This window comes from Nipponia nippon, unplaced genomic scaffold (assembly GCF_047370975.1).
Source record: "Nipponia nippon isolate SJK-2023a ecotype South Korea unplaced genomic scaffold, ASM4737097v1 scaffold_21, whole genome shotgun sequence".
Classification (NCBI taxonomy): Eukaryota; Metazoa; Chordata; class Aves; order Pelecaniformes; family Threskiornithidae; genus Nipponia; species Nipponia nippon.
The window spans coordinates 8,533,802-8,640,313 of record NW_028262338.1 but is presented as its reverse complement, the minus strand read 5'-3'; the positions used below and the strand labels follow the sequence as shown (position 1 = coordinate 8,640,313).

Here is a 106,512-nt window from a genome sequence, read left to right as displayed (position 1 = left end):
TGTTTGGTGTTACTTGCTTCAGATTAGCGACAGCCTGCCTCTTCTCCCAGCATCTGGAGATGAAAGGGGAACACGCTACTGTCTGGATTAATATTTTTTTTTTAAGTGTTTGTTATTAAATTTTACAAAAATGCAAGCAGGGAAATATAGGCCTGAGAAGCTTAGTCAAAGCAAGCCTATTACCCAGAGGAAATCACAGCAGTCTTGCATGTATTAGTGGGGAGAAAAGGAAAACAAAAGATATTTTGTTAAACAGACTTGTTTGGGCTGTCTGCTGGAATTGTTTTTTTGGTTAGTAAGTAATTGCCAGGCTAAGCTGCAATAATAATATAAGCATGGTAATATAACAAATGCTGATAGATAGCTGATGTAAATTGACAGGCGTGATCCGGCTGGCCTTGTAAGAGCAAGGTGTCCTAGTTAATGTGCAGGAAAGGCTTGGAAAAATGAATACGTGAAGTCTATTGAGTGAGGCATAAGAGCCAAGTTAAATGCAATAATGTTTTGGACGGGCTTTCCTCTGCATGGCGGCCATCAGCACGCTGCGGTCCTGCGCCATCAGCCTCGGGTGAGGAGGCTGCAAGTCTGCAGATGACTGGCAGGGCGAAGGTGCTTCTGCATCTTGACTGGAAGCACCTGATTTGATTTTAGCAGCAAAGATCTGCTAACACAGGCAGCTTGTTTTCTGATGAATATACATGGGGAGGGCTTGGAGGGACTGGGCAATGGGGAGAATGGGAGTATTGGCTGCTTTCTATTTTCTCTTCTTTTAGACCTGTAAATTCTGTGTCTAAGAAGACAGCCAGGCTTTTAGGCTCCTTCCATAGTCAGCAGAAACAGATAAGCTGCCTCTATGGGCAGCTGTTCTAGTTGCTCCTGCCTTTCCTCATCCTCCTCGTCTCGGAGCCCCTAACCAGCTGGCAAGAGGAAATTAAATCATTCCCCAGAGCTGGCCAGGTTCTCCTACCCACCCCAGATCTCCCTGGCAGGCAGCTGAAGCCCTTGTAGGAACAGAGGGAGATGCTAGTTGGAGAGTTAACACGTCAAACCCGGTACCGTCTGTCACACACAGCTCCAAACAAACAAACAAACAAACAAGTGTTTCTAATCTAGGTTAGATCAACCTGTATGGCTTTGCCCCTGCCCGTGGCAAAACACACGCCTCTGCCTTGCTGTGTGCTGAGCTGACTCGTGTCACCTCTACTTCCACTACTGTAAGCAAGCTTCCCTCTGCAACAAGTGCCTGGGCTGATACGGTGAGCACATCTAGATAGTGACACAAATTAGCCATTAATGCCAGAAATATGTCTCTTTTTTTTTTTTTTTTTTTTTTAAATTTCTATAAACCTCTGCTGAGGAGCAGTTCCCCAGAGGAGCACTCACACAGCCGCTGTCACAGCTGCTCTTACGCCGACAGCACTGCGTGCCTGAAAATCTCCCACGGGCATCGGGACACCTGGTGCAAGCAGCGCGCAGACCCGGGAGGACTTGGTAAGCAGCGCTTATAAGGCTGACGGTGGGAATAGATGTATTTTGGGTATAACAGGTGAGCTCCCTCAGCTGCATGTTAGCCCCAGAGCAGCAAGAGAGGGTTCCTGGATGCTGGTGGGGGGCAAGAAAGCTGTCCGCACCTCGTGCCTTGTAATGGGAATGCGACTAGGGCTTGAATTTCAAAAGTATTATTTGTTGTTTCATAATGATTAAATCTAGGGGAAAAAAATATTAAATCTGGGGTTGGAAGGTGTCTATATGGTTGAGCACTGCTGAAGGGTGGCAGCTGAGGGACCAGAGGTCCCTCTTTTCCTCGAGCTCTTTGGTTGTGATGTCCCTGTCACAAACATGGGTATTTTTCACAAGTGTGCGTATCGGACAGCGTGCACAGAGGGTGCAAATATGGGCCCAAGTATGCCAGGACCGATACCTTGTGCCAACTCCTACTGCCCTGACGAGCAGCGGCCAGGGACCCGGCGAGGCCGAAGGCTGTGGTGGGTTCAGCTGGAGGTGTCGCCAGCGCCTCGCTGGCGGCGGCCGCCTGGCACCCCACGCTGCGGAGCAGAGCCGCGCTGGGTCCTGGTCGCAGCCCAGCACCGGGGTGAAGCCGCCCCGCGCGCTGGCAGGCGCCCCAGGGACCGGCTGGGTGAGGCTGAGCCCCGGCGGGGCGACGAGCGGGAGGCTGGTGCGATTATGCTCCAAAACGGCTTTGGGCGAGATGCCTGACACGAGGTGGGGGGCTTGAAAAATTGCCTGAGATGTGCAGCCAGCCCTGGCACGTCTCTTAAATGAGTGCCATCTTTTTTTCTGGGATAATCTGTCATACTTGAAACATTCTGAGAGGCTGTATCTTTCCCCCTAACCATCTTTATCATTTTAATTTAAAAGCTTTTTAAAATTATCACCCAAATAAATGATAAGTAGTACCAGGGTAAACTGCTCTGAGCTCTCCATTAGTGCAAACAATGCAAAGCGACTGTGCTCTATTTACAGAAAATTAATGAACGTAAAAAAGATAAACTGCACATCATTCTAGTGATCGTAAGTTGTTTTTCATGCAAGGAGGTTTGCAGGTTTATACATTAAATTCTGGGAGAAAAGAAACATCTCTGCAATATTAATACTTGTAATATATGATTGTATGTGAAGGGAATAGAAATAACATTTATTTTATTTAATGAAGAGTAATGAAGTTGTTCTGATCTTTCCATTACAGTTTCAACAAGTTTTTCTAATCAAGAAGATCCTACTTTTTGAAAGCTAATTTTTCATTTTAAACTTCTGAAATGCCAGCAGAACAGCGTAATGCAAAGGCAATATCATAGGATGTCAGAACATTTCCAGTTCTAATGGGAAACTGATGCATTTCAGGGGTTTGGTTTGGGTTTTGATTAAAAGACAGAAAACTCGGGCTGTTATACAGAAGTTTGGTTTCCTGTCGTGGTGCTTCATCTGTAGACAAAGACAGCAGATGATAGAGTCTTCAGTGGGCTTATCCACAGCTGGATGAAGAAGGGGGGCTTTTTCCTGAGCCTGATGATGAGGGCAGGCGACCGTGCAGTTTAAGATAAAGGACGCAGCGCTGAGGGATGGCGAGAGGGAAGGGGGTAATCGCTGAAACCAGCTCCTCTGGGGGCACCGAAGTCAGCACAGATGATAGTCTCTGAAAAGTGCCCCCAGCTCTCGAGGCCTGGTTACAAATATTGGACCAGACTTTTTGGTGGAGTATTCATGTTCAGATTCACAAAGGAGTGTGGCTATAGGGATCCCCCCCCCCGTGTCTTTGGGGTGATGCAGAGGGAGGGCATGGACCTGCCCAGCCATATGCATGGCTGGTAACAGGGGAGAAGGGCATTGACCGTCCCTTTGGTGGTGTGGGCACCCAGGCAGGGTGGGTGCCCACGACACGGGCAGGACAGAGCGCCTCAGGCAGGAGAGGGGAAGCTCCGAAAGTGGGGAAACAATTTAAACCTGTATCTCATCTGCTTCCGGGGCAAGTGAGCAGAACAGGAACATGGAGGAAGGGCAAAAAGGCAGCGCTGCCCTTCTATTGCCACCTGCAGCTATGCTCCCGAGATACTGCTGAGGAGGGTCTCCGTCTCGGTGGACCTGCCCCATGGCCCTCCGTCCGCTGCTGGGTTTCAGATCGCGCGTCGCAGCGCCCCTTCGAGAAGAAAAAAACACGTGGAGGAGTTGCGCAAAATCTTGTCTTAATTTCTGTCATATATATCTTATGCTGTGTTGGCGCTGCTACATAAATCTGCTGTCTAACACCTTCTCGTAGCATTAATAGGGTTGTTGAGCCTTCAACATTTTTCACACCTGACAGTTTCTTAGAATGCATCAATTATTTTCCTACCTGTGTTCACAGTTTTGTTGTCACTTGTTAAAAAAAAAAGAAAAAAAAAGGAAGGATTGATTTTATTTTTGATTTAAACAGAAGAACTGAAGTCTTTCACAGCCTTTATATAAGCACAAATGTGATAACTACCAAAGCTGATGGTGAAATCCAAACTGGTGAACTGCCATTCTCAGGCCAGCAGATGTGAAACAGAAGAAGCAGGACAAGAAAGTCGTACTGAAAATAACATGAAAAAATCACTACCTGTCAGTGCCATTTCTAGCTGCGCCGATGCACCAAAGCACATGTAAACGCCCACAGCTACACACAGCAAATGTTTCTGACCTATAATGTTTCATTGCTATACATTGGGTAAAATTTCCCAATATCATTTATCTTGGGCTGAGAAACAACTGGCTCTCCCACTCCTCCTTTCCTTCCTTAGCAATTCAGGGTTTTTTTGCCTTGTGCCCCAGCCCCCCCAGTTCCCCTTCGTTCCCCTTCTCGCACCGTTGGACACCGCCTCGCCGCCAGCCCCACGCCGGACCGATGCCCTGGCATGGTTCTGGCTCATGGCCGGTGAGACCTTTGTGGCACCTTCTGCTGGCTCCGGTGCTTCTGGAGCAGCACAACCGCGCACGGTGGCAGACAAGTTCTTGTCCTACCCGGGAGCCCTGATGTCGTACTAGCCTTTTTTTTAAAAAAAAAAGAAGAGACAAAAAGGCTTTTGTCCCCATGTACTTTGTGCTTCAACTCAGCAGCGTCACCCACACATTCACTTGACTTCTTTCTTGCCCTTACACACATAAAGTAGAAAGCTGACAATTTTAATAAGTATAGACTTTTCTGCCTAATTGAGATTAACATAGACAGTTAAAGTGTTAGCACAGGAGCTGAACCTTGGTGCCTTTCAGGAATTGCTCATCTATTTGCTGGGTCAGGTGCTGATTAGTTATTTTAACGCTTACATATTTGCAGTGCAATGCCATGGGATAGAGCTACTCATGCCGCCCTGCCCTTCACAGCGCGCCCAGGGAGAGGGCCCGCGTGCGTGCATGCAGACACACGTACACGTACGCCCCGCCGCCCCTCCTCGCTCTGGTGTATGTGCTTTGCCATACTCTTCGGTGCTGGCCGAAGCTGTGGGCACCACACGTCCTGGTGTGGTCAGGGAACAGTATGACCCAGCAAACCACCCCTAAGGACCCCCCGGCTCCTCCTCGTGCCTGCGTCGGGGACTCGAGACGCTGCTGCCCTCGCTGCCTTCTGGATAAAACGGAGCAATAAAATGACTCCAGAAGAGGTAGACGTTGCATTAAATTTGTAGTGGTTGCAACCGCCAGTAACCGCTGGGTGGGTGACCTTGAGCAAGTCACCTTCACCCGTGCCTCTGCCATCCCCAGAAACACAACATGATTTCTGGAAGACCTGCCCAGCTGCCCGTGAACTCTTTAAGGACCAGAGGTGGATTTTCTTGGGTTTTTTTTTGTACTTTTGTGCTTTTCACGTGTGGTGGGGGACGGGCAGCGTTCTCGCGCACCGGTCACCGCCGGCTCGGGGGGGGCGGCGGGACGGGGGAAGCGGGGCAGGGAGGGCAGGCTGCTCAGCCTGTGGCTCCAGGGAAGAGCAGTGAGGTGAGCTCTCGGCCGCACCCCGAACCCCGCTCCCTGGCAGTGCCCGTTTTGCCTTGCTGGATGCTTCCAGCAGAGCCCCAGCCCTGCGGGAGCGCTGAGCTTTGCCTGCAGATGAGAGCCAGAGGTGGCTGGATGCTGCTCACCTGCCGTGAGCTGGAAGGGGCCGTAACCCACCGAAGCCTACGGCCCCGCTGTATTTCCCACGAGGCAGCTCTGAACCAGCTGCCCTCCCCTCCGTCCTCCTTCCTTGCCCCTCTCAGTTTCAGGGGTGCAGAGGGCTCTGCTGGCTCTTGCCGTCACAGTTTATAAAAAAACCAAATCCACTTTGCAGTGGAAGCAATTCAAGGCACAGCAGACACGGTCAGGAGCGGGGTTTGGCGCCCGGGGGAGCGGGGCCCATCTGCGGCTGCTCCCCAGGAGCGCGGCCCGCGGCCGGGGCTGCGGGCGCCGAGCAGGGAGGCGCAGGAGCAGGGAAGAAAAACACCCAGGGAAATTATTTGCGTGACTTTGATTTCTGCACAAATCTTGCCCTAAAAAGGGCACAGCTGTCGCTCCATTTGTCAACATCAGCAAGTAATTATGTAAAGAAAAACATCACTGTACTTTTGACTTTGATGCTTGTCGTATCGGCCAGAGACCGATAGATGGACCACTTGGATTACGCGAGGTAATCGCACGATGTAAATGCGCAAAGCTGGAAGGGCTCCTCTGGCTTCAGCTAAGCTTGTTATTTTTTTCCCTAATAATAGAGTGAGACTTGAGAAAGAGAGAGAAAATTAGCAGTAGAAAAAGCAGCTCCTCTTTGTTGAATAGACAGTTTAATTTATTCCTGAGCACAAAGCACCTGAAGAATGATAAGAAACAACTTTGATATCATGCTAAATAAATAAAAAAGAGGTTACATAACCTAATTTTCTCTGGGTCTTACAGCAGTTTCTATTTTATCAGCTTTCATTTAACCGGAGCAAAATTAATAAGACGAGAAAAATAGGGCTACCTGGAATACTACGAGATTTCTTAAAAGGAAAAAGAAAGCGTCTGTCAGCTCGTTATTTGTGTGCAGGCAATTCGGGAGGGCTGACCTCCAGGAGCAGCTGACGCTGGGCGAGTGGCACCCAAGGCTGGGTGCCCGGGTCCCCAGGCCAGAGCCCGCCGGCAGAGCCAGCGGCTCCACGCGCGGGACCTGGCGCTGGGGCGGTCGGGTGCTGGGGCTGTCGGGTGCTGGGGCGGTCGGGTGCTGGGGCTGTCGGGTGCTGGGGCTGGGCCGGCGGCCGCCCGCGCCTTGCAGGTGGGGACCAGGGGAGGGGAAACGTCTGCGTGCGCCTCAGCCCGCCGAGTGCAAGCGTAACGCTCCCAAGCCCCGCCACCACCCCCAAGGTCTCAGAGGCAGCTGATTAAGACGGATTAAAATGATTTACTCTGTGTGAGAGCACAACAAGCCCTTTAGTTAACAATTTCCTCCCATTCCCCTACCTCGTTCCCCAAGAACAAGAACTAAGGAGAAAAGAAAGCAAAAGATGAAATAATGTTTTTTCTCTATTTCCAGATTTCGATTCTGCTCGATTTAGAGACGAACCAACACTACAACTGCAACAAGCGGAGGCGATGACAGCCGCGCACCTCCCTTCCCCGCAGCGTCTGACGTTCATGTGCAGGAACGCAGAGCCCATCCGCCTGTCACCAGCTGAAGGTGGCTTCAGGCATGGCTTTAGCCTTTTCGGCTTTGGGTACGTTTTAAAATCAGTCTGGAAGGAATAGTGGATACGAGGGTTTAGTTGTAAAACTCCCCATCGAAAAAAGCAGTGGTAGGTAATTTTATTATTTTTTGGTTTCCTGCTGCATTGCAAAGGGGGGGGGGGGGGGGTTGAGGCTCCTTTGCAGCAGTTTCACTTTTGGTAAGTACAACTGACATTAACCCAAAGCGGAGGGTGTCAGTGCCTGCCTGACTGTCCGGTCAGGGCCGGGGGAACTGTGCGAGTGCAGAAACTCAGCCTGCAAGGCTGCCGCGGGCTCTACTGCAGCATCTTTTGGAATAGGTGTTTCTGAGAGGCTTAAACTGCCACAGCGACAGGGGAAGGTCCTGCTGTCTTCGACCGCGGGGCCGTTCAGCTGCCGCACACAGGCGCGCAGCGTGTCCGGCTTTTCTGCCCTTGGGCTGAGCTTAAAGGCGTCTGGTAATGAGAAGACCTGATGCCAGGAGTGCCTGGGAGCTGGCTCACGCTCCCCCAACAGACAGACAGACAGGGGTTACAGGCAGGCACTTGCTGTGCACCCCTGCTGTCAGGCCAGGAGCACCCCAGCCCACAACAGGTCCGAGAGGGCGACTGGAACAGGCTGGGGGCAGCTTCGCGCCAGAGCCGCGCTGCAATACCACCGCCGCAGCTGATTTACCTTCTCTGCACCAGGAGGCTTTCCACGATAAAGAAGAAAATGCAGCAGCATAGCAGGCTGCAGAGATGCTTTGCACTAGATTGTGGTATAGAAATACATTGCAGATGGTATTTACTTAAAAGACAAGTAAATTTTTATTTTTCTGTCTGCTTGGAATAAACCTAATTAAAAGCTAAGCAGAGTGTTCTCCTCTTCACTTAAAATATTACAATTAGTGGCAACATCTGTGTTGCACAATTTATTATTTGTATGTGCAATGTTATAAAGTGCACTTTCCCAACATTATAAACCCGCTGTACAAAAAATCCTGCAACTAACTCATTAAACAACATTAAAATGCTAATCTAATTTGGAGTACGAGAACTCCATATAATTTCTTGGCTTTAAAGTGGTTTTTTTTCATTCCATTACAGAACCCCAGGGAAACTGCTGTGGGATGAGCTGGGGGGGTGTCCTTTCACCATAGACGAGGTCTGTAAAATGCAGGCTGACGCTTCGGTTGAACTCAATATTGGGATGTTAGAATTGGAGAAGCGTCCTGTGGCTGGTCCTTGAATTAACAAGATTTGAGTGAAACAAGACTTCAGGGGATCACAGCCACTGCCCTGAGTGGTACAGGGAACAGACTTCATCGCTGCGCTTTATGGTACGTGGTGAGGACAGTGGCTGAAGAAGCCATTCCTCTCTGGCATAAAATACTATTTTCCCACAGCTTTTCACTCCCCGAAGTTACCTAACGCAGAGCGCAGTGGGAATCCTCTCTGCAAGGACAAGAAGGATTGCTCACAGTCTACAGCTGTATTCATCTTCCTTTTGAGCTGGCGTTGCGTTCGGTCCCTCATCTCCCACCTCAGCCAGTGCCTTAACAGTCCCCTCCACGCCCATCTGTCCCGCTGCTAAAGCCCAGTGGCGGCTGCACGCTCCTGGGGGTGGCAGTGCTTCCAGCGGACCCTCGGTCCCGCGCTGCGAGGTGCGCGGGCAGGAAGGTGGGGAGACACGGGAGCGAGGAGCTGCTCGTCCTCTGGTGCCTGGCAGGAGCTCGACCCAGCCGCAGTGTGACTCACACCCTCAGGAGACTGACGGAGCAGAGGAATACCTCGGCCTGGGTTATAAATAGCCTGAAGAGTACATAGCCCATTTCAAGTCAAGGGATGACCTTGATTCTCGTCGCTGGCAGCTTAAATCAGCCTGTGTGCCTTTGCCCGGAGGTGGATCAAACAGGAGCACGTGTAAGAGCAGGAATAGTTGTGAGGAGAAACTCCTTCTCTGGGGAATTTCACCGGCGGCTCTCTCTGCCGCTGTGTTACCTGACTGCAGCTCCTGCCTGGCATCAGTAACTCCGGATGGAAATGCAGCGTCAGCATGTCAGCAGACACACTGTGAATAAGCTTGCAGGCAGGACCCTTCAGACCACGTGTATTAAGCGTATAGGTGACAGATTTAGCTGGGGTACGAGGGAGCAGCCTTTTCCGCCACTGCAGCCAAGTTTATCAGGGATCATCGTGAATTGATCTGAGCCACTCGATGCCTACGAGTACGGCCCTGCTGTTAGCTAGCAGAAGTGGGGACACATCGATAGCAGGTCTCTTTTGGAAAGGCCCACTAACCCCCTCACCACCGTTAGTCCAGAGAGACTCAACGGGGGTTTGCCTCGTCTCTGTGCTCTTAACCTCAGCTGCGAGCTCTTTCTTCAGCTCTGAGAGTTGATTGCATTCCCAATTCTACTTAAGCTGGCAGAGTATCTTTGTACAGCCCATTACAGCTGCCAGTCATCTAAATTACATAATTTACATTGATTTGATTAATATAAAGAGTTTTTAGCCATTTAGAATGCAAACCGATTTTCTGTTGCCGTTGCGCACACAGCGCCTGGAGGCGAAGGTAAGTCGGGCTCCCTTTCCCTTCCTTTTCCCTTCCCCTTCCCCTTTCCCCTTCCCCTTCCCCTTCCCTTCCCTTCCCCTTCCCCTTCCCCTTCCCCTTCCCCTTCCCCTTCCCCTTCCCCTTCCCCTTCCCCTTCCCCTTCCCCTTCCCCTTCCCCTTCCCCTTCCCCTTCCCTTCCCCTTCCCCTTCCCCTTTCCCCTTCCCTTCCCCTTCCCCTTCCCCTTCCCTTCCCTCCCTTCCCTCCGCGCAGCCGGCGCGCATCGGCCCAGAGAGGCACCGCAGGGCGCAGGCAGCCAGGCGCGTTTCAGGGGGCTCCCACTCGCTTCCCGCCCACCAGCAATCATTTCGTCAGTGCTGTGTTTCCTCTGCACGCTTGCCGCTCCTCTCCTAGCCATGAGATGAAATACAAGTACCTGGTGCTACGACATAACCATGAGAGAAAATGTTAAACTGAAGCTCACCACATCGCAAACCTATGGGCTGCGAAGTATTTATACAACAAATCAAACCCTTTTCCTCTGAAATGAAGCCCTTTGTCTCCTAAATGAGAACCTCCCTCTGATGAAGAAATCCAAACTTTCATTTGGGTTACAGCTTCGCTTCAACACTGCTTTTCTCCAGAAGCTGTGGAGAAATGTAATGATATAAAAAAAGTAGAAAATTGTATTATATTGTGTCAGTGAAAGGAGGGGTGAAGTGAGACAGGGAAAGCTTACTTTAAAAAAAAAAAAAAAAAAAGGCAGAGAGAGTTTCTATTACAGATGGAAGGTGGAACCGAAAACTCTGGAAAGCCAGATCAAATGCCATACAGACAGATTCCCTCAGTGATTAATTAGTCAGAAACAGAAAATCAAATAAACTGTGGTTTTCACTGTTTCTTTCGCTGGATCCCATGTTATGGTCTTGGCGATCCCAAGGGGAGCCCTCCGCCGCCGTCTGTTGCAAACGGCTCTGTTCTGCTGCCCTCTGCTCAGTCCCAGGCTGCTCCCGCCTACAGAGGCACACAAAGACAACAGAAAACCTCGACGCCTGTGGGGAACAGTTATCGTTGCAGGGGGACTAGCTCTTACCTTTTGTTGCACTCTGTTTTGAGGCAGCAAGGCTCGTGCTGTTCAGTTCCCGCACCGCAATCTGCATTGCTGGGTGACTTTAGGACAAAATGAGTTGCTCATTCTCTCTCATGAGAAATAGCCCGTGTCTGGAAGGGAGCTGAGGACAGAACGGGGAGAGAGAAAACAGGATGAGCATGAATTGCCTCTCTGATCTGCTTTAGTTTCATCCTAGCCTGTGGAGTAGGAAATGTTCTGACTGGCTGTAGCAATGCCAGAATTAGATAGTTTTTAATTACTGTCAGTCGTTATATGTTTGTTATACAGTCTGCGTAAGAGAAAAACCACTCAATAAAATTTTTGTTTCATGAAGCTATGGGAACTTTGCAGGTAAATAGATGCGTATACATTGGTGTCAGACCTTGTGGCATACAATACAAGTTCTCAAGGGAAAAAAAAAACAAAACATATTTAACCACTGTGCTAGTAATAGTGTTTTTATCTTGTACTAGCCACCGCCTAGACACTGCTACCCTCATCCCACCCCGCAGGCCTGGCACTCAGGAGCGTCCACACGCCGATGTGCCCTGCAAACCTGCAGCTCTGTGCTGAACGTGGTATCTCATCTCTGCTCATCATAGAATGATAGAATCATTTTGGTTGGAAAAGACCTTTAAGATCGAGTCCAACCGTTAACCCAGCACTGCCAAGCCCACCACTAAACCATGTCCTCAAGCACCACATCTCCCGGTCTTTTAAATACCTCCAGGTGCCTGACAGCCCTTTCGGTGAAGAAATTTTCCCTAATACCCAACCTAACCCTGCCCTGGCGCAGCTTGAGGCCGTTCCCTCTCGTCCCATCGCTTGTTCCTGGGGAGAAGAGACCGACCCCCCCCGGCTCCAGCCTCCTTTCAGGCAGTTGCAGAGAGCGATGAGGGCTCCCCTCAGCCTCCTCTTCTCCAGGCTGAGCCCCCCCAGCTCCCCCAGCCGCTCCTCCCCAGCCTTGTGCTCCAGCCCCTGCCCCAGCCTCGCTGCCCTGCTCTGGCCACGCTCCAGCCCCTCCGTGGCCTTCTTGGGGTGAGGGGCCCAGCGCTGAGCACAGCATTCGAGGGGCGGTAAGAAAGCTCAGCTGCAGTAAGAAAGATTGACAAAGATAGAAATGAAAATGATATAACACTCAAGGAATAATCAGAATCCTCAATTATGTTTGCTGAGTGAATCTGGGAGTAAAATCTGCTGCCCTACGAATCTGACCCTGCCGGCCCTTGCCGCAGCAGGGAGAAGCCGTGGGGTGGCCTGGTGGCTTTACAAGCGTGCACAAAGCCGTGTTGCCCCCGTGCAGCAGGACCGGGCATCAGGAGCCAGTGGCTCTTTTTGTGATTCCTCAAGCCGCTGCCAGAGGCAGCTTGCTCTGAGAGAGTCCTGCCGCGAGCTTGAGCTTGCTCTCCCATCTGCGTTCAACACAGCCTGTGCTTTCCTTCTGGGGCACATCAGAGTACCCCGTCCCACTGACTACGCTGCAAAACACGGCGTGTTGTTCTCCTGCTGAGGGATCAGCTTCTCAGTCTGTCCTTTCTTTTTCTTGCTCCTTTTTCTTCTGGTCCTGAGGCTCCCTGGGGCCGTGCGGAGTGGGGCATGGGTGAGATGCTCGCATCCCTGCATGAGCAGGATGAGCCCAGTGCCATGAGCATCTGAATGCTGGAGCAGAAATCACAAAATTTGAAATTTATTTCAGGCTGCTGAAAGAGGACTAGCTGTGCCAGTGATGTTTAACAAAACATCTGTTTGCCCTGGGTCAGTAGGCACCGAAGGCAACCACCCGTTCCTGCCCCTCCACTCCCTGGCTGAGCAGCCTGGGCCTGGCTGTCAGCCAGGCTTTCGGGTCATCCAGCTGCCGTTGGTTTTCTTGGAGGCTGAAGAAACCAGAGTCCTCCCGGAAGCAGAAGAGAGCCTCACCACGTTATTTTTCTATGGTTTGTCCTGCGTCCTTTACGGCCAGGCTTTCTGGCTGCCGCCACTGGCACCTTTGTCCAGGAAACCTGGAGCCTTTTCCTCCTACGCTCGGGCAGGAAGGAAAAGCGTGGGTGACTGGGACCCCTGGTCTCCATGTGTAGAAAAGACATTGGTTGGTGCCAAAATAGTCAGTGACACCTGCTCCGGCCCTTAGACGTGCAAATAAGATATCCATGAGGATCAAGAAATTAAATCCAACAGAAATAAAGCTGTGACGCTTGCCTGGCGTTTGGTGTGTAGGCAGGCATCGGGCTGCCCTGGCTAACCTTCCCTCCCTCCATCCACTAACCAGCACCACGCCAGGGAAGGGAGCACGCGGGAGTTGCTTGCCCCTCTATCAAACCGGTGATATGCTTGTGGGGGAAAGAAAAAAAAAGGCAGCGAAAGTATTGCTTGTGCCTACACAGGGCAGAAATGACAGGTCCCGCTGAGCCCAGAGGAGCTGTGCTGCTTTCGAGCAGCCAGGTATCCCACCTGCCGATTCTCAGTTTTAACACAGGTTAAGCCCAAGGGTCTCAGCAGACAGGAGGAAAGCAGAAAGGAAAGGTTTTAGGGTAGAGCCATTAACGAATCCCTGTAAAATATTTTCTCCCCTCTTGCTATTAAAGTATTTTTTTTTTTCAAGCACTCAAACCGATTCCTCTTTTCCAGGCTCAGATTTGATGTGAAGCCCTGTTACGCTGCTTAGATCTATTTTGGATTAGCCTGTTCAGACAAGCCTGCAGGCAGATCCCATTAGCAGCTCCTCTCTCCCGCACCTTGGTGAAGTCCCTTTGCCGACCCGGAGGGTGATGAACGGCTGCAGGTGTCAACGCAGAGACAACCGGCCGCTGCGGCGGTGAGCACACGTGCAGGGAACAACTAATGCACCCACAGAGGCTGGGCAGGTGAAGAGAAACTATCACAATTAGCCAGACAACGCAATGCAGTACGTACCCACTCGTCTCTTTTTCTAGAATATTTGCAGCTTCTATTTCCCTTACTTTTAGCAAATGCATTGATGCATTATATGTCTGATAATTCTTAGGAAAGGTCCCTGTCTAAATTTTTTTTCTTCTCTGAAAGCTTTTAATAATTCAAATCCAACCTAGAAAATCACCGCAAGGGACACTTTGTCTTCTCAGCTGTGCAGTGGAGAGCCTAGACCCGCCTCTCTGACGCTGCCCTACTCAGGATTCCCCCTTACAAATTATTAGGCCTGATTTAGCTTTTATTAATTCTGCTTTTTCCTGATTTTAATCATAGACCAAAGAGACTGGCTGGTTGACATGATCCTCACCACAGCTGATCCCTCAGCCAAAATCAGCCTAAGTTTTGCTGGCCATCATGCCTGTTAATTTTGGCTAAGCTCTTCCATATACAGAGAATTATCTGCTCCATCCAGGCAGCTCTGGCAGCAGTAATTTAATGGGAAGTTACTGGATTTCAAAAAATGGGCAAAATGTAAAGATTAATCTTTCTTCCTTGTTAACATAAGTACCTGGAAAAACACAGAACTTAACTAAAATAATCACAGAATCATCGAATCACAGAATGCGTTGGGATGGAAGGGACCTTTAAAGCCCACCCAGTCCATCCCCCTGCAATGGGCAGGGACACGTACAACCAGATCAGGCTGCTCAGAGCCCCGTCCAGCCTGGCCTTGAACGTTTCCAGGGATGGGGCATCTCCCACCGCTCTGGGCAACCCCTGCCAGTGGTTCACCTCCCTCGGTGTAAAAAATTTCTTCCTTATATCCAGTCTGAATCTCCCCTCTCTTAGTTTAAAACCATCACCCCTCGTCCTATCGCTACTGGCCCTGCTAAAAAGTCTGTCCCCATCTTTCTTATAAGCCCCCTTGAAGTACAAACATACAAAGTATAAATTTAAAATTAAAATTTAAAATTAAAATTAAGTACAAGTAATATACATAGATACATGCATACATATATGTATATAAATCTTAGGGGTACACATGTATGTATTTCAAAGCAGGGCTATAGGAAATGCACGCCTTTTCTTCCCAGGGTTACAGAATTTTATGATTACTCAGTTCAAATCCTCCCACTACATAACTGCCAGGATGAAAATTATTTTTTGGTTCCTTTCCTCCTGTACAGTGTTAATTTCTTAATGTCAAATGTGATGCTTTTGACACTCATAAAAAGTATTAATTTGTAAATTAATTTATTTATAGGCTTTTCTATAGAGTTCAGCACTGTCAAGTCTGAATGCCCTTCAAAAGTTGCTAGGTGACAGTGTCATACCTCAGTCTGATGAACAAATGAGAGCTCGTAATGTTGATGCAGTGACTTCAACCAAACATCCTGCTTTCATTTTGATAGAGGCTTTTTTTTTTTTTTTTTTGCAAATCATTGTAGGTTTGTTATGAACTGCAAGCAAGCTCAAATTATACTTCTCACCAGTTATGATTTAGTTCATAACTAAGCTAGTTCATAAAGTCAATGCAAATCTTTCCATGCTGTTTTCATGGAAATCAGAGCAAATTCATGTATTTGCATGAGCAACAATATTCATAGACTGATCCAGGAAAAAACCATTTTCACACCTTCTAACCTGAATTGCATTTGTTGTGGATGTAGCTCGTTCCTTGTTTCCCTGCCTGCACTGAGGTGGAGCACAGCCGATCTGCAGTAAGCACTCCTCCTCGGTCAGGGAGACTCCTTAAAACCCACGGGTGCAGCGGAGCCAGGGTCCTGCATACGAACCAGAAACACGCGTGCCTGCGCACGTGCTTGTGAACCCAGGGCAGAGGGGTCCGTTCCGACAAGACGGGTCCTTTATCAGAACAAGCAAGTTTTTTTCTGGCTCCTTCCCAGTAGCTGGAACCGTAATAGCCAATATTAGAGCTTTACGGCAGGGAAAAGGATGAGCAGAGCAAACACCCTTTTGTTTTTTTCACATAATTTTCCTTCTTGCCTATTTTGTTGTTTCTGAAAACAAACATTTCCTGATTTCTTTCCTCCCTGTTTTGAAATAGTAAGGAGGCTACATTGACTCTGTTCGCAAGGTGTTTCCACTTACATGGAATTGGTGAGAAATGCGTTTCTAACAATTTCCCTGCAGGCAGGAACCTATGGAGCTGGGAAATGTCTCTCGGTGGGGCTCCTCTGCAGCAAGACCGGGAGTTTGAAAAGGGGCTGTCGATGGGCTTTCACGGCTTTGCCCTCCCTCTCTCCAGCAACTTTTCTGTGATCCAAATTGGCATCGATTCGAGATGTGTTCCTGTGCAGGGTAAACAGTAGCTTCGAGCAGCTGCTGATTAGCTGGGCTCTGTTCTGTTCTTGCTTTTCATGTCTAGATACCTCCTTCAGAAATAAGCAGCAAAAGGAAAACATCCAAGCAGAAGAATCGGGAGGCAAAGGAAAAGAAACGGATGGGGACTGCAAGTGAAAAATTAATGAGGAGAGACCTCATTTCACAAAGCTTATATAAAGGCGGGCTGCATCTGTGCAAGGAACAGTGACCCAGAAAGAGAAATCTGTAAAAATGTAGAGCAAGGTGCAAAACTCGTAGCCTCTTTCCCTCTGAGACGCACCGAATTCACAAAGAAGGATCCCCGTTCCTGGCCGCTGGTGCCCATCCTCGCGGTTTCTGCCTCGCCCCCCCGGCAGCGGCCGCCGCGGGAAGCAGCGGGGCCCTGGCAGCGCCCAGCGGAACGGCGCTGGGGGCTCAGCACGCCTCGCCTCGTGTGCGGGCATCGCCGCCTTCTTTTGTCTATCCAGTCATCATATATAAATATGTATGTTTTATAGAGAGAGAGAAATAAAAGCCCTTAGCTTCTGGCCAAGATGAAACCCTTTGTAACACCGCTGCTGCCCATGCAGCTGCCTGATGAGAATTCCCTTTCTGGAAAGCTTGGGATTGTTCCCAGCATAGGTGAGCAGGTAAAAACCTGTGTTTGCGGGTGCAGCAGAAGTCTGCAGAAAGTCATTCTTGCTGAAAAAAAAAATATAAAATAGCACCTGGATAGTACTAAAAAGGATGGGGAATATTTCTCATTATTTTACAGTTCAAACCCTCAAATAATGGGCGTCTCCTTTCATAGCCGATCACAGAAGACGACCGTTAGTACCTTGCACGACAGGGCTGAGATTCTCACCCCAGCGCTTGCTGCTTAATACCTGGAAAACAGGGCTTGGCAGCTGCCTGGAGGAGAGGAGCCTCCGCAGGAGCGCCGGGTCAGCGCCTGCCTTCAGTCACACCCTTGCTTACTTGCCCGTTGTCCGGAGTGGAAACTCAGGAGAATTACTTAAAATGAAAACTTGTCTTCTATATTAAGAACATCTCAGGTAATGCTAAGCAGCTCACTCTGCTATTGATGGGTCTCCAGGTATTAACCCAGCACTTACCTCTCCTACTAATTTCTCCTGCCAATCTCTGCCTTACAGTTTGAATAAAGGGATGGAGGCATCACCTGCTATCGCATCGCACAAGCTGCTTCTCCGAGTAGCATCATCCGTTAGCAGTCAGCCTAATTTGGTTGTTTCCAAACCAGAAAGGACAGCTGTCAGCCGCCTCCCAGAATGCATTCAAAGGCTATAATCAAGAAAACTTCTCCAAGAATTTGTTTAAAGCTGCTGCTTATCACTCTTCAAAAGACTGTGAAGACAATAAACCAGTCAATTTACTCTGATGGACAGGTGCAATCTGAGTATTTAGTGTCTCGTTGATATTGACTGGCAAGACTTAAAGGAGTTTGAATGCCACGGATGTCAGCTGCTAGACTGGCAGGACATGAAGCAGTGACGATAAATATTTGTACGTGCACAAGAGGCTAATGCCAGTTTATTTTCTGAGGTGTTAACTATTGAAATTAATAATGTTTAAAACTTACACTTTGTGAATCTGATCAGATTTCCCTTTGAAATAATTGCTGCTAGTTCTCATAAGGTTGCAAGGAACTGCCATACAGGAGCGGGGATTTCTCCCGATGAATCTGGTCTGGGTTCTCCCTACATTTGGCACTAACGTTTCTTGCCCTCTTCCGACTCCCCACTTCTGCCAGCGTCCCAGCCACTGATGCCTTTCAGCAGGCTTATTCTCCTGTCACTTGTGCCAGGTAGGGCGAAGGATTGTTATTTCTGCTTACAGACTGGGAGGGCAACCAGAGCGACGGCTCCCCGCCTTCCCGGAGGCGTTCAGCTCTGTCGGCATCACCGGGCGGCACCGGCGACTGATGAACCCTGAAGCGGCAGTTTGTGCTCCTACGTGAGAGCTGCCCAGGGCCAGACCCCGTGGGGACGTCAGCCGGCAAGGCAGCCTCACCCTCGCTGTTTTAGGGTATGCATGTGTTTTGGTTTTGTTTAAGAATGCTGTTGCAGAGGGAGAGACTATTAAACCATCTGTTGCACAGTTAGGTTTAGAACACTAGACGCTTCCCAAAGTCTGGTTTCCTTCTGGTTTAGCAGCACATTATCCATTTTGCTCCTGGCACCTGCGTCTTTCCGACCCGGGGACCTCTGCGCGGAGGGACGAGCGTCCCCGGGGGCTGGCTCGGGACAGCCCGGGTAGCCAGCCAGTGACTTCTTAACCTCGGGATACCAATTAAAAAATGCCCTGGAGTCAGCTCCCAGTCAGGTAACAAAACAAAAGGCCCCGGAAGGCCTGGAGAGGGATGGATGTTCAGTACACAGCAAGACCTGCAAGACCTTGCTGTTGGTGACAGGCAGATAGTTGCAATACACGGAGCTTAAGTCTTACCGAAGGTTGTTTAAAACCACTTGTGTACAGTTTCTTTTTCAGAAATACAGGTCAGTTGTTCACTTTCCTCTTCCCAAATATCTGATCATTTAGCGGAGTTGAACTATTAGTGGCTTAACAAAGAAAGAACTACACACAAGCTAATAACAGTATTTTTACAATAAATTCCCTGGTTTGCCTTTCGTGAGCTGAAACAATCTTTTCGATGCTGACAGACAATTGATTAGAGCTTGATAAACAGCATTAAGCAGACAAAACATTTCTTGAATGTGAGCATTTAGGGGATTCTGAATAATCTCCTATCCCTTATCAATCTTTAAAAGGATTTTAATTTATCACTGAACAGCATATCTAAATAAATTGCAAAACAGAGCTTTGCCAGTAAACCCTTGACTTTGACTACCTGCTTTTCATCAAACACAACTCATTTGCAGTTTAACCTATTTCCTGCCTTTTTTTTTTTTAGGTGATTGTAACTTCCCAGTATGAGAATAAAACATTATTTTACGTAACAAATAGAGCATATCTAAGGACAGACTTTCAACGAAATAGTTTTATAACTTCTGATGTTTGTGGCCATTATCAGGAAGGTTAATGTTGATAGGAATAATAGCAAGCAATAGGTGCTGCAAGTCTTACAATAAAAAAGCAACAAAGTGAATACAAAGCTTCCATGTACTGACATTTATATGCATCTATTATCCTAGTATTTGACTAACTCCGCAGATTCTATTTTGCTTCGAGATTTCTGCATTTTTACACCAAAAGCGTTGTGTGGAAAGCTGATGTTTTGAAAATGGACTGATCTCATATTAATTCTGCATCACGATAAAACTTCTGCTATGAAATATGTTTCTATTTCAGTTGATGTAGAAAAAAATGATCCATTTCTATATACTGGGAGTGATACAGAAATCCAGAAAATCTAGGCTGTAGTGAAAGCGATGGAGCCAATTTAATCAGAAAAAAAGCGGCAGCATCAAAGACTTTCCCGTTTCTGAGTAAGTGCAGGACTCCCTCTGCGCCGCCGAGGCTTCGCACTGGCCCGGGGGTGGCGGGGCTCCTCCAGCACCGCACCCACCCCTCCTCGCGCCGGAGAACTCGCTGCCTCCGCCAGCCTGCCCTTCCAGCCCAGGACGCGCTGACGACACCGCTCTCTCATCAGCGATTCCTGATCCAAGTACGAAAACGCAGCTCCCCTCAGTAGAAGCCAAAAATGATGAAGCCCTCCAACAAAAAATCCTGTATTTTCAAATGCTGTGATTAAAAATCCAGTTTCAGAAACACATAATAAATATAAACCAGAGAGAGCTCTTAAAGATGGGCTATAGCCGATTTCCCGGTACCACCTGTCTTTCAGTTTCTGCGGTTGCTAGGATACGAGCAGCATTCCCTTTCGCCACGTCTTTGGGATTTGAAGATTTACATTCCCTTACCCCCTGTAAAAGTCTCCTCCGTGGATTGCATCCGCACCTTTACCTGCGCCTTTCCTTTCAGAAAGAGCAGGTGGAGAGCGTAGGTGAGATTCCCCGCGCGTCTCAAGGCACAGACCTCAACTTACTCCAGCGGAGCACTCCTACCTTCCAACCACTTACAATCTGGCCTGGTAAATGCAACTGCTTTATTTAGAGATTAACAGTTTTGAGGTTGTGTCACACCAGGTAATGTAGACTCTTGCATAAATGCAAATAACTTCACTGTCCTAAAAGATGCCAGAAATATTTTATACGAGGGTTCTGATTTTCAAAGTGAACTTCCAAATTCTATGCTCAAATAACCTGGCTGCCTCAATCAAAATAATTTTGATGCCTAAATGGTTTTGCACTTTAGTGCTCTGCCATCAGCCTTGAACCATCACGAAGCCTCCGGGCTGGGGAAGTTATAGTCGGGATCTTATAAATGATGATTTCCATTTCCAGGACAACTGAAGATGGAGTGATTTGAGAGAAACTCATTCTTTAAAGTTCATCACTCTCACTAAGCGTGATTAAACACTATATAATTTAACATTATTTGCTGATAGAAAATCAAAGCATTTGCCCCCAGCATGCTGACATTTACAGCAGCGGAGAACATTCGCACGTTTTATGCTTATAATAACAGATGAGGTATGAAATGGATTCTGATAATGCTGTGAACACCATGGAAGTCTTGTCATTTATCACAGCATATGAGCTTGCTCTGGATCCCTACCATTACTGTGATGTGTTTCTATGCAGTAAAAGTAAAGAAAAGCTCTATTTTAGTGATGGATAGTGGATGAATCTTCAAAAGTCCAGTAAGCCGGTTCTCTTCAAGCAAGCCCCGCTGTAGTGCTAATGTCATTTCTCGCAGGGTTTTTTTGTTTATTTGTTTGGTTAATAAAGACTTGGGTAAACAAATAACTGATGTGGATTGTCTGTAACTCCTTACTGCAAAGGGATCAGATGCTCTCTTGAGGGGCTCTACTGTCTTGACATTTCTGTGAAACTATGAGGTATCACAAGTAACCTGTTATTTGGAGTAATCTCAACAAACGGCACATCAGCCTAAACTTTAAATGAATGCAAGTCAAATGCACATGTGGTGCCAGAATATTCCTTTTAAATAAGCTGCCTTCCAAATTAGTATTAGGATTTAAAATATTTATTTGGTGTGTGCTTGGACTCCTTTACGGAAAGGTGCTGGAGAGTTAGGTTCCTTTGGGTTGTAAATTTTAGCTTTGGGTTTTTTTCCTCTGAGAACCAATAGCTGCAAGCACAATTCTGGCTCTTTGATGTCTCTGGACTACATTCCCTCCTTACTGTGAAACTGAAGATTATGAAAAGGAGCAAGGAATCTTAAGAAGAGATTCCCGTAATTTATATACATTCAAAATTTTTGAGAAATCGTATTTGAATCTTTACAGCATTACCTCCTCTCAAAACAAGATTAAAGGCAAAATCGTTTTAGCCTGCTACAAGCGCGGGGCCATTCTTCACAGTCCTCCACACTTCACCAAGGACATACACGGATCCATACTTCACTCGTTTTACTCATAAACCGCATTAGATAGACACTTCGAGCCCCGAGTCACCTCTGAACAATGCTTGAAAGTAGTTTAAGGATTTTGCTTGGAAATCTCCAGAAGGCCTCGGACATGTTCGTGTTCTTCCTTTATCTCCATGGTGCACTCCCGGTCTTGGCACTCCTTAGCCCATCTGCCGCTCTATCCCACGGTACACACTAACAGGACGAAGAATCCACTCCCCTCTTCAAATCTTGATTTAGACCATGACATTACCGGCCACAAGCTGCCTAAACATTGTGGAAGAGGAACCATTCAGATCAAGCATACAGAGATGCTGTTCCTCCTAGCAAAAGTCTTTAAAGTATTAACAAAACAAGATAGGCTCTAATAAAATTTCAGTTGAATCCAGCTGATTTTACATGAGCTTTATTGACCTGCCTGCAGCCTACTGATCTACATTTGTCCTTTTTTGAATAAGAGCAATAAATGTATAGGAGTTTCCTAAATGATCTGCTTGAGGTTAAATAGAACAATGTTATTAAAACAGGGGGGAATAGCAGCATACAAAAGGAAGGCCCCAGGTGTGCTTGGACTCATCTTCCAATGTATTGGCTACTTATTTTAAATATTTTTCAGTATTTGGGATTAATACATTCTTTCCATTTGAGGTTCTTTGGACGCCCATCATCTCATGCAAGTACGATGCCCAGGAAGACTAAAACTTCTGCTGACCCACTGGAACGGCCCATGGCACTAAACCACAGCAGCTACTATATCAACGCATTCAACTGCAGAGCCCAGCTCTTCTTTCTGGCTGGCTTCAAACTCCTCCAGAGACTGCAGGCAAAATGGAGAACAAGATCTGAACAACTGAAAGCATAACCCAGAGCTCTGACAAGTTTCCTGTCAGGGTTATCTCAAGCAGTTGAAGAGCTTGTCTGTGGCTGTTGCGCCACCCTCGCGATGAGGGCAATAAACTGCGGCAGAGAAATAGTCCCGGGGGCTGGCAGCGATCCTGGGTTAAACTGCTTCCCCTCCCCCGGCCCATAAAGATTTCGATTCAGCTTTGTGGGGCTGAACCGATAGCAACAAGAAAGCAGCAGCTCAGGACTTGGGTGCTGTGCAGTCAAGGTCAAAATTCAGTTTCCGTGGAGCCAAAACTTGACCTTTTGGTTATAGCGATGATCATTCATACATCTCTGCTCTGCTGTTGAACTAACATGGAAAGGAACCTGCGAAGTACGCCCGGAGGTGGGAGCATACTTCAGTAGCTGCGCTGGGGATGGTGGATCAACAACCGTCGCCTTCAATGCCTTCAGACAACAGACGGCTACCCCTCTGGTGTTTTTGGAAAAATAATGATTCCGACTCTGTTCAATCTCAGTCTTGTTTCCGTAGCTGAGAATAATCAGGTGTTATATTAAAGAGCCGGGCACCAAGTTCTGTTCACAGTTGTCTCATGTACTGATAATTGCAGCAAGTTCCAATCACCGGCAATGTCAAAAGTACTTTATAGATCTTCAGTGTTATTTGGTCAGCTCTCTAAATCCCACCCTCTGTCATCATTATCTTCAAGAGTCTCTTGTCTCCTCTTTATATTTTTATTCATCAGTGCTGCTTACAAGTACCTCATCATGCCACATCCTGGCAGCAGTCACCTTACCCCTAAAGCAAACAGCTCTGTACTCGCACACCACCTCAAACTGCAATCAAACAAATGAATTAAACATTGCCGCATCAGCCAACAAAGCGGCAAAATACAGGCAATTCATCCTTGGGAAAAGCGGTTTCTGTGCTGGAGCACGTCGCACACCTATCTCTACATAGTTTAATACCTGGTTTTGTATTTCTGAGATATACAAGAAAAGAGAACAAACTGGATTCCTCCCTCTATCCCGCCTGAATAATTGTGGATTTTAGACTGCAGAGTTATTGCTGATATCAAGCAGATAATCAGCTACAACTGTCGAAGACCACATCTCCAACTTGCTGTGCTAAGACAGACACAAAGTATAGACATGCGCATGCATTTCTGCACCTTGCATTAAAAAAACCCGAACAACTCGCCTCTGTTGAGAACACGATGGATGGCTCTTCACTGACCATTGCAAGCAGCCTGGGACTGCGTCTGTTCCCCAGCCAATAGACCTGGTAAGTCAGCTCCCGTTCACCTCTATAGGAGTTCCCACCTTCAGTCTGCGACGGAAGTATAGTGCTGTATAGCTCAAAGCACTGCTGCCTATACAGTATAATTATTATAATAATACCACAGACCAAAATAAAAAGTATGCGGTAATTTTACAAAACCCCATTAATTTTAGTGTTTTATAGTCCAAGCGTGTGAAATGTTGAATATCACCAGAGGTTACGTTAAAAAGTGAGACATCCGTTCTGTTGCGAAGCATTCACATTAGAACTAATGGAACATGTACCTTGACAGTATTGTTAAATATGTCTTGAAATAAAAAAAAGCTATCTTGGAAATCCAGTTAGGTCTAAATAACCCATTTAGTCAATACACTTCCCCTCTTGCAAATAAATTCATTGGAGGGCTTGCTTTCTTACTGTAGGCTTGCTTTAATTGGAAAAAAAAAAAGTTTTTTAACTCTAGATCCTACTTCTCCAAGGGATTGACAGTCTCAGCTAACTTACCTCATGATCAAAGGGAAGTGCCCGTTCACCATCTTTTTAAAGTGAGACAGTTCACGACCACTGCTTACCCGGGAGCACAGGACAGATCACACCGTTTAGCAGTGAGTACAGGTCCTGAACTGTGGCAGCACCTGCTTTGCAGGAGGGGGGGCAGCACTGTCACCCAGCAGGAGGGGCATCGGGGAGAGCTCTAGGAAGCTGTGGAGCCAGCTGGGACGCAGAGGCCAGGTCTTGCCCGACGCTGCCTTTTGTTTCTGGTCCTTTCAGCTTTCTCTCTCCTCGAGGACCAGGGATGCTTTGCCTCTACGTTGCACACTCCCCAGGTAAATCAATCTATTGGACCGTTTTGTTATCATCTACCACACAACAGAATTAACAGATTGTAGGTCTAGCTGTAGAATTATTTAAGGCAGCCATGCAAATTTGGATTCTCTCTTTCTTTTAACTGAAGTAACTGTTTTTGGTTACAGCCTAGAAGCTACTTAGAGAGGGACTGTCTTCCACTTCTTCCATCCCCTGACATAGCAGGGACTCCATCACTATAGAGCTTTTAGGGGCTATTTTGCTGGAGATCATAAGGAATCCTTCCTTCATTCCCCTTCTTAGAAGGGCCCTCTCTTTAACTACATGCCATTTCTGAACCTAAGCCCAGCTGTCAGGGCAAAATGCCTGGTAGAACGGTTTTGCAGAAGCTGTGATGAGAAAACGTGAAATTAATTCTTGGCTTTGAATTCAGGAATATCTACAGGTCTTCCAGATTTGCTTAAACATAACCCGGCCCTTTTCCATATACGCTCAGTCCCCGAGGACATTCAGATAAATTTGTTACCTAGTTTTTATGATAAGCGCTCCTACAGTGTGGCCTGCTAGATAGAGGAGTGACCTCTGAAAACATGAGTTTGCCACTCATGGATGACAACAGGAAACCAATCCTCTGCTCTGTTTTTGTCCTCTCAGCAACACACCAAGTCGTGACCATATTACATTTATTACTATAAAAAGACTTCACATTTTGTAATAAAATGTATAAGAAATTGGCATCTTCTTTAAGTGCAAAGGAAATGGACCACTTAATGTAAAAACATGGCTGTGAATCATAAAGGCTTGATCTTAAGTCTTGTCACCCAGGGTCTATTCCCAGCTAGTGATCAAACATTTGACCCATCTCACACTCCATTAACAATAATCTCAGCTATGCCTAAGTCCCTTCATTTTGTACGTCATGCAAAAAATCTCTTTCTGAAGTGTTTCACAGCTGACAATTAATACTTTATCAATTGCAGTTCTATGTGTGCTCTTGCTCTGGCTATCGGAAATCCCAGTGGCAGATACGCTACTCAATTTAGCCCGAGTTGCTTTAAAGTGACATCTTGAAGACTCTAGTTACAGTAATTATTGTAACACACAGAAGTTAAATGAGTATTTGCTAAATAGGTTATTAAACAGATCACACATTGTGATAGGTAGTAAACAGCTAAATTAATAGAGCATGCATAAAAAAGGCTAAAAACCTACTTAAATCAGAACCAGTGGTAGATTCACAGAAGTAGAGGTGGCTTGAATTTAAAACATAGTTAAGATTTCACCCCACACTGTGAAGAAAAACTTGGGAAATAGTCTTACTAGTCAACATTTCTATAAGAAATACCAAAGTCACCTTTCATTGCATTGCAATAGGTAGTGATGACAGTGACATTTTACAGTTTTTTTTCCTGCATCTTGTTGCCCTGAGATGCTGAAAAGGATGAATGCATTATGCATGTTTTGGTCATTCTACACCATGTACTTACTGCAATGTGATTAGCGACCTTCATATATTGCTTGTCAAAATCTCCATTATTGAGAATCTCCATCAACTACTGAATGTAACCAACTGTGGGGAGGAGCATGATTTATACTTGATTCAATGCAGCAACACTACATATTAATATAGAGAATGGAAGGGAGAAACCGCATTTCTAGATGAAAAAGCAGGGACAACTTTGGAATTCTAGAACATAAATCCTTGAATTTGGCTTGTTATACCTGTCTACTTTTGTAGGTATGAAGAAGTAGACTCCACTTATCCCTGACTTATCCTGTCAGTTCTTGTAGTTCAGTATTTGCATTCTTCTACTTCATAAACTCATTTGTCCTTTTCTTAACAGTATCAGGTCAATCCACTGCCTGCATAAAAATACTGAGCTTACTGTTCAGGGAAAACAGACTATAGACCTGATATTGTTATATGCATGAAGTTCATATATTAAAAACTGGAACATTCTCTAGTCTCTTTTTGATGCTGTTATTCTGCAAATGCATTTAGTACCAGGAGGTAACATTTTTTCCAAGCAGAACTGTAATTTTTAAGTTAGTAAGGTCTTTTTAAGACTTTGATAGTAAAAGCTAGAGTGGGATGTGTTGCTGTAAGACTTGGCTTAATATAGAATGGATTCTCTTTCTATTACCCCAATAACATAATAACATTGAAACATCACTAGTACAATTATTCCCTGTTACTGCGAAAGAAAAATATTCCTCGATGAAAGAAAGTAATTGTACACTTCTCAGCAACGGCGTGATGCTCATGTAACATTCCTCTGATCAGGCAAAACCAGGAAGATCAAGAAGTCATGTAATGACAAACCTGAACTATATATGCACTTAGGAAAAGCTGCATATTAGAGATGTTATTGCACTACTCCACATGCCTCTCTCTCCTTTTGTAGTGACCATCACGGTTAAGTACAAATCGACTTTTTATTTTCCCTATGGTATCCTTCTCCACATGGGCTGTGGATCCCCCTTCTGAATGTTTCTTCAGAGTGTCACTGCACTCACAGATCGCTGATGGCTTCCATGGTTAAAACTGCTAGCATTATCTTTAGTCAGTTTGCCACTGTCCTGTCCAGGAGGTGCTACCCTGCTGGGTACAAGGGGGCAATGGCCAGAGGAAGGTCCTGCTGAAGAGTCTGTAGCAGTAGATTCTTTCTCTGCCCACCTATTAAAGAAATAGTAGCCTTCTTCAGCTGTCCATTTCCTGAGAGGATTCACTTCAGAGGCGGAAAGTCCCTGACTTTCTGTGTCTCCATGAGACACAGCTGCTGCCACTGGATGTAAAAATGGTGACACACATAAGTGGCTGTTGTTTTGGTCAAGGTCATCATTAGATGCAAGTGATGCTACAGGTGCACCAGAAGTAGTTTGTTTTCTTGATCTCAATTTCTGGATTTCAAGATCCTGTTGCCCTTTAGGAAGTTTATCCAGTTGCTGTGCTTTCAGAATCAGAGATGCTCCAAAGGTTCCTCGTAGAGCAAAAATAACGAACCTGATGAAAGAGAAAGAGAATGGATTGTGTTACCAGTAGGTTCCTTCCATAATCTGCATCACGTAACACAAATCCAGCTGCTAATTTTCCATTGCTCTACTGGCATCTGCTAGACACCTTATACCTGGTAGATGGAAGTTGACTCCTGCATCTTAATGCAACATGCAACTATACACTTACCTTGACCTGTCTAGAGTCAACTACACATATATAAGTACTAAATAAATGATAATAGAACCACTTGATTGCTGAACAGTGCAAGAAAGATACACAGAATGCGGTATTTAAGGAGATTGAGATTATATACTGCTAAAACAGGCTAAAGGAGGGATCTTAATTTGACAGATAACATAAACCCAGAAATTTAAAAACCTCAGCTTGTGGATTTGCTCACGAAACAGTAAAAAAAGTGTCCTATCTGGCCTTTGCAGGACAGAGGACTTGTGTAACTATATATTGTGTGCAGTGAGAGAGCACACATCCTCTCTCCACGTCATGTTAGTTTTGTCTGAAAACCAAGGTCTCTTTCAAAGCATCTTTCTAATAGGATTTGACCTTTACATAGATGGCCTCAATATGCATTTTAAAACAAACATGGGGACTCTCTGAAATTGCATTAAGGAAGCTGCTGTCTTTGCATCCTGCTGCTAAATGTATGCATAAGTAAGTATAACAAGATTAAAAAGCCTAACAAGCTAGACTAAGTACAGAAAGGGCTTTTAAGGCAATGGATTTCTCAGGCCTATCTGCACAAGCTGGTCAATCCCATGGCATTTCAGGTCTGGGAACTGTGGAGTTGCTAGTTATGGTTGGGCAGCTAAGAGCACAACCAGAGAGTCCACGTCTGTCGGTGTAGATCTGGTGTGGATCATATTGTCCTCTGTCTTTCCCCTCGAGTTGTCCTCTGTTATCTTCCGTGCAAGTTGCAGGTGGACCATACAGGAGGACAGAGAAGGGAAGGAGAACCGTGTCTGCCATCCCGTGAACTGCTTTCACTTGCTCCTGCCCTTCCCAGAGCCCTGCAGGCTGTGAGACTCAGTTACCTGCTGGGCCTCTGCAGGGCTTCCTGGCAGACAACAGTCTGCCTTCCACAGCTAGAGAAATGTATCTGGTTCGTATGCTGAAATCCTCCAAAAGACCCAGTGCCTTCCCTTGCCAATGAATGAACATGAAATTCAGATCCCTTTATCTCAGACTCCAGGGTTTCAGTACCTAACACTGTGCTGTGCAGTTCGTGTCCCAAAACAAAGTTCAGAGGCAGTTTTGAGATGCAGATGCACAGAGGATGCACTGCAAAGCACTGCCAGACACCGCTCCAGGAGAAGCCTGCACGCAGGCAGGGCACAGGCAAGGCCCCCCCCCGAGGGCCTGCAGTGCCTCAGAAACGTCAGCTAGCGCAGAAGGCAGTGGCAAAGGGAAAAACGGAGGAGAGCGAGGATTTTAACAAAACCTCTTAGAAAGAAACCAGAATCTCAAGGCTCCAACTGGTTTCTGAAGGAGACAGGGAGCGGACAGCGCGGTGAAATGAACCAACTGAAACTTAAAATTAAGTGCATTTTAACAAAGGGTGGTTTCACCACTGCTGTGATATGCTGACACAGCTAAGTTGCAGCAGAAACTGGGGGCTGGATATTCTGTGGACTGAGGACTCCGCAGAAAATAATCTGGGGTACCTACATGAAGGAGCAGCAGCTCTCCAACTTTGAACATATCAAGATACAAATCTTTTAAGCTCAGTATCCTGCTGAGGCAGCAACGATCTTAACCTTGCTGAATTCCCAAGATGGAGATACGAGTTCTCTACCCACGTGTTTGGTGTAGCTCTCAGTAGAAAGCTCAGGGTCAAAAATGACACTGTGAATCAGGGCTGATACGCAAACAACAATCACACAGGAGCAAAACAGACTGGAAAAGGATGCCCTGCCTAGAAGACATGAGACCTTACTGAACTGTGTGTTGTTTATCCTGACCTGAAGTTATGTAATGTAACATGAAATCACAAGCATCTCAACTCAAATGGGGAAATACTCATAATAATTTGAAGAAAAATATTATGTAGTCTTGAAAGGTTCCTTTTCAGACAAAGTTAAGGCTCAGATTCTAATGTCTTAAAGCACTTACAAAATCAGATACTAAAAATATTTTCCTGATTCTTGCAATACCAGTGTGCTGCACTACTTCATGACTGTTAGGATGAGAAGGAGACTAGCAAGATAGTCAAACCAGCCCATTTCCTTCATTGTCCAAGCACAAATAAAGATTGTAAATAAGTGGTGCAACTCAGACAAAGAATATCTGCTTAAAGAATGATTAAGGTATTAAGCACCAAAAGTAGTACGTTTACCGTATACATACATGGGAACAGAATCATTATGTTTTTCAAACCAGTTTTTTTCAGCAACCTATCAAAATAATTATCCCTCTCCAAAGATTGTTCAGCCTCAGTTAAAGCTATCTTTAACATTTGTCACACAGAGTAAAACTACAATTCTGGATGCAGAAAATTATTTTATATAGAAAATGTTCTTAAATTTGGCTTAGTAATGCACTGTAATGTGCTTAAGAAACAGAACACATTTTGTAACTCTCAAAGCACACAGGAATATTTCAAAGACTTGCCTTCTAGGCTCGATCAGCTCAACAACATTGTGTTTATGATAGTGAACAATTACGTAGCAGATTTGTACTGGTAAACTTTGAAGCACCCCAGAAAGAAAGGTCTTCCTGATGGGAAAACAAAAGCAGCAGATATATAGTGACTTATCTAGGGTTATATAACTGAAGAAATTAATGGTTCATGAACTGGAAAGTTGAACCTAGGCAGCTGACTTCCACACTGATCACCTATCCCTGTGGAACACATGTAGCTGACATATCACATATCTATACACATCATTTTTGGTATTTCACTCAAATGCCTACAAATGCACAAAAAGAAAATGGAGAGGAAAATAGTGCATCTTTCAAACCTTGGCAAGAGCGCGATGACCGGGGTAATAAGGCACAGTAGATAGAAGGTGGGGTCCGAAAGCTGTTTCTCCATAATCCAGTAGGGGTTGGTGGGAGGGTTGCAGACCACGCAGGTGGCATTGTAGATCAGAGAGAAGACGAGGTAAAACACCACACTGCCAATCATCGTTACCAAGTGGAACAGGGTCTGTAAGCAGAATTGCACGAAATGACAGTGATGCTTATGAGACCCTGACTCTGCGTGTAAGACAGCAGAATACAAAGACAGATTGGAAAGAACGTATCCGATAGTCCAGGGTACTGAAAAGTGCAGTAGGAGAAATACCTGGAAATCAACTTACAAAACCGACAGTGACAGTGAATACAGTTCTTTAAGAAACACGTCCTCATATACTGAAGTATGTACAAATTGCGTACTGTCCCGTCCAAAGGCACAGTAGAAGCAAATTCTGTCGCTGTGCACGCGAGGGTCTTATCCTGAGGCTAATAATCAATTCTGGCACATTGTGCAAGCTCAGTGCATCTGTTACTTACGTTTCGTGACGCAGAATTCAGGTAAATGACTCTGAAAGACAATGTCATGTCTACACAGTATGCTATTTTCAGAAAAGAAAAATAGTCATGTGAACAGGACAGGTCAAACACATACCCACGTTTTCATTTCTAGAGCCTGGTGCAAAAGGATGGTCAGGAGGGAGATGGTATTGATGGGGTTTCCAAAGGAAAACACATCTATGTCAGAGTTCTCGTAGGTCTACAAAACAGACAGACAGGCTGTGATGAACCCTGACTATTCAGAAGTGAATTTTTCTATTTTTTAAGGAGGATAGGAGAATGAGAATATTAATGACCCCAGTACTTACCAAATAGGGGACGAAGAAGCAAATGAGGCTCTGATAGAATGCATCCAACATCGTAATAATAAAAGTTGACAGCTTGTATATCTGCAGGAGTTTATAGATAACAGTCATTATGACGGGACACACATCTTTAGTCTGTCCTGCAGACATAATTGCTGTCTGTTTTTCTTCCATTCAGACTACTGATTACAGCTAACTGGTCTCTCCTCGTGAGTAAATGCCTCCTGAGCAGCTGATTTAGACAAAAGGCTTATCTCTGAACAGGCATTTTCTCTGTGTTAACTAAAGACAGACCTTAGGAAGATTAGCCAGTCAACTAGGGGTCTCAAAAGCTGAATGTCATGAATGCCCCATCCCTCCCCAAAAGACCCCATTCCTCAAATTCTTTTTCAAACAAAGATCTTCCTAGGACTATAGAATTGGTCAAAAATCCTTTCTGTTAAAGTTCCTTCCATTGAAACATCTATTTTGTGCCATTTTAATTTGACTACTTGCCATATTTAAACTTATCTAGCCACCTGTGGGGCCACAGCTCCTGTGGAGTGGGATGCATTACTGGAGTGACAGAAGGCTGGGCTCCTGTTGTTTCAATGCAGACAAAATGCCAAAGCAACAACGACTTCTTCAAAATGGTAAAGAACATATATGTTGCATACATGTGAGGTCCAAGAGCTCCTAAGGAAAGGGATGGGAAGTCCTACAGAGAATGCTCAAATTCTGCACTCCCTTGCCTAGGTTTTTCAAAACATCATTAAACACGATGTGAACCACCCGTGTTCATCAGTGCTAAAAATCACAGTCCAGGATAATGAAAGTAGGTATTAGGAGAAAAAGGAGGAGAGAGAAGAATTCCTAAGTACCCTGCAATTTTGTGATTTAAAACTAAGGCCACTTCAAATTTTGCTCATTAACATTTTCATAATTTCCTATTAAAAATGTTAAGGCAATTTGGGAATAAGTGCTACTGTACTGTATGTATATGCAAACCCAGGTATGTATGTCTGTACGTGTGTGCTCCTCGCAAACATACAGAGATCAGACTGGTTCTCTAAATCTGACAGGCAAACTGGGGTAAAAACATAACATATTTCATGCATGTTTTCTGAGGGTTACCAACACTGACCATTCTAAGTAAAAGAAGTAAATAAATGAAATAGTTCATGCCTGGAACAGCCTAGACACCAAACTGTGACAAAATCCTTTCTGTATTAACAGGTGTATTTCTCAACCTGAGAGTAGAAAAAAAATGTTGGGTTGTTTATTGTTTTAAGGGTTTGCGTTTTCTTGTCACTTTTTGCTGTAATCTTTTTAAACAAGCTTTGCTTCTTCAGTAGGTTGAGACTGTTTGAAGCACCAAATCTGAGCAGCATTTAATCAGGGACTAGCTAAACTATTTTACCCTCATTCATTACATTTCTTATCCTGTTTTATTTATTTCCCCCTATTTTCTATATATACAGTGTGTACATATATACATACACACACACACACACACACACACACACATTTGCTCCATCATCTCTTCTTCAGATCAGAAACACCAAATACAGGGCTGATTCGCTAGCACATCACTTAATTATAACGCAGCATGCTGGTACCAAACTGGATTGCTCCATATATTTAATGGCAGAATAAACCTTCCCATTTACATCTTCCAACTATGACTCAGCCTCACTTTCAGGAAGCAACTTCAATCATACATTCTTTACCAGTTCTTCTGACAGCTACAATTACACCTTCTTTTAGTGGACATCAGTAAACTAGAAACCATAAATGGATCATTTGGTTCCAAGTAGGTCTAAACTCTTCCTTCCCTCCCAACAAAACCAAAAAACCTGTGGTCCTTTGGCTTATCAAGCAGCTGTTTCAGCATTCAAGACATACCTCTGAATTTTGTCCATACTTGTACAACTCCGGCAAACCTAGAAGTGTTTCTGCAGAAACATCTCTATCCAGGACTCCAAAGAGAAGAGGGGGCACCGAGGTGAAAAAGAGATTGAAAAAAATCATCTGCCAGTAATCTATCATTGTGCTGCCTGAGAACCCACAGAAGAACTGGTACCAGAAGAGCAGGCTGACGTAGCTCTGTGGAGAAGCAAATACAAACACGACATCCTGTTACAAGCTGAACCGTGGCTCCCCATATGTGCAGAAGCACGTTCTTCATGCTGATGTGATTTCATGTCTCTCTGGGTCGTGGGAGTTGTGAAGCTGCACCTTGCCTGTGGCCTCTCCCTGACGTCCTCTTCCTTTCTGCATGCTGTTCCCTACTGTTACAGCTGATCTGGACCCTTTAGCTTGCAGTGCATAGATGGTCTATGTTTCTCATAGTTGCACCTATGAGGTCTATGTAGTACCTTGGTTATTAACGGAGTGTCCCAGGAATACGTTACTTTGGTTAAAGGTACCGTCAGCAGAGCGCTCTGCATTTTATTCTATAAAGCAATATATCTTAAGGGTCTACTTCACACTGATCCACTGTGACACAGCTTTTAAAAAGCCACTAGGTTTCTTTAAGAAAATATCAGAGAATAATTAAGTAAACTGTTCACAGCTCTGAGCACCGGTTCTTAAAATTCTTTTACAAACTGGTTGTCCGTGCGGAATCAAAGGTCTCCTGCTCCCTAATGGTACTGGGGAGATAACAGAACAGCAGCATCCCAGTCTGGAGAGCTGTTTCGCATTGCAAATAAATATCCTTTGAACTCTAAAAGGATGCTCAATCACAAAAAGTTTCCATTTCCACTACAAATTTTAACACTGATAAGAAGTAATCCTTATTCAAAATTATTAAAAAAAATACAGATACTTTGAATTTTAAGTAAATAGCCTTCCATGCTCAGAGCGTATTTCATGTCAAATGGACTTGTTTGCACAGTCTTGTAGAAACTGTATTACTACCAGGTTTTTCTACTTTACATTATTCTTCAATGCACAGCTCATTTGCATATACATTAGATTTTTAATAAAAATGCCAGATATGACTTCATCATTACTTGCAAGTGGTTCCTATCAAATTAAATGCAAAAATTCAGAGGTTTCACAGGCAACCAATTCCTAGTTCAGAGTCATCTTCTATATTCTAGCGCTAATAATCTGCTCTTCCTTATGCAAATTTTATTTTGAGGCTCATGGGTATTATTAATAAAGTTTCTTGAACTACCATATAAAAGTTACTAAGCCTTGAGTCCTTCTTCCCTCTGGAATAACGCTATTTCAAAATATATTCAGAACCCTTATTTCCCACAATGCTCTGTGCAGCACATTACTAAGAAGCAGGTAGCATACTATAAACTTGCAAAGTGAAGAAACTGTAGCTTCATAAAAAGTAAGAGAGTATAACCCGCAAAAACCCAAACCAAAACACCCCCCCCCCCCCCCCCCCGCCCTGGACTCAACCCTTGCTAGGATGAAAACTTGCAGAATTTTAATAATCTTACCACATTTTTGTAGAAAAAGTAAATCACCATCTTTGCCAGGCGAGCGTAACACCAATGTCCGTGGACAAGAAGCAGTTTCTTGAGATGCTTAAATCGGGATATGGCGAAGTCGCTAGCCATCACAGCCTTTGGTAAAAAGAACAGAAGTTAATTTACAATATATCTTTTTCCTGCCCAATATGATGAAATTTGAACAAGGACATCGAAATGATTTCCTACTATTGAATATTGTAGGAAAAAAAAAAAAACAACCAACAAATCCTTGAGAAAATAGCTGGAACTTTCTATCTCTCCACAACTCTTCATCTTAGGAGAATGAGGAAGGGGGATGCGTGGGCAAGAATCTGGGGCCGAAAACACTGAAAGAAATCAACAAAACCTGGAAATGCAGAGATGATTCAGAAACCAGATGCTAACCTAACACTGGACAGGCATCTGCTAATTTTCCAGGCTTGTGAGCCAACACACGTTTGTCCATGCATGCTAACTGCATATTAATTTACGACAGTAATGATGCCAACTTGCATTTTTAGGATGACACTCAAGAGGATAGGGCTGCTACGAAACTTATTAAGCTGCAAGAGACCATGTGACAAAAGAGAAAAGGAAATAAACTGAAGGGATACCTGCATGCCTTCTTGGCCAGATATTCCAACTCCAACATCAGCTGCTTGAATCATACTTACATCATTTGCACCATCACCTAGAATGGGAAGACAGGAGGGAACAACAAAGGTGCAAGAAAGGGTGCTAAATACAAAACGCCTATATCGGAACAAGAAAAAAAAACAGCTGTGCTGATAAACAAAGGCTATTCTGTACTACCATGCATCTTAACTAGGGTAACTGATGCTCAGCACCAAGCAATCATGACCTCTGGGCTCTGGCCTTGGTTGGAACATCCTCCTTCCCAGGAGACCTGGATCCACCAGGGCTAAGCCCGACATTGCGACCAGCTGGGTGGTGGCACGGACACCCCGACACAGTCTGCACCTGCATTGTTTTGTATGTTTCTGCTTGGTGAACTCCATATGCTCAGCAACGTGCTTTGCAGCACCCTACTTCACTGAATTCTCGAAATTGTATGATAAATTTGATTGCAGTTGACAATGTAACAAGCCAATTTCAGGAGTTATTCTGCTCATTTCAACTTGCAGCAGTATGTTAAATACATAACCAAATTTCCATGGAAAGAACAGCCACGGTTGTTGCCTGCAATGTGGAGATTGTGAATTAGGTTAGCTGGTAAAGCAAAATAAATGAATAGGACGGCTGAAAACTTCTATTTTGAACTCTAAGGCAAAGCAAGAAATTTGAAAATACATCAGGCTCTTCCTTTTCTGTTTGGTCCAGGGAGGTGTATTTTTGAGTTTTAAGTCATAAAAATCAATTCTGCAAGGATTTTAGTGGGATCACTTACCAAAAGTGGAGCAGGGAACTCAAAGCGTTTCACATTATTTGGAGGTAAAAAGCAAATGAGTCAGTGCTTAATACCATTCTGGGGATAACTCTGTTTTCACCAGTTGGGAAAAAACTGACAGGAAAAGGGCTTTTTATGGAAAGACAAAACAGTGACTGTTATTGACTGCTTTCTACGCCCAAAGCGAGGGCATTCTGGAGGCAATGTGTACGTACATTTGTACCAGTGTGCATAAAAGGGACTGCTGGGAGATTCTGAATTTGGAGTGCCTTCATCTTGTTTAAATGGGGGCCAGATTTGCTCAGTGAAAGCTGAAGAAGGACTTTCATACGTTTTTTGATCAGGAAAGACTAATCAATGCTATTTTCCCACTGTATCTATCTGAGGCGCAAGAAATAGCTCATACAATGTATTCCATACGTTTCCATAACTCGTAAAGAACCCGCTTCCCCCTCTCTCCGGTGAGATTCAGGATGGAGATACCTATCGACAGGGTCATCACTTTAAGCTGCCTCCGGACAAGCTTGACCACCATGCTCTTCTGAAGAGGGGTGGAACGGCAGCACAGCACCGAGCGGCAGTGCTTCGTCAGTGCCAGGAACTTCTCCTCCAGGCCCCCCTGGAAGATGACATTCAGTGTCCGTCCGTCAATCACCAGTCCAAACTCAGGACTGGGGGCCTCAGAGGCCGAGAAAGATGTTGGGATAATGCCAAAAAATTTCCTCCGTGGTTTTTCAACCTCATAATTCTTCCTCACCTCTTCCAAGGTTAAATTCAAGAGAGATTCACACGTTTCCTGTGAGAAAACAGAAGTGGTTCTAGAAACAGTTATTTCCATCTCCCTTTACAGCACAGCACTTACAAAGTGTATGTTTGTACAGTCATGCCAGTGGGTTTAAGCCTATCAGATAAACATTAGGGAAAACTGGCTGAGAAACGCACTGATTTACAAGACTGGAGATTATTTCAATGACGTCATCAAATCCTTCAGTGAAAACACTGCGCATCTTATCAGCCAGTTAACTGTAGTAAGAAATTATTTTAAAAGAAAATAATCTTCACATCAGGAGGACATATTTGTACTTGTGTGCTGAGAGTACAGAAATATAAAAACAAGGAGATTAAAGGAGATTTTAAAAATCTAGTTCTCGTATGAATGATGTGAGATATTGCAGTATTTGCTTCCCTCAGAAATAAACTGCAGCAGAGAAACAAGAGGTTCAGATTTTCAAAATTACCCAATAACTTTGACAGTTTGGCCTTTTCTAGGTCACAAATCAGGTGTGTGTCACAGTTAAGGACAGAAATAAAGCTTCGTATTTCTCAGCACTGCGCCTCAAATACAAACTAAGTCTTTCCGCCTTAGCAAATTTGCCTCGTTTTGGACCAAAGTCTTCTTTCAGATGCAAACAACTGGAATTGACTTAGTATCAAATACAAATAGATGTAAGGGGGGCACTTCTACCTCTCCCATACAGATCTCTTAAATTGGCACACCACTATCAAAGAAAAACCAGAATGATCTAAAAGTTATTTTGCTGCCTGTTAGTACTAAAAGTCCTCCTTCGGTGTCATGGCACTGAATACCTGAGGAGCTAATCACTCCCTTTTCTACCTTTTCTGTCAGCTTTATTGAGTGATGATTCACTGCTAAAATGTTATTTTCACTTTATGTTGCATAAGTTACATGTGTAGGATGTTTGCAAGATTTAAATTACACTTAAGTGGGAGGTTCTGGAATCAAATGTACCCCTGACATCTAATAAAAAGCTGCATCTAGTCTGCACACTGAAAACATCTAAAAAATATCAAAGCATCATCACCTTTCTCTGAACAAACCAAAAATTGTAGTGGAAATTCCTGGTTTGTCTTGACTTGCCTTTTTAAATGAATCCCTTAAACTACCTGCTTGCGTTGGTACTTCCTGGAAGATATTTAATTTTCAGTGCTTGAATAAGCTGCTGGGCTCAGAGGGAAATGAGAGTCCCTTCCCACAGAAGCCAGTTCAAGGGTTAGCTTTCGCAAAATTAAAGGGTTAAACGCTTTGTATGTATTATTTGTTTTCCCCCGCTGCTGCCACTTTCAGAAGCAGTGTCCTCGGCTTAATTTTGAAAGGAGGGAGCTAAATCTTACTGTGGAGCAACTCCAGTGCCCACTGAACGACACGTATGCACGCAAGCAGCCATATGGGCGCAGCTTGCACCTGAGCCTGGATCGAAGGCCGTACAGGGTGCCGTGGGTAAGCGCACGCGCCTGCGTTTCCTGGAGCCAGGGTGGTCCCGCCTGCAGCATCGCTTCTCTGACAGAAACCATCTTCTAATTTCCAGCCTAAATATATTCATCCTGCCTTCCGTTAAAGCAGATACGCGTATCAAATGAAATTACACATTGAAGCAAGGAATGTATTCCGTGCCAAATTCCGTATCATCTTTGCGTGTTTCCCTATTTCCGTGACATAAAGAAAGAGACATTTGCATAGGATTTTATTCTTGTTTGGAGAGCTACTAACTGCACACAAAAGCAGTTAGAAAGTAGGCCATCTAACTGCTCTACACGATTGTATATCACAAGAAAAACAGTCGGTATTTTAACTATATTTAATTAATCCTCACAATGCCTTTATAGAGGAAGACAAGCTTGTGTCTGTAACCCCCCTTCTGTGGGGAGAAAAACGGAGGCAACTGAGACCAGTGACTTGCCTAGTCACAGAGAGAAGCCCTGCCTTCCCTCCTCAACCCACGGAAAGGCTCGCCTCACGGTACTCCTGTTGCTGCTGCGTACGGGCCACAAGTGTAGGCTGCATGGAAAGGACAGAGCGGCACACTGGGAGAAGGGCAGCGGCTGCTGCCTGGGGCACCTCCGCGGCCCTCGGGGCTATTGGGGAAGTAAGAGGTCACTAGCAAGAAAATAAAGAAGAGGGCAGCACAGCTGGCATTTTGGACCCTGGTTTTGGGCTTCAGAAATGGTCAGGGCTGACTTCTCCTTAGCCAACAGGTTTGGTTTAGCCATAATGCCTGAACTCGCTCTCCCCTGAATCCATCTCACAAAGCCATCTGTCCCAGCAGGATGCCCGGAGGGATGAGACGCTAGGCTGTGCATAGCAGTGGCCATCCTGCTTTCCAAAAGCAAGGCATGCTTTTCCTGGTACCCTACTTATGTTGCTTCACAATCTGCAAAAGCCAAGATGGCTTTTCTAAAGCCTTTTACTTTCGCCATCCTTCGTGGCATTTACCCTCTTTGAAAATTAGGACTCTATTTTCTCACTTCCATTCAGGCGGTTTCAGGAATAGCCATAGATTGCACCACAGATTGTTCACTGTATCTTAGTGAGTCACAGGGGCTGACAGACGTGCCCTTGAAGTGATTATCCTCATTTTGGAGTATGTTGGGTTTGCCTACTGCCTGACCTTCTTATTGCCCATGGAAAGTCAGGGAAAATCTGTGCACAGCAGTACACGTGCCACCATGGAATGGCAAGAAAGTGACTGTGTTTTTAACCATCCCACAAGTACTATATTTAGGTTTCCAAGATGGTGAAACGCTGCTTACACAGGAAGATACTAGATTAAATTCTTCACTAATGAATTTCTGATTAAGCCTAATCCTATCAGGGAACACACAACTAGAAAGTTCTGAATTTAATTAAATCTACACCTGCATACTTTTTCCAGACGGATTTATATAGTACTTTCCAAATGTCTTCCTACAGATACCACCTGGAGTTAAAATAACATTGTAACTGAAATTTCCATTGCAAGGTGAAAAGCCAGATATCAGTATTATTAAGGAATCAGGCACTTAACCTGCATATTACCTTCTTTCTAAAGCTCACTATTCAGGTAATTTTTTTTAAACAATATTTTATATTTGGAAAAGTCATTGTATTTTAATTGAATAAAAACTCTACATAACTGTCCCGTGTTCCAATTCATCCTGTTACATGTGGTCTACAGAGTTTCTGGCCTAATGCTGTTATGTGGGTTTTTGGTTGCCTGTTTTCCTGTGTTGAATGCAGCCTAAAGCAAAACGGTGCCAAGCTGCAAGACACAAAGAAAGGGAAAGACAGTAAATTCTGTGCATCTCTCCGTACTCACCTTATTTTCAGTGTTAATGGTGAAGACAGTGTCTCTTTGGTTCAGGAGTTTACAGGAATATGCAATATTTACTGCTGTTTCCTGTTTGTCTCCTGTCAAGACCCAGATTTGTATCCCAGCTTCTCGAAGAGCCGCAATAGTGTCAGGCACTCCATCTTGCAGCCGATCTTCAATTCCTGTTGCTCCTGGGCAAACAGGAAAAGAAGAAGTGAACTAGTTTTCTTTCATTTGGAAATCATGTTGCTATTTGCTTTTTTAAGGAAAAGTCTTTGACTTTCAATTGTGATCCTGAATTTATCAAGAGCTGAGCCAAGGTAGCGTTCAGCACATAAACACACAGGCACAAGCTCTGCATTTGGATTAAGATCTGAATGTGTCAGCAATCAAGTTCTGGCTCTTCATTTTACTCGTTGCTAGAACAATGCATTTCATTTCTTCTTAATAATCCAAAATGACAATGTACTGGCAGAGGAATTACACCATATGCATTTTTGAAGTACCGCATTAAGTCCCATCAAAGCAACCAGGAAAGATGAACGTTGACTATTTAAATGAATGCTATCTCTATTGTCAAGTTAGATGCTTCACCCATCAAAGGGAGATGAAACCGTACAGTAAGTTTTCTTTCTGAAAAGATGCAAACTTAGAAGCAGATGCCAACAGATGGTAAACCACCATCTGAATGCTACAATACTCCTTATCTCTTCCACTAGAGGTCAGTTTGAAGATGCTGTAACTGTGATACAGCAAAGACAGATACTGATTTAAGCTAAAGGAACATTTTTTGCGAAATAAAGTATGAAAGCACACAGAGCCTTAAGAGTTGGCAAAGGTAACAGATTCTGACAAGATCTACATTACCTCTTACATGGTTCTGCTTATGGCATTTACTGTTATTACTCTAGTTTTTTAAATCACTGCAGAGATTATGAGAAGCCATAATGCTAATAGCTTGCAATCACAGAAGTACAGGATAACAAAGTATGAACACAGATTGTATTCTCAGAAAGATGAGACGGAAACAACTCTGAAAATCCAAGTCTTAAAGAACAAAGTGTTTGGAAACAAAATAGAAAAGAAAGCACTGAAGTGCTCTGTAATTTAACAGAAAAGTGTCATTAGATATGACGGTGATGAATGATGCATGAGTGCCGATGAATGTAGGTTTTAACATGAAATATCCTTTTACAAAGTGCAGACAGCAAACATGACAATGCAACAACAGCAGGAATTCACTAGTAAAAATGCCTGTGTGTGGACAGCAGTTTAAGTTACCGTTTTTTATAGTACAGTTTAATTACCAAAATTCCCTTGGAATTTGTGCTCAAAACTCAATTTATAGTATTTTATAGGTTTGTCTAAGGACACAGACACATGATTGAATTACGGGAACTTCGTTATCTACTGTGTCAGCTGAGCCACAGTAACAGCTGATGTACATGTTCTTTGCTCCTGGCATATGATACTTTCCGTACACTTTTTCAAAGTTACTGCTGCTCAAAATGCATGAGAACTTGTTTAGATACTGTCATTGGACTGTATACCCTAGCCCTGAGATTTCCAAACCTCAGAGGAAGACTTTTTGATATAAATTAGTATAAGCTGTTGTTGGTCTGATTGCCAAGAGTATCACAGGAGAGCAAGTGATACTTCATGCAATGACGATTCTTATTTTTAGCTACCCAGCAAGGTGAGTTTGGTCTCCAGATGCTGCGCTGTCTCCATTAGCAACTCATCTCTGTTGTCAATTGCAGCTTCTGCCTCCCGACGAAAATTGGCCCATTTTTGAAAGTCATCTTCATTCAAGACCTGCATAACACAATTTAAACAGAGCTCATTTTAAATTTAAGTAAGAGAAGAATGCCAACATTCGGGATCACAGAGACTTAACTCCTGTCCAGGCTGGTACAGTACTGTGTCACCTTTAAAATAACACGAACTTTTCCAAGAGAAGACTACAAGAACTAGTAGTGATGAGAAGAACAGACCTGCCTTCCTGTTTGTATAAATGGCCTACAGCTGAGACTTAAAAATATGACCTAGAGAAATTCTTGATCACACAGCCCCTAGCTGGGACTCTGAACTGGAACACGCAGTTTCTGAAGGTTGCTCTACCATTTTCCCAGAGCTTGAATGTGTCCTATGTGTTGCACGTAGACAACTTCTGTATTAAAGCATCAGGCTACGATGTGCTAACCCAGGCTGAGGGCAAGATTTTTGAAAGCTGAATGCCAAGCAAAACAGAAAAAGGTTGGCTCCCCTGCGGACTTTTTATTTCTTGCTTGGAATCACTGTAGAGAAGGTCAGCTAGAGTTACCATAAGAGAAACAGAAATGAATGTTTTGAAGCTGACCGAAAATCCATCATCTGCTCACACTGAGGAAAAAGAGGGAAAAAAAGACTGCAGAGCAGTCAAATAGAGGGACAAAAAGATGGGCTGCATCTGGCTTGTTCTCTGAAGCAGAAAGAATTATACCCATTACATAGATCTATTGACATGTACAGAGCAAAGCTGTTATCAATATTAGGCTAATGCCCTCCTACCTTCTTAGCTATGCACAGAGTTCGTAGGCCATCACGGGCATAGTAGTCCAGATGCTTCTGTGTTTTTTCTTTTATTCTTTTCATTCTCTTCTCTGCACTAGTGTCAGCTGTGAAATACAAGGAAAAGATTCCGTATTTTAAGCACAGATCATTTCAGACCTAATGGCCTCAGATTAAAAAAGAGTGGGCATTAGAGAAAACTGGTATTCCAATATAATAGCAATTCCTTTAAAAGCTCAAAATTGTTAGCTGTGCATAAGCCGAAAGCTTGCTAAAGATCCTTGTTTCCTTTAAGATAACATTACCTGGGTTTCTTTGTTTGTTTGTTCATGTTACAGCACTCTTGCTGACAAGCTGAAATACAATGGTCAGGCCCTTATGACAGTATTATTGCAGAGTACACAGTCCACAGGGGTTAGCGCTATCAGTGAATTTTAATCAGTGCATTCCATATTCTAAGCGCTGCTCAGGTTAAATAAATACCTCAGTTCTGATCTGCAAGGGTAACACTAGAGAAAGCTTATTCTTTTTTTTATACTTCTAATGCCTAGATATAATATTTAATGCAGAAAATAATACTCCAAACTTCTTGTTCTTCTTCATAGGAGACACAACAGAAATAGCTCACTGGCTAATTACCTTTGGCAGAGTCTTCCAGCAAGTCCATTATAACAGAGTCAGCTCCTTTTGTGTAGACAACAATCTCCTTGGTTAGAGGGTGTCTCACCACTACAGACATCCTTTTCCTCACTGAGTCAAATCCCAAAGTGTAGAGAATATCAAAAGTCAGGAGTGTGCCTTGTGGCAACCGTACAGTCACCTGTTCAGGAGTTCGGGACACTAAAGTAAAACTATATGCCTGGGCAGCATAGACAAGTGCTGCCTCATCTGGGCTCTCAGCCTCATAACAAAAGTCTGTTGGCAAAGAACTGTTAGTCACCGATTTAAAAACCTCATCCAAGGAAGCACTACCAATATCTGTGCTGCCCTTGCCCTGGAGCTCATCGCCTCTACCGCTGGCACAGCAGTCGTCATTGTCACAGCAATCCAATGCAGCAAGATGCTCCTCAGTGTTCTTTGCGCTTAAGCTAGTGCCTAGGTCTGAACTAGACTGAGATGATGAAAGAGACTGACTAAGGCTTGCTAATTTTAGCCGTTGAAATAACTGATGAATCTTCTCCAGGGTGATTCCTGAAGGTTTTATTGGTGGTGGGACTGTGACCTACAAATACGAGAAAACCTATGGTTAAAAATAAATAAATGTGAACTACAAGATACTTTTCAAAACATCAATGTATTTTTCTGTATCTAAATGACGAAAAATAGAAAAGCAACTCCCCCCCCCCCCCCCGCATTTAACTGTGGTGGGGGAATTCAGTAGAGGAGTCACAGGTGAGCTGGCATCCAAATTTGATGGTGATTTGTATCTCTACATCTGAAGCAGAGATGGAATCAAGCCCCATGTAGGTCTGTCAATGGCCTGGGAGATCAGAGAAAACCCAGTATATTCAACATACTTCTTAAAGTATATAGAATATAAAATCTAAAAAGAAAAGCGTAGATACTGTGGTAGCCATAGCTACTCATCAAACATAAAAAGACATTTTAGGAAGGGATATACACAGGCAGTGGAACAGTGGATAATACACAAAAGGTAAAAGAACTAGAGGAGAGCTCCCAAGCAAACTATTTTTCACCATTTCAGGTTTCACTGAACACTGCTCTATGTTGTTAAATGGAAGCATAATCAATTTTCCTTATACACTTAAAGTTAGATTACCCTTTGTCTTGGCTCGGTAGCTGTGGAGACCAGGACCGTATTACAGATGGCAAGGGCAAGAAAAAAGTCAGTAAGGGATGTGGAAGTCTTCATATGGATAAAAGGAGAAAGATTTTCAGTATGGAGTGCAGCTTCTCTCACTCGCCTCAGCAGCCTGCTATCGGGAGCCACATCCTTTTCCTGGAAGAGAAATTACTTCATGAGGATTATTCCCATTTACTCTTGTCCCCAAGGAGGAACTGTCAACTTGATAGTTTCCCTCTTGCCTCTTATTGAATTTACACCTAGAATTATGTAAGGTAAATGCCTTTTGTACTTAACATCTAGGGAAAAAAAGATACATTTCTAGAAGCTGCATAACTAGATAATTAGAAGGAAATGAATCTTGAAACAGAAGAAGATTTCAGAATTGCACTTCTTTTGAGATCTGCCACAAATCAAGAATAATCTATACTGTATCCCCGAACTCTGAAACTGCTGACTACTGAACTAAAGGGCGTTCCAGATGGAAGTGGATTTGGGATCTCCCATTTCAGCATGGGAGCTGATTGTTATTTCAACAGAGAAGATGCTGTGCTTAGGTTACAGCAGTATCGCTTTTTGTTTCCAGAGTCATTTTGCTTTGCACCCAGAAAGAGAAGCCATCTCAAACTGTTCTTCCTCTGTTTTTACAATAAATACATACATACATACATACATACTTCATTTGTTCCTGAAATGTTACAGTAATTTTACTACCACACTCACTCTCATCAAACCTAAATTTGCAAGCCAAACTACTTACCAGTGTCACTTGCCTACAATTTAATCTGATGTAGGGCTACGGGAGTATTACTTTTAATGGAAATTTCATGTTAGCAGAGTCTGGTTTGGATTTAATTCAGGGCCATATTTAATAAGAGCTTCCAAATTTAAAAGACACCTTCCTGTGAGCAAACACTTTTGGATGCCGTCTTTAAGGAACTGCCAAAGTGATTTAGCTGCTTTCTCGTTCATCTCAGCTATTAACCTCTCCTCCTTCAATCTGGCACAGTCTTCCCAAGTTTCCTAAATGTGCAACAGAAGTCAACCAACCACCTTCACGGCTGTGCTGTGCTGAGCTGAATATGTTGCATTGTAACTCCTGCTTGCTGAAGTGAACGGTGGTTCTTAAATCATCCTAATAACTGCAAATAAATCTACTGCTCATTTTGCAGCACAGAGCTCAACTGAAAATCCAAAAGCGGACCAAGGTTTTGTACTTTCTCCACTGCAGGAGGCTCTGGTTCCTCTGGCTCAGTGTTTTCATGCTTTTTTGTTTCACATATGAGGAAATGTTTTAAGTATAGATGCAGTCCTTTCTCTAGCAAACTGACACTTACTGAGGACAAGCCTGATTTTTTAGTTATCTTCTCAGGTCTCTTAAAAGGAATCAGAGGCTGAAAAGTTAAAGCCATCATTCTTTAGAAACCCTTTCACGATATTGTACTGCAGCAGAGAGTTGCTGTGGGTAACGGTGTGTCTGTGGCCTATATTGTGCTTGCTAAGTATGGCAACCCCACATAGCTTAACTGGACAATTCCAATGAAGAACACATGTGCAGACACAACTCTCCAAACAGTTATGTTGGGAACTGTATGAAGTTCAAAACATGAATGATTAGAAACTCACTGATTGCTTGCCCAGCTGTCCATGTAATCTCCTCATGCATTGCCACAATCAGAATGAACCCCACGAACCACGAATTATTACACAGGGATCTCAGTCTCTCCTATCCATCATCATCCTACCCAATTTCTTCTGCGTCTATATCCTCAATATCTGCCTCTAGTTCACACCAAAAATGACAATGTGCTAGTAGATATTCCACTTCAGCAGAAACTTTCTGAACTTAAAATTTTCCTCTGGGAAAACAGAAAATTGTCAGGTCAATTATGGCCTCACAGACAGGTTTTAAAAACAAAATAAAACAAAAATCAGTATTTATCAGAAAAGTCTTTCTCATTTTCTTTTTCACATTCCATGAACACAGGGCTGACCTGAATTTCCAGCCTTATGGAACCTCAGGAGATAAAAATTCAGACAAACAACTCTGTTCATTGACCAGCCTGAACATATATAAAACCAAACAAACAGAAGAAAATGAAATAAAACAGCACTAATGATGATGATCAGTTAAATGTACCACCTTTTCAATGTTAGCACTTCCGTTAGTGAAAATGCTGATGTTATAAAATGGCTAGTGCCATTCAGGTTTTAAGATTTCCTCATTTACTTGATGGCACTAAAACCTGATGACAATAGGACAATTGAAATCTTCATTAAATGCTTCTAATAGCAAGGCACTGTTTATTGGAATTATTAAATCTAGAAAGAAATGTGCTGTCACGATCTTAATTCATAAGAACACCTAAAGGTAGAGAGAGTAAATGTTAATGCTCTGTCTTGTTCCAAATTTGCTTATCATTTTATATTTTGCTACTCTTTTTAAAGTTCCCTTAAGTCCCTCTGTCAACCATAGCTCTGTTGTTTTATAATACGTTATTTTATTTTTCCCTCTGAGAAGTTGCAGCAGCCACAAGGAACCAAATTAATGAAGTATACTGGCATTGTCTCCTTTTGAGGTATCCAAAGAAATGAGTAAGTTGGTCAATGCCACCTTCTAGGTTCTAAAATGAGATGGTGTCCTCTAGTTGGCCTGAAGGCTGTCTCTCAGGAGGGCTAGACAGGTGGGATGAAAATAAGTTTCTGTTTTCACAGGAGGTGTGAAAGAACAGGTAAGTTTGCTCTTTTTCCAATTGCATTAGATACTTCAGATACGAACATGTCCAGGAGCAGTGGATATTTTCTACCTGGACTTCAGTAAGGCCTTTGACACTGTCCCCTGTACGATCCTCACAGACAAGCTGTTGACGTATGGGTTGGCTACGCAGGCAGTGAGGGGGACTGAAAACGGGCTAAATGGCCGGGCCCAGAGGGTGGTGATCCGCAGCGCAAAGCCTAGTTGGAGGCCAGTGACTAGCAGTCTACCCCAGGGATCAAAACTGGGTCCAGTCCTGTTTAACATGGGGGGAGTGGCTGATACACCAGAGGGTCATGATGCCACCCAGAGGGACCTCAACAGGCTGGAGAAAGGGGCTGACGGGAACCTCATGAAGAGAAGTACAAAGTCCGGCACCTGGGGAGGAACAACCCCAGGCACCAATATATGCTGGGGGCTACCCAGCTTGAAAGCAGCTTGGTAGAAAAGGACTTGGGGGTTCCAGATTTCTCATAAACGTTTATGAAATAGATCAATCGGTCACTATATTTATCCTGGGAGATTTCTGAAGTAAAGACTGCAGTGTTCTTCTTTCCTTTCCGTTCCACATAAAACCTAAGACATACAAAGATTTTGCACATTTTTATGGTATCAATATAAACACTATGGACTTGGTAGCAAATCTCAGCTGTAAGTTTTCGGAATAGCTTGAATTTGTGTTCAAGTAGATCTGTTCAGCTCAGTCTCTAATTTTCCAAGTGTAACTGTTAATAGGTAGATGTCTATCTCTTTGTGTTTATGTTTTGTAAGAGTAGCAAGAGATACGGTTCCTGATAATAAGCTAGGAATTTGCTTTTCCATTGTCCAAGCCCTGGTCAAGCCCCTTCCCACTGAATAGACTTTGCCATTGAATTTTTGGAAGCTGTAACTGGACACAGGATTCATCATTTTTGATGAACTGCATAAATTGTATGTAAGGAGGTTCCACAAACTGCCACGGATCACGAAGACTGTGGACAAAAATACTGGAAGGGGCAAAAGCAGAGGGTAAGCCCTAGGTAGGATGCAGAGCCTACATCCTATGTCACTTTTACTCCAGAAAAGACAAGCAATGCTATTTAGTTATTCTTCTAGGATCTGCAGGCTCCAGTTTAATTAACTTTATCAAATGCCATGAAAAAGCTGTCATCCTCATCTCTCTCTCTCTGAGACGCACTGAGATGAACATGTTAATTGGTAAGAGCTTCTCGGATTTCCGCAAAACATCAAAACTTGTCAAGCAGAGAACACTCTCACAAACAGGCAGATTCCTTCCTAATTGCAGAACTGCTCAGAATACTGAGACAAAGTTCAAACATGCTGATTTGCAGGCACAATCAATTACCACTGTACAAATGCACTTAAAATACCATATGCAACCTGCTTATCAGTGATTCATGTAAGGCTGATTGAGAGTAAGTAAATTTTGTGATCACTGCATAGATAATTTTCCTTTAAAAACTGTTCACATATAAATTTGACATTTGTAAACGATTATCTTTTGTTTGGCACAGTTACTTACCAATTAAACTCCTTACGTTTTGTAGGATACTATTACTTTAACAGCCTTTAAAATGCTTTTCTTGGCAACAGTTCTGACATGCAGGTGCTCATAGCAGATGCTGTGCTAACCCTTACCCAAAAACCACTGTGCCTTCTCAGCAGTGCAAAGTTCTTCAATTTTACTGTTACCTGAGGCTACCAGTTTTTATGAATAGTTTCATGCAGTTGGGACATCAACCCTTGGAAACGTGACATTTAGGAAGAAAAAAGCCAACAATAACCAACTGTACAATGCCAACTACTGGCCTTTGGACTTTACACTGTTCATTATGTAAAGCAGTTTTTTTTTCCTCCTGCATTTTGTTGATCTGAAGAAGCTGAGTCTCATAGTTTCGTAGTGAGGACTTTGTTTAACAGTCATTGACTGCCACTGAATACTTCGATACTTTTATTTCAACAGAGCCATTTATCCAGAAGGGCTCTGCAAGCCTTAAATTAATCAAGTCAAATAGCAATCTTTGTGGCTTCAATCACACATTGTTCAAAGATGGCTTTTTAACTACTGAGATATACAGATAATATCGAGGGCCTGAGTGTAACTGGAGTACTCAAGATGCTCCAGATTTGTAGCGAAGTACAAATGCATCAGACAAGGTGATGTAAGTTCCAAAGGGCAGGAACCAGAGAGAGACAGAAAATTTTACTATCCCTGTTTTATTAACAGGGAATTGGTTTGGCTGGTAAAGAAAGATACTACTATGCATCATTTGAAGGATATCAACATACAGGACAGCCTCTGGGTAATACCTAAGTGTCTCCATTTTTACTACATCTTCATATTTGTCATAGAGGTTAAACGATTTATCTAGATAGAGTGACACCTATTAGCAGCTAAGGTTGGTTATTTCCATGACAGTAGCTTAATCTTCCTCTACAAAGGAGATGTTTGATACTAGTTCCTCAGATATTGCTTTTACAGTGGGAAAAAAAAAAATAACATGGCCGTTTATTTATAGAAGAAAGCAAAGAGGCCTAGCCGTAAAAACGTAACTGGGGAAATATACTGGCAAGAAATTCCTTTATCACACTTCTAAAGTCATGACCCATAAGAGGTTCTCTGAAGTCATGACCCATGGGTTCTCAAGAGCTCATGGAGAGGTTCTCAGCATCCCATGAGGACTGGGCTGGAAAATGCCAGGATAAAAACCGACAAACCCCCCCGTATTCCCAGAGCAGGAGGAGTACTGACTGATATATACTATTTGACAGAGGAACTGAAGGATCTTATAATGCACTTAAACTACTTTGCCACGAAGAACAACTGCAGAAAATAAAGTTCTGAGAATTCTGTATTTATTAGATTTTTTAAAAAAACCCCAAGATTTGGAAGGGTTTTCCAGGCATTTAATTTTAATTGGGATTCTAATTTGGAAGTGTTCAACTTTCTCCTAGAGTCCACAAAAGCCTTTTCTGAAATGTCTGTTAAAAAACTCTCAAGAAGAAAACAATAGCCTGACTTTCATTAGGTCGTGTTAGATTTTGGGGAGTTTCAGATCTAAAATTCAGCTGAGTCTAAGATGTTCCTAGAATTGCAATGAAGACATGTACTTCCAAGTAAGTACTCGAGGTGAGGCAGAGGCCACCTAGCCACTGAAGGGGGACAAGGCTCTTCAGCATCTTGCAGAGTTCAACATCTTGCAGGGTTTAAGACCTTATTCTGACAAGACCTTATGGCTTAATTTATATTATTTTTGTGAGAAGTGCTCCTTTTTTTTTGCCTTGAAAAATGCAACATTTATCTTTTGACACACGAACAAACTCCCAGAACTGCTCTGGAGAGTGCTGCTTGGCCATTTCGCATGCACAGCACAGGGGTGGCTGAACTCTATTTAACAGAGACGGTATGTTGCAGTGCTAGTAGCAGCAGTAGTTTGTGGCTTTCTGAGCTATGTTCAAACTCAGACTTCAAGCCCATACCCTCTTCCTGACCATCATCTCCTAGGAGGACCTGTACCCCCTGTTTCTGCAAAGGCAGGCCCCAGACTCACGTCCCTAGCACCTCTTGCACAATGCCAGCCCAGAATGCCCACCTCACTTTCCTCAGTCTGCTCGTACTCACAATGGTACTGCTGAATGCCACTTGAGACTGGTTGCTGTCACGACGACCGAGTGACCTGTTTCTTGTATGCCCCTGAAAATGAGCTCTAGCACTCTGGCACCTCCTCAAAGGTCTCATGGTCCTCTGCTTGTAAGTGGCTGGTCTCTCAATATTCATGGGAGGAAGAGTGAAGTGCTGAAGTTTTGCAAAGTCCTCATCATCTAAATCCAATTCTTTGTGGGCTTCCAGGCGCCTGGCTGTAAAAAGAGAAAATGAAACTGTACCTCTTACTCTGTTTATTGCACTGCTCAGGAGGAATTCCTTGGTAGGTTAAAAAAAACCTAAACCAAACTAAAGCAAAGCCAAAACATCTCAAAAGCCAGCACCAGAAAACCTTCACTATCCACTTCAGCTTCTGGCAACTCCCGCTCTCCAATGTTTGTTATTGCAAGAAAGCAAAAATGCATTTTCAAGGTGATCAACCACTTTTATGGACTTCTGTTCATGCTTGGTCTCTTTAGCTGCACTTTGTAGTTAACTGGAACAGGAGAGTGAAATATGGTAATTCACAGATTTCCTAATGTTTTCAGTCACAGAGCACAAACACCTTTTTGGCAGCTGCTTGCCAGCTTAATAAAATCCTTTGCGCTATGTAGAGAGAGCAAGCAGTGACCAAGAACGAGCCCGAGTCAAACCCCCAGATTCAGAGCACCAAACACCAAGAGACTTCAGATACCGACTGCAGCTAGGTTCGACTCAAGAAAATGTGCAGCTGTACCTTTCATATCACACAGACGACTATGGTAATTACTTTTGGACTCACTGAGTTTAATTACTAACTAATCTCAGTTTGTGAGCTTATAAAAGGTTGGCTGGCATTCATTTAGAAATGAAAGGGAAAATGTTCTCTTTGCACTCTCGAGTGGGTATTGAATGCAGGGCAAAGCCTGAGATGCCTGCAGAGGGAACTGGAAAACATTTCCCATCTGACTTCTGAATCATTTAAAACACCTTCACTTTCATGAATCTCCGGAACAGGAATCCCTCACAAAATGGAGACAAATCCACAGAGCCCTACATTCAGTCAGAGGGCTCAGTAGGCCTAAATATTAATATTTCAATTAATAACATTTAGTTACTCAGAGAGAAAAGCAAGTACAAAAAAGTGTCTCTCACCATTTTCCTGATGTGAAAACTCAATTCCATCAACAGTACAGCGTCGGAATACCATTTTGTTTTCGGTTAGTGTCCCTGTTTTGTCTGAGAAGATATACTGGATTTGTCCAAGATCTTCAGCAATATTTAGGGCACGGCACTGTATGGGCAAATCTGCTTCTTCATCATACAGGTCAATGTCATTGTGAATTAAGAAGACTTGGCCCAACTTGACTAACTCAATGGACACATAAAGAGAAATGGGGATTAAAACCTGAAAGAGAGATGAAGTTCTCCGTGAGACAAGTCTTATTGATTTCTGTCAGCAGCATCTTGGCACAGGTATACTAACAATTTTCAGAGAAACAGTTCTTCCTAGAGACATATTGTAGGACTGAACAATAACAGTTCAGGGGCAAAAAAAAAAATCCTGCACACAACAGCAATGGATAAAGAGGGGCCATAAGTAGCAAATTTAAGGCAATATTCCTGAGTCTTTCAGAGGATGCTCTTACAAAGCACATTTTCTGGACTCAGGACCATGCTTGCTCTTACCCTCCTGAAACTCTGAAGGGATGCACTAGCACAGACTAACACTTAATGTAAAGATGTTTCACAAGCAACTGCTTTGCAAGCAACACTTCCCACCCACTAGCTTCCATGCCCTGAAATAATAATGAATTCTTAAGATACACAAATATTTTGTTTCAGTAATGAAGAATAATCCCCCTAAGGAATCTGAGCAGTCCTGAAAGTTATCGTCACATTTCATTCATATTAAAGAAATTCTGTCCACTTAAATCTCAGCAGTTACATCAAGAAATCTGAAAAGTAAATGTGACGTTTTCCCCCATCCCATAAAATGTTCTCTCCCAATTAGTCTTAAGCAGACTCAGATATACGAGCATCCTACTTCTAATTCAGCTTCTTTCCTAAACCAGCTGAACCACACCTAGCTATTATTCCCCATTGGCAAAAATGACAACTTTTGTTCCACTGTTTTCCTGAGCTATTAAGTGGCATTCTTATTTTGGAATTCTGGACATAGGCAGAAAAAAAAAAAAAAAAAGCTGACATTTGGATGTAAACATCCTCTTTATTGCATATGCTAGAGATTCTAGAGTTATTTAAAGACATAATACATGTCCTTCCTATCTACATCCCTGTGGAGTTTCAACAGCAAGAAAGAAAAATCTTCAGTTAGAAAACAAACAAACAAAAAAGACACATTATTTCAACACGTGGATGATTTGAAACACTCCTAGCAAAATCTTCAAATAGGATTAAGAAGGTACTGCACAGCTGTTAGTTGATATTAATTGTTCATTAGTGATTATATGCAGTTTTGAATAGCTTCTTCCTTGGAGGTAACAGAGAGGGTTTTGTCTCTTACCTGCAACAGGATTATCATTGTCAAGAACATGTAGAAACCGGCAAGAACTGGAGACAGAAAATCGCCATTCCCATCTGGGACATCATAAGGCGGATGCTCTGAGAAGTTTCCAGTCCAAATGCCATGCCCTGTGGGAACAATGACAATACACTGGGAGGTGATTGACAAAGCTTCTGAAATTTGTAGATACGGACTGCTATGATAATTAAAAACAAAGAACATTTCCAAAGCAACAGTCCCCAAGCAATGCTGTAAATCTGTGGGAGAAGGCAAAGTATATGCAGAGCTCTGTAGCACATGGATATAACTGATATGCTAGTAAGAAATGAGCCATCACGGATATTTTTATTCAGCTCTCCTTCCACAGGTATCCCCCAGGTGTCCTCTTAGCTCTGCTCCGAGCTCTCCTCACTCTATGTCTTGCTGCTGGAGGACTCCATCTCTACCACCTATTTTCACAAGTCTTCAGTGCTGAAGATTCCCTTTCCTCTTTCTAGCAGAAAGAAACCTTATAACCTTTATATAGACAAACTGAAATCTTTCTTGTCCTTCCTGACCATTCTTTGATTTCCATCCGTCTTTGTTAGAGTAGATAAACTCCTTATAATTCAGCCTGGGCAGCTCATTTTTATGTTCCCTTCAACTAAGCCATACCCCAAAACTGCTCCTTTCCCTGTGTCTTAAATATCAGTAGGTATCATTGCACTACTACAACAAAGCCTCCGGTTCAGGACTTACCAACATCCCATCATGATTACTTTACCACCTTTCCTACTGCCCTTACCGAAATAAACTTTGCTCAAGGATGTTACTAAATTTACAGCACCAGAAACTTGACACAGAGCTAGGACAAACAACTCAGTTTCCCTCATGGCATCATTGCTCCAGATGCCTTTTACCTGCCAAAAACCTCTATTAGCCCACTTCTCGTATCCAGCTCTGATAAAACTTCTATTAGCACCAATTAAGCAAGCAGTTGTTTTGCAGCATCTGCCTACTAAAATGCTGCCAAAGGAATTCAAATTATTTCAGCAATACTTTCTGGCTGCTAGAGACCACAATCACATCTAAGCAAGGACAACTATGCTCTAGAAACCACTTCTTACCCCAATTTTTCACTGTGTACAAGAAAAATACTGGTAACTGATCCACCAGTGATATTTCTTCCTAGAACCCTACATTCAGACAAGGTTGCAAAGCAACAACTTATGGTAGAGCTACGGGACGTTTTAAATAGATGAAAGCACATGGTTTTGTTACTGTTTTACATGTTTCACTTAGACTATGAACATTTTATTTTTAATTTTTTTTTTTGACCTGAGCAGACAAATTGTTTTTAAGTGCTGATTTTTTCATCTGAGACCACTTTAAACCTTAAATTGAAGGACTTTATTACTCAAGGGCCCCTACACACCAGACAAAGACAAACCTCTAAATCTATATGACAGCAGCCAGGGAACAATGAAAATAAAGTCTCTCTCTCCCTCACACAGAGCTCAGTTGTCAAACTGAAATCCCATTTCTGTGCCAAGAAAGCCCACTGCAACATGAAGCAGCAAAATTTAAGAAGCGATTAAGTCAGTTCAGTTGTTCATCTTTTTGGACGGCCCTTACTTCTAATGGTATTACACTGCTGACTGGCTGGTGCGTCACATCGCACGCCTCCAGGGCAGGTTCAGGACAACTTGACAGGGCGACGTGATTTGACTTCGTTGGTACAAACTAATTCAGAGCACTGGCACTAAGCAAGTTATCACCGAGATGGATTCAATTAAAAAGAAAAGGGGCTTTGAACACAGACCACTCATGGGAGCCTCTGTTATGTCTTTAAAGCAGTGACCCATTCAAAAGTCAGTGGGCTTAAAATTTGGCCCTTTCCTTGGGGTTAGGAGATGGTGTTAATCCTGACCTGCCTGGGACAGACCGCAATCAGCGCTGGAAGGCAAGCAGGTGCTTACGTGCAGTGAAGGTCATGTTTTTGAGATCAGCAATCTAGTGAACTCTCGTCAGCTAACCCCAGTTACCACATTCAAATGTGCTCACGTGAAGGGAGGCACTGCAAGGCCCCCAGAAAAATGCAGGCTATTCCTGACGAAACGATTAATCCATCTCACAGCCTGCTGCAAAGGGGCTTTTGAGAAGGAAGGTAGCCGTGGAGACTGTAAACTGGATGAGTTATTCATGTGCAGCTCACGGGTTTTAAATTGGGTAGCTCTGGCTGACCCTGAACCCCTGAACAGAGGAAGATGTTACTGAAATGAAGGTAAAGCTACATAATTTTACTTTTGTTGTTACACACAAGGAACAAACATCCACTCAGGAAGCACACTGCAATTGGCAAGTACTGATTCCTATGATGCATTAACCCCATGACTTTCACTTGCTTGCTTTACGCATATTTTACCACAGTGGAGATGGGTCTTATCCGAAATATTTATAGCCATGGCTGAGTTTTCTTCCATCTAAATTGCTCAGATTTGCTCATTTTAACTTGTCTCTTGGAAAGACCAAAGAGCCTAGAGACCCCAAGAGCACTCAGCTCTAGATCTGATCTCACTCTTATCTATGAGATCAATTTTAACCACCATTTAGAAAAAAAGCCATGAAACAGAAGAAGATTTTTGTCAGTGCTTCATACCTACAGCTCCAACAAGACACATCACGAACAGGAGTCCCACACATAAGAAAATATCCATATTCATCCGTCGCTCTATCTTGCTGCGCTTGTAACGAGGACCGTTGTTATTTAGCATGGCCTTAGTTTCATGTCCTTCAAAACACAAATGGATATTATCATGTTTATGTAATATTTTGTAGTTTTTTTTTTTTTTTTTTAAAGTATTTCTCTCTCAAAATGAGAGCAGGATGCTCATGGCTACTGTTAATTTGACTCTAGTTTCATTCAGTCATTTTATTGCCCATCTTCTCATTTGACTGAACAGCAGAATACACCAGAGACTAAATCTAGAGGTTTACAAAAGACCTCCATTACATTTGAGATTGCAGCTGTCATATACACTTCACTTTCCCAAAGACAGCAGATTCAGTAGGATCACAAGGTTTATATAAATATTCAAAAGCCAAATCTCCTTGAGAACAAAAAGAAAAAGAACAATAATATATTTTGGATTTTACAAACAACTTGATTAGGTGCCATACAGATTCCTGAAACCTACATTTGAATACTTTTCAGCAGCTACTTAAAAGCCACTAGACATATTTCATGTATTAACTTAAATAAAATCCAACATGTCAGATCCAGCAGTGAAAGACACTGATGTTATTTAGTTTTTCGCTATGTGGTTGTGAAGTGCTAACAGAACAGTAGGACAAGAAATAAAAAAAAAAACCCAGTCCTTAAAACTTTCTGAATTACAACTGAGCTGGTATATTTGTAATAGAAAAAGAAGAGTGCTGTAAGAAGCCAAGAAGCAGAAATTGCTTTTTCTATTCTATTACCTAAACTGTGGCTCCACAATTGGGATATCTGGATACCATCTGCTGCTATATTAAATAGTATCTTTTATGTTTATTTCTACAGTCCTTTTCCTTGAAAATACAAACCCTGCAGACTCGTATTTTGTTTTCATTTGTATGTGCACGATGTGGGCGAGAAGGACTGTTTTCCAAGCTACCTTTTGGCTTTCTCTAGGGAAGCGATTTGAACCAAAAGCTGGAAGTTAGGTGCGATTCAATCATGCCTGCTGGATTCATTCCAGGTTTACATCAAAGGTTATTAATTGAGGCAGAGAGCAAGAGAGAAAATTACTCTCCAGCCTTATGTTCAGGACATTCACCCAAGCGCTGGGACTCCTGGCTTCCCGTTCCAATGAATATGTAATTATTTACACAACCTGGAGCTATGTCAGTGGGACCAGCTTACACCACCGATGCTCCTTCCTTTCCAACTCATGGTCTATGTACGTACCCACTTGTTCCACACAGCCAGGTATTCGGGGTACAGCTTGTGAAGCACGAGATGTATGTTCACTCCCATACAGGCAGAACTGAGAACAAAACCCAAGTCTTCCCTTCGGTGAACAAACGCTCTAACCAAGCTACACAGAAGAGGAAGGTACCAATGCCTGCACTTCTGTTCCTCCAGCAGCTGTGTGAATCTTGTTCCTCACTTTTCTTTTATGTCAGGCTTAATGGAATATTTTGTGTTGAAAACAAAACAAGACAAAACCCTCTAATCCCTCCCCAGAAAATCCTCAAGGGAATGTTGATGGATTTATTTCAGGAAGAAAATGGGAAGAGATTTCTTTCCAAATATTGGCTCTATCATTCCCTTCCACTTCAGCTGACCAACAGGAAAAGGACACATCTGTAATACAGGTATCATCTTGCAAGAAACAATACCAGAAATAAGAGGAATAACCTATTTTGTTCTCCTCTAATCCTCACAGTCCCATACGCTGTGCAACACAGCACCTCGCCTACCACCCCACTAGTACCTTGTCTATCTGTGGATGCTGATGGGCTTACCTAAAACTTCTTTCTGGTACTTTATTATTTGAAAAGCATATAATTCTTGCTGCCGTCCCTATCAAAATGAGAAAACTACATTGGCTGTCGCTCTGTAATGAGGTTTTTGTGCATTAGAGTTATTGCTCTGTGTAGAACCATTTGGGTAGCCATGAAAAGTATAACCATATTTGGGTCAGATGAGAACTGCGCAGGCTACACAATCACATTAAGTGATGGCTGTGCTCTTCACAAAGGCTTCCCTTAGAAAGTAAGTCTGAGGAGTAATAGAGTTATAAAAATGGAGAATGTGCCATCTTATTATGTGACTGATCTTGATTGTTCAGAAAAGGTCACAGACCGTGATTAAAAGCCGGAGTATAATCAATGTCAAAGAACCCTAGAAATTAAGCTGGTACTGGCTCAAGCGAGTCTAATTTTAGAAGGAAAAGAATAAACTTTTATACTGACGTTAACAGTAAGATGTCAGTTGGAAACTGAATTCAAGACTTACTCAGGTCAAAGACACCATACCTTGAGAGTGACTTTAAAACTCCAACCTTTGCTACTAGCAGCTTAAGCAACATTAACAGAGATCCACATTAGGATCTGTGCTGGTGGTCAAAGGAACATACTGGGAAATCTCGACTAAAGAAAAAAAAATAGGAATCCTAACAGGAGAAGGGAAGACAAGTTACTCCAATTCTATAGGGAATGAGCCTACAGAGATTTTTATATAGTAGTTACTTCCAAAAAATGAGTGATGAGTTTGGCTCTGGCTCTTCTCTCTGTCTGGTAGGCATCATCCTTACATGTGGTGTTCAGAGAGACAGGCAATGAAAGATCCACAAAGTGAAGGCTACTGTGGAAACATATGGGAGCTATAGTCATTTAGAGTCCACTACTGCAGTAGTGAAATGACATGGTCAGTTGTCAGGTAAAATAATGGCCATTGTGGAGATTAATCTAAGCTAAATGACTCGTGCAAAGATGGTGACTTCTATTTTCTGTTAGGTGGCTCAGCCTCGAACCCCTTGCTGCTCATTAGACATAAAACAGGTGACACGACTACTGGAAAAATAAAAATAACCAATAATAGGATTAAATGTTGTGTTTAAATTGACTTTTATTTAATATACAAATAACGAGGGTAGCTGATACACTCTACCTGAAGCAGAAGAGGGCACAGCTAGCAAAGCCAATGACAAATCATGCCCACTGAGTAAAAGCAGCGATAACAATCCAAAGGTAAAAGATGCTGAGAAAAAGATGAGCTGACCCACTGCTCAACCTGGCACTGCTGCACTTGATCTGAGCACTGACACTGTCTTGCCTGGTTCATGTGTCTACTGCATGAAATTCATGGTTGTGTGGACACATTACGTCTATGTCAGCACAAACTTGTGCTGCTGCCGCCTCTTCTGTCACCTCCAGCTGCTGCTCTCACTGCCTCCTGTGTGCTGGCACTGACACAGCTGGGCTTTGTGATGATTTTTTTTCTTTTTTTTGTTTTTTTGCTGGGTAGATCTTCAGCTGCATCAGTTGCTACCCTGAGGAGCCAGTGAGATCTCCCCTAGGGTAGCCATGTAGATTTTACGCCAGATGGAATTAGTATTATAATCAGAGCTGCAGAGCTGAGAGTTAAACTCACCTTAGCAATTTTTTACTTGTCTGGATATTTTTGGAAGATATTGCAAAGGTAGCAAGCCATACGCAAGGATAGCGCCGCTTGCCAGAGACCCAGTGCAGGACTTGCTGGCTTTGGAGATGGATGAGTAATACCTTTACTTCAAGAAGTTATGTAATTTTCCCATGCACTACCAGTTCTTAAAACAAAATGTCAAATTGTGGTGCAGTATTAGACTATACATATTTACAGGGAAATTCTATGTTTACCTAGATAGAAAGTACATCTTACCTGCATATATAACAATTCCTATTGCAGCCTCAGTATTTCTGATTGTACATCCACGAAGCAAGAGGCTTTCAATGTTAAAACCAATCCGTTCCTTATTTGGCTGCTCCCTAGAAGAAAGAAAATAAAATAAAGCAATGCCTTTTTCTGTTCTAATACAGTAGTAAACAAAATTTTTGTGTGCATGTCTGTTTCAAGTTGAAATCAAGGAACTGTGAAGGCCCTATTTTGCTTGTATTTCACTCAGCTTCAATAAAGACTCCAGTAGTAAGTTACAGAGAAGTCCCAGTGTCTCTTTTAAAGACCGCTTACATGGTGTGTGTATCGTGATGTCAATATGAAGCAAGTTTGGCTTTCACTCTGCCCCTTATCTGGCAGATTTAGTATCTCATAAACGAAGCCAAGATACATTATGCGACTTCATTCAGATGAAATTCTTTTAGAAAGCTGAGCAGGTTTTGCCTGCTGGTAGGGGTTCAGATGAACACATCTGCACTGTGCAAGAGCCTCTGTCTCTCTGTCAGCCACCAAAGGGCTCCTCATCTTTGTGAGCCTCGGTTCGCTTGAACAGTTTCTAGGCTGAGGCTCTCACACTGGATGGAAGACTTTTCATCCTGGCTGAAGATGTCCCATCACACCCCAGATCCTTCTGCTAGCTGAACAGACCGATGAAAACTTAATGGAGATTATAAGGTCAGTGCTTCATCAGGCAGGCAATTTGTTACTTGCCTCTGAAATGAAAGCATAAAACTACTTTTGCTCACAGTTTTTATTATATACTCTGGTAGGCTCCTCCTGAGATCTTTACCAAGGGTGAGATTTTTCACTTCAGTCACTCCATCTGGTTTTGTTATTCAAATATCGCATAAGAAAAGATTTTTTTCTAGAACATGTATCTTTTGCTACTTTCTATTCGATATTTGGCATTGCATTTACCAGGAACCTACAACATCACTTAAATGGAGAGCAAGGTTGGGTACTCTCTCAGGGCTAAGTAGTCCTGTGTCTGTGTGCAGCTGCACATGATTACATGACATCAACCCAGACAAGTGAAAAGGTTTAGGTGCCAACAACCTACAGCTGGTAGAATTGTAAAAAATAATGCCAGAAACTTGTTTTTTCTGGGGATCTAGATTCAGCCTTGGTGAACTCATTTACTAGAATGCATCTTGCATCCCCCTGAGCAGAATTTGCTGTAGTCAGGCATGTCAGATGGATGTCACTAAGTTCTTTCTTACCATTTTTAGCACAGAGAGTACTGCTACCGTTTTATAGCAAGGCAATAGAGCCTCAATGATGTATTAAGGGTTCTTGGAGAAAAATGTAACCTGCTCCAGGTAATCTGTGTTTACAAAATACCTCAACGACCAAAGACAGAAACTTCACTAACCGTTAGTAAATAATTTTCACTGCCAAATTCTTTTGTCTGCCCCTGAAGCAGGGAGAGAAAGGCAGCTAATTCCGTATTCCACCAAGCAGGTGAGATAACAGGCATTTCCAAAAGAGATTTCTGTTACAGACTTTCAATAGAGATTTGAAGATTTTGAAGCCAGTCCTGGGTCCCGGGTGTGTATTTGTGTGTGTTTTCTTGTGACGTATCACCTACATTTCTATAATCTCAGTGCTCTTGTGCCATATTACAGCAGGCTAATTGGAAGGATTGCTTCAATTTAGATTATACCCAGTGGTCCTCAAAGCCAGCAACCACAGCGAGCGATCAATACGAACTTGACCTCTTTTTCCCTTTTAAGATACCACAGTAGAAGGGAAATGGCATTGCTATTAGAGGCATCTTTCTTACGGGGCATAAATTCTCAAAACCAGATGAAGCATGGGCAGGGCTAATGGGCGAGAACCCTCCGGTTTACTCCCGTCAGAGGATCTGGCCATTTACAGCTACTCCAGGTGCAACACTCTCACTGCATTCTTGCAGACATTAACTCCCAGTTTAGCTACTAGTAAACTTCAAGCTGGAACACGGATAGAGATGCTCGCACATTCATACAGTTCAATTATTTGCATAACGTGGGGCATGCATTTGGTCTGAGGCTGCGGTATTTTGGAGAATTCTCTGGTGTGGTGTGAGAATCAGCATGGACCAATGACCGCTCTGAAGAGGGCCCTGGGAAACAGCTGCCCTGTGCTGGAGGCTAAGAGAATTTTAGGACATGAGCTGTGCCATACAAATTGGCCTTACAGCCAGGGAATGGGCTTAAGGCTCCTGAATTTGCTAGTATAGATTTCGCTGTCATGTCTGTGTCAGAATTATTAAATGAAGAAAGAACATAAGGAACAGAGGATGTGGCTTTTTCTGCACATATACAGGTTTACACTAAAAAGGAAAAAAAAAGGCACTTTTTTATACTAGTCTAACACATTGGTTCAGTAAGATTTTTCTTGCTTGCTTGCTTTTTCTAGCTGTAAGAAGAAAAACACATTTCTTTGTTAGATCCTGGATACCTTTTCCCTGTGGCCTTAAGTATGAAGAAACTGAAGTCATGCAGCTGAATATCTTTAGACATTAGGAGGGACTTAGATATAAAATCTAGCCTAGCCTAACCCTCAGGTCAAATGTAAACGAGCTTATGTCTGAATTCTGAAAAGAGCTGAAGCCTTGTGAGACAGTTTGCATGAAACAAGTGCAAGTTCAGTGTCAAGCCTTGGTCCTGCCTTGCCTCAAAGCCGATTGCAGTCTACATCTTATATTGACTTTTGAATCCAGGCATAGATAATAGTGACATCCATCCATTTCTGCAAAACACATTCCTTCCATCCATTTCCTCCAAGAGAAATATTAAAGTTCAGATACAAAATGCATTTATGGATAACAAATACTTACATGTACCCTTTGAATTTATTGAGATCATTGTTAGGCATTTCACAGATGATGGTGTTTTGGAAAAATTCAGGTTCAAATGAAGTATTCTGCAAGAGGAAACACACTGAGAATGAGTGTCAAATCCAATGAGTACTTGAAATGCGGGACACTGAGAGCAGCTAAATATAGGGCACCAAGACAGTTGGAGGCTGGAGCACTTGCCCTACAAGGAGAGGCAGAGGGAATTTAGCTCCTTCAGCCTGAAGCAAAGCTCAGGTTTTCCTCTCTCAGATTAATAACTGGTTAAATTAAATGAAGAAGATGCTGTGTATTGGACAAGACATCACAGATGCCAATTAGTGAAAACTTCTGTCTTCATTTGAAGTGAATGTGACAAATAGTTCAAATTATTTATGAAACAAAAACAGCCTTCAACCAAAAGCAAGTTCAAATGAAAATAATTTCAGGATTTATCAGGATTTTGAAATATGTTAGAAGAGTTACATTACTGGCCAGGATGGTATAATCATAAAATAAGAGCCCACACATTTCAATAAACGTATCACATTCAAGTAAGACTAAAAGCAAGACTAATAGCAAAAAAACCCAAAACAAAAACAAAAAACAACCAAACCCCAAACCCCAACCCCAGAATGAACAAACAAACAAACACACACAACCAAAGGAGGGAAGGCAGTAGAGTAAGTCCAAACCACTGGGAGAGACAAAACAAGACAGAGCTTTTCCGGCTAAGAGCTCACTCAAAAAGAGCTTGGAGCTTAACTAAGACACAATTTGGCCTGATTTCCGCTGTGTTCAAGAAAACAGGCTTGGGTTTTGGACTGCATGAAGCAGTCCGGAAAGCAGACAGCCTAAGAGGTACTTGACTGCCATAAGTGGTGTCTTTTTCTTAACTGAAGAAATATACAAGACTTCGATTTTAGATTAAGAAAATGTAATAAAAATGGGATGCGAGAAATGTGAAAGAGAATCATTATTGTTGTGCCATACAATCTTTAAAAGAACTGGAACTCACTTTAATCCAAACTCTTCCCGTTAGGAAAGCTGGAAATCAAGTCTGATGCTGGGCTTCCCTACCTTCTTCTACAGCAGAAGAGACTTCCAGAGATTAGACTCCTTCAGAAACTGCAAATCTGGGGAATCCTTCACTGGAATTCACAAAACCTTTGCCAGACTGCAAGAGGAATTCCTTACACTGCCAGTCCTCAAGTCTCAATTTTTTCTCCACTGTTCTTTAATTCTTCCATTATTTTCTCTCTCCTGTCCTTTTTATTTTTTTTCTCAGCAGTACATATATTCTTTTTTTAAAAAAAATATATGATATCTAAGTACAAGCAAGTAGAGAATCTGATTAAAAAAAAAAGTTGGAAGAAATGTAAAAGCTTGATGAATATAAGGGCATTTTGTGCACCTTCTGACCCATGTGGCTGAATATTTTTAGAATCTCTTTTAAGAGATATCGTTCACCCCTGCCAAATCTTGTTAAACTCAGTAAACTCAATAGGAAAATCAATACATATTCGGTTGTGCTAGAAATATTTGTACTATGGAAGAAAAGGAAGATGCAAAAGGCACCTGGACGGCTCAATCCTAACAAAGAAACCTAACAGGCTTCTAGCTAGAAAGGGCTAGAGAAGGATGATTCTTCTCTGATTTTTTTTTTCTTTTGATGAGAAGAAATTTACATTTGAAAATTCAAGTTAAAAAACGGCATAAAAAGAAAAAAAAAATCCTTCCTCTCAGTCTTTTACAGGTAGGTGAATTCAATATTCCTAAGCATACCCTAAAACAAAGACCTAGTCCCAGCTCATATGCATTTCCTGCCTCCTTAAAGAGTCACTTTATAGACACATTTACATCTGAGTAAGTTTTATGCAGCACATAAATCACAGGACTAAACAAAGCTCAAAGAACAAGGAAAAAGTTGGCAGACTAAAACCTGCACATATAGTATGTTGCACACTTGTTTTTTTAGCTAACGTACTGTTTACACTAATACATTAAAATATCAGGGTAATATAGTCGACTATTTAAGCTCTGGCCTTCCTGAGCGCTGGCTATCGCCACGGTCAGAACTGCATTCCACTCCGCCAGTGGAGACACAACTCAGTGTCTGGAGAAAATAACCATGAATAGTCCCTCTGAAGCATAATTTGGCATGCAGAGATTTTCTAACTTAAAGAAAGACCTCCTCATATTATAAATGGTTGAGGCAAAAGCTTGCATTTTGCATGATAGTAGAGCACTCTGTTTTCCTCTAAAAGCAAAAATACAAACCCTAATGTGTATGACTACGTGACACAAACGCAACATTTTTATTTTTTCTATTTAAGTACCCAGTTTATTAGTTTTTTGCTAAATCTCTACCTATTAAAAATTTTCAGTGTTTCTCAGGAAAAAAAACCTCTCCCTAATCATCACTGGAAAGCACTGAAAAATGTATGCTTTATACTATGGCATCCACAACCTGAGAAAGCCTTTAACTGTGCTTGCAAAGTGATTTCCATTTGAACAAAGAGCAAGTAACCCTGGAGTACAGTACCCGACCAAAACTGGCCATGGAAATGGTGTACTTTTATTTAATAAATCTGGTTGTTCACTGGCAGCTGTGTCCCACCCACCAATAACCCCAAAAGGTCTTCCTAATGGCACTGCTACTAATGGCTAAATAAATGGACTTAATTCCTAGAATTACCTGCCAGGTTTTTGGATTTCCTGTCTGTTGGAGTGATTCCAATGGAACAAAATATTCCTCTTCACATGCTACAACTCCTTAAACTTGTTGTGTGTTATTTGAAAAACTGCCCTGCTATGGTTGAAAAGATATTTAAAAATGTCTCGTGGTTTAACCCCAGCCGGCACCTAAGCCCCCCCAGCCGCTCGCTCACTCCCCTGCCGTGGGATGGGGGAGAGAATCGGAAGGGTAACAGGGAGAAAACTCGTGGGCTGAGATAAAGACAGTTTCATAGGCAAAGCAGAAGCCGCGCACGCAAGCAAAGCCAAGCAAGGAATCCATTCCCTCCTTCCCGCGGGCAGGCAGGCGCTCGGCCATCCCCAGGAAAGCAGGGCTCCAGCACGCGTAACGGTCGCTGGGCCAGACCAACGCCATCGCTCCCAACGTCCCCCCTTCCTCCTCCTCCCCAGCTCTCTCTGCCGAGCGTGGCGCCCCGTGGTGTGGGATGTCCCTTGGGGCAGCGGGGGGCAGCCGTCCCGGCCGTGCCCCCTCCCAGCTCCTTGTGCCCCCAGCCTGCTGGCTGCTGGGGTGGGGTGAGGAGCAGAAAAGGCCTCGCCTCTGGGGGAGCGCTGCTCAGCGGGAACCAAGCCCTCCCTGGGTGAGCAACGCTGCTTCCGGCACAAATCCAGAACACAGCCCCACACTGGCTGCTATGGGGAAAATTAACTCTACCCCAGCCAAAACCAGCACAGAATTTAACAAGTACAACTTTCCCTAAGTCATATTTTCTTGTTTGCTTCAGGTTTATCAAACACGAGTCAAGAGAATATACCAGTAAAGCGTTTGTAAAAAGGAAATGATATGGCCTATGGAGAAGAAATGATGACTTTATGCATTCAAACTGAATCTTTGCTAACAAGCAAACTGATGCCAAACATATCAGTTTTACTTAACTTTCTGCATTTTAATTTACCTTGAGTTCCTATTCACTTGCTTATCATACTCCTAGAAAAGATTCCATTATTTTATTACAACTTAGTGTGCCTTAGAACGATTCCTAGTTGAACTGCCATACGTGTACCTGCCTAGCAAACGAGCAATAGTACATCAGCCTCAACAGGGAAGAAAAATGCAGAAGGAAGCCCGTGGCCAATTTGGAAGAGTGGCCATGAGCTGTCTTCCAATTTGGAAGAGTGGCCATGAGCTGTCTTCCAATTTCCATGAAGAAATAATTCACTCAGTAGCAGTGGCTTTGCTTTGGGATGTGCTGTGCGCTGCGACAGCCTGTGGGGTACAGATGGCTTATGCATAGGGAAGACTTGCTGCAGTCCTGAACGGTGCTGCTGTGTGCTGTTGCTTAAGCATCTGCTGATGCAGTTTGCTGCAAACAACTACCGTCTGAGATTATCTTCCTCCTTATACAGCCATCCCTGTGCCAGAATAACAAAAATCTTTTGGGACAAACTCCTGCTTTCTGTATCAGCACAACCAGCCCGTCAGAACTGGTCCACTCTGTGGCTGGAGCTGGTGTATAAATGGGCGCAGACTAACCCTGCACCGCATGGGCTGCGTTTTCAGCTGACTTACCTGGCTGGAGAACCCCATTACGACTTGTCGTTGTTTAAGGTTGGTCTCCCCGTCGAGGTTGGCTGTTTCCAAGTGACAGATCCCGTTCTGATCAGAGGAGTACAGCAGTAGGATATCGGCTGGGATGGTCTCGTTACACTGCAGCTGCACAAAATCCCCCACTCGGACATCCTTCCAGCATTTCTCCACATAAGCACGTTCTTCCCTGTTACATTAAAAACATGTCATGGGTGACCAGTGACATTAGGAAGGCAGGCCTCCTGGTTAGTGAACAGGGGATGGTGGCACATTGCTGCATTTTTTTTAAGAGACACAGCACAACACCTAGAAATTAATGATTCAGACACTTTCATAGTATCACTTTACCACATATCATGTTCAAATAAAACCTTTACATGGAATAAAAAGAGACTACAACAAACGTTCTTTTTCATTCTAGCATTAGCCCTGTAATCTCCACAGCAAAGACAGAAAGTTGTTCTGACTAACAGAGGTGTTTTAAAGTATCTTATTCAAGAAATTTAGACATTTCACCAAAAAAATATTCATTGTTTTTGGCTAGGTGACTATTTCTCAGATACTTTCCAACAACAACATATAGATTCTGAAAGAAACAAACTGCTATCTCAGCTACACTCGTTTCAGGTCTCTCCGGTTTGTAACTCTCAAAAGGTAATTACAAATCCTGAGTTTAGCCCACAGAAACAACTTCAAGAGGTGGAAGACCAGACAAATGACCCCTTAATATTAAGCAAAAATACGCATCTAGAGCGCAAGTTTAATGGAAAAGTTAAAAACCAAAGAGCTTCTAAATGAAGGGGGGAGAAAAAAAAAAAAAAAGAAAGGAAAAAGAGCCTTGGGGGTTCAAGGACAAGAAATTACTATTTCACCAACAAACTGGTGCTCAGTGGTTCAGGAAATAGAAAACTTTTTTTGCCATTACCTTTCCAATAATTGTTCTTTCAACTGCTCTTAATCATCTAAGCAAACTGAAAACTGCACAATAAACTTTAAAATTAGTTAATGGGAAAGCTGCACAGGCAACAATGGCCCAGCTCCTCTCACTCTTTGAGAAGAAATTATTTTTTCAGTATGAATAATTGAATCATCTTATGCCTTGCTCTGTAAGGGGGAAAATGCTCATGATACTTTACCAGACAGTAAAAGGCTTTTTTGTAATAACTCAGAGTCTCGTTTTTGCTTACGTTTTTAATCATCCTCATCTATTGCCTGAAGAATACTGCCTTTCGATTACATGTCTGTATCGGGAGAAGGGGAGCAGTGATAGAGCAGACAGAGTGTTTTGCTACAGTTCAAAGCACACGTCCAAGCATCGCTTCCGAGTCAGGCCAAAGGCTACTTCTTGCTAACCTACTTCCCTGGCCTTCCGTAAAGGAGAGCCAGCCACGACGCCGTCAGGCAAACCCTTGCACTTGGCTGATATCCTGATCTGTAAAACAAGATGAAATAACAGCTTCTTGCAAAGGTTATGCACGTAGTTAAATTCTGTGCGTTTCCCAGTGGTATCCACTTTTTATTAAAAAAGAGTCCCCCGACCCCCCCCACCCTAACTATTTAAATTCCTTTAATGCTAGATGTGAGGCACTTACTAAATAATGGTATTGTAGCAATATTTTTTCCTTCTTACATTGATTTTTCATTCCTGAATTTTTCATTCTTCTTCTGTCTGACTCTACTTATCTGCATGTCCTTTTTTCTTTTGCTCAACAACAGACATAGAAGACCCCACTGAAGAACAGAGGTTTGTTCTAAGTTAATTTGATGTTGCTGTGCATTTAAAAAAAAATTCTAGATCAATTTCTATTTGAAAAGTATTTAAGCAGGTGCATGTTGAGTAGTTATTGCTCTACAAAGCAAATACTAATGTTAACACAGCAAATCAACTAAGTAACTATGAATCCTTCCCACGTTAAACACTTTTCAGGTAGAACTTCTTTATTTCTTTGTTTGAAACATAAAAATGAGAGTACAGAAGCAGCTTAGAACAAGCAGATGGCTTGCCTCGCTATCCTAGACATCTGGATACCGTGTATAGTTTGCGTATCATGTTTGCTATGACTTCTGCAAGGCAATCCTACCTCTCTGTGTGTCAACTCTTGTACAATTCTGAAGTTTATAGAACACACTTCTGAATTTTTCTGCTCACAAAATGCTATCGAAGGGCCTTGCCCAGCTGACCGTCTTCCACATGAGCCTAAAGAAACCAGGTTAGCAAAAATAATCCACAGAAATCACAGATTTGCCATATTTTTTCAGTAATTCCCTATGAAACATACATTACACATAAGGCTTCAGGTTCTGCCCATTCACTAATTACAGAGGAGACGATGAGTCAGAAAAGCCAAATGACCTCTTTCAGATCAGAGGAAAAGTCTGTCTTAGCACAGGGACTAGAGTTCAGGAATTGCCAGAATCCCAAACCCGCGTTCAGGTGAGCGAACTGTCCCTCTCTCCCAACACGCATTGAATTTGGTAAAGAAACACATTTTCGTTTCCTGAAAGAACTATTCAGCTGGAGCTGTAAGATTAACAATTTCCTACAGTACAAAGGTTTTCTACAACTTTGTAGGGCATTACCAACAGATGAGAGGAAGAAAAGTACTTCACAAGGAACCTGGTGCACCCCACAGCAGCACTGGCCCAGTTGCCCAGTAAGATTTTTCAAACGAAGCAGTTTCCTTTTAGCAGTTCCCGTAACTGGGAACACTGCCCATTTTCTGTTCAGTGATTAAAGTTCATAGCACAGCTCCAGTTGCTGAATAAACAGAGGAGCTTCATAAATCTAAGATGGTGTGATGAGGAACACATAAAAAGGGCAAACGCATTTATCCAATAAAATAAACAAGATGTGGCCATTTTCAATAGGTGGAAAGCCGGAAATCTGATTCTTACAGCATGTGGCATCAGGGCTGTGACACGTCAAAGACATGACCTAAGATGAAAGTTTCTCAGTACCTTCTCTCCTTTACCAGCCAATTTATCAGCAGCACGCTCAAAAAGCGTTCCCTTGCTGTCCTGGGATCACCGGTAGCATGCTAATGCCCCTCAGAGGACAGTGCAGACAAAAACCAGGCAGTTAGCCTTGAACACTCAAAGTGAAGCCTGCCCGAATTTGTTATTGGGCTCATCATATCTGACCAGAAGGCCTCAACTAAACAGTCTTTATGAAGTCATTTCTGGGAAGAAAGGATCATTAAAAAATCCTGCTGTGGCTGGAGATTGTGGGGGAACGTGAATAAATTATTGACTTTGTGTCAACAATTTCATTTCACATTCTTGGATTCGATAAAGATAAATTTCAAACAAAAACTGGGTCAAAATGGATGGTGGATGGGAGCAAATAAAAATTATTGTTCTGCTCCCTAGAGGAGATTAAATAAAAGTCATTTTTCATGTGCACTCCGCACCACGTCTATGAGTCCTACAGATTGTCTTAGAGAAAGATCTTCAGAAATGTTTATCACCCAGAAGTATCTTATCAACCCATTAGTTCAGTGAGTCTTATTTCCTTGAATTACCGCAAGCTCCATCTCAGGATCCTTTGCAGTTTGAAGGAAAGACATTGTTTGCTCTACCTTTCATCCCCTAAATTGCCACCAGGTTGTAACACTTTGGAAAAAAATATCATCAGCATCACGAATAGACAAAACCAATGTTTGCACTTTCCCATAGGTAAATTTGCTAGAAGGTTGTATTTGAAAATGGCCCCCCTCAAGCATCACCTGCTTTATAAAAAATGCTCATGTTCTGAGATTCTCAGTTCTACACAGACAACAGGTAGAATCAGACAACTACTTACCCTTTACAGTCTATTTTTGCAAACAGAAATCCCACAGATTTTTATGCTATCAAAGATTCCACCAGATTTACATGGAAAAGATTCTCCTAAAGTCTAATAAAATACATCTTCAATTATACCATTTTGGCATTCCCAATTCCTTAATGCTAGCAACAGATCCTATCTTTTTATGTGCTAAAACCGTCTATAGCATCCTAACAAGGAAGCTATTCTCTCAATGATAAAAGACACCCTTATTCAACTTCTGTAATCTTCTCAAGGTTATGTGTACTTTAAGCAAGTATCAGAACTTTATAAATGTATTATATGTCCATATACACTGTTTTGGATTTCTTTAAACTTGCCTTCTTTAATCTCTGTCTTGATTTTATAATGACCTGTACCAAATGAACAAATAGAATAAAATGTAAGTAAAAAGTATTTTGAGAACACATCTGCTTAAACTTTACTGGGTTCACTTTGTAAGTTATGGATTATTGTATTTAGGAAAATCTCATTTTTTTTTTAATGCTGCCTTGAACAAAATGCTGTTGCTATGACTCTGCCTGGCACCAGCTGGAATGAACAGGTAACTCCAAGATCACTTAGTGACTACTAATCATTAGCATTAGTTTCTAAGGACTCCCATTAACTTATCAAGTTTCTGGAAGCCACAGGCTAGATCAGCTTTTTGCTACAGCCATCTCCATCCATGACCATGTAGCTCTTGAGGTCACACAGTAGAAACCTGCTTCTCTCCAGGTTTTAATGGTGCTTTAAAAATTCAGACAGGATGGAACCTAATGCCATGAGGTCATGATTCTGCAGGTCTTTGAGCCAAAACCACAGGTTCTCCTTTATTTGCCCTTCGTCTTTAGTCATTAGCTTCTGCTGCTGTCTGCTAAACCATTGCACCTATTCTGTGAAGCACCTTTAAAGGCCTTGGCAAGTAATAGTTAGAATTTGTTAGAAAACAAAACTAATAAAGCAGAAAGAAATGGCTCTTTAACAAGAAAAAATTCAGTGCTGCTGAACAAGACTTTAAATGAAAGCATCGGCAACAAATCTCTTTTTGCTTACTGTGCCCTTGGCAGAATGGTTATTTTCCTCGCATTCTGCTTTCTACTCTACAAACTTTCAGGTTCACCCTGGGTTGAATGAGCTGCGTATGATGTTTCCTGGGTCCGGAGAAAAGCTGACTTTTTTCTTTCACCTCTGAGATTTGGCAGTAGGTCAATTCCTATTTTCCAGCATGCTCCCTACCCTTCTCTGCTGTCTTCCACATGCCACAGACCTCTGTTGGTCACCACATCCCTGGCCAACCCCAGCTGCTCTCCCAGACATGGGGAGCATCCAGGGGAGGTGCAATCTCTCCTCCCTTCGGAAGGTCCAGCTGATGACAGCTTATGAAGGCGGTTGAAACAGGAAGGCAGCCTTCATCTTCGCTACCCGGCTACCCCAATTTTAAGAAAATACAAGGTAGTGAAGTATACTATAGATATGGTAGCCTGTAGACAAGCAGATCTCCATTGCTGTCATAGAGATTTCCTAAACAATGAATCCAACATTTGCCTCTTAAATTACAACAGTGAATTACAAAAACTCAGTCAACTGAAATACTTTAATTCTCTTTCAAACCAGTGAGTCTCCCGTAAGCCATTTCCAGCTTTTGGCAGTTCTGACTGTGCAACACAGAGATGAGTTCTTTGTTTTTTCCTTATTTGCATATCACTGCTCTAGGACTAACCCGGAGTGAGTGCCGATGAAGAAATCTTTAAATGTTCTAAAACCTTGCACTTAGCAGATAAAGAGTCACAGCTAAGGTCAGCCTGACTTTTTTTGTATCACAGACATGGGTGGAAGAGGAGATTGATGCTTGTAGAACTACCTGAAAACCACAGGGCCTGAAAGCCATCACAGAGGAACTTTCTATTGCAAGAGTAATCAGGCTCTCTCATTCAGGATGCCTGCTGACTTACCTAGTTATCCGACAACTCCACAGGATGATTCAAGGCATATGAACTAGGCTTCTCTGGGTCACTGTCTCAGATATCCGAGTTTAGGTGCTTAAAATTAAGCAATGTGAATAGCTCAAATAATGTTAATGTTTTTATGGGTGCTGCTACCTGATGTATGTGCATTCAGTCAAGTGTGTTGCTGTGCCATCTTGAACTGTGCACAGTCCTTGCATTCGTACCTGAGTGTCTATTGAGACACTGAGAAAAATTTAGGTTAAATCTTCCAGAGGTGTAACATTGAAAGAAAAACCTGTCTGGATGCTATGGAGTATTTACAGACCGTTATAGCTTAATCTTAGGGGTATATCAGATCCAGGCCATACATTAATTACGTATCAAGTAGTTCCTTGAACATTACAGAACTTCAAAAAAATTAAACAATAGCTTTTAGCAAGTGCTGGGTTGACATTCACTTACAGGTCGGTATAGGACATTCAGTGCTGGCCCCTGTTGTTACTAAGTTCATAACAAACTGGAGAGAGTTCAGAGAAAAGTAACCAGAGCAGGTTTGGAGGGACTGACTGACAAGAAAGATGAAAAGAGTGATCTATATACAGATCTTGACTAAAAGGTGTCTGGGCGTAGCAAAATTAACATGATAAAAAATCACACATATTTGAAGATTATAATTAAATGTTACGGATGAAGAGTAACTAATTAGGGTTGCATGAAACCAGGTGACTTGAGGAATTTGAGTACAATCAAAGAGGGATAATAAAGCATAATATCATAGAAAATGCTTTGACAATCACGTTTTATAGTAATGGAAGCCCCATTTCTTGGAAAATTTAAAAGCAGACAAAGTATATATTAAAAAATACTAGGAGAAAGGAGGCAACTGAACATCGGTCTGTACCATATACAACTGAATTTTTTGTTTAAAAAGGCACATTTTTTGTTTTGTTGGCACTTTAATGCACTTTAATTGTCTCACATTTTCTTAATTAAACAATCTTTAAATACACTACTTGAAGTGTCTTTTCCTTCATTAGTCTAGCAGACTAGATTACCCATTCCAGCTGATCTCTGTGAAAAGAAAATTAGAAGAAATGTGTTTACAGGGCAGCCTATTTGAATTCGATTTCCCTTGCTCTGTGCTGAAAGAAGGCAAGTTACTGCATTTCCACCAGTCTTCAAGAAAGTTTTGAAGAACATTCAGCATTTGGAAAAGATTGTTCTGCCTTCGTATTTCTCTTGGAACAGGAAGCAGAATTCTTGTTACTGACATCTGAAATAGAGACAACATACTCTCCAAGATTAACTCTTAAAATCTAAGCCATTTTTCATCTTAGGATGGAAGATTACTTGCTCCATTAAAAATAATTCTTTGCTGCCACAAGATTAACAGAATCTGCAGTGTCTTGAAAAAGACTTTCACCTATGTTAAAAAATTACCTACAGCAGATGATTCATAAGGAAGAAAATTAGAAGACTTCATGCTCTTCCATGACTTTGCAGCTGGCAAGAAGAACAAGAAATATCAGCTTCTCAAAGCGCTACAGAAGCCTGATTAAAATTATTCATGATATAATAAGCTGTAGCTACTGATCTGATGGCAATTGTAATTACCCACGATTTTTCCAGACAGAATGAATGCTATATAGTCTGAAGCCCTCCTCATTTTCCTTTCCCTTACATCACTGTTTTGGGCCATAAAACTTTGGTGAAAGACAAGATTCTAGACAAGATTTATTCATAGATCGAAGTCTTTTTTAACCAATTTTAAGACAGGCTTGTGTCAAGTTTCTGCATAAGAAAGTACTCATGGCTATAACTTGAATCTGAATCTGTATGTATGTGGTAATTCCATGATGGACATCTTTCTCTTACACAAAAGAAGTTTTACTGTATTCTTCTCATGTTCCCATGGTAAAAGGCTTTCAGATATAAATTAACATGGTTGCTTTATGTAAAGAGGAGATAAATAAGATTCCTATGTGGATGCATTCATTAGTACCTACTGCACCACCTGTTCCCTTTCATACTGGTTTTAACAAGTGTTAACAAATAATCCAAAAAATCCTCATGGATTAATGCAACACTGAAAAGATTAAAAAACCCAACTAGATTGCAATCTTAAAGGTAGGCAGAAGAGGCCATTTTGCCACCTTACCCAAAGAGCTACAATTATTGACAGTCCTCATGGTGGAAAAGAGAAGAAATCCTAAATGAACTATGTCTAGAAACTTGTAAAATGTCTGCTTTTTCGGACAAGCTGGCGAGGAGAGCAGTGTGATTTTGTTTCTGACAAGTCATTATCTATATGTAGGGATAAATTTAACTCCCAAACAAGCAAATCCATTGTTTTCATATTTAACCAGCAGGATATAAAAATAAAAATCTGACGAACACATGCAAGAGAAACAAATAGAAATGACAGCACTGTGTGATAAAAGCCAGAGTTCTGCAAGATCTTGCTTGTGAAAGTGTACATTATATAAAGCACTGTTGATTAATTTGAGGGATGACAAGCAACATACGCGGAGATGGGAAGTTTTGCTCTTCTGACTCCCAGATGTGACATTTTAACAGGGAGAAGTCATTTTCTACCTTGCTGAGAGAACAGGTTTGGTACAATAAAACATAATTTTCACACTTCTGAAAGTCCTAAAAGCAAGAGGTCATGAAACATTTTGAAGAAATGAGCACAGACACATGTAGTTAATTCAGTGAGAGATGACTGAACAGAGGCATATATTACTATCTCCCATTTTTAAACATACTATCTCCCATTTTTAAACAGCATTTTTACAGTTTTATTTTACATACAAGCTAGTAAAGAAATACAAGTGAAAGCTAGTGTACAGCATAGAGTATAAAATTAAATATAGTTCAAAGGACTACATTTTTAAGAGGTTTCTCGGCATCGAAGAATGCAAATAGGTCCCAGGACAGATCTTGTTATGTGTTACCTTATATTGATAGAATTAAGCCCTCTTGAAAATTCCTTAGAAATCCAGGTGCCCAGTAGCTATTTAAGCACCTGTTTTCACTGCACTCCACATTTAAGAGGCCAATAACCACCTCAACACCATGAAACTCCAACTTACCTTCCCAGTCTGAAAATAGGGGTTTAAACAAAAAAAGAAATTTCCTTCCTGTATCAGAGCAAATACCTGGTGTTAGGTGGTCACTATGACTTTTCCCTGTTTTACTTAATCACTTTACTTAATCACTGTGATTTTTCCAGCAGTTATTTATTATTTTTCTTAAACAAAAAGCCTCACCATTAATAAAAGATCTCAAGCCAACTTTTTTTTTTTTAATAAAAGCTGTATAAAACTCACCTGCTGTAAATGTAGCATCCCATATGATTGATTTCTTTGTCTAATTTATAGCGCCGAAAGTCCTCCCAAGCATCTTTAATGGCTGTAATGGCCATTATAACACAAACTGGGATCACAGAAACTTCTGGTTGGAAAGCATTCACCACCGGCACAAAATTCAGCAGCACAACGACCACAAAATAAATATTAGCAAAGCGGTGAAACTGCTCATAGATGTTTTTAGGGAGGAAAGTCAGGATGGTGTATTTTGTGGTCTTAATTTCATTGGAGTCATAGTATCTGTTTGGATTTTCCTTCCACTTCTTACTTCCAAAGGGCAAATTGGAGATGATCACTCGTTTATTTTCATTTTTCTTCTTTCTTTTCTTTACTTTTCCTCTCTTCTCCAGCTCTTCATTTTGGATTTCAGTGTCTGGAGCACCACAGCGGCAGCAGGTTTCCTTGAAGAAATGTTTTTTCCATATCATTCTAGAGAAGCAGCCTGGAACACTTTTCCTTGACATCTTGTTTTCCTCTCAAAAAGTAGTCTCAAGTTAAAAACCAGCAAAATTAGAAGAGTTCAAGAATCCAAATAAACTCCCAAGTGGTGGAGAGAAGAGTCAAGATGTCCGAAGCCCAGGGCTGCCTCTCCTTTGACCCCAACCTCCACCTGCCTAGGGAGAGGTGTCATCCTGACTCATCTGCACCGGCTCCTGCAGCCTGCCGGGGAGGCTGAGCCTCACCTATGACAAAAGCATCCCGAACGTGTCGTTATTCCTGTCAAGACACGCCTGGAGGCCCCATTCAGAGCAGTTCCCTGGCATCGACTATCCGCTCACATGAAGCGTCTCTTGGCTTAACACAGAGCAGCGACAAGGCTAAGAGCACACACACGGTCACGGTTCACCCCGTAGGTGTCTGAATCACTCGATAAGCCTGGGAGTTGCCAGGAAGTTCAAAGGTAAGGGGCAGAGCTCTGCGTCCCGGAAGTCAACAGAAGATTGCTATGAGGCTCAGTACAGACAGTATTTCTCTCTTTTACTTCCTCTATCTACTAGTTGTTTTCATGCCCATAACATGGATTATTGAACAAACAACCCACCCCCATCCTCCCCACGCCAAGCAAGCTTATGATTCGGTATCTGTGAGAATTATACATAGACAGAGGCAATTGAAGGGCAGTTTACCTAGACTGCCCCTCAGCCTGATCCTTCTCCTCGGATAGACCTCCTGCTTCTGGACACCCAAAGCATCCCTCTCTCACGCAGTAACCCCTTCCAGCCTCTCATTTCTTCTCGCCCCATTGGTGTTTGTGCCTCTGACACCTAAGTATGTAGCACAGATGAGGGCTAATTCCAAGAGAGCCACTGACACGTGTACCAACTACAGTATTTTTTTCTCCATGGCCTGGGCTTAAAGAGAGGTGAAAAAAGGAGGAGACCCAAGCATTTAAACTTCTTTTAAATGAAAACTCAAGCATCATAGAATGGTTTGGGTTGGAAGGCACCTTAAAGATCAACCATGGGCAGCAACGCTTTCCACCAGACCAGGTTGCTCAGAGCCCCATCCAGCCTGGCCCTGAACACTTCCAGGGAGGGGGCATCCACAGCTCCTCTGGGCAACCTGTGCCAGTGCCTCACCACCCGCTTATCGAAGAATTTCTTCCTTATATCTAATCTAAATCTACCCTCTTTCAGTTTGTAGCCATCACCCCTTGTCCTGTCACTACATGCCCTTGTAAAAGCTTTCCTGTGGGCGCCCTTCAGGTACTGGAAGGCTGCTATAAGGCTTCTCTTCTCCAGGCTGAAGAACCCCAGCTCTCCCAGCCTGTCCTCATAGGAGAGGTGCTCCAGCCCTCTGATCACCTTCGTGGCCCTCCTCTGGACTCGCTCCAACAGGTCCGTGTCCTTCTCGTGTTGGGGGTCCCAGAGCTGAACGCAGGGCTCCAGGTGGGGTCTCACGAGAGCGGAGCAGAGGGGGAGCATCCCCTCCCTCGCCCTGCTGACCGTGCTTCTTTTGATGCGGCCCAGGGTACGGCTGGCTTTCTGGGCTGCAAGCTCACATTGCTGGGTCATGTTGAGCTTCTCCTCAACCAACACCCCCAGGTCCTTCTCCTCAGGGCTGCTCTCAATCCATTCTCTGCCCAGCCTGTATTTGTGCTTGGGATTGCCCCGACCCAGGTGCAGGACCTTGCACTTGGCCTGGTTGAACTTCATGAGGTTCACATGGGCCCACCTCTCCAGCCTGACAAGGTCGCTCTGGATGGCATCTCTACCCTCCAGCGCGTTGACCGTACCACACGGCTTGGTGTCTTCAGCAAACTTGCTGAGGGTGCACTTAATCCTACTGTCCGTGTCGCCGACAAAGATGTTAAACAGTGCCAATCCCAATACCAACCCCTGATCTCCACCTGGACATCGAGCCATTGACTGCAACTCTTTGAGTGCAACCGTCCAGCCAATTCCTTATCCACTGAGTGGTCCATCCATCAAATCCATGCCTCCGATTTAGAAACAAGAATGTTGTGTGGGACAGTGTCAAAAAACTCCCATCTATTGCATTACGTAGAGACAAGCTAAGTAGTCTCAAGTCAAGTTAGTACTTGGACAAGAAACTCTGATGAAATCAAAATGTTGCAATAAGAATTGCACATGAAAATACTTCTTCCTTCTGAGTCAGTACTGAGCAAACATTGCAGCTTACTGCAGGTGTTGTACCATCTCCAAAGCGAAACCGTGCTGTACTGATCACCTGTGTTTACTGGAAGTCCTACAAATTTTTTTCAGTTCCTGGTTATGCTTCACCTTGAATGTAGCTGATTATTAATTTTTGTATTAACGGTTTTACTGTGGAACATCTGAAAGATATTGCTCCAATTTTTTAAACAGCCCCAGTAATCCTTTCCCGACTTGGATACATTTCATTTTTCCTCCAGATCCTTCTGCTACCTGGAGAGGATGTTGCGTAGGTTGGCAAGCTAGTTTGGAAACTTGGAATGAAAACTTGTATGTCAGCACACATTGCTGTGATAGGAAACAAGACTTCAATGATATCAGGATGACTTAAGTGAGATAAATGAGACATTTTTAAAGGCAGAACGAAACTCGTTTCTAACAGGTTTTCCAAACTTACTGTACTCCAAAGGGTCAGTGACAGAATTACTGCAAAATCAGATAAGCAGTATCCACCATATCAAAAACAAGGAAAAATAATTGGTTTGGTTTACTTACTTATCATATACCCTGGTTTTAGAGAAGTTTATCGTCATATCAAATCGGTATTTTCTATAGTCTTCAATAGCATCCTTAATCATACTGGCGAGCAGCACCACAATCAGAGGCAGCACAGTGATCTCCCTGTGGAAGACTTCCATTTGTGGGAACCAGTTCAGAACAGCCAGAAAAAAGAAATAAAGATTACCCAGCCTGAAAAGGTATAAAATAAATTAAAAGTAGTCAGAAATTAGAATGTGTCCTTTTCTTAATGAACATCCCCCATTTTGTGTCAAAGGAACATTAATCATTTCACGCCTCTACCCTCCTCTTCCTTTCCCAGAAGGAATTAATCAGTTGCTTAACCAAGATGCCGTTTTTTTCTTTAGAAGAGCCTGTGAGATACTTTTCATAATATTACAGCTACCTCATTTCTTCTACATATTACAAATACTTTTTATCTCTAGGAGATAAAACTACTTTAATGACCCTCCCACTGCCTCAGTCTTGAAAATAAGCACAAAATCAAACAAAAGCCAAAAAAACCTTAAAAAACCAAACCAATGTAACAGAATGGGTGTAAAAAACCCATATGCTCAGAATTATGAAAATGTCCCCATCAGGAATCCATGAAAGATTTCACAGGTGGAAAGTCAAATTATGAATGTGTAAATCTAACATACAGAATGAAAATCTGAAAGCTAGAGATGGATATACAACTTTCACTTATCTTTATCATAATGGTATTTCCTTGGGCATCTTATTGACATGATCCGTTATGCTGGGGGACACACATGATTTCAAACCCGTACTTGGAAAGAAACGTGACCTAGCACTTGCATATACATGTATACTGTTCATAAGTCAGTAGACAAAGTCACTTGCATGCCATTAAAAACGTAACAAAATTAACTTACGAGCCTCTGAAATTTACAGAATTTCACCGGCGTCTCAACACATCCAGTGAATGTCTTTTCATGTTCTTAAAAACTAGAAGTTTATTCAACACAGAAACAGAGGGATTTTTAAATAAAAACTACACATTTTTACATAGAAAACCGTTCCAGCGTTCCAATAAGAAAGCTGGCCACAGCATCGGTTAAGCACACCTCACATTTACTTGCTTTAAACCTCCATTTCAGTGTGAACTGAGTGACATTTGCTTACAAATAATCATCACCTGAATTTTAGTAATGTGGCAACTACAAAAGCAGCCCTTCTCCATCACCCTCAAATAACACTGTTTCAGAAACAGTTCTTAAATCTCATGTATCATTGAATGAATTTTTTTACCTGTGAAACTGCTCAAAAAGATTTTGGGGCAAAAAAGTGAACCACGTGTATTTTGTGGTCTGTATCCTGTTTCCAGAATAAAATGTAGAAGCTTGTTTCCAGTCTTTCCACTGTCTCCCATTGTCAGGAAACACAATCCTCCATTTGTTTAAGTTGAGTTTTGGTTTGTCTCCGACAGAAAACAGCAGTGGTGTTGATTCTGAGAGACTCTGGGAGGGACTTTGAGCTCCTAGTCGCTGCCAACGGTACAAAGCAGAGTCCACAGACAAAGCCATTCACAGCAAGGATGTCGGGCTGGAAGACAAATGCACGACAAGGACTGAAAACCAATTCCGTTCTGGTAGAAAATTCACTTCATGTCTTGCTAGCAGAGGTTTAAAGCAGCGAACAATACTCCTGTTCAGTGCATTACATGTTCAGTCTTCGAGCTCAGCACTTTCTGCAGAGAATGCACAGAATAGAAGATACAACAAAACCTTCAGTATGGGAAAATCTATTTCTATCTCTGGGGAAAAAAAAAAAGATCCCAAATCTATTTTCTGTGTGTTCTAACAGCAAACTAACATGGATAAAGCCAATTTAACAGAGCTGAACAATGGCTTTTCTGTCACAAATTCTGTATCATTTTCCTCAGTTATAAACTGCCACCAAATCTATTCGGGCATTTTTCTTCAAATGCCTGACTTTCTTGCAATACTTTTTCTATTCACACTTACTTACAAAGGGACTGGTTCAGGTGTTGAATCTTAATAGCTCAGATAATAATGAACTGCAGCATCAGCTTAATCTCATTTACACTCACGTAACAGTTTTCCAGAGTCTCCATAGAAATCTGATTTGAATGGAAAATGCCAGCCAGCACTAAAACAATGGATGTTTATTGGTTGGAGAGATAAAGAAATTAAATCTCCCAATACTAATCCTATTATCATTGAACACTTGTCTTCTGACTTGTTCACACACCTGCAACGGCGATCCAGCGTGCAGGATGCTCAGGCTCCAGCAGCACAGGTGTATATGCTATTATGCTCAATCTAAATGCAGCAAAATCTCAATCCAGCAGCAGGAGTTCGAGGACTGGAAGCTGCCTTACAACGATGAGGCACTAGATGTGAAAAAGCAAACAAAAAAAAGGGCACTGGCCTTGTACAACTTCAGGGTTCCGCTGAACAAAACGTGAACTGAACCCACCTCACTTAGACTGTGGGAAATACAGCGAAAAAAATTTGTTTAAACTTGGACAACGGTTATTTAGATTAATTCACTGAACAATTGGTTTAAACTTTATTTAATAGCAGCTGTTTTTGAAGCAGACTAAGAATATCTGTACATGTTTGTACAAGTCTAAATAAACACATTTCAAATACATTACACCTTTGAAATTATTTATACCTTTATTACCAGCGAGTCCTCTGTTTCTCTCTGCTTTTCAGCTTCCCCTTCCAAAAAGCCTGCCTTTTACTGTATGCAGTATGTGACTGCCTTTGGAAAAAAACTCACATCATATTTAAAAATATGTACATGTTTGAGTCTTGGAAGGGGAAAAATATACTGTACTGAATTTCACTAACACATTTGAAGCGTGTTGTCTCAGCAGCAAACAACAAGTATTGTTTATGCACTGTTACTCACTAGCTGCTCAAATAATTTAGAGTTCAAGTTGCTTAGCAGTGCCTGGGGATCCTCCATGATGTTGAGAATGGCTAATTTATGCCTATCAGGAACTTGGAAATACCGGCTCAGCTGATACAAACTTAAGTCCCAATACCTAATGAATCCAGACTTAATGTCTTGTTACCCTGATAGGGAATGCTGAAACTATGAATTGCCAGGAAAACGCAAGGGAGAGCAAATATCACAAGCAGCGAGGGAAAGGAGTTTTTAACAGAACTTGCCATTCCTTGTGCTGCGCTCCACAGACTGGAATTCCAGCATTTATCCCTTGATTCTAGATGCCTTTGCGGTGTTTGCAATGACTTTATTCAGCTGTTGAAAGCTGAGCCACTGCAAGGTAAAGCAGCTGCCATCATGATAATGGGTTCATACGTACTTAAAAAAAATAGTCAAGTATGTTTGATCCCTGAAGGTGATGTTCATGCCGGACCACGAGGACAGCCAGCAGCAAGGTACCTAACCAGACTGATCTCCAGAGCTTGCTGAGTGTCAATAAAAGCAGCACGTCTGCAGGATCCCATGCCACAGCTGAACTGTGGACAACATGCAGTAAGTCAGAGATGGCCTGCATGCGAGAGGGACAGCGATTTGATGAAGGTGTGCTGAACCTAAACCTGAGCATCAGTCTCTCCTTCACTGTTTTTGTGCTGCGTTCCTGAGTGGTCCTCAAGCACCCATGGGAGCATTGTGCTGATGGGCAGGAGAGGAAAATTAAGTCTTCATTTAGGACTAGTGAGAATCTTGGGACAAGACACCAACGAGCAGCTGCCTCTTAGCATGATGCAATGCAATTTAGTTTATTCTGTTTTACTGTGTGTGAAGAGCTAGGAAAAAAAGACACCTAGACACAATAACAAGTATGGAGTACTGGCTTGGAGAACTGAAGGAAAGCCGGCTACAGCTTCCAAGCTGTAACAGCCAATGTTTGTAGAAGACTTGTATCTCAGGAACCTTTTCTCCATAAGATACCAAATTTAAACTACTAACATAAGAGAGGACTGGAAGCACAGCAGACATGACGACAGACTTCCCTGTGTCTGGATTTTAGCATGCTTGGTGCTTGTTTACTGAGGAAAAGCAATCATTTGAAGGTGTTACATTAACACACACAATCTAAATCTCTGAATGGCTTCACGCAGCAATGAATAAACTTGTAGTTTAATCCAAAGACAGGACCTCCTGTAATCCATCTGAACTACTCTGCCAATACCCAAATGAATGAGTACTTTGACCAAAATCAAAATGATATTCAACCTAAACTATCTTAGAGCCATCACTTCCTTGAAGTATAATTTTTAATCTGTGGTGCTGGAAGATCTTACAATGAAAAGGCAACAATTGTTAGTAGTTACCAGAAAATGCACAGTGATCACTTGGTGGAAATGCTATAGTGCAATGATGCAGCTCACGTTTGGTAGTTAAAGGCAGGACGCTTTTCCCACCTTGTTCTGAGCAGTAAGCTCTCCAGCTGATTTCAGCTACATCATAAATTAAGATCTGAACAGCGGATGGAAGAGTGGTAGTCTTTGTGGCTCAGATGCACGCTGTACTACAGATGTCTGTAACCACATTTTATATGTATATATATATAAAGGTGCACTTAACAGAACTACGTGTGAGTTACACACAACCTACCAGAGCACCAAATTCTTTCTGTATCTGAGATGCATCAAGGTAGGCTGAAATTCCTTAGATGTTAGAAATGAAAAAAAAGCAATAGTTTCAGGCATATTACTAAAAATAAAAGCAGACAAGATTAATTAAGGCAGCTTTACAGATAAATAGTAGCACATCTTCCACAACTCCCCCTGGGAAACTTTTTCTACAGCTTCACAAATCACAATTAGGCAAGTCTGCCTGACATTCAAGACAGGGTCTCTCCCCACCCCATCTTTAACTATTTACTTAGTGTATAAATCAATGAAAGAATGACTTCGTTTTATTCAGTTTGGAAATCAACCCTCTCCTCATGGCTTTCTTTGAAAGGCAGCGGTCATAAACAGTGCCATATCCATGAAGAGAGAGGCCAGCTGGTGCCACCATGCAATTAAATGTGTCACAGGAGATGTAAAGACTTCATAACATAAAGCATACCAAACTAAGCAACTGTTATATGGGGGGTAAATTATGTAGCTGGATGCATAATCAAAGCAGCAAGCTAATGGCTTTCTTAACATACGAATCTCAAGTGCTGGCAATGAAAAAATAGCAGAAGCAAATGCAATACTTATTATTTTGGATCAGTAAAAATAAAAAGGAGCCTAAACTTGCCATCAATGTTAGGAGATGACCTAGCAGGAAAGAAGAAAGAACACAAAGATGTGTCCTTCTGTAAAATCACAATTTTCTGTAATTCAGCCAACTGCTCACAAGAATCTTCTAACTTACTGGCACTTTGATGTGTTATGCCACTTACTTTCTGTATGGTATGAAATCCATAAAAAATATTGCATTCCTCTGGCAATATATCTAATGCATCTGTCCCAACTCTTTCTGAAAGAGTTTCATAAAATCCCTTTTCTGCAATTCTAGAATATTTTACATGTGCACACCCATTTGATTTATGTTTTTACAGAAATATCATTGAAAGAACCTGTGAAGTGTGGATTTTTTCAACATACATTTACTGAAGTGAGTGGTTTTCTTCCATCTAGCTAGTGAAGCTTCAGTACAGCGATACATATTCTGAAAGGGAAAGATCAAGGTGATGCAGAGATTTCCAACCCCATTATGTTTGGGATTTGCCATCTATTCCACTTCAGCACAGAGATTACAAGTGCTAATTTCAGTGCTGGCACGTTAAAGCTATTGCTGTTTTGCCTAAGCTCCCCTTTGTAAGACACTTTGGAAATGCCTGCCTTTAAAAGGAATCAGCATGTTCCAGTGGTCTTTATTTCTGACTGGGATTTTGAGACTTTCCACAGGATGAGGCCAGAAACACCAGAGAAGCACCAGCCGCGGCTGCAGAAAGTTGCATTACGCTCAGTTACCCTGTACCCGGCTCAAGGCGCCAACATGGTCGAGTCACCATTCCTGGAGGTATTTAAGATGTGTAGATGTGGTGCTTAGGGACATGGTTTAGTGGTGGACTTGGCAGTGCTGGGTTAACGGCTGGACTCGATCTTAGAGGTCTTTTCCAACCTAAACGATTCTATGATACCATGATGAGAAATACAAGGAAAACACCTGGCTGTGCTTCAGCTCAGCACTTGTCAGACTTGGAAACTGGGAGACAAAAAGTGCCCTTCTATGTCCTTAAAACCACGAAACCTACTAAGTGGGAGGGAGCCTGGACAAATTATTCAGGTAAGTCAAACAAAGGAATATCCATGGTAATTTCCCTCTATGGCTACATAATCATGGCAGCATAAGCTTTTAGTGTCTCATCATCCAGTCTTTTGTGAAGTTGCAGTCAATGCCATTACCATCGTTCCCATGGAGTCCTACCCAACAGCCTAAAAAGCCTCAGTTTCAAGAAACTATTCGCCCTCTTTCTTTCTGTTCCATTATTGATGGATGTACTGTGGGCAGCTCTCAACAGGGCAGACACATTTTTCCCATCCGTAACTCCCACACTGTCTTCCAGGAAGAAAACATCAGGCAATCTAGCCTAGGACAAGTCCTCTCCCTCCTTGTGCAGATGCCCCTCAAGGGTCCCACAACCACAGACATATATTCATTATATGACATTATAATGAATCATTACCTGTCTTATCCTTCCTTTTAGGAAAGGCACTCTTTCCCACAGTCCAAACTTTTGTCATTCTTCTCTGACCTTCCAGTGGAGCTACTATAGTCTTAAGAGACAGGCAAAAAGCTAAAACATGTCTAGGTATCTCAATTCCCGAACTTTTGCATTTAGAAAAAACAAGACAAGGAACATAGAAGTGATTAAACTATTATCTATTTATAGCAAAGGTAACTTAGCCATACGGAAACGTGTCAGCTAGACACCCAGTTACGCTCAGATGTGAGATGAGAAATGTGTACGCTGGTGTTAGCACAGAAGGTTCGATGCAGTAGTCACATTATTTCACAAGCCTGCGTCAAAATTTCTGAACTGCGAGGCAATAAACAAAGTGTGAAAACGTTTGCACCTCTGCCATAAAATTATGGAAGGATGTATGTCCAAGAAAGTTTTCAAGATTTCTGACGTTTGATGAAAGCGTGACGTGAACAATACGCTGCAAATTAAAATGGTATCATTCACACTGTCATCAGGAAGCTCTTAAAAATATCAGAACTTCTTTGCAACAAAAGGAGGACTGACATCACACTCCTCCTGCAGAGTCTGGGGTGCCATTTGATAACTTGTATCATCAGGCAATTCAGAGGGACAACGTCATTAAACAACTTTTTCTTTGCCATTTGCATATGGATTAAAATACCCAACTTCTATTAACTAAAAAGAGTGCACGACGCTGTTCTTGGAAAAGATACACATTTTGCCTAACAGTTTTGTAATGGTACTCTGAAAAAGATACTGTTTGTGAAAAGCTATTGTCTACCTGTCTTAGAAAGAGGATTTTGCATGTACGATAAACACAACAGGGATGTATTTATTGCAATATGCGACCATTAATTACATCTCATAAAACCTAAGGCCACCATTCATGTGTTAAAAGCCTCATTTATTTTCTTATTGCTGCATTTCAGCCGTGAATGAAACTATCACCATTGTTAAGATTAGTGCTACGTTTCTGCTCTAAACTTCTGCAAAGTCACAGTGTGCTCATGCTTTAGCCTACACTTTGGTAAGCCTCACAGGCAGCCCGTGCCTGTATCCACAACATAAGGTATCCAGGGGACGTGAACACATTTTGGAACTAGAGAAACAGGATAACTATTTATGCCTTTTGTTGGGAGAAGAGCTGAAAGGCATACTGGGCTGGCAGAGACAGAAAGAATGACGCTGAGTACTTTCCAAGTGCAGATTTCAACATGTTCAGATGGTTCAGCATATCGGAGATGAACCACTGTATACTTACCTGGATCAAGCCCTCTCAGGCAGGCCCATGCTTGTATTTTTACCATTTTGTATCTATCATACTACAGTGGCAATATGTAGGCATTCTTACGTCAGAGGTAAACTTTCTTGTTAAGAGAGGCATCTTAGACAAGTAACAGACCAGAGGGAAGACAGCACTAAAATCCAGCATGCAGTTGGCAGAATTTGGCATTTTTATCCCCAAATGTTTCCAGCCTGTCTTCTATTTGTGAGTGCTGCAATTGTAAGCCAGCAAAAGTATCTGCGAAGTATTTCCCTTTATTGGAGAAGGGATGCTACAACAGCCCACTGATGGCGTTTTCTTCTTGGAACCTTGCGTTGACAACGGGAAGAGCCCCCCTTGATTTTTCATAGATAGCCTGTATGACTAGCATCCTCCCTGTGATTGCTGTGATTCCAACACTAAAGAAAACTTGCCCTTCATATGACAGAAACAGACTGCATGAGAGAGCCGGTCCAATGCTCTTAACTAGGAAGGATGAGTTGTGACATACTTTACAAGTATTCTTTTTAACTGCTGTCTTTTTTTTTTTTTTTTTTTTAAGATTCTTGTATTCAAAATGGTACTGTCGACTGTAAGAGAAAGCTCATCAGAAAGCCAGCAATAAGAAAACAACTTTTTCTCTTTCGAAGTTCCATCATTCCTACCAAACGACAAGCTCAGCTGCAGATCTCTGCGTCCTGGACTTCAGAAGCTGGAGGGAGGAATCCTGCCTCTCCTGCATATGCACGAAAACTCTTACACAATCATGCCTCACGTGCTGTTTAATAAAGGAGATGATACATCCACGTTAAAAGAAAAAGAATCCTGCTCATAGGCTTATGTAAAAGCAACTTCAGAAGCTACCAATACAAAGCAGCAACTTTCAGAGCTATCAAAGGACAGACAAGGTCTATAACTTGTTTTCAAAAGTTGGATGGGTATTTCTGAAAATTTGACTTCAGGGCAAAATTCCAGACCGGGTGGAGCTTATTTTTTGAAAATCTGTACTGTGAGAAAATGCAGCAGTAGCACTTAAATGCAGATGTGTGCATTAGCAAGAACTACAACTGAGATAACGTCCTTCCAAGTTTTCACCTGATATTTTCATTCCTACATTGCCTCTAAGGCAAGAAGGCATTAAATAACACAAGTCCCCTCTAATACTTAATTCCATTATTCCTAAACTTTTATTGTATTTCCTAATTGAAAGCAGCAGCAATTTTTCTTCTTGATGCCCTGTATGGATGATGTGGCATCCACTCAAAAGAGCCATTCCGGAGAAGGTTTGGCTGGAGAGATAAACATTACCAAGTGAGCTGAGCATTATAGAAATTTCAGCCACAAACTTCTTTATCTGCTTTGCAATTATCTGCTTTGCAATTATCTGCTAGGAAGCTCTTTCATTTTTTGGTGATACTGTATAGAAATCCCTCCTCAGTCACGTCAGTTCAGGGAAAATATTTTGTGGTTAAGGTTAATGGAAAAGGGAAAAGAGACTGGGAAGGAGGAAGGCAATTACATTGATTAGCAGGATACAGACCACAGCCTAAAATTATGCTGTAACATTTTATATTTAGAGAAGGAATACTTGCAGTTGAAAGAAAGTTGCTAGAAATGAAAAAAGAGCTCCAAAGAACGGCTTCATTTAAAAATGTGTTTGGTCATTGCAGACTGTTGTCATTCAACTGAGAAATGTATTATGGATTAACAATTACATCATCTTTTTGAGTGCAAGTTTGTGTTTGTGTGGGATAAACAGAAAAGAGCTTTTCATAAATCTAATGCGTCATTAGACCATAGGGCTTCACTATTCTATTATTGTATTAGATTGACACATTTTTCATGTCTTGACTAAATTCTCTTTCTTCGGGGAATAAATCCAAAAATCTTGCAATAATAGGTTAATTATAAGACTCTTTCTCAAGCACAGACCAGGTTTCAGTGCCTGATGCAGAACTTGCCTCTAGCTTGAGCAGTGTGGAGGCATGTTCAGGCAGCACAATCGTCCGCAGGGCTGCAGCTGTGTTATTAAGACTGGTTTCAAAATAGATGTGCTCTCAGCACACGCTGACATACAGGTCATACAGACAAGGATGATTATCAGATATTATTCAAGAAGGAAGTTGCCAACTTGCAAACAGCAGTGCTGGATGCCGTGTTTAGCTTCATTCTGTGAAGAAGGAGTTTGCTCTGGTCTCCCATATTACATGCTCATTTAAATGAAGAGTTAGACTAAAATTATCTGGCTAGCTGCAATGAGTATCATTGCTGCCAGCATGCCCAAGTACTACAGTGATCTATTCTTACTACATTCGGGCCCACCTCACTTTTCACAAGTGTAGGCAGAGGTAGCTTCTGCATCTTTACCACCTTCCAACACCGTAATTGCATTTGCTCTGCTCACACCTTCAGCTGAGGAGACATTGGGAAGAGATACTTGCACAGAGCTTGTACACACCAAAACGGCAAGGTGCTACTTGGAGGCATCAGATCAAAAGGGCAGCCAGGTCTCTGGTTTTCATGACTTTGAGTGAGATGCTCTTGAGGTCTCATTCTTATAAGTTAGTGCCCAGATGTGGGCAGCGAATTCCGCTATGTATGCTAAAAATGTTTTACATGCCTGTATCTTTTCAAACAAGCACACATAGTTCCAGACACAAGATTGCAGGCTTCAGGCCAGCGCAGAAGTGAGAGTGGTCATTATAAGAAACAGCTAGAACTACACATCTTGGCATGTATGTAGTTCTGAGGATGCACATGAAGGCACTGTCCTAAATACAGATGTTTTCTGAAATCAGGCTTTTATTCCTCTTATCCAGAGCAATATAAGAGACATATAAGAAACTCTTATTCGCATTTGCACTTCACTTTGAGTAACACTAAAAAAATTTCTACGCCACATGAACATACATTGGCCTAAACAAAACTATACGCAATACAAAGAAAGGTATGTGCCTATACCACTGGCCTTTGGAAACAGCCTCCATGTAAGTTCTTACGTACAAGCAAACATTAAATTGTTTCTTTGTTCACAGAAGAAAGGGTAATCCATAAAGTTCATAAAGAACAAATACAATTAAAAATGTTTCAGACCTACCTCCTTCCTGAGCTCTAGAGAACTGCATCTCCATTCTTTCCATAACCTGGTTATCAGAAAAGAAAACCCAGATTAGGAAATGAAAAGATGCATACGGTACACTGTCTCTCACTCATTCATCTGACATGTCGTGCATCTCCAGCTCATCTCTACGTCTTGGTAGACAGCAAGTTCTGTATCTGAGGACTCTGCCTTGGTTATCTATAAAAACACTTAAGACACTAGTAATCACGGAAAGCAGCAGCAATCTGTATCACCAGGGTACTACGATTCTGACATCTCTCCATGGTGGGGAAAGTCCATCTTTAAGGATTTAAAAAGTATTGAAGAATTTTAGTCTGGGGGGTGCCTTTTGCACAGCTGTCTCTTGTTTTTCTGAATACATCACATGAGAAGCAGTCTCATTGCCACAGGTTGGGGAAGTTTTCCCTTGTGCTCTCATCATTCAGAAATCCTTTGGGTTTGCTACTGGAGAAGAGACTACTATCTGTTTCAATCCAATGTATGCCTCTATCCCTAGCTCTCTGAGTGGTCCTGCACACTACTTAATTAGAAGACCATGTATTTCAAACTCCGGCAATGGCAGAATTTAGTTGCATTTTAGCCCAGAAATGAGGACACCAAAATTAGAGCAATTGTCTGAATAATAATTTTTTTTTGTTTGTTCCACTTAATATTCAAAATCAAAGTGAAGTGGCCTTTAAAAGACAATCTAATATTTATAGCATGTATGATTATAAAACACTTATGATCAAAATTATGTTGCAGATGTTCATGTGGGAACTCAGCAATGCTGAATAAGTCCAAAAGGAAGCAGAAAAATTGAAAATAAACTGGAAACTGACCAGAAGATCCTTTATATGTAAAAACCTTTTATGCAACTATGTTTTTGTCAGAATGTGCTGACTCTAATTTCAGTTCTCCAAATCTGAATATTAAACTAAAGTGCCTCAAAGAGAATAGTTACTTATTTATATGAAACGGAAAGAAAAAACAGGGAGGCTAGAACAACTGCCAATTCAGTAGGGCACAGCTCCATGTCAATTAAAGATCAAGGGAAAGCTTAATCAGGACATAATCACACTGTATTGTCGAAGGAATGTCCAGGAACACCTGGGCTGGTGAACCAGGCGTGTACACAGGATAAGCTGTTTCTGGTTTGGTCAGGAGCGATGCTTTTCAGGCCCTTTTGAAAGAAGGACATGAAAATGCCTTCAGTCCAGGAAGGTACCCCGGCAGTGGGGCACCACGCTGAGAGCACCCCGAGAACCGGGAGGACCATGGCAGCTGGCGGAGGATGCGGCCAGGTTCAGATGCAGGAAACTGATCTGCCCTTCCTGCTCAGCCACAGGCTTCCTTGGCCTCGAAGACCACCACAGATTTCCGTATAAGAATCTGAGCACAAAATGCATAACACTGCCATACTTCTGAAATGCTCCTTGGAAGCATTAAGTCTTTTTTAAAAACAGTAGTAAGATTCCCTTCAATCCTATCTCTTTTTTCCTCCTATACTCTTTCATCCTCCCCCAGACTAAGGCAACTGGGATGCACATTTTTGCATTTAATTAAACTAGATAGATAAAATAGGATTATAAAACAGAAACCATTTTGTAAGACCACAAAAGAGTATAGTACAAAAGTTCACTTATCGACAAGGTATTTCTCCCCAACCGAGTGTTAATAAAATCTAGAAGACCAAAATTTACAATATGCCAAGCCAAGGCTAGCTTTCCTAAAAAGGCATCTGATCACCCCAAGAAAACGAGTCACTTGAGCCAGCGTGGGCAGCAGCGATGGGGCAATGTGGGAGAGGACAGGGGCAGGGGAAAACGCCGCTGCCCTCACACTGCAAATTATTACAGGTGCCTAAAACTAGTTAAACTATTCTGGCTCTTTCTAAAGCAAGACATCAAGGAGCAGTGGCCTACAGGCAATGATCCACAGAGACAAAGGGAGACTACATTTGTGCTTCGAGGTGACTCAAAAGCCAGACCTTTGGCAAGGGAACAGTGATTATTAAGAGATGTTGGAAAACTTCACATCTTACTCCCACAGAAAAATACAGACCCAAAGCAAGAGAAATGAACCCAGTCACTTCAGAAACTATGTATTTCCAGAATATCAGGTACTGCAGCGAGGTAGCACAAGCAGAGACTCAAAAGTACATTAAAAAAGCAAGCTCCAGAAAAATGTCAGAAAAATGAATTTTACTCCATTTACCCAGGCTGTATGTAGAGCAAATAGTGATTATATTTAAATATCAGCACTATTAAGCAGAACTTGGACAGACCTGATGAAGTGCCTCTTTGTTATTCAAAAGTGCAGTCCTGTTACAAAATCAGGCAAGGCAAAGACTTGCCAAGAAAAATGGGCTGATGGGAAGCATAAAGCTGTAACGTTCCGTGCGGTGCTGGGGTACGGAGCATACACGCAGAGCTCAAGCTTCCTCTCCCAATCTATGCTCAAGCTCTACATTTCTAGAAAGGTTTAACACAAACTCTGTTATAAGGGAATGAACAGTAAACTTTGGCAAATTGTTATTTCTGGTCTGAAACCTCATATGAAACCTTAAGGTAAAAAGCAAACACATGCATCTGTCATCCTGAAGATTCCCTGGACTGGCTCTTTGGTTGCTTTGCATCTTGTGCAGTCATTTACATGAATACAAAATCATCATGATAACGAGCCATCAGTTGACTGATTCAAAAAAATTAGAGGCAGCGTGGGATACAAGCGATATCAGAACAGCAAGTGAAATCAAAAGGAATTTATGAAATCTAATTCCAAACCTGGCCTTCGCTTGCTACTGGTTGCAACATCTGAGACCATCTTATCATAACCTGTGTTGCTAATTACTACCTAATGAATGGAAATGAGGAAATTTTAATCCTGCTGGAGATTGCTCAAGTCTGACACGTACCTTTAAAGCAGAATGATAAGTATCAGCCTGTGAAAACATTCTGAAGAAATGCTTTAAATGACAAAGAAATTTTTCTGCTATTGTTGTTTTAATTTCTAAAATACCCAAGAAACTGTTTTAGAACCTAAATTCTAACACATGAAAAGCTGTTTTGTTCACCCATCCTGAGGGCTATTTGTTTGGTTGTGGTACCTGAGAACTTTATACTGTCATGAACACTGGCACAGAATCAGGTTGATGAAACTATGTAATTAAAAAGCAGAACATAAAAGTATACAGCCACTCTGATGATTTATAGCCAAGGCTTGTTTCAACAAAAACAGCAAATATTTTTTTCCTTGCCTTTAAAGCATGATGGTGTCTGATTTCTGATGCAAACTGAAAGACTGTTTATTCAAAGTACTCCATTCATTTCATTATAACCCAAAGCAGATGACATTCGAAGTCAAACACAACAGAGAGTGTTAGTAAGCATAAACGCTGCTTGAGTCTGATGTATAAATGACTTCATTTCCAGGCTGACCTCTTGCATACAATAGTTTCCAGTGAATTTGCATTAGATCGTGAATCTGCTTTTGCGACAAAGGACAAAAAGTTCTTACCATCCTCTTCTTGTGCGCACTGCCGGCACAACAGAGACTTGCAGCCACCTCTTCCTAAAAAAAATCTGAAGGGTTTCAACTGGTCCCACGGAGTGTGTGAAAGAGCTCCTCTACCACTGCATCCAAAGATCGTGGTTTTGTCAGAACAGTCTACTTGTGCTTGACTACAGTGATTTCAAGCTGACTTTTTGCTTTTAAGAGCACCTGACTGTCTTTTCTACCTTCACACTGAAGCTGATTACAACCTGCTGTTACACCTGCACTTGACTCAGTCATCTTCTCCAGTTATCAGCTGCACTAGGCTTAGCTGTAACCCTGAAGTGGATGATGGAAAGTGCAATTGTTTAACAGCTTTGTTTTGAACAGACAATGCTACAAGCCTATGAAGTAGTCAGTCTAACTTCCTGGAATTTGGCTCATTTATTAGTTACCTTAAGTGAGCCCAGCTGACCTGCTAAAAACCATGGAGTTTCTTTTCCTCTAAACTCGGAGAGATGGATTCAAACCCTTAAATTGTGTTCCTTCTTCTTTTCTATTTCTTAAATATTTTCTCTAACTTGAGTGCCCTGGGTGTTGATCCTGCTGTCCCTTCTCATTACATCAGCATATAACGAAGTTATAAATATCACAGGGTGCTGGGAGTTCTATTTCCTGGAGTAAAGGTGCGACATTGATAGGCTGCTCGTAATAACTTTAACTGACACCATCGCTTGAGTGGGTGAAGGTTATAACATAACCACTGCAATCTGTAGTTACTATTACACTGGTCTAAACCAGAAGCTACTGCACAGCAATTTTACTGTGTTCCTTAGCAGCTACAAGACAAACTCTTTTGGCAAAATCATCTATTTCTGGAGCTAGTATACTGTCTTTTCATTCACCAGTGCACTGCAGCGCCTCAAGACATGGTTTGTTGCAGTATCACGTGAATTCCGTAAGAGAAGTTATTTTCAGGAATAAGTTCCCCTTGGACAAAACCCATAGGTCACGTTGGTCCATCTTGGCGTTACACAATAGCCTAACTAATCTGTAATACCTGAGCACCTTTTTCAGGGAACACGAGTATGAAAGACAATATATACGCCCTGGGAACCTTGTTCACAAGAGCTAATGGTGCAGTCTTTACCAAGGAGCTGTATTTCCATCGGTAAGAGAAAAGTGAGCTGTTTTTAAAGCTGCAGTGCCAAGGTTCCTAGCTTTGTAGCTGCCTGGGGCACGAGATTGCATAGCCTGACTTCCTATTAACACTGTCCAATACTTTATCAAGTTGTTCCTGTATTGAGTATAAGTCTGTGCTTGATGTAATTCTTGATTTGACAACACCAAGAAATAGAGGTCTCTCCTCTTTTCCTTCATTTCATAGAATATAGGTATATAGCATATATGGACACATTCAGGGTGATTTCCTACAGGAATGTGAAAGGAACAGAAACAATCCCAAGACTAGCGTATAGGAAGTTGCACCTTTCGCTGACAACAAATGAAGAGCATTGCCAGCTGGTGGTGATGGTTCCTGGGATCAGCGGTGCGACACGAGGCAGTTCTCCCCAAGAGGTCTGTCTGCTGTACACAGATGATTACTCAAAGAGTAGCAGCACAGATGCTAAGATTACAAAAGGAAATGTGTTTTAGTGATTTTTCAGTGGAGGGGCATGACAAGGGGTTTGCACAACCCTAGCTTAATCACCAAGGACCTACCCTTGTCAAACCCGGGAGAGGGTTTTGCAGACATGGCTCCTTGGTTGCCCCGACCATGGCCATAGCTAAGTACATCTTGGTTCCATCCATGCTCCCTTGACTACATTTCCTTCTAACAGAAACCACAACGTACAGTCAGGTCTGCTTTGCCCTCAAATGTCGCAGCTGGGAAGCACTTTTGGCTATCTCTGTTCAAATGAAGTCCCTGACACCCCCCCACTGAATTAGAGCTAGAAGTCCACAATTGCACTGGTAACTAGTGACAGCTCCAATAAACAGGCAGAGCGTTCAAACATTAAATGATGCCATAGCCAATGGATTCTGGCTCTGATCACCAGAAGAACAGGATAAAAGATTGTTTACCGCGTATTTTAAAGCCCCGCGGTTTGCAATCATTAACTCGGTAGCCATTGTAAAGATTAGATGATGCGGAAGAACCACCCGTTTTGCAAATAGGAAAATGGGTTAGTGTCACAGCAAGGACAAAACTCAGGAACAAGCATCTCGGCCTTACACTCCATCCCAACAGGATTTCACCACACAGACAGAGATAGAAAGCAATTGCCTGTAGAAATGTGGAAATGTGTGGAGTACGTTGGGTTAACCCACATCAGCTGGTTAACTTACCAGTCACAGAGCCTGGCAAATTCATGGCTGTGTTTTTAACAGGCACAATGCTTTAAAGGCAAATAGCAGGCAGAGAATGTTGATTCAGGGCTGTATTTCCTATATATTTGTTTACATCTTTTAGCTTTGCAGGCCACTCCCATTCTTAGAGAAAGATTAACACATTATTTTCCCCCAATTACGCATGTAACAACACTAAAGTAGGTTGGTGCCACTTATTAGAAACAAATGAATGTTTTTGTGTAAACAGATATTTCCATTTGGTTTATTGCCTCTGGGAAAAAATCCTACGGATTTTAATAGGAAAAAAAGATACTTCTCTGCTGACTTAGGTTTTGAATGTAAATTCATTATGATCCATCCTTTTTTCTTAATGGACCTAGAAGGGGCCGTTCCCGAACTACAGAAACTAAACGAATTTCCTCTCTGAGCTATATGGTGTCAAGAAACAAACAAAAAATAGTAAGAATCTTTCCTCTCATACAGCGTGTAAGAATGGAAGTAGGATTAGACACACGCCAGTTGACTAGTTGCTCACAGCCTGAATTTATTTTTTTTTTGTCGCGCAGCACTGCAGAGGTTAACAGAAGCAGTGCGAAGGCAGTAGATGACTGGCACCGCACACTGAAGATGAGCAGAACTGCCTAAGAAAAAGCTCACAGATACTTCTGCTGAAAATATCTCCACTCAGCCCGCATCGGGCGGCCAGTGAGGTATAAACAGGGCGAAGACAACTCTGTAAGTAGCAATGTATTTATTTTACAACCTGCCCACCCTGCCCGCCTGCTTCCTCTATCAGAGCGCTTTGCTGTACACATGAAGAGCTCTCCTGGAGGCAGTTACATTCGTGAACTGTTTGCTCTCTGCTCGCCTTGCAGCCAGCAGCAGCACAACCATCATTCACTTTGAGGAAAAGGGAACCAGGTGAAGAAAAACGACTCTCCCCGAATGACCTCATAAATTCGCATGGAGAAGTAACCGCGCACCGCTACCCAAAACCTTTAGTTTTATTAATGGCAGAAGGCAGTATTTCTATCCAATAAATCTTCTTAGCTTCACCTACCGGTCAAAATGGAAGAGACACCATTTTGGCCAATTCTACTAGCCTTGTTATTACAGGTCCCGCAAAATATTAAATCACGTAATCTGGTTCACAGGACTGCCTGCTGGCAGAAATACGCTCTCGGAGAACAAATAAGTAACGTGGGAGGCTGAGCACCAACACTTCTCTCCATGCTCAAGTACACCTCCAGTGGCCCTGAGGAGGGCAGCAGGATAAATAAGTAGGGGGAAAACCCAAGAAATCTGAACATAACCTGAAACCCGAATGAAACCTAAAGTGGAGTGACAATAACGACAACAGCGTTGGAGCACTGGAGCAGATTACAGAGGTCAATAACACATATTGACTTAGTGCGCAGCGTTCCTTCCTTGATGGATAGTTTTCCCTATTTGTAGCATGGTGACAATATTTACCATCCCATAAAAGTGCTTTAAGGCTAGCAACCTAAAAACAACCAGACGCTCTAAGGATTACAAGAACCAGAGGAAGATCAAACTGGTGGTTATTTGCTTGTAGCTGAACTGGCTTCAGTGAAACTGTTTCATGGCTAGGGAAAATTAGCTGAACCCTCCACATTTAAAAATCAATAAATCCCTTAGCAGCTGTACCACAGCCCTAACTGCAGAGCTGAAAGAGCCAGACCTCAGGTTTATGGGAGACCGTGTGTGGTTATTAGTACGTGTGCTTTGCAGACACAAAATGACCGACACAAACTGCTGTGTCAGGAGCCAGGGAGAGCACTGCCACTGTCTTTTGCAGTTTGGCTAAAGAAAAAAGAAGAACGTACCACAGGCAAACTGAAGCTGAACCAATTCATGAGCCAAGTACATGACTTAAGTGCGCATAACATATTTCAGGTTATATTAAATATAACAGAGTGGCTTTTCAAAAGTCAGTGTAGATGCATCAGTGATTTCACATCTCTTCTGACAGTGCATCTTTCTGGACTTCCACTATTTGCCACTGATAAGGCAAAGTCAATTGTGCCTTTGAACCAGACCGCACTGTAAAGGGGCCGGGGCAGAGGGACTCCTCATAGCGAGTACAGGAGGGAACAAAACAAATTACGCTGTAGGCAACATGTTTCTTTTTAGCCTGAATGCAAAAGGAAGCATGTGCAGTTATGGTATCAGTCTGTCCATCACTCCCCTTTTCCTTCCCCAGCAAGAGATTTTCAGTCAACTAAGTTCAAATCCAAGGACATAAACACCCCACAACTTTTGTGAACACAAGCAGCCAGGCTATGGAGACACCCGAGGTAGCCTCCCCCGAACACAGGGCTGCGGTGCACGAGCAGTGGTGACATTCCGCAGTGGCTGATACAGCCAGGAGACTTACTCCTCCCCCAAACCAGGCTTTAGAAGTTGCACTGCTCAAGTGACTACTTGTTTTTTTTTACAAAGCCTGCAGAGCATAAACACTAAGAGGGTATTATCCAGGTTACTGAAATGTGGTGTTATTAGCAGGAACGTTCCAGATTCATTTTTTACTACAGATCTTCAAGTGGAAGACTCATTATGGTGCTGTTTTCAAAAGCTGAGAACAAGTTTGCAGCTCTTCAATGTGTTCCACAGGCTTTGTTCTGCTTTCTTTTCTTTGCCAGTGAGCAACATATTCTCCTAAACTGAGAGGCTTTTTTCTTTCTTTCTTTCTTTTTTAAAAAAGGCTATGGGAGACAGGATGGAAATGGCAGCAAAACACATTTTCTGCAAGAATAATGTGAAGTCTACCTTGCACAGCGTAACATTTTTAATCGCTTCCATGCATATACCTTATGTGAGGAATAAAGTTAAAATGATTTGTTTACTGAATGGTGGCAAGCCTAAAAAAAGGCACAAAACAGATAAACAGATACTCAAGTGTCTGCTTAATTACAGTTAAATATAGGAGAACACGTATAATTTCGGCCTTGCCTACCTGCACCTGCTGCTACCCACTTCAGAGCTGTGTGTGATAAGCACTCCGAGCATCAGCTTTCCAATGGCCCTGGAAACGGGAGTCACGCATGATGTGGATTGCCCAGCCACTGGGTTGACAAAATCTCCTACGATACTGAAGGTGCTGATACTGATCTACCTATTTCTGTACTACTTCATTATGTCTGTCTATATACCCCCCATATTCCGGGGGTCTCCAGCTCTGGAATAATCTCTTCTCATCACTGAGCTTCAGGTCACTTTGACCACGGGGGACACAGGCCAGTGACGCCTTGCATATAGTGAAAAAAATGATAAAAACCAAGAAAAAGGTAACACAGACTTATTGCCAAAACAGCAGAAAGTAACTGTATGACAGAAGAACTTTGAAAAATGGATATTTCTAGGCAAACCAGAGGCGAGTACTTTACAAGTGCTCTTTGCAGAAATACATCATCAGGAAGAGAGCAGCAGGGATGAAGCGTGCATGAAAAACTCCATTTTTTTACGTGGATTTGCAATTTATGATGGGGACACCACAATACACACCGCATCACCTCACTTGTCACTGAACTGCAGTCGCCTGTAGACTGGAAGGTAGTTACCAGTTAAGAGCAGATAGCGACATTATAACAACAGCTTGGAGCAAGGGATTTTGAAACGCCATAAGGGGAATTTTAGGTAGGCAGAATAATTATCCATTTGGAATTCAGCCAGATACACGCAACTCTCTAAACCCTGCATTTGCTGCCAATCTAAGTAACACTGCATCCCCACAATTTGCAGCGGCAGGATTTCTAGGCAGATCACAGATTAAGCACTAGGTACCTCATGAGCTATTTGCGGGATGGCCATAGCGAACCCTGCTCTCTGGGAAGAAAAAAGCCAGAAAAAGAGCCAGAGAAGTATCAGGCAGCGTGACAAACTCTGTTACTTTGAAGTCAAGGGCAAAACCTTTTTCACACATTAGAGATGTAAAAAGTTATTTGGCATATCAACCTTCTTGCAAGCAACTGCAGCCATCTGGCTTTCTTTCAAACCTCCCGCCCAGGCAGCTCCTGTATTTAAACAGCCCCTGGGGAGCCTCACACACTGCTGGCAGCTCCAGCAGACGGGTACTTTCCCCTCTCTGTTCCTATCTGCCGATATCTGTCCTTCGGCTCACAGCAGCTTTCTGTTTGCAGACATGCTGCTGAAGCTGGCAAGAAGTGCCAACTGCATCGCGTCTTTTCAACAAGACACGCTCGAAGCTATGTTCTGCGCACCTAACAGGCCATCTACAATCCTCTGGGCGCACGCTCTCATTCTGTTTTCCTTCTCCACACTGTGCTATTCATTTGAGGAGACAAGCATATTACCCATGTTAGCAACATGGGTTGGAAAGAAGCCCTTAAGAGTCCATCCAGGTCACTTCACCTAGTTAGTGCGGTAGTCTATGATGCTCTTTTCACCCAGTCTCTTCAAGCACCGTTTTGAAGAGAGCAACACAGTAGACAGTAAAGCAAGTAAAACCCTCCCCAGCTCCTGAACGCTCTTCCCTACTGACTTGCTAGACAGAGCGTAAGTAATTTCTGCTGGTTTCTCAGCACCTTGTCTTTCAAGGAATGGTTAGAATTCAGAGAGTAGTAATAAAAAACAGACATTCATAAGGGAAAATGTACGATACACTGGGAGCACATTTCTTGCTATCAAGATTAGAATAATAGTTGTATCATTTATAAACATGCAAGATCTATGGATCCTCCTTCATTTTCCTGCGTCAGGGGATGAACCTGTTCTGAATTAAGAGATTAAAAGGAAACTCCTGCGAGGTTATGCCCTGAGCTGTTGAGTTTAGAATCACAGAATAATTTAGATCAGACAGGACCCCTCAAGATCTAACACCCCCCCCCTGCCCCAAGCAGGGCCAACTTCAGAGTTAGATCAGGTTGCTCAGGCCTCGTCCACCCAAGTTGTGCAAATCTCCAAGGACGGAAGCACCGCAGATACTTCTTTAGAGAAATTCAGAGACATGCAGACCAGAGGCCTGACAAGGATAGCAATTCTTGTCTGTGACTGCAATAGCTCTAGAGAGATACTCACAGACAGAATACCTATACTCAGATTCTAATCTGCCTTTAGCTAAAAGGAAAGGTGAGAGTCCTGCAAAGGCTGATTTGAGAGAATCTGAGATAATACAAGGAGCCCGTCTCTTCTAATTATGTAAACTGCCTAGGGAAATAAGCCTACCAGGTCAATGCTTTAAATTAAGTATCTACATTTAGGAGGTGTAAATATCCAGCAAAGGATAAATAACCAGTTTCCTAAATATCAGGAAAACCTAGGAAAAACAGCACCACCCCATATTACTGTAGCACTATGGTTGTCCAGAGACGACACTGATGAACATACTTCATATTGCCCTCCTTGCTTCAAACAACCAAGCCAGTCACACACAATATGAACTGCCAAATACAGGGGATTCGGGAGAGGGGGGCGTGACCTGAAAGCTACAGTCTCTTACTCAAGTAACTTAACTTTTTAAGCAACTCCTTCACTAGAGCCACTTGAAATTGGACAAGGTAGTAGAAAAAGGATAGGAGAAGAAATCGGGTACTCTTCTCTCTGAGTTGTAGAATTCCTTCACGCTCCAGAGCAGCACAGGTTAAAGGGCTAGGTTCTCTGCAGACACACCGCAACGTGACTCTAGTTTATTATGGGTAGGGTGCCCTTATTTTTAATTACCAGCGCAATACATGTTTTAGGGCTGCTAACCTTGACAGAATGTCTTTAATTAGCTACCACATCAGAAGTGGGACACCTACGTTATTTCCAACAGAAAGTAGTTAAGCTATAGTAGCATGATTCAGCACAGTTTTGTTGGATTCAAGGATTTACTCAATCACAATTTAACACTCAGGAAAGTACGATACTTGTTTTCATTCAGAGATCAGCTGAAACAATCTCTTTAATGCAACTCCTTTGACGTTTTCATTACATTTAACTAAAACCAGCCATTTTGAAGAAGACCACTAAATTTTTAATCATGAGTTTAATTGAAAGCTCCATGAATGGACACAACCAATCTGAAACTGCATACTCCGATCAGGATATAATCCAAATCAGCTTGGAGTAGACTTCAGGTCTGTCAAAACTGACAAAAAATGGTCAGCAAAATCAAGACTATGAATTTTTCATTAAAACCATTGCAGATATGTGAAAGCTCTGCCTGAAAGCTTTGAGGTTGAATCATCTTCTATTGTAACACTTTCCTGTGGGGCTGCAGTAAGGATTGGTGACCCTAGGCCTCATGAGAAGACTGCGAGAGATCCAGCCAGACCAACTCTGTCCACCTTTGGCAGAGAGCAGAGTACGTGTCTCAACAGGGATGCCAAAGCTCCAAAGGGAGCTTAGAGTATTAGGGTTTCTAAGCTGCATTAGGGGCGGTGAGCTGTATGACTGGCAGTAAGGATAAGGATTAAAAGTGAAGCTAACCCCCTCCACCCCAGTAAGTGCCAAATAAATAGTCTGAGGTTTTTTTAAGCTGTTATTTGATTGTCAGCAAACAAGTACCACAGCTACACTCAAGCATATTGGATAAATTATTCAAACTATGACATACAACTCGCGTCATTTCCTGGCAGAAATCTTTTCCCCTGCTCCTTGAACAACCATAGCTAGTCAAGCCGAAACCAGCCACGGCCATCTCGGTGTATGCCGTACTTTGCCTCCTCACTGCCCACCGTTATCACTGATGGAAATGAACCAACTTTTTAAGAGAGCACATGTTTAAAACCTGTGATGGCAGAGTTAGGTTAAGGAGAGCAAGAAGTCATAATGCAGTTACGTTACATTGTTTACTTGGAAGAACTGCTATCAGATCCACTAAAACTAACAGTGTCCGTGCCACTAAAGACAAACAATAAATACAGAACGCTATGCTGTGTGATTTTCTACATCAGTTATTCCAGCTGCGGTTAATTATTAGATTTTATTTAAAGGATGGCACAAGTGTTTGAACAGGCTAAGTGGCAAGAAAGCAAAGCATTACAGGATATTTTCATTTTCAGGCTCCCGATTGCAAAGCAATACATTCTTTCAGCTGCCAGAGAAGTCAGTTTAAACATTTTAGATGTTTATGTGGGCTTTCAAATGTAAAGAAGGACTTGTAGCCAAGCAACACATTTGAACAGAAGATTGCTAGTGGCACTGCAAGAGAAAACTGCCAGACAAAGCACTACATTAGCACTTGCCATCCAGAGCCCTGGGTCAGATCCTGCTTCGGTCACTCAGGGAACGTGACTGGACAGGGGCTCTTCTTTAAGTACCCAGGGAACAGGAGCTTCTGTCACAAGACGACAGCAGCATTTGGCATGGGTGGCAATCTGTGCTGGGGGTGAGCTCCAGATGTTAGAGATCAGGCTCAGAGCTGCACGGGAAGCTCACAGGGCATCTGTAGGCATTTCTCTGGCTGCTGTACAGGTGGTGCCGAATCAGGTTTTAGCAGAGCTTACCGCCAGGCATTGCAGGAGATCAGGAAACTGTAACTGAAACCGTATTTTCAAGTGTTCTTGGCAGCGTGTGGGTCTTGCTGAGAAACTCCCAGGCAGATCTACAACAGAGCTCAGAATGGAGTCTCAAGCTTAAGTTCCTGACAATCTGCTACCTTCCCAAGGAAGAAAGATTTTCTGAAGAAATATGTCATACCTTAGTCACTCACCATCGTTCACCTGACAGCAGCCCAACTATGGTTAGAAGAAAGTTAAAGCGAAGAGGCTGGGTTTTTCAGCAATGTTTCTAGGTAACACTGCAGCAAACTGATGACCTGTTAAGGACTATTCAGAACACACTCCTTTCTGTTTTCTCCAAAGAGTTCAGAAAACTGAACAGATATAAGAAACTGAGATACAGAATGGCAACAGCAGCTTTCCTGAGCTTTTCCCGTTTTCTCTATGAAAGCTGTGCTTCCTAATGGTCCTTTTAGTTCTCAAGCTCTCCAGATGCGGAAGACCAGAGGAAGAAGGTGCTTCTGAGCAACGAACGCAAACTTGCAAGCAGGCTAATGTTCTGAGCTGCTGCCACTTCATTTTCCTGGGCATCTGTCAATGTATTCATCCGTGCTACTCTGCTGCACAGAACTTTTTTTGCTTTGAGATGTGTTAACACAAGGCTCAGTAACAGCCCTTTTAACAAGCAATTCCATTGCATGTGCCTGGGTAAAAAGGAAGAGAGCAGCGACACCCATTTGGTTTTTTGACACGAAGATTTGTGTCTCAGTGGATTTATGTCACATATGGACACTCTGTTCATCCTCCTGACAAAAAAAAAAAAAAAAAAAAAAAAAAAATCTTTTTTCCATGTTATCCAGTATGACTGTCTTCAAGCTCTCTGTCTGAAATAACTTGAAAAACACAATCACAGTTTTACAGACACAGCTGGAAAATGGCACTTAACAAAAATGCCAGGTTAAATGACAGATCAAGGAGTTTGGAGAGGCTGCACATAAGGATGTTTCAGAGTTACAGTTCTCTTGATTTGTTCAGAGAAAAGGGATTTTATTCTTAGGTAGCAGATTGAAATCTCGTAGATTGAATTAGAAGAAAAATCTCAGGCTCTCTGTTGACCCCTCCACCGTTTAAACAATTACGTATTTTAAAATCCACTTCATATTCTCAGTCCTCATCTATGAAAACCCTCTGTGAGACATCCTGCAGCAGAAAGAGGCAGCAGTAACTTCACGGTCTCTGTGTCTATCTGGCAGCCAGTGAACTTGTCAACACATTTACCATTAGAGCTCCAGCAGCATAACCTATTCTGGCGTAATTATTGCATAATGATTTTATTTGACTATGCCACAGGAAAAACCAGCATGTTTATAGTTAATAATACTGTAGCCTTTATTTCAGTCAAAACTTCCAAGTTAGGAACAAGGTAAACTAAAATTTAAATTAACATTTCTTAAAATGGTTATCCATCTTTTCTACCTCCTGGTAAAAGTGGGATTTTTCGATAATCCCTCCTCTGCATGGTCTAGTACCTCTCTTCTGTATTTGTACAAGCCGTGTGCAGTATAATACATCTCAACATTAGGGACTGGATCGCCTTTCCTATTTACCACACCTAGGAGGTACTGATGTACCACGCCATTTTCACCTTCAAATCTCCTTCCTTTTTCAAACACCCAGATAAATCAGCCTTGCAGCATGCTCCAAAGGCCACTAAACTTTGGTTCCAACAATTTTGTTGTACCAGTAGGAGGAATGTAGTCTCCAAGGTTACTGGGACACAAGTAATTCAGAAATTTCAGGCAGCTCATTGGATTGCACAGAGAAGACATGTTCCCTGCAGGAAGCAACACTGTGAAAGCAGACAGGCGTTGTCCGCGTTAACTGAGATTTCTGAGCGCTCTGCAGAGTCAGCCCTGTTCAGCAACGCAGGCTGGGGGACACGAAAGCCTGGGCTCCTGCAGTGGGGTCCTGCAAACCTCCTGACTGTGCCGATGGAAAACAACTTTGCAATCCCCATGCTCGGGGTTCAGAACTGGTTCTTAAAGTCCAGTCAGACCCAATGTAGACACCCACAACGCTGTACTCAGGCCTGTCATCACAGGACAGAATTTGCAATTACATGCAGAAGCAAAGGGAACTAACTCCTTTGTATTCCAGTCATACACAGCTCTCCTGTGTAAGGGATCACTTGCTTGATCGTTTTCTCTGATGCATGCAGTAGAGGCAGGCTTAAAGACGTTTTTTGACCTTTCCTATCTCCATAAAATACTTTAGAGTAGAGCCCAAATATCAGAATTAGTGTATATTCCTCCACTTGTAACAGAATGAGCCAGGTAGAGGTCTGATCTCTGTTACCCAGGCAACTGCAAACTGCACGGCCTGCTCATGCTCATTAGAAAATTTTTTTAAAAAACATTCGATCCTGGATTCTGAAGTGCTTCCAAGTAATTATACTCATATGGCGCGTATATGCTGCAAAAATAGCGTCTTCATTTTCTGCCAGCCAAATTAACCATGAAAACGGACCAGTTTAAGAATGTAATTACTATAGACTCATTTGGCAAACTAGACAGTCAGTATTACATCAACCTGGGCAGCCCGGTCTCCTGGGATTTCACTCACCTGAGGCTTTTTATGAAGAGCAAGACAGCTTGGAGCATGCACTAGGCAGGGAGGGCAGGCAGGCAGGCAGAGTTACGATGGAAGGGGCTCTTCCCTGGGCTTCGTTTCTGCAAACACGCTGCTGTAAATCTTCAGCAAAAGCTCAGAAAATTTTCGGTATTGCAACGGGGAAGGGATAATCACTTCCACACTGGGAGCTGGGATCAAACATCTTCAGAACAACTAGTTAAATGATCCAGACAGCCCCATCTGAACTGC

At 42.5% G+C, this 106,512-nt stretch overlaps 1 protein-coding gene across 2 annotated transcripts; it reads right to left on the bottom strand.

The window, feature by feature from the left end:
• Positions 1-25,252: 25,252 nt before the first annotated feature.
• Positions 25,253-76,576, bottom strand: ATP10B (ATPase phospholipid transporting 10B (putative)). 2 transcript variants are annotated; one of them, XM_087759934.1, is made up of 21 exons: positions 76,074-76,576; positions 66,970-67,174; positions 62,709-62,794; positions 59,873-59,979; positions 56,126-56,257; positions 53,488-53,615; positions 52,116-52,368; positions 50,961-51,196; positions 44,560-44,739; positions 43,419-44,001; positions 42,780-42,886; positions 41,918-42,044; positions 40,236-40,420; positions 36,625-36,937; positions 35,348-35,424; positions 34,722-34,847; positions 33,166-33,366; positions 31,285-31,365; positions 31,071-31,175; positions 30,421-30,608; positions 25,253-27,451 (listed from the first exon to the last, which is right to left on the bottom strand). In XM_087759934.1, exons 1-21 carry the CDS (start codon positions 76,574-76,576, stop codon positions 26,944-26,946), a joined length of 4,431 nt encoding a protein of 1,476 aa, XP_087616060.1. In that variant the 3' UTR covers positions 25,253-26,943. The 2 variants fall into 2 exon arrangements, with proteins under 2 accessions (XP_087616060.1, XP_087616061.1); XM_087759935.1 differs by lacking the exons at positions 66,970-67,174; positions 76,074-76,576 and adding an exon at positions 65,404-65,493.
• Between the last annotated feature and the right edge of the window lie 29,936 nt (positions 76,577-106,512).

What these genes read in the sequence shown, in the direction of transcription:
- ATP10B (XM_087759934.1), bottom strand. Translation starts at nt 76,576, where the DNA reads ATGTCAAGGAAAAGTGTTCCAGGCTGCTTCTCTAGAATGATATGGAAA. An exon ending in CCATTAACACTGAAAATAAG is followed by an intron (nt 36,938 to 40,235) that starts GTGAGTACGGAG and finishes GTTTTCTCACAG; the next exon opens with GAAACGTGTGAATCTCTCTT. An exon ending in GTCATCGCGCTCTTGCCAAG is followed by an intron (nt 27,452 to 30,420) that starts GTTTGAAAGATG and finishes CTCTTTCATCAG; the next exon opens with GTTCGTTATTTTTGCTCTAC.